This window comes from Brachyhypopomus gauderio, chromosome 1 (genome assembly GCF_052324685.1).
Source record: "Brachyhypopomus gauderio isolate BG-103 chromosome 1, BGAUD_0.2, whole genome shotgun sequence".
NCBI classification, from domain to species: domain Eukaryota; kingdom Metazoa; phylum Chordata; class Actinopteri; order Gymnotiformes; family Hypopomidae; genus Brachyhypopomus; species Brachyhypopomus gauderio.
In genome coordinates, this window is record NC_135211.1 from 25,338,616 (window position 1) to 25,442,777 (window position 104,162).

At 42.3% G+C, this 104,162-nt stretch overlaps 4 protein-coding genes and 1 long non-coding RNA gene across 7 annotated transcripts; 1 reads left to right on the plus strand and 4 right to left on the minus strand.

The window, feature by feature from the left end:
* Positions 1-7,264: 7,264 nt before the first annotated feature.
* Positions 7,265-14,304, minus strand: LOC143514271 (uncharacterized). The gene is made up of 2 exons (XM_077005254.1): positions 14,197-14,304; positions 7,265-13,868 (listed from the first exon to the last, which is right to left on the minus strand). The coding sequence occupies exon 2, from the start codon at positions 13,754-13,756 to the stop codon at positions 8,708-8,710; it is 5,049 nt and encodes a 1,682-aa protein (XP_076861369.1). The 5' UTR covers positions 13,757-13,868; positions 14,197-14,304; the 3' UTR covers positions 7,265-8,707.
* A 15,586-nt stretch (positions 14,305-29,890) lies between these two features.
* Positions 29,891-43,456, minus strand: LOC143514279 (nuclear receptor subfamily 1 group D member 1-like). Of its 2 annotated transcripts, none has more exons than XM_077005268.1 (8): positions 42,667-43,456; positions 36,637-36,981; positions 36,322-36,410; positions 35,728-35,872; positions 32,341-32,879; positions 32,038-32,223; positions 31,487-31,697; positions 29,891-31,185 (listed from the first exon to the last, which is right to left on the minus strand). In XM_077005268.1, exons 1-8 carry the CDS (start codon positions 42,680-42,682, stop codon positions 30,989-30,991), a joined length of 1,728 nt encoding a protein of 575 aa, XP_076861383.1. In that variant the 5' UTR covers positions 42,683-43,456; the 3' UTR covers positions 29,891-30,988. The 2 variants fall into 2 exon arrangements, with proteins under 2 accessions (XP_076861383.1, XP_076861393.1); XM_077005278.1 differs by lacking the exon at positions 42,667-43,456 and adding an exon at positions 37,374-37,830.
* Positions 43,457-48,780: 5,324 nt separating this feature from the next.
* On the minus strand, positions 48,781-102,802 carry LOC143514298 (RNA-binding motif, single-stranded-interacting protein 2-like). 2 transcript variants are annotated; one of them, XM_077005302.1, is made up of 14 exons: positions 102,632-102,802; positions 78,878-79,044; positions 67,907-67,965; positions 67,650-67,741; positions 66,830-66,987; positions 65,979-66,058; positions 65,663-65,772; positions 65,457-65,500; positions 65,083-65,176; positions 62,410-62,457; positions 50,844-51,044; positions 50,647-50,727; positions 50,460-50,547; positions 48,781-49,949 (listed from the first exon to the last, which is right to left on the minus strand). In XM_077005302.1, exons 1-13 carry the CDS (start codon positions 102,701-102,703, stop codon positions 50,467-50,469), a joined length of 1,287 nt encoding a protein of 428 aa, XP_076861417.1. In that variant the 5' UTR covers positions 102,704-102,802; the 3' UTR covers positions 48,781-49,949; positions 50,460-50,466. The 2 variants fall into 2 exon arrangements, with proteins under 2 accessions (XP_076861417.1, XP_076861428.1); XM_077005313.1 differs by having other exon boundaries at positions 50,934-51,044; positions 102,632-102,797.
* Positions 52,181-52,874, plus strand: LOC143514303 (uncharacterized). The gene is made up of 2 exons (XR_013130818.1): positions 52,181-52,311; positions 52,679-52,874. It is a non-coding gene; the product is annotated as an uncharacterized LOC143514303 (long non-coding RNA).
* LOC143514290 (uncharacterized) lies at positions 68,063-74,383 on the minus strand. Its single transcript, XM_077005289.1, has 2 exons — positions 69,055-74,383; positions 68,063-68,903 (listed from the first exon to the last, which is right to left on the minus strand). The coding sequence occupies exon 1, from the start codon at positions 73,185-73,187 to the stop codon at positions 72,036-72,038; it is 1,152 nt and encodes a 383-aa protein (XP_076861404.1). The 5' UTR covers positions 73,188-74,383; the 3' UTR covers positions 68,063-68,903; positions 69,055-72,035.
* Positions 102,803-104,162: the final 1,360 nt, after the last annotated feature.

Sequence of the window (104,162 nt, forward strand, 5' to 3'; positions counted from 1 at the left end):
CTATTGCAGATTCAGTCTTCCCAGCCTGGTGCAGGTCTACAATTCGGTTTCTGGTGTCCTCCGACAGCTCTTTCGTCTTCACCATAGTGGATTTTGGAGTGTGACTGTTTGAGGTTGTGGGCAGGTGTCTTATACTGTTAACGACTTCAAACAGGTGCCATTAATACAGGTAATAAGTGGGGGAAAGAGGAGCCTCTTAAAAAAGAAGTTACAGGTCTGTGACAGCCAGAAATCTTGCTTGTTTGTAGGTGACCAAATACTTATTTTCCACCATTATTTGCAAATAAATTCTTTAAAAGTCAGACAAAATGATTTTCTCAATTTTTTTTCACATTTTGTCTCTCATAGTTGAGGTCTACCTATGATGTCAATTACAGGCCTCTCTCATCTTTTTAAGTGGGAGAACTTGCACAATTGGTGACTGACTAAATACTTATTTTCCCCACTGTATGGGGTAAAACCTGTACTCACATGGACACCAGAGGTGTCAATTCCAGGTTCAGAAAGTAAAAGTCCTCATCAGGATTTTGCTCAGGCTTCCTGGATTGTGTTGATTCCACTAATTTTACTTGGATTGCACTAATTTGAAAATCTAGCAAGCTTTAGCAAAATCCTGGTGAGGACTTTTACTTTCTGAACCTGGAATTGACACCTCTGATGGACACTACTCCTATATGCCATCATTACATAAGGTAACAATGAATCCCAATTATCCTGATTAGCTTCCACAAACAGAGACACCATTGCAACATTGCCCGAAGCGTGGCCACTTTAGGTTCTTGGTGCTTTACACCGAGGTCCTGGGGGAACTGAATTTCCCATTCGTGGGATCAATAAAGGTAAAAGGTAAAGGCAAGGAGTGTGCGGTTAAAACGCTCCACCAGACCATCTGACTGTGGATGTCTTATGAATGTTCAACATCCGACACATCTCCTTAAACAACTGGGACTCAAAGTTGCTGCCTTGATCTGAATGGAGACTATGAGGGGTTCCAAATCGACACACCCATTCCTCCACCAACACTTTGGCCACCCCAAGAGCCTCCTGGTTAGGGAGAGGGCATTCCCTCTACCCACTTGGAGAAATAATCACTGATCACCAAAATATACTTGTTTTTATCACCCGTCTCCGGCAATGGGCCCATAATATCCAAAGCCACCCGCTCATATGGTCAAGACACCAAGACAGACTGGAGGGGAGCACATGGGGAGGCCCCATGACTCTTCCTGGATGCACAATCCACACATTCTCGACACCATTGCTTAATATCCCTAGACCAACCAGGCCAATAAAAGTGATCCTTCACTTTTGCCTATAACTTTTGTACCCCAGATGCCCCCTGTTACTGAATTATGCAGCTGGTCCAGAACTTGAGGTACCAAAGTTCGAGGAAGCACCACTTGAACTTGTGATACCCGATTGCCCGAGGCAGGCAACACCCTCACTAGTCTGGAATCCTGAAACTGCAATTGTGCCCAAACTGCTGAGTACTTCTGCAGCACAGGATCCTGACACAGATCTACCTATGTCATATCCCCTTGTTGCTTAAGCTACATTATTCTCTGAAGGAATAGGAATATGCCACTGCTAAGTGAGATATGCCACTGTTAATAGGTATATGCCACTGCTGGGTGTAATATGCCACTGTTGAGTGTAATATGACACTGCTAATAGGAATATACCACTGCCGAGTGTAATATGCAAGTGAATAAATGTTCAATTTATATAGCGCCTTTGATTGATTGATTGATTGATAAAACTTTATTGTCCATTAAAATTACATAAAATGGAAAATTATCTTTGGCAGTCTGACAGACATATACATACAGTTACACAAGTACACACAAAAATATTTACGTAAATACAATTCCCACTATGTACGAGCTTTATGTGTAATTCCATTGTTCAAAATAGTCACAGCAGAAGGAACAAATGATTTTTTGTACCCATTCTTCTTAGCTAATGGAACCTTAAGTCTCCTACCTGAAGGCAGTAACTGAAATGACGAGTTGAGGGGAACAATTTCAACAAGTGACCTATAAACCATGATCAGAGTGTGTTTACTGGTATTAAAACATCTCAACTTCCTAAGAAGAGAGAGTCTCTGCCTCGCGTTTTTATAGAGGTTATCCGCATTAACCTGAAAGCTGAGTCTATTGTCAATGTATGTCCCAAGGTATTTAAAGTGCTCTACTTGTTCCACTTCTTCCCCTTTCATAATAACTGGTTTGAAGACAGACCCTGTGCCTGCCATCCTTCCTCCAAAGCACAGCTCCTTTGTCTTATTAACATTAAGATCAAGAAAGCTGGTGTCAAACCAGGTGGCTAATTGGCTGATGGACAGAGTGTAGGAGGAGCTTATAGGGTCCTCCAAGCAAGCAACCAGGGCCATATTGTCAGCATATTTTATAAGGGAGATATTTTTGCTATTGTATTTAATCTCGTTTGTATATATTGAGAAAAGAAGGGGCGATAAAACACACCCCTGTGGGACACCAGTGTTCAAGACAAGGCAGTTAGAAAAGCTGCTACCCACACACACACGATGGGGCCTCCTCCTCAGAAACTCTCTGATCCACAATACAATGCTACTGCTAACCTTCAGGTCACATAAACGTTGTAAGAGAAGATGGGGCTGGACTGTTTTAAAAGCAGAGGAGAAATCCATAAAAAGCACCCGAACATATGTGTTAGGCTTGTCTAAATGACCAAGTACCTTATCTAAGAGAACCAGAGTGGCATCTTCCACTCCTCTACCAGCTTGATAGGCAAATTGCATGGGGTCCATGAGCTTAGCTATTTGTGATATTAGCTCCTTGCAAACTAGACGCTCCATGCATTTACCTAATACTGATGTAAGTGCAATGGGTCTATAATCATTTAATGATTTTATACGACTGGTTTTTGGTACTGGAATAATTGTAATAATAATAATAATAATAAGTTTATTTTTTATAGCGCCTTTCACAAACCCAAGGACGCTTTACATAAACGGTCAAACATACGAGAGAAGGGTTGGGAGTATCAGTGAGAGTGGAAGTAGTGGGAGAATAGGAAGGTCTTTAGCTGAGCTTTGAAAATAGGAAGAGAGGCAGAGGAGCGAAGAGAGGAAGGTAGAGAGTTCCAGAGAGTGGGGGCAGCAACACTGAAAGATCTGCCACCCATAGTGGAGAGTCTGTGTCTTGGAATGGTTAATAGAGTTAGAGGACCTGAGCTGACCTGATGGAACGTGAGGGTGCAACAGGTTGGAGAGGTAGACAGGTGCGAGGCCATGGAGGGCTTTAAAAGTCATTAAGAGGATTTTGTAGCGGATGCGTTCTGAAACTGGGAGCCAGTGAAGTTTATGGAGGATTGGAGTGATATGTTCAAACTTTTTAGCTGAGACAAGGACTCTGGCTGCAGAATTTTGGATGTACTGAAGAGGGCGAAGTGTTTTTGCAGGTAGACCAAAGATCAGTGAGTTACAATAATCCAATCTGGTAGTGATGAAAGCATGAACCAAGGTTTCGGCAGCTGTAGGTGAAAGTATGGGCCGAAGCCGAGCTATGTTCCGGAGGTGGAGAAAGGCAGACTTACAGACTGAATTGATGTGAGGTACAAACATGAGGCAGGAGTCAAACAGAACACCTAAATTACGCTGTAACGCTGCATGTGCAGCGGAGCGAGGAGACAGACACAAATGCTGAGGAGAGCGAGATTTAATAAAGGGAATACCAAACTCAGGGTCGAAAAGGAATGCGTATGTCAAATCCGAGAGGGAGTCAGAACATGAAACACTGAGTGACATACTGAATACGAGAAAATGAAACACGGGTAGAACACGGAAACAAACGAACAACCAGGTACATGAAACACAGGGCGACTGGGCTGAAAACGAGAAGTACTCACGACAGGAGAACGGGCTGGACACGAAACAAGGCATATAGCGAAAGCACAAACAAAACCACGGATGACTCGACTGGGGAATGACGGGACTTAAATACAATGACATAAACGAGGGGCAGGTGACGGTAATAACGAGGGGCGTGGTAATAAACAAGGAATCACGAAGACAAACGAGCGGGGCGGGAGAAACAGGCACGGAAACACAGACACAAGGGAACCTGGAGTGACAGCCAAGGGAGGGGGCGAGGCCATACGTGACATACGCACAGTAGGCGACTGGCTAACAGAGGCGTCATCAACATTTAGACTGCACTCAGGGAAGACAGAGATGGCTGACTTGGTGCCAATAACTAGGAGTTCTGTTTTGGATGCATTTAGTTTGAGGAAATTGCAGCTAAGCCAGTGTGTTATTTCCTGAATACAGGACAGCAGTGTGGAAGGAGGGAAGGAATCTGTTAGTTTGAAATCAAGGTAGATCTGAGTGTCATCGGCGTAAAAGTGATAATTAAGATTGAAAGAACGGATGATATTACCAAGAGGTAGTATGTATATGATAAATAACAGGGGACCGAGAACGGAACCTTGTGGCACACCCTTGGTGATTGGAGCAGAAATGGACTTGTGCTTCCCAATACTAACATACTGAGACCTGTCAGTAAGATAAGATGTAAACCAGGATAGCACAGTGCCAGAGAGTCCAATACTGGAAAGCCGTGAGAGGAGTATGTTATGGTTAACAGTGTCGAAAGCCGCAGTGAGATCGAGGAGCAGAAGGACAGATGTACGAACAGAGTCAGAGGAAAGGAGAAGATTATTTAGTACACTGAGGAGAGCTGTCTCAGTGCTGTGAAGGGAGCGGAAACCTGACTGAAATGAATCAAAAAGATTATTTGTGGACAGAAAAGCCTGTAGCTGTATGGAAACAGCCCTCTCGAGCACTTTGGATAGAAAAGGCAGATTGGAGATAGGTGGGAGATAGGTCTGTAGTTATGTAGATCATGTAGGTACCATGCTAAACCAGCAGGTGGCAGTACCACTGGCAACACATTGAACAAGCTTGCTTTGACGGAAGTAAGGGTGTGTCTACAGTTCAGGTGTTTAAATACCCTGAACAGCCATTCATCTCTCTCTCTCTGGTTTGACCGACACATAGGTTACACCTATTAAAGAGAGGCTCCGTAATATCTCTCTCTCTGGTTTGACTGACACCGAGGTTAGACCTATTAAAGAGAGGCTCCGTCATTTCTCTCTCTCCGGTTTTTCTTTGAGAACACGCGAACTTTGCAACGACTAACAGCAAACAGCTGAAAGTCGTACTACTTAATTAACGAGCCCGAGTTACGGTGTAATCTAACCAGCAACCGATCAACGTTACCGCGACAACAGATTCACCGAACGACTTCAATCAAGCTTGCTAACGCAGCCACACGGACTGAAACAAAGGCGATCAATTCCCTGTTGTTAAACCGTGAACGAGACTCTCATTCCTGGATTTCATATCCAGAAGGACGTTTCCCAGCACACCTGGACGACATCGCTTTATCAACGAGGAGCCTGCGGTGGAAATTCCCTCCTAATTCAGGGAGGACGACGACACTACCCCAAATCCTCAACACGTGAGACTCTTAACGCTGGGCATAGTTTATAAAAGGGCAAAGTTATTTGAACTGTAGAGTTAACCAAGCTTTCTGTTAATACATTCTTAATGTGTTTAACTTTATTTTCATAATCTTCATCAAGATTTGTATATACAAAGCTCTCTTTGCTGTGCATGCCACCATCTTTTATTTATCTGATTAATGGACAACTTGTAGTCTTCCCCATTCTCAGACACACCACATTAATTTTTAGTTATTAAGCCAGCTCCATTACTCTTTGTTCTGACCACGTTGGAATAAACCAGCTGAGCTCATTAACACAGTCGCGCTGCTCTACGGTTTAAAGTCGGCGCCATTTTAGTTGCTTTGTTCTCTATAGGAGAACTGAGATTACAGCTCCGCCTCCTCACACGCGCACAAGCGCGTGCACACATTACACTCCTCCCCTTTTTATACACACACACACACACACACACACACACACTATGTACCCAGTCTTCACTGTAAATGTACTGATCCTAGTTGATGCCGTTTGTTTTAGAATAGTTGGTTTTAAATAAATGTATCATTTATTTTCACCAAATTGTCTGTGTTGATGTCATTCAAAAGTGGTTGTTGCCAAAACCTCCAAAGAATTCATAGTTAAATCCTTCAGATACCAAACCATTAATTACCTTTTAGTTGATAACTAAATGTTATGGCTCTCGTATAATTAGAATATGAGACTGATTCTAAATTAATGAGACTGATTAATAATTAAGGTAAAACAAATTATATCTACTTTAAAGGATTAGTAGGTGAAACCCCTACAATCAGAACAGTCAAGGCCAGGTTTCTTAAGGACAGGGGTGATAGCTGCCTGTTTTAGAGAGCAGGGAACATGACCAGAAGTGAGTGAGAGATTAATGAGGTGAGAAATGGGGATAGAGATAGCGGGGAGACAGTGCTTCAGGAGTGGAGTTGGAGCAGGATCAAGTTAACATGAAGACGATTTGGACTTGGCAATAATTACAGCAATGTCAACAGGGGAAACAGGAGAAAATTTTGAGAGGGAGGCACTACCAGGACTGAGAGGAAGGGGAGAGAGATCAGGGGGAGGTGGGTTGAGAAAGCCTTTGTTAATGGAGTTAATTTTGTCTTGGAAGTGGTTGAGAAAAGCAGTAGAGATGTCAGGAGAGGAAGAGACTGTAGGAGTGGGAGGCCGAGAGAGTTTAGTAACAAGAGAGAAGAGTTGCTTGGGATCATGTCGGGAACCTTGAATAAGATTGGAGTAGTAAAGGGAACGAGCAGAATTAAGTGCAGCTTTGTAGATGAGCATATGCTCAGAAAAGGCAAGAGCATGCATGTGAAGCCCAGTTCTTTTATAGAGGCGCTCAAGGCGCCGGCCAGCGGTCTTGAGAGTGCGAAGCTCGGGAGTAAACCAGGGAGATGTGTGAGTGGCAGGAACAACCCTAGTTTTAAGTGGGGCTAGTGAATTTAGGATGGAGGAGATAGAGTCATTATAGAGAGAGACTGCATCATCAGCAGAGGAAAGGTTACAGATCATAGTGAAGGGAGAAGCATTAAGATGTAAAGAAAAGGATGAGGAATCAACAACAGAAAGATTACGGAAGGATATGGAAGTCTTAGAGCGAGTTTTAGGGATGGGAAGACAGAGATCAGCAGTAATAGCTTTGTGATCAGATATACCCAAACTGTACTGTTCTTAAAGCCAACAGCCAGCTAAACTCATCTCTTCAACGAATCCCCCAAGGAAGAGGCAGGTCTCGTAATAAGCGAGATTTATTGAAAAGACGGTAAAACTGAAATAAATACAAATACACCAGGTAAGTATAAATAATGTCTAAACATCAGGTATGTATTAAATAACAAGGTATTACAAATATCTGCACAGATAGATATCAGGTAGGTAGGTAACTAAATGCTACATTTAGCTTAGCTAAAGTACTAATTAGGTCTGTCGTACCTTGCACAAGGAATTGCTAACATTAGCAGAGTCATGCATTACTAGCACTTAATAGCTGCTTTACAGTTTCCACATTAATTAACTTATTTCCTCACAAAATAAATAAACCATTTATTTACTCATTAATTTCTCCCTTTTACATATAAATCAACATAAATATACTTACTGGCAATGCCACACCAAAAGAGTAAGATAATTTTTCAGAGGAGCTGAGCTGATGTATGTCCTTGCCTTTAAACAACTAAAAGAAAATGGCTATTCCCCTGAACAGCAGTGACATCATACCTTCATTGCTATGTCAAAATAAAAGCCCCCTTTCCCAAAATATATTCCCTGTGGCATCACACTCCCCGCCTGGCATCACTAGATGCCAAACCCCGTTAACCTAAACAGTCTCTGCCTCTAGGAGTAGGACCACGTCAGAGACAGGTCTCAGGTAAGTCTTTGGCGGATGATGCAATGTGACTTTGACATCCACTTTTCTGACAAGTCCATCATCACTTGGGAAGGTCTTCACAATCCTTCCAATGGACCACTCATTCCTCCTGGCTTGCTTATCTTTCAACAACACTATGTCTCCTTCCTTAAGATTCCGTTTCTTCACATGCCACCTTTGCCTGGCTTGAAGTACACTCAAGTACTCCCGCCTCCATCTTGCCCAAAACGTCTCTGCCAAGGCCTGTACTCTCTTCCACTGATGCTTCAACAGACTGGCCTCTGAGCCGTCTGCAGGAGGAGCTGGTGGAGTACCACTCTTCTGCGTAAGCAGCATTGCAGGAGTAAGTATCAGTGGCGCTTCAGGATCTGAGGAGACTGGTATTAATGGCCTGGAGTTAATTATAGCGGTAACTTCAGCCATGAACGTGCACAGGACTTCATGAGTGACCTTTGACCTTCCAGCTTGGAGCAACATTGAATCCAGGATACGACGTGCTGTACCTATCATGCGCTCCCAGCTTCCACCCATGTTGGAGGCATGCGGCGGGTTGAAGACCCAGGTGCACTTCTGAGAGCACAGGTAAATATTCACACTTTCTTCCTCGGCTTCCATTGCAGCATTCAAGTTGGTGTTGGCACCCACAAAGTTGGTTCCTCGATCGGAACGTAACTGTCTCGCTGGTCCCCTTATTGCAAAAAACCTGCGGAGGGCATTAATACAGCTTGAGGCACTCATTGTCTCAATCACTTCTATGTGACCTGCTCTCGTAGACATGCATGTGAACAGTACTGCACATCTCTTACTGTTGACACTACCGCCTCAGGTTCGTCGGGTGATGATCTCCCAGGGTCCGAAGACGTCTAACCCTACGTAGGTAAATGGAGGTTCCTGCTTTAAGCGCTCTTGAGGAAGGTCCGCCATTTGCTGTTGTTCCAATTTGCCACGTAACCGCCTGCATATTACACACTTGAACACCAGGCTAGAGATGGCTCGCTTGGCTCCTACTATCCATAGACCACTTGCGCGCACTGCTCCTTCAGTGAAGTGCCTTCCTTGGTGTTGCACTCTGAAGTGATGGTGACGAATGAGCAATGTGGTGACATGATGCTTGCCAGGAATCAGGAGTGGGTGAGTCTCATCAGTTGGCAAGTTCGAGCGAGAGATTCGGCCTCCAACGCGTAGCAGACCTTCTGCATCTAACACAGGGTGAAGCTTCTTCAGAGGACTCTGTGCAGGTAAGTCTCGCCCCTGCTGGATGCATTTGTTCTCATCTGCGTACACCTCATGTTGTACAGTTTTGATGATGATGCGCTCTGTGGCAGTAAGCTCTGAAGATGTTATTCCTTTCTTGCAGAGATGCCATCCATTACATCCTGTGTCAGGTGCTGGGTTTTGGAAACTTTGGGCTATGTGCCTTAGACGCGTTACAGCTCTTGTCAGACGCTCCCAGGATGAAAACTTCTCAAAGCGTTGCGAGTCCAGCTGAGTCCCTGCAACCTTGGTCAGAAAAGTTGCAGGACGAAGTTCAGGGTCTGCACCTGGATCGATCAACTGAAAGTCACTGTCAGGTGATGAAGAACTGTGTGGCTGTAGCAAGAACTTAGGTCCAGTAAGCCAATTGGTTACTTGCAGCTGGCTTACAGACACTGACCTTGTGGCATGGTCTGCTGGGTTGTTCTTGGAGGCAACATACTGCCACTGATTAGGGTGACTGGACTGCCAGATCCGGTGTACGCGATTACTAACAAACACATAAAACCTTCTGGACCTGTTGTGGATGTAACCCAATACCACCTTACTGTCAGTAAAGAATGTGATCTTGTCCAGTGCTTGGCCTAGTTCTTCTTTGACCTGGTCTGCAATCTCTGTAGCTAACACCGCTGCACAAAGCTCAAGTCTGGGAATGGTGAGCTCAGCCAGAGGTGCAAGCTTGGACTTGCCTAACACAAAGCTTACTTCTGTGTGGCCATTCTCATCCTCTACCTTGAGGTAAGCCACCGCTGCTATCGCCTTCACTGAAGCATCTGAGAAGACGCATAACTCTGTGCACTTTGCTGTTGTTACTGGGAAGGAAGCATAAGTGCGAGGGATGTTCAGCTGATTCAGCTCCTGCAGAGATTCCTGCCATCTCTGCCACTTAAGGAACTTCTCACCAGGTAATGGCGTATCCCAGTCTGTCCCCTGGGACACTAGTTCTCTCAGTAGAAACCTGCCTTGAATTGTCACAGGTGCTAAGAATCCGAGTGGATCAAATAGGCTATTAATTGTGGACAGAACGCCTCTGCGTGTAAAAGGCTTCTGAGACACAGGAATGGTGAACATGATAGTGTCCTTAGTCATGTCCCAGGCAACACCTAGACTGCGTTGGACAGGTAAGTCATCAACAGCAAGATCTAGAGCCTTAATACTCTTGGCCCGATCGTCTGCGGGAAAGGCTTCCATAACCTCTGTTTTGTTGGAGGCAATCTTGTGAAGCTTGATGTTGTAACCTTTCAGCAACTGCTGAGCTCGCATCAACACGTCCACTGCTTCGGCCTCTGAGGGAAAAGACCGGAGGACATTGTCGACGTAGAAGTCAGTCTTGATGAACTCACAGACGTCGCTGCCAAAGTCCTTTTCTCCCTCTTGAGCTGATCTTCTCAACCCATAGGTTGCGACTGCCGGTGACGGGCTATTCCCGAACACGTGAACGGTCATGCGGTAGTCCACTACTTCATTCTCAGGGTTGTTGTCCTTGAACCACAGAAAACGTAATACATCCCTGTGTTCGTCCTTCACATAGAAGCAGTAGAACATCTGTTTGATGTCTGCGGTAACTGCTACCAGGTCTTTCCGGAACCTGAGAAGGACTCCGAGAAGGCTATTGTTGAGGTTGGGACCCTGAAGCAAGACGTCATTCAGGGACAGTCCCTCAAAGCTAGCGCTTGAGTCGAACACGACCCGGATCTTCCCGGGCTTCTGGGGATGGTACACCCCGAAGATAGGAAGGTACCAAGCTTCCTTTTCATCTACTAAAGGTGGCGCCCGCTCTGCATGGTGGTTATCCAGAACCCCCTGCATGAACTCGATGAAGTCTTTCTTCATGTTGGGTCGTCTCTGGAAGTTACGTTGCAGTGACATAAAGCGTTCGTAGGCATACCGCTTGTTGTTAGGGAGTTGTTTTCTTGGAGTCCGAAATGGCAGTGGGGCTATCCAGCTTCCGCTGTTATCCCCGACGAACTCCTTGTCCATCAGCTGCAGGAACGTCAGATCATCAATAGATGGTGATAGATGATTGTCCTTGTCAGACCTCAAGAAGACTGTTCTGCCCAGGTGGTCCTCTTGTCGCACTGTAGCACATGACCAAGGAATATCTTGCTTGAAGCTCTGACTCAAGTCTTCCTTGACTTTGACAACATTCAGACAAGGATTCATGCAGCTTGGACGACCGTTTTCCATGAAGCATGTCTTGAACGTGTTTACAGTTTTCGGCGAGTGAGCTCCACTCAAACAGACATCGCCGACAATCACCCACCCAAGGTCGTGCTTCTGGGCGAAGGGTGCGCTTGGTGGGCCATTGTGTTGCTGACGCACCTTGTGGACCTGGAGTATGTCCCGTCCTAACAGCAGCCAAATCTCTGCGGAGTCATCCAGAGCAGGTATCCTGTCAGCAATGCGCTGCATGTGGCTGTGGTGGTATGCTGCCTCTGGAATGGGAATTTCTGCTCTACTGTTAGGGACATTGTTACACTCTATCAGAGTAGGAAGAGGAATGCTCAATTCTCCTGTGAGTGGTTCGACCACATAGCCATGGGCCCTCCTTCCTGTGACATTTCTGGCTCCTGCACATGTTGTGAGGATGTATGGCAATGATGGCCCTTTAATGTGGAAAGCGTCAAAGAACTCCGTCTTGGCTAAGGAAACATTGCTTTGATCATCTAAGATCACGTACATCCTTTTCATCTTGTCACGATGACCTTGCGGATATACGTTAACTAGGCATATCTTTGAACAAGACTTGCCTTTGAAGCCCTGACCACACACCTGGGTGCACATGGTCGTTGCGGTTGAGCTTGGTGCATCGTCAGACTGCTCATATGCATCATTTGACTCCCCGCCATGGTCTTTGGAGGGCCTCTGCACCCTAGGTCCCTTGGGAGTAGGCCCTGGGTGTAGTGCGGCAAGGTGTTTCTCACTGTTGCATTCCGCACACTTTATGGCAACATCACAGTACTTGGCCATGTGTGAGACTGACGCACAGCAGCGGAAACATACACCGTTGTCCTTCAGGAACTTCTTCCTGTCTTCAAGTAGCATAGCTCTGAAGCTCTTGCATTTTCTTAGTGGATGGGGTTTCTTGTGTATCGGGCAATGTACATTTGGGTCCACTGTTTGGTTTGTTCCACTCTCTGTTGTTTCCTTGGAAACATTGGTCTTGTGCACTGTAACTTGGTTTTTGTTATAGAGGTTTCCTGTCTTTTCCTTTTTCAAGGTAGGTGCAGTGGAGCTGCAGGTGTTGAAGCTCGGGTCATTTCTTGCCTTAGCCTCCCTTCTGATAAACTCAGAGAACACTACAAATGGTGGAAATGCAACCCTTTTGTCTTCCTTGTACTTTGACCCAAATGTCATCCATTTCTCTTGCAGATAGAACGGCAACTTTTCCACAATGGGAGCGACTCCTCTTGCAGTGTCCAGGTATGCTAAGCCCTGAAGGTACCTGTCTTGTTTTGCGGCTTCAAGTTCTAGCACCAAGTCTGCGAGCTCACTAAGCCTATGGTTGTCCCGGTTGGAAATCTTGGGAAAGTTATCCAGTTTAGTGAACAGTGCCTTCTCAATGGCTTCTGGAGCTCCATATCGTTCCTCCAGCCTGGTCCAGATCAGTCTAAGAGCAGTAGATGGGTGGCCGATACTAACCGATTTCATCCTGCGTGCTAACTGACTTGACTCAGGGCCTAACCATTTAATGAGCAGGTCAACTTCATCGTTAGCTGATATATCTAAATCCTGTAACACGCTGGTGAATGTTGCCTTCCAACTGAGATAGTTTTCGGGTTGATCATTGAAACGACTCAGTCCACTTGTTACCAGTTGACTCCTTATTAGAAACTTAGCTATGTCTGATATGTTGCCGTTTACGTTCTGGCTGGGCGTGTGGTGTGGGGAATAAGGACTGACCTCTGGTTCTCTTTTGAATTGAAGCTGATCCATTCCTTGTGAGTATTGGTTAACCTGTGACACGCGTTGCTCTCTATCCATCCGCTGTGATACAGGAGACTGCATATGTGGCTGCCGTGGGCCGAAACATTGCTGCATCCCATTGTCTGGAGGGGGGCTCGGTTGTGCTGGAATAGAAGCATTGTGCCCCAGAACGTGTGTCGGTTGGGCAGGTAGTTGTGGTGCTTGAGGGGTTAAATCTAATTCTTCTTCATAATGGCTATGTTCTATGTGAGTGTGGTTAGCAACATATTCACTGACTTTCTCTTGCACATTCTGTTCTTTGGGTAACGACTCAAAACTTGCCAAGCTACCACGATAGCTTCCTTCAGCAGCAGCGGCTTCCATGACAAGAGCTTTGGCAATAGCTGCATCTGCGTCTCTGTCTTGACGGAGTGCATCCAATTCAGCTTCAAGGCGGGCCTTCTCAATTTTTAGTTCTTTTTCTTTCCTACTGTAGGCTGCTCTAGCCTTAGCTGCTTCAGCATCTGCCCGTGCCTGTGCAGCTGCTATGCTTATCTGTGAAGCCCGTGAGCTTTTAGTTCGGTGAGAGCCGGATACATGGGATCTAACTATCAAGGACTGTTCATCAGCGTCCTTTAGTTGTACTTCTTGCACAGAAAGCTGCTGCATAACCTCTTTATCTTCCTCCATCTTCTGATGAGAGGCTGCCATTTTACTGTACTGTTCTTAAAGCCAACAGCCAGCTAAACTCATCTCTTCAACGAATCCCCCAAGGAAGAGGCAGGTCTCGTAATAAGCGAGATTTATTGAAAAGACGGTAAAACTGAAATAAATACAAATACACCAGGTAAGTATAAATAATGTCTAAACATCAGGTATGTATTAAATAACAAGGTATTACAAATATCTGCACAGATAGATAGGCCAGGTAGGTAACTAAATGCTACATTTAGCTTAGCTAAAGTACTAATTAGGTCTGTCGTACCTTGCACAAGGAATTGCTAACATTAGCAGAGTCATGCATTACTAGCACTTAATAGCTGCTTTACAGTTTCCACATTAATTAACTTATTTCCTCACAAAATAAATAAACCATTTATTTACTCATTAATTTCTCCCTTTTACATATAAATCAACATAAATATACTTACTGGCAATGCCACACCAAAAGAGTAAGATAATTTTTCAGAAGAGCTGAGCTGATGTATGTCCTTGCCTTTAAACAACTAAAAGAAAATGGCTATTCCCCTGAACAGCAGTGACATCATACCTTCATTGCTATGTCAAAATAAAAGCCCCCTTTCCCAAAATATATTCCCTGTGGCATCACACAAACACAAACCAGAGATGTTACTAACATTACAGCCATAGGAAGAAGAACAAATAAGATCAAGAATATGACCATGCTTGTGAGTAGGAAAATTGACATGCTGAGTTAGATCAAAACAATTAAGCAGAGACAAAAAGTCAGAGGATACAGAGGAGGCAGTGTCCATATGGATGTTAAAGTCCCCGAGCATCACTAGAGATGAAGACATGGAGCTAGCGATGGTAAGCAGTTCACTGAGTTCAGACAGAAAGTCAGCTATGGAGAGTTTAGGTGGGCGATATACCAGCAGTAGAATTACGGTAGATTGTCCAGACATCTTTACAGCCATATATTCAAAAGCAGATACTTCATGTAGTTTGCACAGAGTTAGTCTTATGTTTTGATTGTGAATGACAGCCAGACCACTGCCTCTGCCTGTTAATCTGGGAGCACAGAGGTAGGTAAAGCCAGGAGGGGTAGCTTCATTGAGGGGGATGTAATCTCCCTGTGTCTGCCAAGTTTCAGTCAGACAGAGAATGTCTAAGTGCTTCTGAGCAATAAAGTCACTGAGAAGTGGAGCTTTGTCTGTGAGAGAGCGACAGTTAAATAAGGCGAAGTTGAAGAGGCCAGGAGAGACAGAGGGCAGAGATGAGAACGAGATTGTTGCTTGCGGGACAGGGCACAGAGCACCGGCGTCAACTCCACGGCTGGATTTGGCTTTGTACTTCCGATAGCCACGGCCATATGTCCAGACAGCTGGGATACTAGTTTTGGACGATTGGAACAGCAATGGACGAGGTTTACGTGCCCGGTGGATATAGCGGGTACGGCGAGTGATACCAATAGCGCAGCAATCGTTGTAAGTGGACGAGTCGAGACGACGGTGAGTGCGGAGAGAACATAGTTCATCCGAAGTGTACACAATCCTGAGACCGCAGGCACTTCCATCGGCAGCAGTAAAAGCAGAGACGACATCCACAGATCCCGACAGGCAGATGATAAAAAACAAGACTCCAGCAGGATACATAGCTAGAGCTACCAAACTCAGCGGCCAGCAACGCAGTGCTACGGCTAGAGCTACGTTAGCCAAACACCACAACCCAGGGCTACGTTAGCCAAACACCACGACCAGTCACCAGAGAGGCGGCTAAACATGCACAAGCAACATAAAGTAGCAGGTGCAGGAGCTAAACCCTCGGCACAGGTAAGCAGAGAAGCTGGGAATAGGAGAGAGGGCTCGTAGCAGCTCAATAGCACGCAGTTAGCAGAGTGTTAGTAGCGGCGTAGCCAGAGAAAGGAGCCAGCAGCGAGTGTAAACAAACCTCAGCAGCAGAGCAGGGGAAAAAGTCCATGTATCAGCAGGTGGTAAAAGTCAGCAAGAGTTGTATAATAGAAACAGGAGATATAAATCCACAGAGATTGGATGAGAGAATTTGCAGGAACAAAATAGAGACCAGCGGGAAGCGGCAGCTCATGTGCGCACAGCGTTCTCCCACCGGAAGTGTTACAATCCTGTAGAACATGTTTTGTAAAAAAATAATTGTTGCCATTTTCCACACCTGAGGGACAAAACTAGTATTAAAAAACATCTGGAACAATTGAGAAAAAACAGGTCCCATTTGGATGGCACATTCCTTCAAGATTCCTTTCTGGATACCCAAGGCATTTTACAATTGTTAACACAGGTACAAGTCTCAGACAGCCAATCACACACAGGCGAGAAGCGGCAGCCAATTGCACACAGCATACTCTCTACAGGGATCCACAGCCCCCTGGGGGACTGAATGGGGTGCAGGAAGGGGAGAGAGGACAGACCCTAGTGATAGAGCACCATCCACCACTGGTCATACAAGCGCGCACATACACACACTACTGCTTTTTATTGAACAGAGAGACACACACACACACACACACTCAGGGAGAATATGTCAGGGACTGCCAATTTACCTAACCTCCATGTTTTTGGACTGTGGGAGGAAACCGGAGATCCCAGAGGAAACCCATGCAAACACGGAGAGAACATGGAAACTCCACTCAGATAGAGACTTGAACCCAAGACCCCAGTGCTGAGAGGCAAACGTGCTAACCACCAAGCACCGTGTTGCATATGATTCTTTAGTTACAAAAACATTTAACGCTTCATACCTGCCAATGTATTTCAAGATTCTTCACTGATTGGTTATGAGTGTTGCGAATAACGCCGTTAAAAATAACGGTGTTAGGTAACGGCGTCATTTTGTCAGTAACGGGATAATATAATTTATTACTTTTCCTGTCGTTACAACGCCGTTAACGTTACCGGTCATTAAAAGCGGTGCGTTACTATATACTGATATACTAACAGTAATGCCAGCGGACCGCTGCCCACGCTAGTGAGGAGTAACAGATCTCGATAGGTCACAGTTCTCGGTGTAACACTTATTTAACTTAACAAGTCAGTAAGCGAATTGGCTAAGGCAGCGTTATGGTAGCCAATCAGAGCCAGTCTTTTTACACGCGTGCCGAAGCATGCCAGTGACACGACAGAATCGGAGAAGAGGCAGAAATGGCGAGTCAGGAGTAAGCCGAAGAAAAATTAGCATTTTCAAGGTGGCGATATAAACATTATTTAACAAAATACTTGAAGATCCTGAATGTCTACCAGACTGGGTATTTGATTTATTTAATTAAGAATAGAGGTTTTATTGTTAAGTCTACTTCTGTTGTGAACAATCCAGTTGTCTCAGGTTGAGAGAATTTAATTTAATTTCATAGATGTAAATGCACTTTATATAGTGTAACTGTTTACTTTTGCTTTTTTTTTTTTTACAAAGATTTGGGATTTTAAAGGATTTTATCCTGCACTGGTCTGTGGATGTGCAATAAATATCAAAAGTTAAACACCTTTCTGATCTACTCATTTCAACTGACTGTGAAAACTGCTTTAAAAAAAGACTTAATTAATTGGCATATAACCTTTTTTTAACTGTAATGCAAATAGTTACTTTCCCTGGTAACGAGTTACTTTTATTATAGAGTAATTCAGTTACTAACTCAGTTACTTTTTTGAACAAGTAGTGAGTAACTATAACTAATTACTTTTTTAAAGTAACGTTCCCAACACTGGTAACTAGTGATGTAACATTCGAAGCGATGCCTCAGAGCCTGTATTGAGCAAAAGGGTGCGTACCAGATGAAGCCCTATGGCAGGCCGTTTTATCATATAATGGGCTTCACCCCACTTACATTCCAGATATCTGTAACTACATTACAGATATCTGTATATTTAATTTAAGATATCTCTAATTATATTTTAACTAGGCAAAATGTCAATTTGAGATATCTCCAATTACATTCTGACTAGTATAAATTACATCATATTCACCATTGATTTGTATTCTGCCCTCACGAATGCGTTTAAGTAAAGCTAGACAGATAGCTAACAGGAATTCCAAGAAAAATCGTGAGCTTTGTGAAAAGAATGATTCGTTCACATCCTTTGTTCCTCGTTTAATTTTTTCTCTTCATTCTTACTTGTAAAACTGCAAATACAAACCAAATGTATTTTACGACATGTACACATAAGAAATAAACTTTGTTAATCAATAATATTGCATGAGTAAATTAATTAATCAACTACATTCACTCAAAAAAACCTAGGCTAGCATAGCATTACGAGCTAACAAACGCACAAGTACAGTACGAATCGCGGCAAAACAAACGGTGCAAACGCTATCAATAAATGTACATTTTCATTTTAAGCATCATCACTTAAGATTTTATTCTAATCTTAATTATCATGAACTTACAGGCATATATCTTCCCACACTCGAATGTAAAAAATAGACAATGAAGGAGTCTACGCACACTGCGGCTTGGCTGAGACATAACTAAAAACGAAAATGGAGGATGAACTGCCACCAGGGGAATTAAATGCCTGCAGTACCCAAAATGTCCATGGGGGCAATGAATAAACAAATTTGAGTGGGAAACAGAACAATTTGTATGGAGGCTCAAGTTCAAGATATCTGCAATTAATTACTGACTATCTGAAACGTATGGCAAGCCGTTTTATATGGCAAGCCGTTTTAGCTTTTATTCGTATTTTTCTTGATATCAAGAATGTAATTCTAACATGTAAAAATTTTATTTTTGATATCAGGAAAGGAATTCTTACATGTAAAAGTTAAGTTCTTACTAGTAAATATTGAATTATTACATGTAAGAATTACATTCTGTGACGGTGTGGTGCTGGAGGAAGCAGGAGGCACGACACGCGTCTTGCAGTGAACATAAACGTTTAATCAAAACACAAACACGTAAAGTCCTGCACAAACGGAGCAAGCACGCTGACGCGATGCTTGCATGGGCATGAACTTTAGACAAAGACGAGCACTAGACACCGCGCTAACGCACATTAAATAGGTGAATTACACAGACCCACGTGACCTCGAGACAAGGCACAGGTGTAACCACGAACACGCTCACAAACAACCCACACCCACGGAAGTACAAACATGGACATAACGACACGCAGACAACATAGCGGCACGCCCACAGGGAAGGGTCCGGAGCTGTTCTGTAACAGAACCCCCCGCCAGGGGCTCGCTACTCCCGGAGCGTCCCGCGCCGCGCGAATGCCCCGAACAAACACCGACGGGCAGGTCCGGAGCCCCCGGGATCACGAGCCTCCGAGAGTCGTCACCCCCAACGGCGGGAACCGCCGCGGACAGCACTAGTACACCTTCCCTGGGAAGACGGGAAAATACATTAAACAAAGGCACGCTGACAAACACACACACAGGTACATGAAACACGAAAGGCACAAGAGGGAAAAGGAGATTAGGGAGACACAGGGGAACAGACAGACATATAGGGACAGGCAGCCACGGCATCGCTCCGGCTGCCTGCCAAAGCGCAAACGGTGGCGCTATCCCTCCAGGGAAAGCAGGCTGGGCGGGCGCAGCAGGCGGAACCGGCGGCGGAGTCCCACCGGTCCTCGGCTTCGCACCTCCGGTGCGCGCTGCTCCTCCTGGTGCACCCCTGGTCCTTGCGCCTGAGACCTTCGCCTGAGGAGCCTTGGCCTCCTTCCTGGGCGCTGCCGGAGCCGAGACGCGGCGCCGCGCGCCGGCAAACCTCCGTGGCTTCTCCTGAGGCGCGCGGAACCCCCACCTTGGACCGCCAACCGCGCTGGATCCTTCCCGCGCAGCCGGGATCACCGGCGTTTTGTCCCCCGATGTGTCCATGGGCTCTCCTTCCTCCTCCGAGACACACCGATCCAGGGACATGGGCTTCTCCTCTCCCTCCGAGAGGCACCGGTCCAGGGACATGGGTTCGTCCGTGGCAGGGCAGCTTGACCAGCACATGTTGCTCCTCTCTGACGACGCCTGAGAGGCTTTCCTGCCTAGCGGACACCCTTTCTCTCCCCGCACGGTGTCCGCAGAACCCACCGAGATCTTGTCCTCCACATTACAGCTGCCCACAGCACCGGGTGGTGGTTCCGCGGACGCGGGGGGGTGTCTCTCCCTCCACACGCGTACCGCGGATGTGCGGAAGTATTCCGCCATCTGTGCATCCTCCGTCTCCTGAGCTGCGCAGAGCATGTACGTACAGAGTGGGTCCTGCTTCATGATCTGCTCGGAGACGGGGGCTTCGCGGCGCTGGACTGGGGAAGAGCCGTGGTGACGCCGGCTCTTCTTCTTCCCCTTGGGTGTACGCTTAGCGTATCTGGGCATCTGATCGGCTCGTCTTTCTGTGACGGTGTGGTGCTGGAGGAAGCAGGAGGCACGACACGCGTCTTGCAGTGAACATAAACGTTTAATCAAAACACAAACACGTAAAGTCCTGCACAAACGGAGCAAGCACGCTGACGCAATGCTTGCATGGGCATGAACTTTAGACAAAGACGAGCACTAGACACCGCGCTAAAGCACATTAAATAGGTGAATTACACAGACCCACGTGACCTCGAGACAAGGCACAGGTGTAACCACGAACACGCTCACAAACAACCCACACCCACGGAAGTACAAACATGGACATAACGACACGCAGACAACATAGCGGCACGCCCACAGGGAAGGGTCCGGAGCTGTTCCGTAACACATTCTTGATATCAAAAATAAAATTTTTACATGTGATAATTCATGAATTTTCCAATTCATTTTGAAGAATGTAAGAATAAAATTTTTACTAGTATAAATTAAATTCTTACATGTTAAAATTGTATTTTTACATGTTCAAAAATGTAAGAATTCAATTTCTACTAGAAAGAATGTAATTCTTACATGTAAGAATTCAATTTTTACTAGTGAAAAATCAGAATTGAGTTTTTACCAGTAAGAATGTAATTCGTGATATCAAGAATTAAATTTTTGATATCAAGAATTTAATTCTTACATGTAAAAATTTAATTCTTACATGTAAAAATTTATTTTTTGATATCAAGAATTACATTGTTGATATCAAAAATAAAATTTTTGATATCAGAAATGTAATTCATGATATCAAAAAATAAATTTTTACAAGAAAAAAAGATTTTTTTTTTCTTGTAAAAAAGAATTTTTACAAGAATTCTTATCTTGATATCAAAAATGTAATTTTTACATGTAAGAATTTATTTCTTGATATCAAGAATTGAATTCTTACATGTAAAAATAACATTGATATCAAGAATTAAATTCATACAAGAATAACATTTTTACTAGTATAAATCTATACAAATGAACTAATGAAGCATGTGTATAACCTTATCCAATAGTGGCCCATTGTCACTGTCTGTGGGAGTGGCTCCAAAGATCTAAGGTTGCCAAGTATGCAGCCATCTTTAATATGAGTGGTTCATGACAAAATGGCAATGGATTCTGTATCTTAATAGAAGCTTTCCATGTTTACAAAATTGTATGCATTTATGGTAGCATACTTTTTTCTTAGCCCTCATGTTGTCTTAAAATAATGTACACACATCCTGTCGTAAGAGCAAAAATCACCGTTGCAAGGAAAAACTCCAGGGATGGATTAGAACCCATGCTCCATTGGGCAGTCCAGCTAGTAGCAGTTCATTTTTATTGTTCAATATCCAGGCCGAGCTTTCCTGTCCAATGCAAATCTTGGACCTACATTTTGCAGTGTGCAGTGTTTTCATGCAAAATGTGCTCACCTGGTCTGAAAAAATAAGTCAGGACATCGGCCACATCGGCATAAAATTTTTAATGACATTTTTTTGGAAGCATTATAGTCGTCTTGTGGAATACACGCGACTTGAGTACAAGAAATTAAGAAGTATGATGCAACAACTGCAAAAGTCCATTCATCCAAATAAAGCTCCCAGCATTTTGTAAAGTATCTGCTGCCTGTTTCCCAAGACGTGGACAGGCTTGTACTGGTTTACATTGTGGGTGATCTGCAATGCTTTAAAAAATGAACTATGAATATGAACTACAGCAGGGGTCGGCAACCGTTGGCACGCCGAGGCATAATCACTGGCACGCAGCACGCTGGACCAGCATCAGCAAAAAAATGATAAATTAATATAAATTATTATATTAATGGATTATACTTTCGCGAGTGACCATAGCGCGCGACTCCGCACAACTCGCGTGAACCTGCGCGAGCGGTGGAGGCGTTTATACTTGGCGATCGATCGCGATATAATACTTAATTTGTGTCCATTTACACCCCCCCCTCCGCTAACAATTTACACTCGCCACACAACATTTTAACTCGCCGCCATAGTAGCACACTCATTGACTAGAGTGTCGATTATAGTTATATGTTATAGTTGGCACGCCATGTATCAAAGGTTGCCGACCCCTGAACTACAGTGAGTCCCCGCTTAACAACATGTCTGGTTAACGACGGACGGGAGTTACGACAACTTTTTTTATTTTGCGCGGTGCGTGGAGGAGCAGTGGTAGCACAGTGGAGTGTTGCGGAGTGTTGTGTACAATACGCTGGGCTGAGGCTGCTAGAAGCGCAGCCTCCACCACAGACCATTTCGGCAACGCAATCGCTCTTTCTCACGCTGTACGCACGCACAAGAACATTGTTAGTTTTTTCTATACTGTATATAATCTAGGGTCATGCTTAACAACGAAAACTGCTTTACGACGGACTTTTCCGTCTCTAACCCCATCGTTATGTGGGGACTCACTGTAGTTCGTTTCCATTAGCATGAACTGAACTTTGAACTCATGTGAACTGGCACAAGACTGTATGTGTGTGTGTGTGTGTGTGTATATACTGTATATGAATCTATACATGGCACGCAGTGTATATGACGGCGTTTATTGTCACATGGACAATATTAATTCCAGCAATAATATGATTGCAAAGCCACATAGTGGCTTTTAAATAGTCCACCATAAGACCACCAAACAAGTTGTTAAATAGTTCACCATAAGACCACCAAACAAGTTGTTTTACGCAAAGTGCATCCTAAAGAACAACCTACAACTCTAACGTGGGTATTTCTTCCTCTTGCCTATTTGTGGTGGTTAGTTTTAATCTAAGAATTTCAATAGCTTTAAAAAAACAGTGCACAGTGCTCTGGAACCTTGAAGACCGCCACTTGCATCCGTGTTAACCGTGTTAAGGGAATTTGCCTTAGACGTTGCAGAGGCGACAGCAGTACATTTAAAATAACATGTTATCTACAATTTAAACTGCTGTATGTTTTCATAGTCCGGCCCGTATTTTCTGGGACAAGTTGGTTTTTTTCTGATCTCCGCTGAATACTGTCAGCCCGCATCAGCTGGCCCAGTCCGCAGCCGCGGTCCAACTCGTTCATGTGTTTACAGGCTCAGACCGCGGCCACGCTGAGCAGGTTTGCCTGACTGGAGCGAGGGAGGTAATAGACACCGTTAAACAGCAGCGTGACTACGGGCCGGGGCCGCAGTGCGCGGCAGTGGCTCCTCCACGGGCTGAGTTAAACCACCGGCGGCCAGCGGCCCACCGGCCCACTAACCCATCGGCCCACCGGGGAAATCCCCGGTAGCAATGTATGCCAGTCTGCCCCTGCTAGCTGTAACCGAAAGGCTTTATAATAATAATAATAATACATTTTATTTGGTATAGCGCTTTTCAGGACACTCAAAGACGCTTTACAGTACAAAATTACAAGCAGCATAATGACTACAATACATTACAATTAGGGTTGCAGCGGTAACCGGTTTCACGGTATACCACGGTATTAAAATGCACGGTTACCATACCGTGTGCGTTTGCTTATTACCGGTAAAAAGCAAGCCAGCGGAGAAACTGACCCAATTATAAGTTATGAAGAAATCTGTCTGCGTTGAACCAATTAATTGAACAAATAATTCTATAAAAGACATTTTTAAACACAAAATCCACATTCTTAAATCACATAAGAGCTCTCCTTTTTAGCTATGCCTTTCCGTGTCTCCCATAAAGCTAGTTATACTTTCGTGAGTGACCGTAGCGCGCGACTCCGCACACATCGCGCACGTCACATTTTTTAGTGTCCTCCTGAAACGATGTGGTAGTATAAAGAACACCCCTCAAAAACAGGGGAAGGAACATTTACCTGACCAATTTTAATGTTGCTTTGTGTTTCAGATTTGAAAAGTGCTGGAATTTAGGCTAAAGTACTTGAAAATGCACTTAAAATGCACTTCTGTGCTTAAAACACTTATAAAACACTAATTAATACACTAAACTAAAACACTAAACAATAATTTAAAAGTAATTTATATATATACGAATTGGCTTGTTATTTTGACATTTGTGCGCCTAAGCGTTGGGCTTTGTGTGCGATCCGGTGACATTGTTGGCCTCAGTGACCCCTTGTCTCATGCCGCTGTTTGCGTTCCGGCATCGTTTGATTTACAAATTAAGCACTGGGTGTAATAGTAATGTTGGTGTTTAGTGTACTCAAGCAGCGCAGCCCACTTTCGCAAATGGCGACACACCTGAGCAACTCTAGTGATATGGCAGTGTTGTAGAGACCAAGAGTGGCACGATGAACACTATTCTGACTAATGGCTAAGCACATTATGATGTTGCCACCACGCACCCCAAGGACACTGACGATGGCTCAGTGTCTTATCATGTGCCTTTCCCTGTGCCTTGTTTTAGTAAAGTTGTAAAGGAACTTTACAACCACTGTTGCTACATTAATATTTATTTTATTGCTGTACCTTTGGGTAAGAGAGTAATGTAATTTCAATCATTTGTATGTCCTGTACATATTCAGAACTGTCAATTAAACTATTCAAGAAACATCTAAAAAGATTGTTCTAAGACTTAAATTATTCATGTGGGATAATAAAGAAAAACATACATTTTGGTCAATAACATGTGAGTGATTTTCTTGGCATCTGTTAAACTAATTAAAACCTGGAAGTTCTGGAAGTTCTGTTTACTGGAAGCAAAAACAGTCCGAGTTTCGAACGTAACATGGGCGTGGCTTCGGACTTGAGAAGAGGGTGGAGTTGGATGTGGGCGGGGTTGGATGTCCAACTCCGCCTTCCTGCAGGCTGCAGCGAGAGGTGTTGGTGGACGTGCACAGCAAATGGCCGGACGTGGCCATCATGAGGTCTACAACTACACTGTAAAAAAATGATTTTTTGACTTTGTAAATATAACTAAGTTTATTTAAGTACTATCTAAAAGAATAATCTAGTGCAGGCTAGTTACTTAAGAATTTCACATAAAATTATATGCAATACTTGGTGTTTCTTTGTAATTGTTTGTCTTCAAATACATTTGTAAATATTAGTCTAAATAGCAAAGTAACATTTACAACGTTTTTGTAATTTTTCCTTTTTGTGAGAAGCTAAACTGAAAACAGCAAGTAAAAGGTCACTTGCAGGATCCACGCATGAGCAGTGACATCAGCAAGTCAAACGTTTTTCAGCAGAGCACAGCAGAGATTTAACCTACACGATTAACATGCATGTTTCATTTTTTAAGTAAATGTTATGTTAAAATGTGAGAGGAAACTGCCATGTTAATGAACCAACCGATTAGCTTAACTGAGTCAATGTTAGTTTATTTGCAGTTCGGGCTATTTACCGCTCCTAAGGCACCGTTACCATGTCTAGTAGCTAGAATTTAGAGGTGAGTGAGGTTGTGCCTTATATAGGTGTTTGTAAGAGTGAAAAGTTTTTCTCTCGTGCGATATTGATGCACTGCCTGTTTGAGCTGGTGTTGCTGCAATAAAAGAAGCAATTTTTCTTGCTTCTTCACAAAATATTGCACAATGCTTTGCTAAAACCGTCATGTAACATTGTTTATGCTGGTTTTATATCAGAAATTAATACTGTAATAAAAATATATTGCAGTTAAGCATTACTAAAGAACTTCAAAAATTAGTCCTATTACGTAAATAATAAAAGCCAATAGAGAATGTGGTGCTACATTGTTGTAGTCATTGTTGAGTGACCCAGTTTGTCGCTGAAGAGATGGAGGCTTTACTCAAAATAAATGGAATTCAACACATTGTCAGCACCTTACCACCTGTCCACAAATGGACTGGCTGAGAGATTTGTACAAACCTTAAAGCCCAGTCTAAAGCAGGGGTACTCAACTGGCGGACCGCGGTCCGGATCCGGAACCGAACGCAGTCCTGTCCGGACCCAATCTAATTCCTGATAAAATGGATACGGACAAAAATAAAAACCGGAGCATTTATTTCAGGGCTATTGAAAAAACACTCCGTCACGAGTGTTACGTTTGCCCCCCCCGCTCAACAACTTAGGAAAAAAATGTATGTATTTAATTGTACTGAAATCCATGATTTAGCTTTCTCTAATTTTGTAGTATTTATATAAACACGTGTACAGCTTATTTTTTTAAAGGAGACATTTTGTATACAATAGTTCCAGGTTTCTACAATAAATAGTTCATTGAACAAAAAAACTTTTGTTGTAATTTCTTTAAGGGTCAGTGTATCTTTTAATAATATATGTAACAAACTGTGATACCGTCATAACCGTGATACCGCGGTATTTTCTGAGATGGTTATCATACCGTGAAAATCTCATACCGTTGCACACACTGGACACACTGGTAAACAAATTTTGTGGAACATTTTGTTTCCTGCACAATTTTTGGTGAACAAATAGATTTTAACAAACTGAACACAAATATCTATGTAGAATGTCTGTATCACGTAGAGTTTGCCAGAAAAATGTGATTATGTGTTAAACCGCATCATATCTCTAGCGTCATACACTATGATGACAATGTCAGCAACAGTAAACAAAATTAAAAATGTTTTGGCGCAGATTTTCGTTTGTAATCAATGTCTGACACTTCACGAATGAGAGTCCAACAATAGTCACCCAGCATAGACAGATTCCACTTGCCCTGGTATCGTTTCTCCATCTTGGCAATATCTTGATGAAACCTTTCACCATGTTCGTCACTGACGTCGCCGAGATTGGCTGGGAAAAAATCCAAGTGGGAATGAAGAAAATATATTTTCAGTGACATGTTGCATTTCATCGATCTGTATGCCTGAAGCAGACTTTCGACCTGTTCGACATAGTTTGGTGCCTTGTAGTTGCCTAGAAAGTTACAAACAACATTCTTGAAGGCCGTCCATGCGACATGTTCTTTACCCTGCAGAAGGCCGTCGAAGTGACTATCTTGCATCACTTCTCGGATTTGTGGGCCAACGAAAATACCTTCTTTTATCTTGGCATCACTTATGCGTGGAAACATCTGGCGCAAGTAAATAAAGGCTTCACTTTGCTTGTTCATTGCCTTAACAAAGTTTTTCATTAGTCCAAGTTTGATGTGTAAAGGTGGAAGAAATATCTTCTTTGGATCTACCAGTGGGTCATGTGCAACATTCTTCTGCCCTGGAACCAATTTCTTGCGGGGTGGCCATTTTTTCCTGACATAATGTGAATCTCTTGCTCGACTGTCCCACTCGCAAAGGAAACAACAATACTTGGTGTAACCAAGCTGCAGACCCAGTAGAATTGCAACAACCTTTAGATCGCCACATATATTCCAGTTGTACCTCGAGTACTGAATGTGCTTGAGCAGAAGCTGCATGTTTTCATACGTTTCCTTCATATGAACGGCATGTCCGACAGGTATGGAAGGGTAGATATTGTCGTTGTGCAGCAAAACAGCCTTCAAACTTAAGATTGATGAGTCAATAAACAGTCGCCATTCTGTTGGGTCATGGTCACATCCAAGAGCAGAAAACAATCCATTGATGTCACAGCAAAAAGTCAGACTGTCAACTTGGCTGAAATATTTTGTCAAGTCTTGATGACGGTTGCGTAATACTGCAGTTTTTGTACCTGGTGACAAAAGATTCCATCCTTGTAGCCTTGATCCAAGCAGTTCTGCCTGACTCTTCGATAAACCCAGATCTCTCACCAAATCGTTCAGCTCTGCCTGAGATATTAAATGAGGCTCGCTGGATGTTGATGGCACGAAGTCTGGATCATGATCATCAGCAGCTTGCATCTGCATTGAGTTGTCCATCATCGCCTCCTCATCCTCGTCCTCTAGTGTCCAATCCTCTGGCGCTTTTGGAACTGGAAGACTATCATCGTGAGGCACTGGTCTCATTGCCGAGGCAAGGTTCGGGTACTCAATAAACTTCCTGTTCTTTGAAGAAAATCCCGACACATTTGTCATGCAGAAGTTGCAATCAGTAACATGATCTTTCTGCTCCCTCCATATCATTGGCACGGCAAATGGCATGGATGGTCGCACACCCTTCAACCAAGCTCGCAGACTGGTAGCGCAAGATGCACAACATATATGAGGAGCCCATGCTTTGTCCTGGTCACCAATTTTGCACCCGAAGTATAACTCATATGCTTTCTTAATGAGTGCAGTCATACTCCTTTTCTGTGTTTTCAGAGTGAACTCACCACATATGTAACAAAACGTGTCACGGCTATTGCGACATTGGCGAGACATTTCAGAAACTATACCAAATATATCCACAGCCTTTAAATTCAACAGTTTCACTGATATGAAATGGTCATTGACACAGAAGTTACATAGAAAGACTTTTTTTGCTGTATTTTAACAAAGCAAGTGTCTGTTATATTTTGCATTGGTTATGGCTGTCAAAAATATGACTTCAACCTAAAAAGAACATAAGCTGCTGTCGAGCAAGAAAACCTGTATGCATATGATTATGCAAAATACTTCATTATACTTGTGTTTCAAAATTTCACAACAGTTGAAACAAAATTGGCCGTTTCTCAAAAACTCTACGTGATGTGACAATTTTGAAGTTAGTTCTGTGCTCAGCATGAGAAATTCTATCTGGCCCACCAAAAATTATTAAGGAAACAAAAACCTTGTAAACCAGTGACATTAACACTGTTCTCCCTGAATGGCAGTGTGATGTATGAGTCTCCCCTCTAGATGGCAGTGTGATTTATTGTGTGCTTCACAGGCAAGTGGGGTAGCGTGCAACACCGTAAATCACTGCTGTCAATTTAAGAAATTACTCAATGCTTTGGCGGTGGTATAAATAGCCAGCCGCTTCTCCCAGTCTTTCAAAGCCTTGTATGTGCACATAAGACTTCACAGTTACCTTAGTTTCCTGCATTTTCTAGTTGTACCTTAAACTGTTGATTACTATTTTTATTACTACATGTTTAGTTATTGCTGTATATTATGTTTAGTAAACCTCCTTTGGCCACTGTTTATAGAAAACCTTTTTATCCAAACTTCTGTGACTAGTGAATCGGTATGTGTGTGAGTGACATATCGTCTACGGCAAACCATAGGGACTCGTCGTCCTGGCAGCTCATGGTGAGCCTTGTGTGCTCTTCCAGCAGCAGTGCAGCAGTGCTGGACTTCTCATGCTCTCTCATGTTTATGTTGCTGGTGCTCCTCACAGCCTGTAGCCAACAGTGTCCATGAGTGCCTGTGACCATGATGCTGTGCTGACCACCCAAAAGCCTCTGACACTCTTCCTTAAGTGTTGTGCTGCACATTCGGCGTAAGTAAAGTCAGTCCTCCGGGGCTTGGAGCTTCAACCGTGTATCTGAGAACAGTACTCATATGGCTCTGTGACTACTCACTCAAGTCAAGCCTTTCAGCCAGGCCAATGACTGTAATGGGTCGCTTCCTACTCGACGGCATCTAGGATCATACATAAAGTAAGAATGTAATCATTTGCTAGTTTGTTTGTAATCTTTAGCTTCCTCTTGCATCACTCCTTGTTCACATAGTACAAGGGAAAAAATCTCACTGCTTCTCTTCTAACAATATTATTAGGTCTAGCAAGTTTAGCAAGTTTAAAGTTTATTTGTCCAACTACTTCAGCGGTGACTGTACAACCCTAGTTGACACACTAGTGTTAACACATTTAGTTAACACACTCCCAAGTTATGCAGGTGTCCTTCAGCTTCTCGGCCTCTGTTCCAAATAATGAAAATGTAGCTTTTTTTCCAATTTTTTTTAATTTCCTGCAACAGGAACAGGATCAGCAACAGCAACAAGATCAGCATCAGGATCAGCAACAGTAACATCAGCAGGAACAGGAACAGCCCGATGTTGAAACATGCAGTTGCTACACAGGCAGTAAGAAAGAAAGTGACCCATGTAGTGATGTTCCTTTATTAGATTTCTTTTCTATGCTAGCCGATTGACATATTTACAATTAACATAATATATTCACAATATATAAATTGTATTTTTTTTTGTGGGAGATTGTCGAATACCAGTTGCCTCACTAATGAGATGCATCATATGGGTACAATTGTGTACACAATATGCTTTTGGTTGTGGGAATATAAATACAATAAATATGGAAACAGTGTAGAAGTGATTTTAATGTAAGGAAGACCTCGATCAATCTCACTCCTTTCACTAAAGAGACTCCTGGAGGAACTGAGGAGAACTGCAGATCACACAAACTACTGTATATCCATACAGAGCAGTGGAAAATAACATAGTTACAACATGTACAATATGAGAACTTCTTCAAACACACTTAACTGTGTCTGGTGCAGAACCACTGTCCTGGTAAAAATATATTAAGGTTCTGTAGTCATATTCAGCGAGACAATCAAGCTAACATTTGAATAATAATACATTTCTTGATACTTGGTCTTACAGATTATTGTCATGACTATATCTGTAATGATATGCACATAGATTATTATCCAAGTACAGTATGCATGGGACCCCATTATTGCTGCAGTGTTGAGAGCCACCTGAAGACGCTGCATATCTGTCATAACAGAAGAACACTTGGCATTCAATGATATGATGATGTGACGATACCAAATCTTAAGTCTTCCCTCATGTTTGAGTCCACTAAGTGTTTATCCCATTACCAGAACACCCTCCTCCACTTACTCACTTGGACCCTTTTTACTGTTTCCACATTTTCATCAGAAATCAAAGTTCTTTTCAGGAGAGACCAAAGCGGACAATATGTTCTGAAGATCTGCTCCCCAGGTCCATCGTCCTCGTTCTAAAAGAGGAATGTTCTCTTGCAGTCTTCGCTGGTTGTGATGGCAGTGCAACATTCAAGTTTCCAATGTAATTCAATTTAACAATCAGCACTCCTTTCTTAGACTTTTAAAAGAAAGCTTCACACATTATTGTTAATGTGTACTTTCGCTTATCAAGGCAAGAGTATTGTGTGTGTAGTTTTTGTTTAATGTAAGAGCCAGTTCTTGCATGTCGCCTATTCAGGGGTCAATGCGGAAGGCCATCAGCTTGTCAGAGTGAAGGCTGTTGAGTGTACGGAGGTCAGGCAGACGCAGGAGAAGTTTGGGAAAGAGTGTGACGTCATCTGGCCGCCTGCGTGTCAGGAGAGACCTCAGCGCACCAATTAGGTCCTCTTGTAGTTGTTCTACAGCTACCACATCAGAGATCCCTGAGCGCTCTATGAGAGGAGGGAGTTGAGTTAAGGAGCTGACTGTGTTAGAACAAATACAATTATGCCTGGTTGTTAATATTTTCCTTTGATTTTCTTTTAAATGCAAGAGGTCTCCACATGGGAGTGTATATAATGCATTCTGGGATCAATTCTTCGCTGCTCAACAGATCAATTATTTGTGAAATCAACAGACGATAACAGTACACAGCTGCAGACACCAGCACTACAGCCATGAAGAGTGCCTTCACATCAGCTTCCAAACCCTAATCCTAACCCTAACCCAAACCTTAACATTAGCAGTGCACACCTGCAGACACCAGCACTACAGCCATGAAGAGTGCCTTCTCATCAGGCTCCAGACCCATGTGGCTCAGCTTCTCACTGAACTCAAACAAGGCATCCAGGAGACAGCCCATGCCCAGACCACGCAACAACTTCAGAGGGTACGTCTGTCCATTCAGGAATGTCAGTGTCTGCTCTTTTGCATTAAACAGTGAAGAGAAACGCACCATCAGGACCTGTGGAGAACACAGACACTTGGTTAGAAAACAAACATTTAATTTAACTGCTAGAGATGTATTAGATCATGGCTAATATTTACGTTAAAAAGAAACTGATATCAAGATATGCACACAACCAAAATGTTTCCTTTCATTGATTTGCAGTAAGATAAAAAGAACAGTAAGGACACTGTTCCAGGGTTACCCCTCATTTGTAACATTTGAACCTGTTAAGGGGTCAAGTCACTTAACATATACAGATAACACACAAAAGGTTTTTTCAGTAAATAAGGAGACAGCTGCTTGTTTCTCCATTACTTGAAAAGATGACCTGGAAGCGATTCACTAGTTTCCCTACCTGGAAAGTTCCTGCCTTCAGCAGCATGACCTGGTCATGTTGGCTGAGAGCACAGAATCCTGGAATGCCTTTGGCGAACTCAACCACTTCCTTAACAGCAGGAGTGAAGCAATGAGAGAAAGCTTCCCACACCTGATGGCTAGAGAGACCAGCCGGAGACACAGGACATGCATTCAGGGGGCACGCCTGGAGGACACAGACAAAGAGAACGAGACAAAAAAATGGGAAGTCACATTAAGAAATGTTACAAAATAAATTTAAAGGGACTTGGCAGATGTGTATGTAATACACAAAAGCACATACCAGAACTTTAGCCCCAGCAACCAGTGTCCATGGGCAGGGCGCACGACTGCCGGAGTAGTTGCTGTTATTGTCGGTGTAACACTGAGAAGTTACACTCTGAGAGTGACGTTCCTGACTCTGACTAGATGCTTGTGGGTACCTGTAGCAGCTGTTGTCAGCGGCTTGAGTTGTTGGGTTACTGACATGATCAGTATCTGGGGGTCTGGTCTGGGCACTGTAGTGCATGTGTGGTGTGACTTGGACGCAAGACTGAGAAGAGCCAGAGTCCTTAGGCTGACTGTTCAGAAAGGGAGAGGGATTGCTGTTGATTGTGTTATTGTTCATCTTCAACAGTTTCTCCTCCCTATTGACAAAGATGTTGCAATAGGCCTGAGACACTGCTTCATCCGATCGGGCCTCTTGAGGACTGGGTGAGACCTCGGTGGGTGTGGCATCATCAGTGTCCACTGATGCTGACTCATTGAGACTGTTTATGTAGCTCCGCATCTCCTCCAAAAGACGCTGCTTCTCCCGCTTGGGAATACGGCCAAAACGCACAGCTAGAAGAACACAAAACAGAACAACACAAATGAACAACACAAACATCTGACATGTAACTTTACATAGACAACATAATACTATCTATTGTCCAAACTTGTCGGGTGCTTCCATACCAGTTTACATTAACATGTATTAAATCCTTAATGTAATGTTAATGTTTACGTATAAATGTTGTACGTTTTTACTATGTAACGTACTGAACAGTACATAGTCATAAATCAAAATAAGGCATGACACAAAGTATACAACAGTAAAAGAAATCCCCAAAAGAGTTTCAAAATTGCATAAATTATGTAAAATAAAAAAATAAGTAACAGAGGAAGAGAAGCAGATAACTAGTTCAGTCTGGAAAGGTAGGGTCAGGGTTAGGTTAGGTTCAGGGTTAATATAGGGTCGGGGTTAGGATAGGATAGGGTGAGGGTTCGGATAGGGTTCACCCTAGTTCCCTCTGGAGGATGTATCTCCATCCTTGCTCATCCCTTATTGCTCATTGCTATTATTAGATCCTGCACATGCATACTACATATCCCTCCTGCACATGCATACTACATGTTCCCCTGCTCTCCTACTCTCTCTCCCTCTTTCTGTTTCCTTCCCCAACCTCTCTCCTTTGGGGAAGTATGTCATTAGGTCAGTAAGAGCAGAGGTGATTTCATGATGTGAGAAACAGATCTCACTGCAGGGGTAAAAGGACAAAGGACTGGTGAGGACAACAAAAGATTTTAAAATAGGGGGGGCAATTGTTGTGATGACCTCCAAGGTGACCATTTCAGTGGGTAAATAAAAAACAGTGACTTAACCAATGAAAATATAATCATAAATATATATTTCTCTTTACATTATAGACAGTACAGTATTTGTGCACCGATATATCTTGTAAATATCATCTTGGTTAAAGCTCTACAATGACTGAACAATTAACTGTGGGCAACAAAAATTGTCATTTCTCAATTTGCCCTCACAAACAAATTTAAACATGGAGAGAGACCAGATTTACCATTAATTTAAAAAAATGTATATATTTCCCACTCACAATAATTTCTGTATTCCTCAGACAGCATTTTATTTTAGCATTAAGGATGGAACAGAATGCAGGGAAAGCGGAACAGGACGCTTCTACATCACAGCCTGGTAGCTATGTTTCCGTTCATACCAGTTTCGCGAAAATCCCCAGTTACATTATTTTCCTCCCTTTGTAGACACTTCACTTGTTTGATGTTTAAATTTGGTCTCGGTGGCCCTAATTCCTTAGTTGCTAGTTTATCTTGATTATTACGACGGCAGAATTGCACTTCTCTTAATGAAACGATTGAGTTGTTCTGAGTTGAAGGAACGCTGGCCATGTTGAGCAGATCGCTAGCTTCCGTAATTTTCCCTAGGTTACATCTGATGCAAGCACATAAGTGCGAGCCCTCCCGGAACCCATAGGTATTGCATTTCAGTGCCTACACTTAAAAAAAAACATTAATATGAGAGTCTACCAGAGCAATCAGGGCAATTTTCAGTCAGACTAAAATCGCCCAAAAAAAGGGTGGTACTACAGGGAATGCACCTCAACGCTGATTGGACAATGGCATTCAGATGCATTGCAGTGATAGAATGTGAGAGAAAAAAAACTTCCTTTTCATCCTTTTGTGGTGCGTCGCCCAATCGCCTTAATTAACAAACCGCCCATGGTATGGAGAACCTGTTCCAAACTGTGACTGGAACAGGGGTATAGACAGGAGGCTGGGTTAGGGTTAGAACAGGGGTATAGGCAGGAGGCTGGGTTAGGGTTAGGGTTAGGGTTAGAACAGGCATATAGACAGGAAGCTGGGTTAGGGTTAGGGTTAGAATAGGGGTATAGACAGGAGGCTGGGTTAGGGTTAGAATAGGGGTATAGACAGGAGGCTGGGTTAGGGTTAGAACAGGGGTATAGACAAGAGGCTGGGTTAGGGTTAGGGTTAGAACAGGGGTATAGACAGGAGACTGATTAGAACTGAGGAGAACAGTGATTCACACAAAGAACACATTTGCAGAAGTCAATAAAATCCACACATTAGATATTGCAAAACGTTATTAAGTAATGTACTGTTCTATGCTGCACTGAGACACTAGAAATATCTGTAAAAGGGTAAACACAGCTGTAGCATGGGCAGAGAAGACTGCAGAAAGCAACCACGTGGGGCAGTGCTGTTTAGGTGATCCAAATGTGCAAACTTCAAAAAATAATTTATGACCAGCACACTTTAGTTACACTCCTTATCATGACATAGTCTTGAGGACATAATGAAGAAAACAAACACTTCTGCATTTACTCATTTGACCTGCAGTAAGTAAACGGCTCACACTGTCTCACATTCATTGGAAAAACACTTCATTAACCTATTTGATGTCATTGACTTCTGAAATTATTGTAAAAGGCTTTCAAAATGGAAAGAGCACTGCATTTCCAATTTCCAAAATAAGGAAGATTCATCTTATTTGGCAATATGATGGCTCATGGGATCTGTAAGTGCTGCTAAAATCAGGATCTACTAGAGGAAGGGTAAAGAAGGCATGAACAAGGGGATGGATTCAGTGATCAGGATAGAATAATTGGATCAGGATGTAATCAACAATGGATCAGAATTGAATCAGTGAGAGATCAGAATTGAATGAGTGGATCAGGATGGAATCAGTGATCAGGGTACAATAACTGGACTGGGAAAGCATCAGTGGGTCTGGTGTAGAATCAATGAGACAGTAGGGGATCAGTGGATCAGCATGAAATCAAGGGATCAGGATGGAATCACTTATAGAAGTATATAATAAAACTCCCATTTGACCTAAAGTGAAATATTTATCATAATAAATTCCATCTCTTACCATCTCTAGACATACCGACAGACAGGCACTTCCTGAAGCGGCAGTGCTGGCATCGGTTCCGGTTCATCCGCATGATCAGACAGTTCTCATTCCTCACACACATCTTATAGTGAATGTTCTGCTGTATGCTGCGCCTAAAGAATCCCTGAGGACAAAAAGCAGAGAAGAGAGTGTGTCTGTGCGTGTGTGTCTGTGAGAGGGTCCATGTGCACGTTCATGAATGTGTGTCCATAAATGTTCCGGTATGGCTGTGACCGTTTCCGATAGTGTATTCTAAAGTGTATTTGTGAGCATGTCAGTGAGTGTGTTTGTGAGTGTCAGTGAGTGTGTTCCCATATTCGCCCAAATAATTAGAAGCCATCTCAATGCCAGAATAATGAGAGGCTCAAAATACTGTAACCCTTGGAAAATCTACTCTTCAAGAGAGACATCTGAAAAAGTAATGTGCAATTTGAGCAGCATGAGAGAGCATGTACCTTGTAATTGTAATTTAAGTAGTGTACATGTGTAATCTCAGCATAGTTATCAGTGTGGGAGAACATGTCCCTTGTATATGTGTAATCTCAGCACAGTACCGTGTGGGTGAGCATGTACCTTGCATCCTTCACAGGCATGAACTCCGTAATGGTATCCAGACGCAATATCACCACAGACTTTGCACAACAGCACCATGCCACCTGTTTCTGCTCATACAAATCCAAGAGATTCAAAATTAATTATTAGAAATATCAACATCTTGTAGTCAGTCATTTTTATGTTGGTACTGAATATATTTGTACATAATATACATCTGTTATCTAAGCATATAGATGAGGTGTGCCACTGTAACTACACCTCTGACTAGAAAAAATGGAAAAAGCTAAAGCCATAAAATGTGCAAAATGAATAGATTTCCTCTTAATGTCTCACTTGTAAAGGCTCCAGTAAACCCACATGGTTTCCTGCCCACTAGTGGGTGGGAGAATTTGCTTTGGTCTGATGGGGTCACAGGTAGGCTGACTGAGTTAACTGCAGAAGTACTGCTCGTTTCAGGGAACTGGAAGACCATCTTGGGTGAGGGTGGTGAGTCCACTGCATTGGCATTGCTGCCCGTCCCTGTGAACTTGAGGTCCCTGACATCAGTGAAAGATCCCTCCTCTGGTGAAGAAGGCTGGGAGTGACAGGAGGGTGACTGGGTCTGGTATCCACTAGAAGGGCTGCCAGGACTGGGGCTTGCACAGCCTGTTGAGCCAGCATATAAGATGACTCCTCCACCTGAGGGAGGGAGAGAGAGAGAGAGAGAGAGAGAGAGAGAGAGAGAGAGAGAGAGAGAGAGAGAGAGAGAGAGAGAGAGAGAGAGAGAGAGAGAGAGAGAGAGAGAGAGAGATATTAGGATTGCTTTTGTTTGTTTCAGGGTGTGTCCTTTGGAAACAGGATGAACATGGAGAATATCAGGCTAAATGCTTGTTTTTAGTCAAAGGATCCTGAACTATTCTGGGATGTTCTTCGAGCCACATGGGTGTGGCACATATCTGGAACAAAGGGGTAACAAAATGTTCGACAGGCACATGACAAATGCTTCACTACTAACATGTTTCGCCCCTCCTACCACCTTATCTCTATTCGTATATGGTGGCGATTCGTTGCGCTGAACATTACTAACTCACGTGTTCGCGAAGACGAACTTGCCGCAGCGTCGGTCTCAAAAGCAAACTCCCTCCTTTCTCTGGCGGCACGCCTAGCGCGCGCTCGACCGCTGCCAGCCACCTGACCGAGGACTCACATGGACTCTTGACACAGATCACACAAGGTTTCTTCCGCAGTCCCGTGTACATAGAACTTAGAAAAAATATTACAGCGCAGAGAGGTGTGAAAAGAGGAGGAAATACCATGCAAATTCGTGGCCTTATAACTGAGACATCGGAAACACGGGAGGGGACGAAAACGGCCACGTTTCCTCGGCATAAGAGGCTGATTTCTAGTTTTTGGACACAACGGGGTTTTAACCATTTGCGCTGTAATGAGAGCTTCTAGATTTGGTCAAATCTGCTGCGTCAAAATAGCACAACACATTAATATTTTTTGCTAAGTGTTACCGCGCGCGTTATCGTGTCCATTTGCATAATGTTGTACAAATAACAAAATAGCGTAACACTATTCCAGTAGAGATAAATGGCGATTGTCACAGCTAACAAATAATTTACATATCCTTTCAAGTTTAGATTAAAAATAAATAAGTTTATGGCAGGATAATCGGTGCGTCGAGGAGGTGATTTAAACTGCCTTATTCTGAGTTAGTAATTTGAGAAAATGTGGTTTCATTGTTAATAGCCTTGACGCAGAACCACTGATTTTTGGTCTTCCTGTTTCCCCGTCCAGTATATTTACAGCTGATGAAAGTGAATTATTGTCGCGTGGAGCACAGGTCACTGCATGATGCACAGCCGCATCCAGTCGTCTTAGTGGCGATTTTGTATGATTTGGGGGTAACTGTCTTTAATTGTGCTTGGCCAATTATCATCAGCTTTATATTTTATTATTCAAATTATATTTGAATAAAGCTGATGTTACGTGTAATGTATAGTTCTGTAAATGATTTAGTGTATACTCAGTTGAAGGTCAGTAACCGTGAAAAACAGCAAGACCCTTACTGTAGTGTGCATGTACAGCCATATGCATCAACTGACAGTATAGTGCAGCATGTATTGGTAGAACCATCGCATCGTGCGCAAATAATGATCGCTGAGATTTTAACTAATGAGCAAAATTCGGCTCGGTTCTGTGACCCACTGACCGCCACTGGCGGAATCAAAACAAGTCTACAGCATTAGCGCGAGCTGCATGAGAAAGGCTGGAGAGGGTGTGTGTGTGTGTGTGTGCTTGGGAAATCACGCGTGGCACGTGGCGTTTGGAGCTTATCCACGTGACGGGGGCTACAGGCAGTGAGAGACAGCAACTCCTACCTCCAGCCTACCACTGATGCTATTTGAAAACATATCGTGGTGCGCTCTGCTGCCAGAAACGCATTAGTTGTAAATAAGCTACCACACTTGTTTACAATGTAGACTACAACAGTAATAACGTATGTCCGTTTTTAATACAACGTTAATGCCAATTATATATTGGAACAGGATTTAATGGGTAGGTTATATATTTATGCCGTAATATTTCCTCGATGTTTTAGAAGAAACAGCAAAATCTAATTAATTTACATTTACATAATGAATACATGTCGTTTACCGTATATTAACGGTCACGGTCAAATCCACAAATAAATACTTGTTTAACTCTGAGATAGATTTATTAGCCTATCTAAACTACTCATTGTCCATGATCGTTCTCACGTGTTCCAGCTCAACACATGTGAAAGAGGGACGGGGAGGAACAGGATCAGCTGTGATTCTCAACCTAGAATAAAAGTCAGCGGCGAAGGCACGTGACTAGGCGCGTAAACAAGTCGCGTGAATGCAAGTAGGCTAGCCTGCACGAGCTCGCCGAAGGGAAACACCTTAATAGTCCAATCAGATTGGGGATTTCACTTCTCCACCTCGCTCCTGCAATTCACGCTGTAGTCTAATTAACAAAGGTCTCCAAACCAGTGGAACCATGGACGTAATTTTGATTTCATAGATGGGGGGACACAAATGGCTTGAGAACTGGGGGGATTCGTCGCTATTTAATTAAGTATTTGTTTTTAACCGTAAAAACTGCAGAGGACCAAAACCGGCTTTTGAAAAAATTATACGTCCCTGAGTAGAACGCTTAATTTACAACCTGTAAGATCAGAAAACAAACTATAGTCCAACTTGACATATTCCTACGCGACCAACCCTAACAACCGTTAACTAAGGTGAACAAAGCTGCACGTGAGGTTGCGCAAGTAAGAAAGCAGGAAGTCAGACCAGAAGACCGCAAATGTCGACATAGCCCATAGAGATTCTCTATTTTTCACATACCTACATGTATTAAAAAGGAATAATGGCAATTGCTTTCAAAGATTATAAAATCAACCAAACTTAACCCCTAACCCTTAAAAGATTAGCTATATATTAAATCACTATCTGATGGCTTTGCTGCTTCAATCATGCCACAATGAAGCTGAAATAACTGATCATTTAACTTTAACTGATCAGTTTTAGCTAATACTTATTTACTAAGTATTACAAACCCTTAGTCTTACATAAGGATTACTAAATATCTAAGTAATTTAGATTCAACGTCAGACATATAGGCCCTTAACTGTAAGGTAGGTTGGTTGTTACACAGGTTGTTGTATTGAATTGATAAAATCCACAGATATTACATACATTAAAATTACTTCGGAATATGTGTTTAACAGTTATGCCCATCAAAGTTAACGTGGAAATTATATTATTTCTAATTTACCATGACTTGAAATTACATTATTTTTTTTTTGCAGTAAGAATGTGTCTTCTTATTAATGACGACCAACAGTGTTGGTACCACTACAGATATTTGTCATTCTTGGCATTCAGTATGGAAGTATATTAAGATGGAAGCAGCAGGGGCTCATTTCCTTATAAAAAAAAAGTGGGTGGCTTATTTAAAAGTCTAAACAGAGTCATTTAGAGATTTGGACCTTAGTAATTGTGGAACATGAATGAGAGGGGTGAATTTAATATTCACAAATCAGAAGAGGCAAGAAGTGTTGATAGACAAATTGCAGAAAGTGGAATATTTGTTACATTGTTTGTTCACTGGTTACATATGTAACTGGTTGTTCACTGGTTACATTTGCTACACTGGTTACCTTTGAACTGTATCATTAATGCTGCAGGACAAACTGCCGCTGTAGAAGTGTATCTTCATCTCACAGCAAAGTGCAGCCTGCCATTAATTGTAGACGCAGGATCACTATCACTACCTAGTGAAAGCAGTCCATGCCAAACAACTAAGCTGAACATTTCGTGAAATTTCTATATGTTGGTACAAGGAAAGCTGCTAAATAATAAAGGAAATGTATAGTGAGCAAACACTATATTCTGATTTATACTGTTATGTATACTGATTTATGCGGTTATCCTATCAAATGGTATATTTAGGGTATATGTTATGTATATGGACATTTTACATAGGCTACATTACACATATTTTACATACATTATGCATGTATCTTACATACACATGTATTTTACATGCATTATGCTTATAGAAAAAATGTGAAAAGTGTTGTCAACATCCACATTTTTTTCTACCTGAAGTAAAACCCAAAGAAGCTTTCAACAGTCGACAATTTAATGTGCATAGAAAAAGCGCTGGGACCCAACAGTAATGGGGACATGTTTAAACTAAACCCAAATTAGCTGCTTTCCATTAAGCCTATAACCTAATGACAGCCTATAACACAAACGTTCACTTTGAAAAAAACACAGGCAGTAGGAGACAACTATAAAGCCTATAACCCAAACGTTCACTTTGAATAACCACATGTACGAGACACAGCCTACAGTAGGCACGAGATTGGTGGGCTAGGAAAATGACACGTGGCACGTGCCGTTTGGAGCCGTTCAGGTGACTATACAGCTCTCTGGCTCTGTTGATGTTTTAAAAGTCATGGGAGTCTGCATCATAAACACATTGTTCTGAGGAATGTAAAAACTGTATTTCTTAACACTCAAACCATGATGATCATAACCCTGTTAGGTTTTCAGGCACCATAGTTCATTACTGCTGAGTGCTGGGAAGTCACACATCGAATAGTGGTTATTTTCATAGGCCATACTGTTCATTGTGTGTATTATTAATTTGGAGTGCCATATCTAATCAGGACATAAAGGAAAATGTGTACAGTATACGAAACGTGTACTACAGTAAGAATAACTAGCTTGAAGTCACCAGTAAAGGAGCGTGACTTCGCCTGAAAGCAAGCACCACGAGACCAAGGCACGGAAGGGAGACACCCTAATACCAGCCAGACGAGGGATTTTACTTCTCAGCCACACCCCTCTTGGTACACCACGTGCCAGAGATCGATAGCAGAACGCGTTATTAAAAGTGAATATACATAATGCGATTACTCAGTTTATGAATATTTTTAAGAAACGATAGTTTAAAGTTAGTTATGAAAGAAACATTTGTATGACTACGTAATACGTAAAATGTATACATCTGCTGGTGGCTAAGAAACACCAGGGGAGTAGAAAGTTACACCCGAGTTTGTTTACAAGTAGTGACGTAGGAAGTGGCGGATTAGAAATTACATAGCAGAGGGCACGATGCCTACATAGCCCAAAAGATCCTAATTTATCACATACTTTCATTTTACAAACAGTAGCACAAGTCTTTCTTGTGACAATCTCGTTCAGTCGATACTGCGTGAGCTACTGCTACGGACCTACTACTGAGAGCAGCCGAGAAAGCTCTCAGGACTTCTCTTACCACGTCTGCAACCTCACTAATGCAACAAATAATTTCGAAAGTAGTTTGCTTTTATTTGATTTGGTTAACAGAAAAACTATATATCAGAAAAACAATAAACTCTACCTATGAAACGAAACAGGTGTTATAAACATTTTTTTGCCTGAATGACAGACCGATCCTCAAGCTTCGCAATGACAGCTGCAACCAAAACAAACTAGAAAATTAATTAGTCCTTAAACATGGACAGTGCAATCCAGTACGACTGACGTATCAACTTCACTGTTCTACTAGACTATATTAAACAGTACTCAGCAAGCATACAATACGTCAACGTTGATTAAGCACAGAAAAGGCAGAAACATCGATATCTGCGCAATATAAGGGAAGAGTTATTCTATCACATAACAGTGACATCAGACAGCAGTTCCACCAAATTCCTTTGCCGTGTATTATCGGTAGTCTATTATTGGTTGCAGTAGAAAAATAGACAACTCAGTATAACCTTATATGTGCGCACAAATTACACTTCGTAGAGTAATGAATCCACTTAAATAAGATACTAATCGAACAATCACTCACCCGGACTATTCTCCATCGTTTTTTCGCAGGATGGTCAAATGAGTTAGGAATTCTGAATCTGTATTCTCTGTGCGTCGCTGTAAAATTTAATCCATTGAGGTGATATCGTCATGATGTCCATTTGGGAAAAAAAGATAATCGAATAAAGTTGATGAAATACGGCTCGTGGATTTGACTGGGAGTCCTCTAAAACGAATGTTCTGTGATAAAGAGCAATATTCTGTGACAAATGTGCACACAGCGCTAATTATAATTTTGATGCTACTGTTCTTCAGGAGCTCAAGACAGAATAACTGCTTGCTCCTGTTAAAAGAGTGTGATGATTAGTAAAATAACGCTACATGTATCCTTAGAACAGTGAGACGTATAGTAGACAACCTCTTTCATTGACGAGAAAATCCCACTAAAACATCAGTAGTTCCAGGCTACTGTCATATACATCTACGAAGTGGTATTGACCGCTCTGGTATAGCCCACTCTATGCACCATCAATAACATGCCCGCACATCAAGACGTTTTCAGGTGTTTGTGTCCTCGATTTTCCTGCTATGTCCTTTCAACCTGTTTCCGTAATATGCCAAGCATTACTTCTCTCTTGTTCACGCCCTCTTCCACTGTCACGCTCCCCCAGGGTATCTCCTCCACCTTCCTCTCTGCTTTCAGTCTCTCGGTGTTCTTCCTCACGTTTTCATTGGCTGATGACTAGTGAGGTAGGAGGCGATACAGCTGAACTCTTCTGACTTTGAAATGCCTCGGTACAGCGCCGCTACATGTGTGCTCTGCATGTGAGCAGTAGCGAGGCTGGCCTACTGACACACATTTTATGCAAATCCATGGGCTTGTGATAAAGCGGGGGAGGGAAGCACGTGTAGTTCGGGCGGAGCTCACCGTGACAGGCGCGCCCCTTCAAGTTCTCTCCCTCCGGTGGCTTCATTGTAAAACAATTGTTTGAAATGGGTAAAGAATTTATGCGTTTTCTTACCACGAGGCGTTAAACAAACTACGTGGAGATTACTGTGTAGAACATTCAAAGGAATCGGTTCTGAGAAAAATCAACATCGGGTTTTTGGCCTAACTCACGCTGAACCGAATCGAATATTTTGCTAATTTTGAATATTTGCTGTATATTCTCCTATTAATTATTACGGTGTAAAAAATAATCTTTGGCGAACATAGAGAAGTGGTTTTCGAACCGTGGTACGTGGCCCCCACGTGGGCACGCATTGGTACTGCAAGGGATCAATATCAAAAAGTATGTTTTGTTTGTCCATCGAATAGTGAGGTTTCAAGCTTTGCAAAAGTGTGGGTGTACTGGATATCCCCTGTGAAATGTTCATAGCAAAATTATATAATTAAAATCACAACCATTCACCTGTTTACCTTCAACTCATTAAAACATATCAAATCAAGTAGGCTACTGGAGATTTAACTCTTAACTCCTTACAAACACTAATGCAAGCAATAACAGACATTGGCTTGAACAGTTTAGACAGGAAAACGCAGCCTTCTCCGTTACTTCTGTAGTAATGTGGGATGCCGCTAACGCTGTGATCAGAGAACAGCAGTTCGATCTCTGCTGCATATTTGCTGAACATCATTACAATCATGACCAATTCCAACTTAAAAAAATTGTAAAACTCAATTGCGAAACTCATTTGCTTTCAAAAAATTATGTTAGTACAATGCAAACACAAAATAATGCAATAAAGTGATCAAACTAGCCTTATAGAATAAGTGAAACTAGTGAAGTCACTATATTGAACTTTACTTCATTACCCACAAATCCTGACCACTGGAGGAGTCAGCATCACCAAACTTCATAAATGTCTCTTGGGCCAGTAAAAAGGTGAAGGTACAGCAGCTGTACTGGTTCCTTCCAATGTAACCAGTTATCATTTCTTTACTTTGTGCAGTTTTGACAGGGATGCCAAAAATATTAGTAGTAATGGTCTATAGGCCTTCAAAGTACAATATAGACAGATGAATTTACAGATCTCTTATTTCCACTAATTTCAAATTATTCTGAAGGCTAATTGCTGTGGATTTTAACATACACATACACAATCATAGTTATGGTTGCGGATACCTGATACCTGTAATTAGGGTTAGAGACACCTGTTATCTATAAACTAGGGTAAGGGCTAGATCTACAGTACATCTATATACTATAGGGTTAAGGTTAGATCTACTTTATATCCGTATAGATTATTATTTTGTGTGTGTAGTTAACTGCTGACTGCAAACCAAACTGCCATTTGGGCACAATAGAGCAAATTAAATCTATCAAACTATGAGAACTATTTCTATGGTGGCAATGGTAATGGGAAGGCATCTCATCATGACCTACTCCTGTGGACTCAACAGCTAATAAAACATATATAAAACATAGATGCTTTTTAAAAGCTTTACAAATTTTAAGCTTTGTTGCTTATATGTTATTGTTTTAAAATTAAATTAAATGCAGTTAAGTAATGGATTATCACTCTATGGTGATTAAAAATATTTTTATTAAAAAAGAGAAAAATTAACAGATGAAATTCAAAAAATAGAAAAACCAAGATTTTTTTTAACAAATAAAAAACTGTAACAGAAAACCAGCAATTGTGGCACAGGAAGACAATCTTGCTGGCTAGCTACACCAGCTAACATCCTAAGAAACCAATATATGAAAACTTCAACAACTCCTCTGCTTCTGCTAACTGTACAAAATGAGTTAATTTATAAATAAGGAGCATGTTAAAAAGCAGTTCAAGAGACAAGCCAAAGATTTGTTCAATAATAAAAATGCTGGATTTACTGACAAATCAAACCTGATGAATTCTGAGTTTATAGATGGCTACCAAGGTTGGGGAAAGATTTGAACATTTAACCAAGTACAATTAAGTTGAAGAGACTTTTTGAGTTATTCTGAAAATAAAAGTTATATTATGAAGTTATATAAAATTATATTTGTATACATAAACAAAACATGTAAGAGCTCTTAATTCCACGAACCTTACTCTATTTGACTTGATCTTAAAATTGAAATGACTCCTAGGATTAAAACAAAAGGAATCTACAAGACATTACATATCACAGAGCGAGTGACGTAAGGCATGTTGGATTTTACTCACATGGGTGATTTCTAAAACTTGATTAATTTCACAAACAACTAAAAAGTCAATAGTGTGCTAGTACAAAACTTGCACATTAAACAAATACATCGTTTTATACTTTTGAGGCATGTACCATCAGTCTTTTTATTATGTGAGGCACATTTTAAAACTCTAAATTCTACAGATTTGAATGGCAGTTTGGCTAGTATTCTCTCAGCTATTCTACATGGCTTTAATCTAATGAACTGCTTGAACATCCCATTATAGCAGCCAAATGTTTTGAAACTATGAAATAATCTGTACAAGGAAATGACAGTAAGAAAACATGTCAGTGATGTTATAGTTAAAACAAAATACCCTTTTCAGTTTTCAACACTGAATCAAACATTACCTAGAATCAAGTTGTATTCAATTGTAATTAAAATATACTGCCCCTGGGCCTGTCCTGATTAATTCAGTTAAATGAAAGGAAAATTCAAATTAAGTCTACATCTTACTATTCACCAGTACAATATTCAGTACTGTAGCACAGAAAAGCTTGCCATTATTATGATGGAGGGACAGAGGGCAAGGATTGGGGGTTAGAGTTGGGGTTAGGGTTAACCTAAGGCATACAAGAAAGAAGTGAAGGATAAGATCACAAAAAGCTAAAACCTAAAATATTAGTATTTTTAAAAAATTCCTTTTAAACATAAAGAATTTGACTTTGGATAAATGTTTTGTTATGCTTTTAGGCCTTCTGTGCAAACACAATATATACTCTACAAAGCACATCTTTATCTTTTTAAATATTAGTTATAATCTCAGATAATTTACATATTTTAATATTTTATTTCAAAGTGGAAAAAATAAATAACAACTGGTATAAAAATGTAAAAACATGATTTAAAAACAACACTGTAATGTAACGATTTGTCATTTCATAGTTTCAAAACCATATTTCATGTTTTGGATTTGTAGTGACAACTGATATGTTTAATCAGCTTATATATGATAAACCCAAATTCATTCCTTCATAAGGTGAAGTCCATGTTTTAACCTGTGAAAAATGTTTAGCATTTCCTACACAGAACATATTCAATTATGTCACATTGACAAGAAATATAAAGGAAAGAAGAAATGTTTAAGTAAAAAAGAACAAAAGAAAAGCAAACAAGACCAGGGTTCTGCCTCGATGTAGGGTTAGTTCGAGTTAGGATTAGGGTTAGGGTTAGGTTTAGGGTTAGGCTGACTTCAACCCAAAGCTCACTGTCTGATACTGGTCACAATCCGGTTTTCCAGAAAGCATTCAAGACAAACTTTATTTACCTTCGCCTGCAGTACTTTTGGAAAAGGAGGCACATTAAAAAAAATCTAATTGGTTGCTTACTTCCAAGTGGGTTAAATGATGAACTACTGACTAAAAATCTATTTCACGCTTTTGTAAAAAATAACCATGGCTTAAATCAGTATACTGCTTTTTAGAGGATGGCTTTACCATCTTTGGTAACATGAAAAAAATTATAGTTTAAAAAACCCTAGGAGTTCAAATATTTACATTCAAACACAATGTTCTGAGTGTAATTTTAATGCCAAGCACTTGGTATTATGATCTTAATTTTCAATTTTTAAATAAGAGTTAAAATTACAATTACTACCATTGGTGACTGGTGACAAAACTCTTCACATTAGTTTTTTGGAAGCAAATGATTGGTATTTTTCACAGTTTTTATGGGAAACCTGCTGGGACTGATCAGCCAAATATAACAGCATGGGAAGACCAGATAGACAAAATAATAATAATAAAAATTAAAAAATTAAATAAAAATTGCAAATGAAAATACATTTCTTAAAAACTCGGGAAAATGCAACGCTGCACTGCCCTAGGTGTTCCTTTTCTAGGGCTAGAAGTTCCCTATTATCTATTAAAAATAGAGAGTATAAAACAAAGTTAAATATCTGCCCAAATATTACATTATAGCCAAACTTTCAACTAGAAAACAAAATCAGACCAGACATTTTAAAAATCACCAGAGGACAGTACAAAAATGCAGAAAACAGCAGCACAGTAGAACAAAGCTCCCATACTTTCATATCCTGTCAATGTTTTGTTTTGAAGGAAAGCTCCTCCTATTTGCCTTTTTTTCCTGAACAGAGTTTCTTTTTCTGCACACAGTTAAGGAAATAACCCAGCACCGAAATCTTAGTAATTTCTAGTTAGCTGTCTATAAAGTACACAAATAAAGTCCAGGTAACATCACCTGCTGGGCCGTTTGTCCTATGCATACTAAAATCACAAAAAGCCTGAGACAACTCAATCAGCTCATGTTAATAAGAAGCAAATGCCTCTCTCTTACAGCATGTTGTGACATACATTTTTATAACACTGTGATGGTACTAGAGAGGTGACATGAAGGCCTCATGTTAACAGAACCTTCAATGAGACATTTGGGCAGCTAGTACATGAGAACCACTTAAAGTCACTTCTGAACAAATGGCCAGTATATAGGTAAAACTCCTTTGTATTACAGTGCAACTGGAAAAAATATAATCTAGAAAAATCAGGGCATAGACCCTTTAAAACAAACATGTCATTTTAGTTCTGTAACTTTTTTAGCATTTTTTCAATGACTCACATATTTCTTTTAAAGAATGTGCTAGTTTTACACACACTCCAAGAGTGAACCAAGAGACTTCTAATGCTACTAACTGCTGTTCATCATACTGTTCATGACAGGTATTAACTGTTCACATTGCTTTTCTGCAACTACTTGTTTATTAGAGGCAAAATGTAATGCCAGAATTAACATACTCTACAGCAGGGGTGCCCATTACGTTGAAGGAAGTGTCGGTCGATCGCGAAGGAATGCGGGTAGATCGCATGACATTAAAAAGTAGTGGATGAATGACAGGATATCGTCCATCTGCTCTGACGGTTGTATATATACACCGCCCCGGTAACAATTTACGTTCGCCACCCCCCCCCGCGTCAACAATTTACGTTCGCCACCCCCCCCCAACGTCAACAATTTACGTTTGCCACCCCGCCCAAAACCCCGTCAACAATTTACGTTCGCCACCCCAACCTGAAAATTTGTGGGCACCCCTGCTCTACAGTATTTTTAAAAATTGATTTAGTGTGACAGTGAGTCCAAGCTACTTTTGATAACTTTAAATATCTGTTTTGATGTTTATAGTTATGATTAAATGTGTAATTACTTTGCGTATATGCATTTGTGAATAATTACTAAGGAGGTTGGTTCAAACATTTGAATGAATAATTTTACTTTATCAAATGAGCTCACTTTAGCTTGCAGATGTTTTTCCATCTTGCTCAACTGGTGTCTGCTTCAGACTGAAAATATGTCTGCTTCCTCTGAATCATCACCATGCTATTACTAGGTGTAGTGCCAATTAAAGACTTCTATGTATTAAACTGTCCAAATATTATAAATAAATAACAATGATTGTCTGTTGCAATTTAAAAAGAATAAATTAACTTGTGATATTACAGTTACATTTTTTCTAGAATCCTGCTTTTAGAAGTGGCTTTAAATGGTTTGCTCTCAACATATCAATGTAAAAAAAAAAACACAAAAATATCAAATTTGAAATGAAATGCATTGTTCAAGTCTGAACCCCAATCTGAGTCCTAACCTTAATCTGTACAAAAATACCTTGCTGCTGATAGAAAGAAAAATTTATCAACAACAAAAAAAATCAAAATAGAAAAACAAAGTTTGCATATTTTACAAAAAAGAGAAGATAATAGACACCTTGTGTTTTAACGTTCTTGGTTCTTCTTGTAGTCAAGAATTATTTCTTAAAAATAAGAATTTTCTATCAGGTGCACAAAGATATCACACTGTGTCTTTACACTTTCATGAATGATCTGTTTTTAGGCTTTTTTCTTTTTTGTTATTAAAATAGATCAAAGCTCCTTCTGCAATATCTCCCATCTAACCCAAAATAACCATAACACTAACCCCTAATGCTATCCTCTAACCTCTTAACCCTAATGCTAACCTCTGACCCCTTAACCCTTTGGTTGAGTAGCTCTTATAGAGCCGAGTTAATGTTAATGTCTATTCTACAAAAAAAAAAATCTCTTTAGTCATCCAAATCTCTGGTGCTGCTCTCCGATGGACACCAGACAATCTCTGGGGCATTTCCATCATCCAAGGCCACATGTATCAATCTCTCCATTGCCTGAAAGACAAGAGCTAACATTCTGTATCACGATTATAAGCAGAGCGAACATTTACATCCAATTTGAAAGAATAAAAAAATAGACAAATGTTGCAGCATCATTAGTACATACACATGTCTGATATTGGGTTTAGAAATGTGTTATTCTGTACATGACATTTGAATTACTCGTTTGACAAACCATCATGCTGCTGTCTATTCAAATGAAAACCAAAAATGTTTCAGTACCAGTAAAGGTAGCGAACATGAGGCAGAAAAAATGTGAGGTGGGTTACATAAAGTATGTGCATGCAAATTTAAAACAAAACGATGGGCTTTGATTGTTAACACGACACTGAAACGTCATGAGCAGATAAATGAGCATTCATTATTATCATTATTATATGATTAGCATTGTATTGTTATTCTATTATTGTATACACACACACTTTTCATTCATTGTTCTGTCACTAATAATTCAAAGACAAATTCTGTCTAATTTTTTGTTCCTTTTCCCTTTTTTTTTTTTACCTTAGCTTCATTTGCTATGCTGGTATGAATAACTTGTGTGATCAGCAGGAGCTTCCATGGGAACCTGTTGCTGTTGTCCACTGTTCTCCTGTAAACAAGCAAAAATAATTTAATAAGGTAGCAAGCAGTGAATGAGCAAGGAGTATGGAATGCACATTTCTCAGCAGGACTGACATGTATGCCTTACCTCTACTGGGACACTAGAGGGAGGCACTGGCGTGTACTGTGGGATGTAAGTCCCTTGCATAGTTGTACTTGCAGGCACATACTGTGAATATCAGACAAAATGTATTTTCTCACTCCATCAACACATCCAGTTATTAGTCATTTGATGTGAATGAGGCTACCAGTAGTGGGTGGTGAATTACCAGTCTATGGCATTACCAGTGTTTGGCATATCCATGTGGAATGAGTTACAGTTTTCCCAATTAGACAGGAGAGTAAGTAGGAGAGTAAGGAGGATGGAGAGGATACCGTGCCAGTGCTCCCCAGTGACAGGTGTCCGAGCTGCTGGCTAAGGGGGCCCATCATAGAGGTGGGCTGGATGGACATGGTGTGGTCCATAGCTGGAGCCAAAACAGTCCCCTGAAGAGAGATGCAATGCATCTTGTTACAGCACTGTGTCAGGGCTCTTCAACTGCACATCAGCAATTTCATATGTGTTATTGGGAGCTTCTAGCACATTTTAACAAGGGCCATGTCACCAACAACTATTCTTTTTACTTAATTGATTCAGGGTGATCAACGAACCACCAGCTCCCAAGCATACGTAGAGTATAATGCTGGTATATGTTCTTGCACATAGCAATACGTTTGCCCAACAATGCTAAAAAATCAGCATGGCCAGTAACACAGTATGGTCACAGAAGCTGGGGTAGCCACCTCAGACTTGATAACAATACACACTACCAGTCAAATGTTTGGACACACCTCACTAAATACATGTTCTTAATAGTAAAAGCAGGAAGACATTTTAATCAATTACATTATGCATAAATGGGGAAAGGTGTTATATATGAATTCGTTCTCGGCACGTGCAAACACACACACACACACACACACACACACACACACACACAGACATTTTAAATGCACCCTCAACAAAAAGTTTTACTTCAGAACATTAGTTTGTCACTCTATACGTGTTAAAACTGCATATGTGAGAATGTCAGGACGTATGGAAAATCATCATAGGTGCTGGTTCATGAAGCTTAACAGAACTCCAAGAGCATGTCCTCAAAATATAGGATAGTTACTTCAAAGAATCTAATATTTGTTAATTAGCGCATAATCATTTGTTTTCTTTCATTGGTTTGGCATTTACCCTGTTTTTTTAGGTTGAAAATAATACAAATAAACAGAGTAGGTGTGTCAAAACGTTTGAATTGTATTATATACTAGTTTCATCTGTCCAATTGTATTTTTGCCCAAAATGGAATGAAAATCTGACACAATCTCTTCAAACCAGATTGAGAGGTTGGGAATGTAACGCAGGGCGTACAGATCGGTACACACTGCATTAGAAATTGAAGGGGAACGCGAATCTAAATGCCGTATGAAACAAAGAGTAAAATAAGCTTATTACTAAAGCCGTGTGAGTGAATAAATGCAACAGAGAAACCAATCTGCATGCACATAAAAACACACACACTAGTGATGTGTCGATCGCGAACAATCCGGCTCTAAGAGCCGGCTCTTTGAAGTGAACGATTGGAACCGGTGTTCTGAAAATCTGTGCTACCCCTCGAGCTGTCCTACCTTGGGCTACTGCGCATGCGCATGCTAAGATTACGTCACTGTCAGCGTAGCCCAGAATTTTGCGCTACCAGCTGTTTTTTGTCTTGGAATAACGGTGAGTTTTGCCCATTTATCGTATTTAATCATATTGCAATGTAAATCTTTTTGCATTTTATTGTGTTTTTTCGACAATTGTTAAATATTTTTGTGATTATCCTAGGAAAGACCTCGTAAATATTACTATTTGCTCGAGTGTTTCCAACAAGTGGAGGTTTCAAATGTCTGTTTTAGCCTCGCCGTACTCGATTTTATCCATCTGTTCATTCTAGTGTCCTACACTAACTGGTTTTAGTTGATTCACCTCAAAACGAGCACTTCTTCGTTCAATTTGGCTATTTTATATTTCTGAAGCAATTTTCTTAAATACAAGTAAATAACCATGTAACGTTCATGACGTTTGCGCTGTCATTTCTCCATGTTAGAAGGTGATGCTGACGACAAGAACATAACAGAAATGGTACAACTACCGATGCAGTACAGAAATTTTAACAGACCAACGCTGAGAGACCAAGACTGCAGTGTTATTTTTGTAGTATTTTTAATGTTCACAGTTTTATTCTAGAATAATTTGCAATAACTGTATCATAATGTATAATTAAAATTTGTTTTGCTCCAGTGCATTGTTTCAATAATGACTTGTGATTTTATTAATGGTAGAAGCACGTTCGGATAAGGTAATATAGCCTATAAAATGATCATACCTACCTACAGTATTAATGCTGTACACACGTTCTGATAAGGTAATGTAGCCTATAAAATGATCGTACCTACAGTATTAATGCTGTACACACGTTCTGATAAGGTAAATATAGCCTATAATATGATCGTACCTACAGTATTAATGCTGTACACACGTTCTGATAAGGTAAATATAGCCTATAATATGATCGTACCTACAGTATAAATGCTGTACACACGTTCTGATAAGGTAAATATAGCCTATAATATGATCGTACCTACAGTATTAATGCTGTACACACGTTCTGATAAGGTAAATATAGCCTATAATATGATCGTACCTACAGTATTAATGCTGTACACACGTTCCGATAAGGTAAATATAGCCTATAAAATGATCGTACCTACAGTATTAATGGTAGAAGCATGTTTGGATAAGGTAATGTAGCCTATAAAATGATCGCACCTACAGTATTAATGGTAGAAGCATGTTTGGATAAGGTAATGTAGCCTATAAAATGATCGTACCTACAGTATTAATGGTAGAAGCATGTTTGGATAAGGTAATGTAGCCTATAAAATGATCGTACCTACAGTATTAATGGTAGAAGCATGTTTGGATAAGGTAATGTAGCCTATAAAATGATCGTACGTACAATATTAATGGCAGAAGCACGTTCTGATAAGGTAATATAGCTTATAATATGATCGTACGTACAGTATTAATGGTAGAAGCATGTTTGGATAAGGTAATGTAGCCTATAAAATGATCGTACCTACAATATTAATGCTAGAAGCACGTTCGGATAAAGTAATATAGCCTATAATATGATCATACCTACAATATTAATGGCAGAAGCACGTTCATATAAGGTAATATAGCCTATAACATGATCGTACGTACAGCTACTGCTGTGGTACTACATTTTGACATGGTAGCAAGAATCGATAGATATGTCTATAATTTTGCGCTACGGGTGTGCGCCATGTGCGCTGAGAGTGACGTAATCTTAGCATGCGCATGCGCAGTAGCCCAAGGTAGGACAGCTCGAGGGGTAGCACAGATTTTCAGAACACCGACTCTGCTATTTGGGAGCCGCTTTTTCCTTCAGTATTGCGCTTGTGCTCTGCAAGTGCCACAGTTTTTTCCAACATTGTTTTTATTTGTCCTTCGGTGCCTCGCTGTCTCTCCCTCTCCTTGCGTGTATTGCTCTGCTTCTGCCAGTGGTAGAGAGCAGTTTATTTCCTCAGTCGGTGCCAGTTTATACCTGGCGCATCGCGACCAGCGCGAGGGTCCGTGCGCCGAAAATGATGCAATCGCGGTGGCTCCGCCCCTGCGTGAGGACCCCCGTGTGAAGCGAGGTCGTGCACCTCTTCAGCGCAATGAACAAAGTTATGTATGCCGGGTTCATACACCTTTACAAGGTGGAATTCAAGCACTTGTACGTCACTTTCAAGGTCCATTTTCAATATTTCCCAGCACCTTAAACTTAAGTTAAATATTTATACATATACTCGAAATGATTCGAAATAATTCGGCTTTTTATCACATCAATTCAGTCAGACAGCTATTTTTTGTGAAACAAAATAGTTACATTTTCAAGCATTTTCAAGTACTTTAGCCTACTTTAGCACTTTTCAAACCTGGAACACAATGCAACATTTAAAATTCGTCAGGTAAATGTTCCTTCCCCTGTGTTTGAGGGGTGTTTCGAATTTTGTAACTTCGCGCGGGCGCCGCGCTTCAGCGCGATGGACAAAGTCATGTTTGCCGGGTTCATACACCTTTACAAGGTGGAATTAAAGCACTTGTACGTCACTTTAAAGGTCCATTTCAATATTTCCCAGCACGTTAAACTTAATTAAGTTAAATATTTATACATATACTCGAAATAATTCGCTTTTTATCACATTATTTAATGGTTGTTTATTTTCAAAACGCCCAATCTTAACGTCTTCACGTTCTCTCATGTTTCGTCCTGGAATTACAAGAGGCTCGTATTTGTTAACGTATCGTTTCGGACAACACTGCAAGGCCATATTTACGTTTGATGCCTGATGTGTTTACAAGGTGGAATTAAAGTATTTGTACGTCACTTTCAAGGTCCATTTCAATATTTCCCAGCACGTTAAACTTAATTAAGTTAAATATTTATACATATACTCTAAATGAATCGAAATAATTCGCTTTTTTATCACATTAGTTTATGGTTGTTTATTTTCAAAACGCCCAATCTTAACGTCTTCACGTTCTCTCATGTTTCGCCCTGGAATTACAAGAGGCTCGTATTTGTTAACGTATCGTTTCGGACAACACTGCAAAGCCATAATTGATGCCTGATGTGTATATATACGGTCTCTGGTCAGGTAAAAATGTTCTTTCACCGGTTTTGCAGGGGTTTTTTATTCTCCACTGCCACCTATCGTTTCGGAGAACACTGCAGCGACGCTCGCGACGTTCGCGAAAGTATAAACGCCTACACCGCTCGCGCACGGTCGCTCGCGAAAGTATAAACCAGGCTTTACGTTTGATGCCTGATGTGAGAGCCTGATATACGGTCTCTGGTCAGGTAAAAATGTTCTTTCACCGGTTTTGCAGGGTTTTTTTATTCTCCACTGCCACCTATCGTTTCGGAGAACACTGCAGTGACGATCGCGACGCTCGCGAAAGTATAAAGCCTGGTTTAAGCCTAGTTTAAGCCTGGTTTATACTCGACGCGGCGCGAGGGTCCGCGCGGCGAAAATGACGTAATCGCTGTGGCTCCGCCCGTGCGCGAGGGCCTCGCGCGCTGTCGCGGCACGAGGTCGTGCACCTCTCGAATTTTGTAAATTCGCGCGCGCGCCGCGCTTCAGCGCGATGGACAAAGTCATGTTTGCCGGGTTCATACACCTATACAAGGTGGAATTAAAGCACTTGTACGTCACTTTAAAGGTCCATTTCAATATTTCCCAGCACGTTAAACTTAATTAAGTTAAATATTTATACATATACTTGAAATGAATCGAAATAATTCGCTTTTTTATCACATTAGTTTATGGTTGTTTATTTTCAAAACGCCCAATCTTAACGTCTTCACGTTCTCTCATGTTTCGCCCTGGAATTACAAGAGGCTCGTATTTGTTAACGTATCGTTTCGGACAACACTGCAAAGCCATATTTACGTTTGATGCCTGATGTGTTTAAATACGGTCTCTGGTCAGGTAAAAATGTTCTTTCCCCGGTTTTGCAGGGGTTTTTTATTCTCCACTGCCACCTATCGTTTCGGAGAACACTGCAGCGACGCTCGCGACGTTCGCGAAAGTATAAACGCCTACACCGCTCGCGCAGGGTCGCGCGAGGTGGGCGGAGCCGCGCGCTACGGCCGCTCGTGAAAGTATAAACCAGGCTTAATAAAGCCTGGTTATACTTTCGCGAGCGACCGTAGCGTGCGACTCCGCCCACCTCGCGCGAGCGGTGTAGGCGTTTATACTTTCGCGACTTTGTTCATCGCGCTGAAGCGCGGCGTGCGCGCGAAGTTACAAAATTCGAGAGGTGCAGGTCCCTCACGCACGGGCGGAGCCACAGCGATTACGTCATTTTCGCCGCTCGGTAAACCAGGCTTAACTGTGCGTTCACACCGAAAGCGATAAAATCGCTCTCCGTCGCCGAGTCGCCAGCATCGCCTCGCGTGGGGTCCAACATCGCCGGCATGCAGCACGTGACAGATATGCAAATCACGTTTTTAAAGCAGGACGCAGTATTTATTTTAATCTATTGATGACAGGACACACGATTATAAAGGAGTGCGTGTATAAAACATAGTGTGTGTATAAAACACATATAGTATATAAACCTAAAATGTTTATGTAATTTTTTTACTTTTTACCCCAGACCCGAAGATCAAACAGGAATTAAAAAAAATCCCAATAATATGGTATATGCTAATTTATTGCAGATGTTTTTTAACAAATGAACAGTATTCCCTCCAAAAATAAACATTTTGTACTGTAAATAAACAGTGACACCTCGTAAAGTGCGGGACATTCAGAGACAGCCACTATCAATCTCTCCTCCATTTTGCAAATATACTTTCTGATTGGTAGTCGCCGCCGCGCGTCACTGCTCATTTGCATAAAGTTGAGCCGAGCTTGTTCGCATCGCTCGATTCGCTCAATTCGCGTCGCGTCGCTCATGGTCGCGTCGCGTCGCTGGGTGTCGCTCACTCTCATTGAAAATGAATGACTTCCGGTCGCCGTGTCGCTTTCGGTGTGAACGCACAGTAAACGCCTACACCGCTCGCGCAGGGTCGCGTGAGGTGGGCGGAGTCGCACGCTACGGTCGCTCGCGAAAGTATAAACCAGGCTTAAAAAAGAAAACACGACCGTAGCGCTCGGGGAAAAAATCCAACAGAAAACAACGTGGAAAACGAAACTCAACCATCCAGGCACGGGAGGAAAATAACAAAGGCAACAGAAAGAATGCGGAAAAAAATACAACGCGTGAAAAACGAAACTAAGGATGTCAGGGAAAGACTGACAGCAGGCAAAAACGCTGCGACAAAACAAAACACTTCCCAAAATAAAAGATAAAGTGATAGGAAGTAAAAAGCTGGAGGAAAACTTGAGGGAGGCCAGAAAGCGGCACAGGAGATAACACTCGAATAAGTAATAGTAAAAAGGCAGAGAGAGAGTGAGAGAACGAGAGATCGAGAGACCAGAGAAAAGGCTGAGAACGCAACGGGACGAGACCAAAACGAATCAGCAATGATCAGTTTCCCAAAGCTTCCTTAAGAAGCCTTCAGACAGCTGAAACGGATCATTGCTGATTACGTCCCGCAAGTCTAGGACTGACTCGGGTGTCTCTTGTGGAGGTAGAAGGTGTGGCATCCGAGCCAGCCCTGACAGGGAAAATCCAGTGGCCAGCGCATGTGAGTGGCTATGGGCAGCCCCGTCAACGGGGGGGGGACATCCGAGTCTGTTGTCCCGGGCCCCAGGGCCAGGGGTGCCCATCAAAGAGCTCAGCAACTTATTTTTTATTTAAAGTCTATAATTTTTAAATAATCTTGAAATCTTTCATTAATATAAAATCCTGTACTCAAAATAAGCTCAATGGCTAAAATATGTTTTTTACCTATCTGCATATTTTCCATTAAGTGCATACACCCCCGCCAGCGACCGTAACCGGCTGGTACCCGCCCAACAGCGGGAAATACAGTGGTGGATAGTTAAAGTAAATACAGAAATCTGGAGCGCTACAGAGAAAATTCAAATGACGTGCGCAGGGAGGGGGGGGGGTTGGCACATGAAACTTTCTTGTCCCGGGCCCCAGCAAGACTGTCAACGGGCCTGGCTATCGGTATTGTAGTCCACTTTTCCTCATGGAAACTCTCTCTGGGAGAGATTTCCTCTGTGATATGTGTCACGTATGGCCACGCCCCCTCTCCTAGCTGTCACTCCGGGTTCCCTTGTGTCTGTGTTCCGTGCCTGTTCATCCCGCCCTGCTCGTTTGTCTCCGTGATTCCTTGTTTGTTACCACGCCCCAGTGTCAATGCCATCACCTGTCCCTAGTTAGTTTCATTGTATATAAGTCCCAGTATTTCCCCAGTCTAGTTATCCGTGGTTTTGTCTATCCGTCGGTTCGTGCGTTGTTCTGTCAGCCTGTTTAATTCCTAGTCCGTGTGTCTTCCCTGTTCTTGTTTCAAGATGTCGGTTCATGTTTCGTGTCTGGATTGCCTGCCTGCTATGACCCCTGCCCGTTTGTACGACTCTGATTTTGGTATTCCCTTTATTAAATCTCGCTCATCTCAGCAATTGTGTCCGTCCTCTCGCTCCGCTGCGCGAGCAGCGTTACATAACCACGGATCTTACCAGGACACAGCGAGGGAGCGAGACTCCGGTGAGTTTAGTCGCTGTAACGAGTTGTTGGCTGCTTCCGTGCAGTTTAACTCTCGTGTGTTACAGCGCGAACGAGCCGGAGACAGGAATACCCCTGGCGCTGTGGGAACAAGGAAGTCTCCTATCGAGCGCTCTGTGTCTGCCCGGCTTGGCGAACACTACAGGCAGGAGCAACTTGTAGTGCAAGTTGCGGGCAGACGGATTGAATGCACAGACGAGTGTTGGCTTAACCCTTAGTTGGCTCTCGATGGCCGCTGCAAGCTCCCAACGCCTCAGAGGAGGCGGAGCCATCGCAGAGAGAGCCACAGAGGTGCTTGTGTGTCTGTGTGTTCTTCCAGGCTTGCCCAGGACCCCAGTGACGCAGACCTTCCTCCGCTGATCCCGGAAGCCGCTCCCCGAAGGCTCCCAAAGAATTTTTTGGGGGGGAGTACTAGCCACTCACCCCAGGAGTGGCCGGCTCGGACCCGGGATGATGTCAGTATGGCGGATCCGCCCCCGAGGATGTCAGTATGGCGGCTCCGGCCCCCGAGGACGTCAGTATGGCGGACATGCCCCCCGAGGACGTCAGTATGGCGGACACGCCCGCCGAGGACGTCAGTATGGTGGTCACGCCCCCCGAGGACGTCAGTAGGGCGGTCACGCCCCCCGAGGACGTCTCGTCACGTCGGCGGCCTGTCCCCGCGACCCGGAGGAGGTCGTCCACGCCGGTTCCTGTCCCCGCGACCCAGGAGGGGTCGTCCACGCCGGTTCCTGTCCCCGCGACCCAGGAGAGGTCGTCCATGCCGGTTCCTGTCCCCGCGACCCAGGAGAGGTCGTCCACGCCGGTTCCTGTCCCCGCGACCCAGGAGAGGTCGTCCACGCCGGCTCCCGTTCCTGCTGCCCGCCAGCGGACGCTGCCTGTTCCCGCTGCCTGTCTGCCGGCTCCTGTTCCCGCTGCCCGCCTGCCAGCCAGGCCTGTCCCCCAAGAGACTGTGCTGCCCACATGTGGGCTTGGACTCAATGTGTTGCCTGTTCCGCCCTGTGTTCCTGCCTCTATGCTCATGTTCCCCTTGCTCCCGTGTCCTGTCCCTGGTTTTGTATTGGTTACTGTCCCCGTGGTTGTATCTGTTCGTGTACATGTACCTGTCCCTGTGTCTGTTTCCGGTGGTGTCCTCTCTGTCCCGGTTCCCGTGTCTGTTCCCCAAGTCATGACCCACTTCGTTCCTGTCCCAGTCTCCGTCGTCCAAGCCGTGTTTGCCTCGGTGTACACCTCTGCCCTGTCCCCTGGCCCCACTCCCATGTCTGTCCCCGGTCCTGTCCTGTCTGGCCCTGCTCCTGTGCCTCGCCCTGGCCCTGTCCAGTCTCCCTGTGTCCCGTGTCGTGCCGTGTCCCAGTCCAGCTCTTGGCCAGTCTCCATGTCTCCTGTCCTTGTCCCTGCCATGCCCCAGGTCCCACGTCCTGTCCCTCTGGTCTGTCCTGTGTCTGCTGTCCCTGTCCCTCGCCATATACCGTGGTTCCCTGTCTTGTCCAAAGCTGGTTCCTTGTCCTGTCTGCCCTTGCGTGCCCCGGAGTGGCACGCTTTGAGGGGGGGGTACTGTCACGTATGGCCACGCCCCCTATCCTAGCTGTCACTCCGGGTTCCCTTGTGTCTGTGTTCCATGCCTGTTCATCCCGCCCTGCTCGTTTGTCTCCGTGATTCCTTGTGTTACCACGCCCCAGTGTCATTGCCATCACCTGTCCCTAGTTAGTTTCATTGTATATAAGTCCCAGTATTTCCCCAGTCTAGTTATCCGTGGTTTTGTCTATCCGTCGGTTCGTGCGTTGTTCTGTCAGCCTGTTTAATTCCTAGTCCGTGAGTCTTCCCTGTTCTTGTTTCAAGATGTCGGTTCATGTTTCGTGTCTGGATTGCCCGCCTGCTATGACCCCTGCCCGTTTGTACGACTCTGATTTTGGTATTCCCTTTATTAAATCTCGCTCATCTCAGCACTTGTGTCCGTCCTCTCACTCCGCTGCGCGAGCAGCGTTACAATATGGTTAGGATTAGGTTAGGATTATGGGTGCTCAGGCGAGTGTCCTGCGTATCTCAGAGAAGGATATGCTGACCCAGTCATATAGGTCTAGCCCCATTCTGGATGCAAACTTCCTGTGTGCCAATAATCTGGTGGTTGATGTTAAATTACTTTTCACTCTCCTCCCCGAGTTTCTGGGTTTCACAAAACCCATTTTCATGTTGGTCAGTGACAAGCAAGGGATCCAACACCACATAACCACCACTATTTTTGGCTTACCACATAGCTCCTACCAGCTCACCACATTACTACTACCAGCTCACCACATTACTCCTATCAGCTCACCACATTATTACTACAGCTCCCCCTACCCAGCTATGAGATGATCATCTTGCCAGCCAAGTGCCAGTCCAGGATGCGTGCTGTTGATTCCTCACATTACCATCACTGCTGGGGCTGTTACACTTCCTGCCATCCAGAACACCCTCATGTTTAAAGTTCTCCAGGAGTTTTGGGGTAATGGCGAACTTTTACAACTCCTTTTACCACTACAGGCAGCTGTTCCTAAGCATACCATCTATGATGTGCTAAAGGGCGAAGGACAATACCAGTGAAAGACTACTGACATTTTATGCCACAAAGCACATCCTGGCTGATCTCTTGGAATGGATCATCTCAAATCATGACGTGAGGGCAGTGCATGAACAGTGGGTCAATAGCACCTGGCAACTTCTTGACTTCTTCAGTCACCAACTCCACTCTAACAAATTATATTACAACACCTTTTGATTGTGAGCTGTACCCCCTTGGCCATCCAACACTTTTGTTTCTTATGCAGGTCCATTTGTCTGCAGGGCCATGATGTTTGTGAACCAAAAATTTTGACCACTGATTTCTGATTTGTGGTCTGCTTGCCATCAATGCCAGCTGGACTTCATCTCTGAGTTCATCACAGTCATCCAACATGCTGCCAGGAAGAACAACCATATGGCTGACCATCCTGCTTGGTGGTGCTGATGCAAACCTGGGTATTGACTACTCAGGGATGGTGGCTGACAAGGTATTTGTTCCAGAGGCCCATGCTTGAAGGTCGGCAAACTCTGGCCTGCAGATTGCAGACATCACACTCATGACACTCCTCTGTGATGTCCACCTGTTGTCCTGATATGAGGACATGTTTTGTCCTAAAATGCCACAGACACTGTACTCAGCTTCTCTCACCCAGCAGGAGGTGGAAGGCAGCAATGTTCATCTAACAAGCCTGTCTAACATCCCAGGGGTTCTCTCTGCTTTAGTTGGCCATTCTACTGTGGTTGAGGACATCTTCAGAAGAAACCCAGGCACGCACTGGCATGTGAGTCTCGTGGTTCAGCATTCCACTGAACATCTCCTCAGACCACGGGCCTCGGTTCACATCTGAATTCTAAAACAGCATGCCTAGACGTTTGGGTTGCACATTCACCGCATGACCACCAATTATCCCAAGGACAGCAGGTTGTGTGAGTGGTTCAGTTATGCTGGCTAGGTCAATAGGCTAGCGTTAGGGTGTAGGGTTAATGTTTAGCAATAGGGTTTAGGGTTGGGATTTAGGGTTTAGATGAGCTGGCATTTACCGTTGGCTGCATGAGGTATGACTGATGCATCCAAGAAGGACTGTGCACCTGCAAACAGAGAGAACATCAGTTATCTTAACCCTAACCCTAACTTAACCATTACCCTAACCACCAAGCATGAGCAACCCTAACTCTAACCCGAAACCCTAATCTAGGCTCCCACCAAGCATGAGCAACCTTGAAATTATAATAGTTGAAAAGTGTGGTAATGAGCATGTGGTGTTCTCTCGTTCTCTTGGATTGTGTGGAGAGCTTGTAAGCTGTTAAGGTAAATAAAGCCCCTAACCCTAACCTAACACTAACCTAACACCCCCAACCCTTGAATAATACTGAGGTTTGTGTGTGTGCATGTGTGCATGCATGTCTGTACATGTGTGTGTTTGTGTGTGTGTGTGTCTTTATTCATGTGTGTATTTATGTGTGTGCGTCTGTACATGAGTGTATTTAGGTGTGTGTGTCTGTACATGTGTGTATTTGTGTATTGGCTGTGGGAGTTAACTGTGGGTTTGGCTCTATGAATGTTTCTATGAATATCATTGTGTTAAAATACTTTAAATGTGTAAAACAGGTTCAAATAAATTCAAATATTTAGGTAAAAAGACAAAAAGGTTATAACAGTAAGAAACCTGGTTACATCACTACCAGGCAGCTGACATATATGCACATGTCTCATTAGTTCTGGGATAGTTTTTGTACCAAAGATTAAGGAGACATGATGTAACTAGGGCAGACCTGGGCAAACAACGGCCCGCGGGCCACATCCGGCCCGTTGTGCGTCCCTGTCCGGCCCGCGAGAGGCCAATCATAAATGAAACAAATATCTATGTCGTGCGTGCAATACAACTGTGACGCTTTTATTTTGAAAGCGCTACATTTGTGTTAATTCCGTGTGGACATACCTGCGTGTGTATGTGTGAGCTGTGCGAGAAACACTGTAGGTGATCAGCGACAAGTTAAGGCTGAATTTATACTTTCGGGAGTGAACGTTGCACCTCGCGCGAACCTCCGCAAACGGCAGAAAATTTACGTGACGAATGTTAATAGTGCATTGTGTTTTAGGTTTGAAAAGTGCTGTAATTTAGGCTAAAGTACTTGAAAATGCTTGAAATTGTAACTGTATTTCGATTTACAACAATTTATTGTAATCGCGGTGGCGGAGGGACTCACGCGCTGTTGATTCGCAAGGTCGTGCACTTCTCGAATTTTGTAACTTCGCGCGTGCGCCGCGCTTCAGCGCAATGAACAAAGTCATGTTTGCAGGGTTCATACACCTTTATAAGGTGGAATTCAAGCACTTGTACGTCACTTTCAAGGTCCATTTCAATATTTCCCAGCACGTTAAGCTTAATTAAGTTAAATATTTATACATATATTCGAAATGATCCGAAATAATTCGCTTTTTTTAATTGTTGTTTATTTTCTTCACGTTCTCTCATGTTTCGTCCTGGAATTACAAGAGGCTCGTATTTGTTAATGTAATACAAGAAAACTGTTCATTCAGATGGTTATTTGTTGTGAAACGAAGTAGTTACAATTTCAAACATTTTTTGGGGGGGGGGGGGGGGGGGGGGGGGGGGGGGTATCGCGAACGTAATTTGTTGAGTGGATTGCAGATTGGCTACCGTGAATGCCAATCAAAATACAACCGTCAGTGCAGATGTGCGATTCATCTACTACTATTTTATGTGACGCGATCTACGCACATTCCTTCGCGATCGACGTAATGAGCACCCCTGCTTTATACCAACACACATCGTTTCGGAGAACACTGCACAGAATGTGATGCGGCAAGTATAAAGTTTGCGTGAGGTGGGCGGAGCCATTGTGATGATGTCATTATTGTTTGTGTGGCCCTCTGACACAATTCAGGTTTCTCATGTGGCCCCTTGTAAAAATTAATTGCCCACCCCTGAACTAGGGTTAGGGTTTAGGGTTAGGGATGCTCATGTTTGGTGGTAGCCTGCAGCACCTTATATCCTTAGAGCTGGTGTTTCTTGTCTAAGCACTCCTGTTGTTTTACATTCACATAGCTTTGATAACTGTTGAGGTGCTGACAGTACACCACTGTTGTGTTCTTATTCCATAAACCATTACATGGATTACATTTGGCCATCTTGGCCTAAGACTCCTCTTAAGCTGTTCTTTGGCCAAGCCTGATCTATGAATCACAGCAATGTGTCTTGGTCTGTAGACTTCTGGTAATGCAAATGCACTTAAAGGACAGTTAAGTCCCTTACCTACTAACTTCAAAAATGTAAAAAAAAATTACTATGAAGTAAACTGTACTATTGTAAGTATATATAATATGTCTACCATTAATAACAACTGGATGCAATTCAATAGGAAAAGGTTATCTTTCCCAATATGATACAAACAGGTGGCTAGCATAATAATCGCTTGAGTCACTAGTTCATTGATATGTTGAATAAGCAGGCTAGAATTGGACTCTAATTAACCTATTATTCTTTAACTATTTTTTATACCCTAACCCTAAGTTTGTATTTAAAAATTCCTGAAACCTTTTGTGCATAACAACATAGTCCCTGAAATTGATGAGATCTGACATTTGACTATCAGCTCTGAAATTTCAGTGCCAAGGAAGAAGTCTTGTTGGAAGACATGAATATGTTAAACCTCCTAGAGTTTTATCATCATCTGACCCCCATCACTGACCTGGTAAGATGGGACTTGAGAAGGCATGTATGGGGACAGAGAGGCCTGAGCAATCATTCTGTTTGGAGCGATGCTGTAAGCAGATGAATAAAACCTGTGAAGGACAACAGTAAAAACACATGAACACACTGGGACATTTACACAATAACAACGAACTGTGGCATATAATACATGGGATAATACACTGAATGTTTATCTAGATGTTTAAATTAAAAGTCACAGTTAATTAAATACAGGCAGATATGTGATAGACTAAGGGACACTGCAAGGGTCAAAAGGATGTACATTCTACTTTGACATTAACTAGACAATCCCGACTGTTAATTTGTTGTCAGAAAACGGCTGTTTCTGAAGACCTATTTAGTATGACTCACCCATTATGTAAGGCTGTTGGGTCGTATGTTAGTGTCATTCCAGCCTGAAGGAACATGAAGACGTAGAGCTCAGGCTCTCATGGATCAGAATCACCATGCACACTGTCAACTCACTAAATTTACATTTACATTTACGGCATTTAAAAAAAACGTACAAAGTAAGAACAGACAATTGACTAAGAGTCTGAAAACAGCAAACGCATTACCGCATCAGCGTCTCTGGCCCACCCACGTCCGTCCTGCAGAAACTTCCCCTGATTCTGCCGCTTTTTTTGTCCCCCGTCTGCAAACTTGCATAACAAAGGTTCCGTCGGTACTGGAATTGAGACGGAAAGGTATTAAAGACCCATGGCCATCTGGGACAGGAAAGGACTAACTAAATTTTCATTCTTAAGGTCAGTCTCTGCAAAACCTCAGTGTAATATGTGCTTAAAGATGAAAACCAAAAGAAACTTACTAGTAATAAGAGAAAGAAGAATGAATCACATGAAGTTCAGATGTACAGACACCAAGGAAACATACCTGCCACTCCTGCTGGCATTTTAATATATTTGCCATTAAAATGTTGAATGATGGCTTCACATTTTTCTGTTGATTCCATCCTGTAAATCAAAGTCTTTACTTACTGAATATAATAAATCAGTAAACACCTTTAGCACAAACCAGTAAACACCTGAGCAACCACCACAAAGGATTAGGCACCAAGACACTGTATACAACCAAATCGTATCGGTCGTATCATATCGGAGATATTTGTGTGTGCTTGTGTTTTAACAGCTAAATATTCATAAGCGGTTTACTACTTATCTAATACATTGAATAAGCACTCATGAATAAGCATTTGCTAGGTAATTTACTGAATAGATATTGCTGTAATGGAAGATTCCTTTTCATGTCTAAAATATTTATTTCTGTTTAATTTCTGTTTGTTGGCCTGCAGTGTTGAGATTTCACAGCACATGGCATCCTCCTCTTTGGGGAGGGCTTTCGAGCATACTGAAGAGGGAGGGGGAGGGGCCAGATAGATTTACTCATTTGAATTTTCATGCTAAATTCACTCTCCTCTCAATTTTTTTGACTGTATATATACAGAATATTAGTTTTTTAGTATTAAATATATTAAACTGTTAGAATGATTATTTTAAGTGATTTGTATTTAGTATTTTGAGGAGTTTGAGGAAATTAACACTAGCTCATTTTCCTCTGCTTCCAGCAATTTCATGAACCGTGACTTTTTCACCAAGGCACTAAGACAGTGAAGATGACACATAAATTCTTTGAAATGTTATATTTATAATCAAAACAGCTTCTTTACAACCTGATCTGCAGGTGCTAATAGTCTTAGTAATAGCAGTGTGAATGGGCGATGATACCTTGCGAAGCCCACACCTCGGCTGGTACCGTTGGCATCACGGAGAATGCGTGTGGAAATAACTTGGCCAAAGGACTTGAGCATTGCTTCAAGCTCCTGCTCATCCATAGACACAGGGAGGTTGGAGATGTACAAGTTAGTCGGGTCCTGCTCCTGTTGCTGTAAAAATGAGAGATGAGGATATTACTGGGAATGTAATACATAAATTTGTTTTTAAATTGTGAAATGTCATTAAGTCCACATTTACAGCAGTGCTCGTAAAGGGACTTGAATTATTTTGACAAGTTTAAACTCTTGTTTAGTCAGCACACAGGTATCATACACTACTCACAAGACTTAGGAATATTTGGCTTTCGGGTGAAATTTCAGGATGAACCTAAAATACTTTTACAGGTGAACTTAATGTGACCTTCTCTAAACTTTTAAATGCACATGTTCAACTGTTCAGTGTTTCAGTACTTGCTGTTCTTTAACAAGGAGCTTAATAGCAAAATTCACAACAGGTGTTTTATCCATGAATCGACCAATATCCATGAATCGAGAATTGGTATTTAAACAGTCCTCCCCATAATGCTGTTGACATTTTGACATCATGAGACCAAGATGACAGCTAACAATCAGGATATTCTCAGATGGAAGTGGCCACTAAGCATAGACTGTCATCAATAGGTTGCAACATAGATACTGAGAGACTGGAAGAGTCACAGAAAGGCATAGAAGTGGACGCCCTTTAGCCAGATCCCACACTGATGACCGCTTCATTGTGAACAGTGCCCTATGGAACTGGATGATGAAAGCCACACAACTCTGAGTTACCTTACCTTAGCCATTTGAGCCTGAACCCCATTAGACTTTAGAGCAGTTACAGCTTTTTGTGCAGCTGCAGGACTGTCGAAGTCCACAAAGCCATAGCCTGCACACACACACACACACAGATACATACACACACACACAGACACACACACATATACACAAAAACACATGCAACATTCAAATTTATTATGTGAATAATGTTGTGGATGATATAACTAATAACAACAACAATATTGTGAAAAGATAGAATTAAAGAATAGTTTACCTTTACATTTATTGGTAGTTTTGTCTAGAATGGCCTTAGTCGAAACAATCTTCCCATACCTTTCAAAACAGAATATCAAGGTAATGTGCAATGTGAACCACCTATAAACAAACACAGACACACAGAGAGCACTTCTGACCCCCCCCCCCCCTTGCATGCCCCTGTGTGTGTGTGTGTGTGTGTGTGTGTGTGTGTGTTTCTGTTCTAGTCTCTCTCAGTGCAACACCGGGGCTCTGTGGTCCTGTCTTCTGTTTTCTGTCAGGTGAGAGATTGTCACTGCCCCCAAAATACTGACATAAACATCATTGGACCTAATTAATATAACTTTTATAATAGAATCTATAATACAATCATTATTGTAATGTTTAAGAGCACTTAATCAGTATGATGAGTATTTGAAAGAGGGGGCAATTTATTTACTATAAATTGCATGTTCAGACATTCACATTTTTAAGAACTGAATATGACGTGTTCCTAATGAAAAACTTTTTTCAAATGTATTGACAAGGAATGAAAGCCAACAGGATACAGTTACCAAAGTCAAATTTAAGTAATGCCAACTGAAATGCCAAACCAACTAGTTTTCATCAATAATTCACAATGCAAAAAAGTATGACTTTAATTAGAAAGCATGTCATTTAGTACATGCTCTTATTTATTTCAGGGCACACTTCAAAAACCGCTCTTTGTCACCGATTCTGTTGATAACTTTCATGGGTAGAATTTTTCGATGTAGCCAAGTGGCGGAGGGGGTTCGGTTCGGTGGCCTCAGGATTCCACGTCTCCTTTTTGAAGATGATGTGGTCCTGTTGGCATCATCCGGCCAGGACCTACAGCTCTCGCTGGATCAGTTTGCAGTTGAGTGCAAGACGGCCGGGATGAGAAACAGCACCTCTAAAACTGAGACCATGGTACTCAGGCAGACAAGGGTGGAGTGTCCTCTCTGGGTCGGAAGTGAGTCCTTGCCTCAAGCAGAGGAGTTCAAGTATCTCAGGTTCTTGTTCACGAGTGAGAGAAGAATGGAACGAGAGATTGACAGGCAGATCGGTGCTGCATGAGTTAATGAGCAAGTACAGTGTAATTTGTATTGCTTACATTTTTTTTAAGTATGTCATTATTCTATAACAGGAGGTGTGTAGATGTTGTACCGTGTGATTCAGACTCTCTCTGTCTAAAGCGCTGTGTATGTCCTTGTTCTTCTCTGGAGTGAACTCTCCCTCTCACACTTGCTTTGACGCACACTACTGCTCCTGTAAGGGCACGTCATGTACCCAGGCCATGTAATCTGATCCCGCTGCTCTGTGGTCCCTTCCTTTCTCCTCTGGGTCCTAGTACACTTTGTCTATCCGAGCAGCAGCAAGAAGGGAATCTTTATTGTTGCAGTACCTAACCTGGGAGCCCTTTATTGCAGTTCGGACCTGATGATGTAATCAGGCCTGATGATGTATTCATCCATCTAGTTTGTGCTAGAAAGAGGTAATGTTCAGCATAGCCAGACAGGGCCACAGAGTGGCACACCCAATAAATCTGTCTGGTCTGAATCTCAAATGTGATGTCACTAAGAATGCAGGTGATAAATGAAATGTAGGGTCTCTCTGCAGGGAAGCAGTTGAAACATTTGCAGTAATATTTGCTGAGCACCTAGTAAGTTAGATCCAAAAAGATGCAAAAAATGTTATGTACGCTGTCAGAAACATATTTTACTCTCCCAAACAAAGGTAAAAAAGTGAATGGATTATACATTTCCAAGAGTGCTTATGTAATGGAATAGACCTGAACAATTATCGAATAATAACTGTCAGTACTGAGGTGGTCATGGTGTAACCCTAAAATACTGACACAGTCAAATGCATTATATCAATGTAACTAGCAAGAGGAATGTTTTATCCAATATGACAGACATTATCCTGTTGTACATCACCACATTAAAAACACAGTTATACAACACCATCTGATTACAGTGAACATTTCCAAAGCATCATTGCAGAATGAGGGAACTCAGACTTAACCTATGTCCAAAGTAAAACATTCTGTAATATACAAAATAAGTTAATTACTCGCCTGGTGCATTCACAGCTTGGAAAAAAATTTATGATGATCACTAATGGCTAAGTACTAAAGTACTAAGTACTAGCTAATTTTAAACAAAAAAATAGAAAAACATTAATGCTGCTGGATTATTCAGAGGCCCCCAGTGCTTTTCCAGCTCCCCTCACTGTGTTCATAAATGAGTCAACTAATGGAGAAAGTGAGGCTGGTCTCGTCTTTCACCACATTCCTTGGCTGAAGCGCAAAATGTTTTTATAGTGAGTAGTTATGCTTTGGTAGAGGATGTGGAGTAAAGAAGACTGCATCGGTCTCTTTAGAATATTCGATTATAATAATAGAATGTATATTGTTTAGATGGTTAGGGTTAGGGTTCATATGGGTTAGGGTTCAGATGGGCTCTCCATCATATGTAGCTGAAACACATTTGGAGAAATCTTGTGAGGCAGCTTGTTAGTAGTATGTTTTTTTGAAGAGCAATAATTTCCACAGCAGACATGCCAGACTTCTGTGTTTGAAGGTGTAACAGTACAGCATCTGACCCCTCCCTTTGGTCATGTCCACGTGTTCACGTCTGTCCGTATATGGTCCTTTCCATGTGTGTCTTGGTGTGTGTGGTTGTCTGTGTTGTTCATGTTAAGTGTTGCACTTGGTTCTTGTTAGCGTCAGTGTATTTAAGTATATGTGTTGTCTGTGTTCTGTCAGTCTTTGACTTTGTGTCCCTGCTGTATTTCACTTTGATTAACTACGTGTCTAATAAACGTATGTTAGAAGATGCCCTACCAGGCATGACTCAACACAGTAAACTGTTGCTATAGTGATGCTGATGAGCTTTGTGGTAATCTACGCCTATGGTAAAATATCTGTTAGCATATGTGTAAATGGGACTGTGTTTTTCCTGCATGGTTTAATTAAAAATGGCTTTTGTTCTTAAGAGTTGTGTCATGATCATCTTTCAAAAAATTTTTATACCATGAATAGTAAATAATTAAGTAACTAATTAAGTAACCAATAAATAGTATCCACCTAAATTATTTTGACGTGTCAACGACATCTATTTTCATTTACATATATTCTCATTTACATATATTCAAGTTTACATATTTTCTCAATTAGAGACTTACTGTGACGCTGGCATGCCAGAGGAAGGAGGAGACACGACGAGCGTCTTGGAGTGATAGACAGAACGTTTATTAACGAAAACACGCAAAGCCCAGCACAGATGGTGCAAGCACGCTGACGCGGATGCTTGCACGGGCATGAACTTTAGACAAAGACGAGCACAAGACACTGCGCGAACGCACATTAAATAGGTGATTAACACAGACCCTCGTGATCTCGAGACATGGCACAGGTGAGACTACGAACACGCTCACAGACAACCCACACCCACGGAAGTACATATATGGACACAACGACACGCAGACAACGTAACGGCACGCCCACAGGGAAGGGTCCGGAGCTGTTCCGTAACAGAACCCCCCGCCAGGGGCTCGCTACTCCCGGAGCGTCCGGATAGCCCCGAACCAACACCGACGGGCAGGTCCGGAGCCGCCGGGATCACGAGCCTCCGAGAGCCGTCACCCCCGACGGCGGGAACCGCCGCGCGCAGCTCTAGAACACCCTCCCTGGGAAGACAGGGGAAAATACATTAAACAATGGCACGCTGACAAACACACACACTGGCACATGAAACACAAGAGGAACGAACGGGAAAAGGAAATTAGGGAGACACAGGGGAACAGACAAACATATAGGGACAGACAGCCATGGGACCGCTCCTCCCGCTAGCAAGCTTGCAGCCAGCGGCGCAAATCCCCCTGGGGCAGCGGGATAGACCGGAGGCGTGATCCCTCCGGTCGAGACAGTTCCCCCAGCGCACACAGCGCTAGGTGTTGCTCCATGCGCACTTGTGCTCTCCTGCGGTGATCGCGGCGTTTCTGCCACTCCTCCAGGCGCCACCGGAGGAGCCCTCTTTCGCCGCACGCTGGCGGTCCTACGAGGCAGCGGTCTTGCAGCTTTTCTGGGCACCACCGGAGGTCTTCCCCGTCGCCCTGTGTTAGCTGCTGTACGAGGCAGCGTTTTAGCCGCTCCTCTGGGCACCACTGGAGGTCGTGTCTTTTGCCGCGAACCGGTGGCGGTTTGAGGAGTCCCTGTCGGAGCCCTCGACCTCCACTCCTGGCCGCTGGCAAAGCCAGTCTCCCCTCGTACCTCTCGGGGGTAGCGGCTTCTCGTCCCCTGCTGTCTCCATCTCCTCTTCCTCGGAGAGCTCCTGGTCCACAGCCATCGGCTCCTCGGAGTCAGGATAGCGCGACCAGCTCATCTTGCTCCCCTCCAAGGGAGCACAAGGGACCTTCTCTCTGTCTGGGCACCCCTTCTCCGACCTAACGGTCTCTTCGGAGCAGACAGAGAGGCTGTCTTCCTCCTCACCGTAGGGGGCGGTGGGCACCGACCACTCTGACGGCGTTGGGCTGACGCCTTCTTTCCCACCGTAGCAGACGGTGGGAACGGAGTACTCAGACGGCGGAGGGCTGACGTCATCCTCTCTCCCGTCGTAGCAGACGGTGGGAACGGAGTACTCAGACGGCGGAGGGCTGACGTCATCCTCTCTCCCGTCGTAGCAGACAGTGGGAGCAGAATACACAGACGATGGAGGGCTGACGTCTTCCTCGCTCCCGCCGTAGCAGACGGTGGGAGCAGAATACACAGACGATGGAGGGCTGACGTCTTCCTCTCTCCCGCCGTAGCAGACAGTAGGAGTGGAGTACACGGACGGCGTGTAGCAGGCTCTGTCGCCTGTCTCCTCTTCTCCCGACTCTTCACTCTCTGTGTCGAGCTCGGGAGGGGTCGCCGCTACCATACCCGCGTACACCACCAGAGGGCCCTCTTCACCCTCGTCACCGCTTGCCGGGGGTGAGGACTCCCTTCTCAATGCGCGGAGACCCTTGCGCCATGCAGCTTCAAAGAAGGGGTCCTCTCTCAAATCCTCCTCAGGGTACGCCGGGGGTGGAGAGCAGTGACTCCCCTCCCACACCCTCTGTGCGGCCAGCAGGAAAACTTCGGCCCCTTCCTCGCTTTCGGCCGCCAGAGCCTGACGCAGCAGGTACGCACAAACAGGCTCCTGCTGCTTCACCCCTACTGGGATGGGGGTGTCGTGGTGGCGTGCAGGGGAAGAAGAGTGGTGGTGTTTCGCCTTCTTCTTCCCTTTCTTACGCGCAGATGTGTAACCCGGCATCCTTACGGCTCGTCTTTCTGTGATGCTGGCGTGCCGGAGGAAGGAGGAGACACGACGAGCGTCTTGGAGTGATACACAGAACGTTTATTAACGAAAACACGCAAAGCCTAGCACAGATGGTGCAAGCACGCTGACGCGGATGCTTGCACGGGCATGAACATTAGACAAAGACGAGCACAAGACACTGCGCGAACGCACATTAAATAGGTGATTAACACAGACCCTCGTGATCTCGAGACAAGGCACAGGTGAGACTACGAACACGCTCACAGACAACCCACACCCACAGAAGTACATATATGGACACAACAACATGCAGACAATGTAACGGCACGCCCACAGGGAAGGGTCCGGAGCTGTTCCGTAACACTTACTATGCTCAAGAACCCAATCCTATTCTATATCTCAACCTAAAAAATATCACAGAAAAATGTCTAATTTGAAATCTGAAAGCTCTTTACTATGGAAAATTGATTATGACCTGAGGGTTGTTCATTTACATATTTTGGACAGGTTTCCTGGCAGAGTTCTTTTTAATATTCATAGGTCAAGCTCCAAGTGGTTTGAACCTGGCCATGAACGTTTTATGCCACAATTTTGAGTAAAAACGCTGGTCAGGGTTACAGTTCTCTCAGCAGGGTTAAACACAACACTGTCTTAAAAAGAAAAAAACTTCTGTCTTTGAATTTGAATTCTGTTCATTTTTCAAGCATGTTATCTAAGGAGCAGTCATCAATCATTTGACCAAAGCCAAACACCAGGTTTGTTATACACTGAAGATGGCTAACATTATATCAACACTAGAACAACAACATTATAACACATAATATATTATGTCAACACATTTAGCTGTTTAGCTAGCAGGAAAGTTAATGCTGTGATCAGACAGCATCATAGTAGTATCAGTTCAAATGTTCACATTATCTAATAGCAAAAACTAATTTTTGCCAAGTTACCTATGTATAAATTAGGGTTATGATGAAAATATGAGGGTTAACCTTAACCCCTAAAGCTTAACCCCTAAGGCTTAATCCCTAATGCTAAACCTTAACCCTTAGCCCCTAGTGCTTAACCCCTAACCCTTAAACCCAAATGCTTAACCTCTAACCCCTAACACCTAACCCCTAATCCTACCCATAAATTAGCTGCTTTGCTCATCCTTTAAAAACCCACATATGTGGGAGTCTCCAGCACACTCTGCGATTTATCTTGCTTTCGTAAGAAGTATGTATGTCCATGTCACCATTTTCTGCCTTCATCCTTAGTAGGGGTGGGGGGGGGGGGGGGGGGGGGGGGGGGTGTAATGGGACCTGGCAGATACAGCACAATAACTCAAAGTATCAGCTGTGCTCAAAATTAAAAAACCTGAGATGGAAAACAGCATTTATTCATTCACCATTTTTATCATTCATTCATCCATTCGTTAATCATTCATTCCTTCCTTCACTCATTCATCAGCAAGGTCTTCTTGTCCAACATCCCGATAAACACACTCCTAAACATTGTGGACAGTTTTCCCAGAAGATTCGAAGCTGTTCTAGCTGCAAAGGGTGGACCAACATCATATTGAACCCTATGGATTAGGAATGGGACCCTAACCTAACCCTAACCCTAAACCTAGCTTAAACTCATATTTGAGTCAAGGAAGGTGAGCAAATACTTTTGGCAATATAGTGTATATTGACACTAGTATTGTACTAAATCTAAGTGCCAATGGTGAGTCACTATAGAGGAGTTGTGAGGTTTTTATTTGTTTGTTTTTGATCTACACTTCAGATTAATCTGGGTCTAGGAAACTGGCTAGTGGAAAAGTAACACAGAAGGCACAGTAGCTCACCAACACGCACTGGGTTTATTTTGGCTCCTGTCACTTTCCTCTCTTTGTTACTTTAGTTTATGTTGGCAAATGTTGAAAGCACACATGAACACTGATTAGACATCATGTGTTGTTAATCTGTAAACCCTTTAAAGAGTTTTATTGGTGATTCATTGAACACAGTGGCAATTTGTCATTCCATAGTCTCATTTTTGCTGGTCATAGCTACCTACATGAGAGCAGAGATGTATAGTAATGAAGTAGAACTACTTCACTACTGTACTTAAGTACTAAAATGCTGTATCTGTACTTTACTGGAGTATTGTTTTTTTCTCCTACTTCCACTTTTACTTCACTACATATTTTCCATTAGTTTAATACTTTTACTCCGATACATTTTTTACGTGCTGTATAGTTACTCGCTACAATTATAAACATGTTAGCTGGCGCTGTCACCGGGTCAAGCGATCAGGCTTGCGCATTCTCCGGTCGCATCCCGTTTACTTTGCTGCCCAGCTTCCTTGAACACTTGAGCTTTGTAAGCTAGGTATACTTGACACGTTGTGACTGGCACAAGGGTCCGCACAGCAAAAATGACGCAATCGTGGTGGCTCCGCCCATGCACGTTGGCCACGCGCGTGGTCGCATTGCGAGGCCGTGCACCCCTCGATTTTTGTGCGTGCGAAGTTACAAGGTGGAATTCATGCACTTGAACGGCACTTTGAAAATCCATTTTCAGTATTTTCCAGCACCTTCAGCTTAATTTACATATTCATACAAATACACATATACTCGAAATTCCAAATAATTAGCTTTTTGTCTCATTAAAAGAGATGGGACCATGTTTGGTAACAGCAGAAGAGCAGCATAAGTGCTGCATAATAAGCTTGTTGACTTTTTAATGTACATATATTGGCACCTTCCACACCTTCAACATTGAGTGATTGTGGTGGTGAGGAAGGAGACCACCTCTGGCCCTACCTAGAGACAGTGTTTGCGTTTGCTGGAGTGAAAGTAAATTCCTATAGGATGAAGTGCCATCTCTGCCTCCCTAAAGAGGTTGAAATATTGGCCTTCAAATATTCACCTTTGAACTTGAAAAAACACATCAATGTAAGCTACAAATATAACGCACAGAAGACACACCAACTTGTGCTGTCAGTAAGCACTAGTTAGGTTAGATATCTTAGCTAACTAAGCTAATTATGTTCATGACGTGCTGCAGTATTCATTTAACATTAGCTGGCAATCATAAAGGCGATGTCACGCTGAGTTGTGTGACAGAAATTATGTCATTCTTGATTAGGTCATGTCATTTAGATTACAAGAGATCAATATGAACTTTATGATTTAGTGCATGTCATTCTGATTAAGCAGAAGGACTACAATAATGAAGTAGTGTGATTCAGTGTAACCATGTTTAGTTCATATTATGCATATGTGTGCTATACTGTGACCCAGGTCAGGGAGAGTGCAAAGGGTAAGAGCACTTTGTTAACCGGTTGTCACTAGTCGCCATACTTGGGTCATTCAGCTTTCTCTGCATTCAACTGATACATCAGTTGCTTCTGCTAAACCTACAGAAGTCCATATTAGGAGATACACATATGTGAGACAAAGTAGCCTGCTGGGCACCTATGTTTTGGAATATGCTGTGCTTAAGATAACCTGCTTGCTAGAACTGCTGAATTGTGTTTAGGATTGTATATAAGCAGGGGGACTGCCCCCTTGCTTTCAGAGTTCTTGTTCTAGACGAGACTCTCATGTTTGTGTCTGTCTTTTTGTCCTTTTTAATAAATTAAACATTTTAACCACGTCTGAGTCTACATCCATTTTCAGAAAATATCCACAACAATTTGGCGTCATGAACAGGATCGGCGAGAGGCACCCCGGAAAGTCGGTGACTGATCTTCAAGGACGCTCCCCGAGGGATGAGATCCCTGGCTGGGCTGGGCAAAGTGGGAACCCCGCAAGAAAAGGGAAAGTACCTATCCAGGGAGTGACGTCACTGCCAGTCTCCAGTGGTGTTCTCTGCCTGATCTAACAAACTGCAATAAGTGGGAATTTTTCAGTAAAATTTTTTTTCCCGTGTGTTTAATGTACACCAATGTCTGCCCGCCGGAGGTTCTATGTAATAAGATGGGGGTATAGAGAGATATCGCCTAAGGGAGTCTATAAGATGGGAGTACAATGGTATCACCCATGCAAAATAGGACTCAGCCTAGCGCCCGTCAGTCTGGCCAGTTGTGTTTTTAGCAACAGTAAGCTGTCTCTCTTTTCGTGCTGACTAATCATGTGCCCATTTTTATAGTGTAGTGTTTTTATAGGATAAGAGCATTTATTGAGGGTAAACGCAGGGCAGTAGGCTCACCCTTAGAATCCGACGGACGGATTTTACGTCCAAAATACACCTTGTTTCTCTTGTACATCTGTGTCAAACCTACGACGTAGCGGAACATAGGTTATCTGTTTTGTTGTGTACGAAGTGTTAAGCCCAGTTTTTAAAGTTGCTACTTGTTTTTACATACAGAACACTTGTATTTGTGGTCTTTGATAGCTTTCAAATCAAATCAAAGTTTATTTGCTTTGATTTGTAAGTGATATATAAAAACAATTGATAATCAAACCTGACGGCTTTCTTTAATTAATTCAAAACACAATACTTGCACTTTTTACGTTCAGTACTTGAGTAATACATTTTAGAATAAACTACTTGCAATACTTAAGTAAAAAAAATGCTGAATACTTCTGTATTATTACTTAAGTAAAGTTTTTAAAGAACACTTCAACTTCTACTCAAGTCACTTTTTTGATAGAGTTGGGGGCAGCAATACGCATGTGCCACCCTACCTAATTTCCGATAAGACTTAGGGCAGATCCTGCATGCTTTTTTAACAATTACACGTCATGTTTAGCACAGATAATCACATTTACCAGCAGAACGTTGAAAGTTTGTGTCAACCCACAATCAGCATTCCAAATATCAAGTTCATTGTGAATCTGAAGTTACAGATAGTTAGCTAATGTAGCTTAAATTCTAATGTCCAAAAATAACAATATTAAAAAAAAAATTGTGTATTTTAGGAATTTAGACGGTTTTCCGGCTGTTACATCCACCTAGGATCGTTAAGTAGCAAGCTGTCTAATTTACCTTAAGTAACTAGCATTTTACCTTAAGTATCTAGCAAATGTTATAGCTAGTGGACTCTCAAAATTAAATGATGCTGATATTTCTGTTACAGTAGTACAGTAGTGCTTGTAGTTTAGTAGTTTAGGATGCAGCTTTGCTGTTGCTATTGCTACATAGGTAACTAGCTGATACTGATTTACGCAGTAGTGAAAAAAGAGACTATGAATGTTGGTACATTGTTCAAGTCTGATACAGAAAATTAAGAAAAAAATGAATAACCAATGGTTAACCATTTTAACCATTAGAAAATGGTAGCTGATAAAAAATTGAAGTGGCTTTTAGAATTTTTCTTCTGTGGCAGGTGGAAGAAAAATAACACTGGTTAGGGTTAGATTATGATCTGTGGGTTTTTCTAACCCTACTGGTGTCAAGGCCAGAGCCAGTTCCAAAGCACAGCCAATTAGGTATTGGCCAGGTTAGCTAGTGGTATGCTATCAAAAATAGGTGATATTGCTATTTTAGGTAAGAGAATTCTAGGTTAGCGTTACAATGCTACAAAAAAAGCCTCTTGTCCAAAATTGTCTAATAACAATAAGAGACAATAACACAGAAACTTATCCAGACTGATTCTGGGTGTTATCAAACTCTTTTGATTGATCTGTCTTTGTAATTTGATCTGTCCAAGGGTCAATCAAAAGGAACAAATCATTAATCCTTAAAAGCATGTGTAGCTCACGGACTTACGGCTGACAGAGCTTGACCAGATCCTGATCAGTGGTTCCTGGGTGGAGTCCACGAATGTAGAGATTTGTTTTGCTCAGCTGTTCTCCTCCCCCTGCACTGCTGGCACTGCTGCTGTTGGTGTTGGGACTCGCAGGAGCCATCTGGTGGCTGGAGGACACATAACCCTGCTGCATGACACAAAGAAACACATAAGATCATGAACTGGAGGAAAACATTTGTAATTTAATAATGATAAATATCTCCCCCAATCAATGCCTTCAAATTTATCTCAAGTATTAGCTTCCTCTGAGGTTAACTGACATAATTTATGTATGTATGTATGTATGTATGTATGTATATTGTTTATGTATGTATGTAAATAGTTTATGAATGAATTTAAATAGTGTATTAGCTTTCGGTTTGTAGTATGTGTTGTTTCATGTTTCAGTGCATTACGTTGCTTGTGTCTGCAGACTGCATGTACCATCCCCAAAACACTCTCCAATATGGCATTTTAGTATTTGCACATACCAAACTACCTATATTATTGTTAAAACATGAATTATGTCATTAAGCCACTTCAAAAAACAATAAAAACAATAAATTCAACCAATCATCTACCATTATGCCAGTGCAAAAGCTGGCAAACGCTGCTTCAAAATGTAAGTTATTTTCTCACCATATTTCAAAGAGCAGTCTAAGAGTTTTGATTACATAGACGAAATGAATCTGTCCACATTAAAAGCATTTAGAAGATGCATGTGTAACACACACAGCATTAGCACATGGAACAGTGTAAAAATTAACAATTTTAACAGAGACGTAAACGTAGACCAGACTGGGGTTAGGTGACGGAACACAATTAAAATACCAAACCAAAGGGCAAAAACAAGAATCAAAGCTGAACAAAGCAGGCTGAGATAAGTCTAGACAACAGACAAAAACATAAAAACACTTCTAGACAGAGCTGGCAATACATCACATATAAAGGTAATCAAGACACTGCCTTAAAAACACGAGGGTCAATCACAGACATATGAGAATGACGTATTTAGGAGAGGCAGATGTCCTCTGAATGACGTAATTGATAGGATGGGATTGTGTGCTTGTTGGAGGAATCCTGGGAGTTGGAAGGGTTGATGCATTTGGGAGGGAGGCAGCACAAAAACATGACTGAACTGTATTCATCGTGCTCTGTAAACAGTGAAACCTGAATTGTAAACAGTGAAACCTGGTGAGTATAAAGTGAAAGCTGGTATGAAATTAGACAACTCTCCACAGCCTGTAACTTACACTAGATAGTAACAGAATGCCTCTGTATGTAGCTTTGCTATCATTAATACCACCCAAAGCTTTTAAATTCAACTCCACTCCACTCCACTTCCTCTATTCAATGATTCAGTCCATTGTATTTCCTTTCTAATAATAAGCTTCAAGCATGCATACGAGAAAAACTTCATTGGAATGTAAAGAAATGTTCTAGGTTCATTTATCGACTGTTTTGTGGCAATGTCAATCAACACCCCCCCCCCCCCCCCCATGCCCAAATTAGTATATTTTAAGATACAAGTCACAGTTGTACTTAAAAAACACTTAAACCTCCAAAGTAGAACCCAAGTGATCCAGTTCTTGATTGGAAATTGCTTTAAAAGCCCCTTCCCGTAATGGGCTTTATGAACAGAGCCTAAATACAATGCTAGACATTTTTTTAGACATTTATAATATCACTCCTTCTTTTGTTTTGTTACAGAAACCTCCTTATTTAGGTTCTTGGAGAGGTTGGGTGAAGGTTACAGTTAGAATAAGTGGAGAGATCAGACCGGACAAATCTGTTTAGGACAGATGTGGTGACAGGAAAGGATGCCTCTGAAAACAGGTCCAATCTCATTAATTAGCTACAAGTGCACCCAGAGCACTCGGTATCATGGGTCTTCTTTTATATGTGATTACGAGAGACAACTAGGCCAGTCTCTCTCATTTGTAAAACATTCTGTGTGATGACAGGTGTACGATCGGTACACGGAGTCGCGCGCTACGGTCACTTGCGAAAGTATAATCCAGGCCTTACAAGAAGTGCTGCAAATTGCATCAGCTGATGCAAGTTATGAACTGCCGTCCAGAAAGAAAATGTCGAAGAAAATCCAGCAGCTGTATGATGAGGAAAAGGAAGTAAAACAGGTTATTGTAAAGGGCCCCCAAATGTGGCTCTGACTTGGGATCACTGGACCTCTGTTAGCAACAAGAATTATCTTGGTGTGACAGCTCATATTATAGATGATGAATGGAAGATCCAGTCATTTGCTTTGAGCATGCAGAAGACCACTTCTAGGCACTATGGAGATGCCTGTGGCAAATAATTCATTTTTGGTCAGAATTTCCAGTGTTCTGAAAACTGCTGTTTTCTGCACTCATCTATTGGTCTGTGTAGTAGACTGGTGGAAGAATAAACAAGATGTTGAGGTTTATGATTATGTTCATTGATTCATTCATCATTCAAACTTAAATTAAAATTTCTCATGTAAAATACTGAAATGCGATTAAAATGCGATTAATTTCGATTAATTAATTACAAAGCTTATAATTAATTCGATAAATTTTTTATCACGTCCCACCCCTACTTAAAACAGAATGCAACAACAAGATTGAGAGACAAGAGAAAGGGCTGAGAACATATCGGGCAAGCCAAAACGAATCAGCAATGATCCGTCTCCACAAGCTTCCTTAAGAAGCCATGGCAACAGGTGAAACGGATCATTGCTGATTGCGCCGATTCAGTCTACCTCTTGTGGAGGTAGAAGGCGTGGCATCCGAGCCAGCCCTGACAGAGCCCCCCCTCTAGGCCCAAGAACCCGCGGGCCCAGATGAACCACCCTGTCGGCGGAAGTCGCGACTCAACGATGCGAGAGGCAGGAACCCAGGAACGTTCCTCGGGTCCATAACCCGTCCAGTCAACAAAGTACTGGTCCCGTCCCCGAACGCGCCGGTGATCTAACAAATGATTGACGGTGTAAACAGAACCGCCGTCAAACATGCGGGGCGCCGACGGTGAACTCGCATGGAAGGAGGGAGCACCAGCCGGTAAGTAACGGGATTGATACGTCTCTCCACTTTGAAGGGCCCCAAGTAGCGAGGGGCTAGCTTCTTGATCTCACCCCGGACCGGGAGGTCCTTGGCAGACAACCAGACACATTGCCCCGGGCGGAAGGACAAGGCACGAAGACGGTGCTTGTCTGCGTGACGACAATAACCAGCAGAGGCTGACAACAGAGCCTTACAGGCCTTGCGCCAGGCCAACCGGCACTGCCGTACCAAGGCGCGGGCCCCCGGAACAGCCACCTCCTTCTCCTGGTCGGTGAACATAGGAGGCGTGTAACCATAGAGACACTCGAAGGGGGACATGCCAATGGCAGAGTGCCATAATGTGTTGTGGGCATATTCCACCCAAAGGAGCTGGTCAGACCAGGAGGCTGAGTTTGAGGATGCCAGACACCTGAGCATTTGCTCCAGGTCCTGGTTAGTCCTCTCTGTCTGGCCGTTGGTCTGAGGGTGAAAACCCGAGGAGAGACTGGCTTTGGCTCCCAGAAGACTCAGGAAAGCCTCCCAGAACTGACTTGTAAATTGTGGCCCCCTATCGGACACCACATCCACAGGAAAGCCATGATACTCAGTTTAGGAAAATCTGAGGCCTGTGTAAGAGATATTAAATGCTGGATGTCTCTAAACTTCCTCCAACTAAATGAGGACAAAACAGAAGTTCTCCTCCTGGGCCCTAAGGCCTCAAGACAGAAAATTCCAGATCGAATGCTTAATCTTGCAGACTACCCCATTACACCTGGCACAGTAGCCAAAAACGTAGGCGTCATACTCGACTCCGACCTTTCATTTGATAAATACATAGATAATACTACTAAGATAGCTTTTCTACATCTCCACAACATTGCCAAGTTAAGAAATGCATTATCACAGGATGATGCAGAAAAATTGGTGCACGCCTTTGTTAGCTCCAGATTAGACTACTGCAATTCACTACTGTCAAGATGTTCAAATAGGAATCTAAATAAACTTCAAATAGTTCAAAATGCCGTAACCAGAGTTCTGACTAGAACTAGAAAATTTCAGCCTATTAGACCAGTCCTATCAGCCCTGCATTGGCTCCCAGTTAAATTCCGTAATGATTTTAAAATTCTATTATTAACTTATAAAGCACTGCACGGGCTTGCTCCTGAATACCTCCAGGAACTTATTTTCTACTATGAACCCCCACGTCCACTAAGATCACAGGGTGCTGGTATTTTATTAGTTCCACAAATTAATAAGGTAACAGAAGGGGAAGAGCCTTTTCTTATAAGGCCCCCCAGCTTTGGAACAACCTTCCAAAATGCGTCCGGGACTCTGACACAGTCACAATCTTTAAGTCTAGGTTGAAAACCCACCTATTTGGTTTAGCATTTGATAATTAACATCCCCCCTTAGATAAAGGTACAGATCCAGGGGTTCATAGACGAAGGGATTTATGGTAGACTGGGGCGCTGGTGCTGTCATCCTGTCACTGCTCGTGGTCACTCAAGTTTGTTGACAGTGCAGTGGATGGATGCCATTGTCTCAGAATGCCCCCAAGCCTATGTTACCTTCTGGTTCTGCCTTATTAGCTAGGCTGTAATAGTTTAACTTAATGCCGGAGTTGCTGCCACACTCCAGAAATGTGTTTAATTTCATCTGTCCTGTATTTGTCCTCATACAGAGCTAATTTTCCCTGTTTTATTTTCTCCACATGGCTGCCCACCTGCTCGAGGAAAAATGAGATGAGGAGAGACAAGCGATCCATCCAGTGCCAGCCACCTACTGCCTGACCGGATAGCCTACACCATGATGGACATTATTACATATTTTCCTTTTCTTTATATCTTTCTGTCTAAATTGTTGTTGTTGTCATGGTGACTGGTGTTGGCCAGAGGAGGATGGGGTCCCCCCCTGAGTCTTGGTTCCTCTCAAGGTTTCTTCCTCATGCAAAAAACTAGGGAAAAAAAACTTGGCTTGCTTACTGGGGGCTAGGACTCGGCACTTGTTAAGCTGCTTTGTGACAACAAATGTTGTAAAAAGCGCTATATAAATAAAATTTGATTTGAATTTTTGATTTGATACCTCATGATGTTATGGAGAAACAAGATGGCTGTGTTGCCCTGCGAGGGGGGCAATCCAGTGACAAAATCGAGAGCCACGTGGGTCCAAGGTCTGGACGGAATAGGAAGAGGACATAGGAGACCAGGTGGCTTGGTATGGGGGACCTTATTGCGGGCACATAGGAGAGGGTGAAATCAAACCGACTAAAGAATAGTGACCACCTAGCCTGTCTAGGATTGAGTCGTTTGGCCTGCTGGAGGTAGGTCAGATTTTTATGGTCAGTCCATATCAGAAATGGATGACTGGCCCCCTCCAGCCAGTGCCTCCACACTTCCAACGTCAGTTTGACAGCGAGCAACTCTGTCACCAACATCGTAGTTACGTTCAGCAGGCGACATATGGTGCGAGAAGTAGGCACAGGGATGAAGCTTCTGAGGGGTACCCGAACACTGAGACAAAACAGCACCAATTCCATAATCGGAAGCATCAACCTCCACAATAAATGGAAGGTCGGGATCAGGCATACGCAGGATGGGTTGCGACATGAATTGTTCCTTAAGTCTATCAAAAGACTGTTGAGCCTCTGATGACCACACAAAAGGACCTGGTGTCTTCTTCATCAGATTGATAAGAGGGGCAGCTAGAGTACTAAACCCCCTTATAAATCTGCGGTAAAAATTAGTGAACCCCAAGAACCTCTGGACCTGACCTGACATAGTGAGGCGGGAGTCGGCCACTGGATGGATCCATGGCCAGGGTGTTCGGGGTTATCCTGTACCCCAGAAAAGCTACCTCATGGACATGGAAGAGCGACTTTTCCAACTTAATGTACAGGTGGTTTTCCTGTAGGAGCTGAAGAACCCGCCTCACATGCCTGACGTGTTCGGACTCAGAGTTACTATAAATGAGTATGTCGTCCAGGTAGACGAAGGTGTATCGATCGAGAGCCTCTCTGAGTACTTCATTTATGAAGCGTGGAAAAACCGCTGGGGCGTTCATTAAACCAAAAGACATAACTAAGTACTTGTAGTGACCTGAGGGGGTGATAAACACGGTTTTCTATTCGCCCCCTTCTCTGATTCTAACCAGATTATAAGCGCTACGTAGGTCTAATTTTGTGAATATGGTGGCCTGTTGTAACGCTTTGAAGGCCGTGGCCATGAGGGGTAAAGGATGACGGTCTTTGACTGTAACCTTATTGAGCCCACAATACAGGGCCGTAACCCCCCGTCTTTCTTCCCAACAAAGAAAAAACCCGCACCAGCAGGTGAGTTAGAGGGACAGATGAAACCTGCGGCCAGGGCCTCCTTTATATATTCTTCCATGGTCTTGCGTTCTGGAGCGGTCAGGGAGAAGAGTCGGCCCCTAGGAGGACTAGCACCGGGCAGCAGGTCAATGGCCATATCGTAGGTTCTGTGAGGGGGAAGGAAGCCTGCCTTTTGTTTACTGAATACTTCAGCTAGGTCGACCCTTTTCCCTGTAATTCGGGACATCTGCCTTCTCGGAGGCGTGATTGTCTCTCGGACTGGGAGAGACGTGTATGGCCTAGCTGCATGGACTGCGGGTCAGGGTCAGTATCTCGGGCGTTTGGGATACGCAAGGTTTCTACCATGGGGATTGTGTCACGGGGTGTAGGACGCTTATTGCTTCTACGTTCACGACATCAGTTTTCAAGACGTACGGTAAGTGTTATAAGTGCGTCAAGATCGACCGGAGGATCGCGAAGAGCTAACTCGTCCTTCAATTCCTCACACACTCCTCTTGGTAGACTGTCATAAGGGCATCCTGACCCCATTCGCTCTCAGCAGCCAGCGTTCTGAAGTCGTAGATCTACCGTAGATTTACCCTGGCGCTACCGTAACAGACGAAGACCAACAACTCCGCCTGACGCCGGGTGATAAAACACACTTTTCATAGCTTTAGAGAAGCTCTCGTATTGTAACAAAAAACCCCTACACCCATCAGGATCCCCTGTGTAACGTGCTGGGGGTGGTAACGCAAGTTCAGAGTGGATGGACTGCAGCAGCGGGAGAAACTACAGGGTTAACAGGAGAAGGTACACCAGGAGTGGGGAGCGTAGTGCTCAATGCCTGCAACATTGTTGTCATGCCATTAAGTTCTTCCATGATCTGGTGGAGTACCTTTTCATGGCTGCCTAGTAGTTGCCCTTGTCTACTACAGCTTTAAGTGCTGCTGCTTCATGTGAAAAGGCCGAGTCCATTTTAGGCTGATTCGTTCTGTGATAACGGGTGTACAATCGGTACACACCACGCCAGAAAATGTAGAGAGAGATAGACCCAAGCGCCGTATGAAGCAGGCAGGAGACAATCGCTGAAAACTGCGTGCATGCAATGAACACACACGCAGGTCAACAGAAAATAAATCCCACAGCGTGCACGTAAACACACACACACATTGTAGAAAAACCAAACTCAAAAGGATGCGGAAAACTCAACGCGCAAGAAGAAAACTCAACCGTATAAGCACGGGGAAAAATGATAAAGGCAACTCAAAGAACGTGGAAGAAACACGATGCGTGAAAACAAAACTGAGGACGCCAGGGGAGGAAGCTGGCAGCAGGCAAACGCAGCAACAAAACAAAACACTTCCCAAAATAAAAGATAAACTAATAGGAAGATAAATAGCTGGAGGAAAACTCCATATATAAAAGCCATACTGTCGAAAGACATTTGTAGTGAGGATACTTTATTTCTTCATAATGGAAAACCACTCTATATTTATACTATTCACATAATTGCATAATTGCCCACACACACACACACACGCACACACACACACAGAGACACACACACACATTAAATCTTGCTTCTGTGACGATGGCGGAGTAGCGAAGGATGAGACACTGAATCCTTCTTTGGAGACAGACGTCACGTTTATTTTAACAGATAAAGCGCAGTATGCGCACGGAAAACACATAGACGTGCAGACTCAGACAACGACGAGCACAGAACACTGCACGAACGCACATTAAATAGACAAACCACATAAGCCCCGCATGATTATGTGACGAGCCACAGGTGAAACGGATTATCACGAGACACAACCACACCCACGGAGATCTACAGACGCAGATGATTAGACGTAGACGACATAAACACACGCCCAAATGGGAGGGGCCGGGGTCCTCAACATGACAGCTTTCATGTGCCAGCAAGAGCTTATGCTTATCTTAAGTGAAGTCTAAGCAAGAGCAGATCTCTAACAAACACAGGCAGAACAAGTAAATGATGACGCTGTAGCACTGTCTGATACAGGACTGATACAGGTCTGATACAGGATTACTGGTGCTCAACTCACTATACAGGAACATGAACACAATAGCAGCTTGACTGTGCTTGAACAATTTGAAAGCTATGCCAATCTGTGTCTATAGCCAGCAAAAAAAAATAATAAAATGCCACAAGCATGATTTGTATTACCAGCTATCAGGACTGAATCTCAGGTTGTCTATCTGCCAGCCATGCATGGAAATCATGGGCAATGTAATTAGCCATATTATAACTTGGAGGAACAGAGGGTATGGAGCCTAACTAACCCTAACCCTAACCCTAACACTAGACCCTAACCCTAACACTAGACCCTAACCTCAGCCAGCTGCAGCAACTCTCAACGCAACCGTCAGCGTAATCAATCTGCTGTCAGAGCATCACTTGACACTTGAGATGGATGTTCCTGAGGCAGAATACAGGCAAAGATCTTACAGGTGGTAATTTCAGGAATATGTTTGCACATATATTGTGTAACAACACTCTTATTTCTATATTAATTATATACTTATTATAAAATGTAATGGCTCTGTCACTCAAAACCATACATGCTAGAAAATCTGAATTCAGCACAAAAAAACCCCTGAGATCTTCTATTTTAGTTTGTGGGACAAAAATATGTAAAGGTAGTTTCCATGTGCTATGGGTCATTCTTGTTAGAATCATGTAAACATGGTTGAAGTTGAACATGTTCTTTGCTTGTTCTTATAATGCAGAAGGTTAATAATTTGGGATTATAGCTTCTTATAATCCCATAATAGTGTACACTACACACGGCACACACTACACAGACAATCTATGTAATAAGTGGTAGTGCATCCTTTTAACATTTTAACTGTAATTATTTTCCAAAATGATTTTTCAAATCATGTAAAGGAGCCCAAAAGCCCCTTCACAATGAGACTAAAGAGGTGAGGAGATAGCTCTCTGCAAGGGTTAGGGTTAACGTTAAGTATTACGGTTAGGGTGCTAAAACCAATCAGTATACACTGTAAACAACAGAACTTCAAATTGCTCACCTTACTATGATTTTTAATTTAGTAGCTGAGCCAAAAATAATTAATTGCACCATAAGCGATAACAAAGTAATTGGATCGGGGGGGGGGGGGGGGGGGGGGGATCCATAATAGTAAAAAATACCTAAATTAAAGCAATACTGAAAAGTGGCCATTGGAATACAGGGTGCGGATTGGTTTACTTCTCACTTTAAACTCGCAGGGACGCTAGCGAACGTTCCAGGAGAAGCGAGTAACTAGTAGCTACTATGTTTGTGAATGTAGCAAAACGGTGACAGAAGCTACAGCAGTGACTAAAAATAATAGCAACATTAATAGCAACAGCTTAGTAGCTTTCACACGGCAAGCCTTTCGTGACACGCTCTTCCCTGTTGTCTTCTCTCAACACAACATAATGTCGCGCTGAAAGAAATTTACCTGTCTTGTCAATGAATAGAACCAGATCCGTAAATGCAAGAAGCCCGCTTTCGCCATTCCAGATGGCTCAGTCAAAACCATGATGTCTTAATGAACCAATAAATAACATCAGCGGCGAAAATGAGTGTAAAAAATACCAGGGTTCACGTGTTTTTATTTTGTCAAAAAACATGGGCTTCTAACATGGGCTAAAGCACAGGGTAGGCTATCAAATGACAAGAGTTTACAACTTCATCTTCATCCTTTTCAGCCCTGGCGCGATTGTTATCCTCACAGGTCCCTATGGATTCACCAGTTAGAACTACAGAGACACTAGAAAAAAATCTTGTTTCTTATTTAATGTCACCGTTAACTACACAGGGTTGACGCGAACTTAATAGGCCTATCTACCTATTTTTCACAAGAGCTTGTGGCTAACTCTGACAGTGTTCAACGCAAGCTGTAGCGAACGGCAGTAACTTTGTTTTACCGCAAAATATGAAAACGATTGAAACCATTAATGACCCAATTAAATCCACTGGTAAATGTACAATCTGGTAAATGTAGTGGTAAATGTACGCTCTTCTGCCTTGTCCCCAGCGTAGATAGCACTAGGTACTGTCACGTTGAGGACCCCGGCCCCTCCCTTTTGGGCGTGTGTAAACGTTGTCCACGTGCTCTGTCTGCGTCAGCGGAACTCCGCGGTGATGGCTATGTTGTGTGAATAATGTGTCTCACCTGCGAATCGTCTCGTAATCACATGGGGCTAATGTGGTCTGTCTATTTAATGTGCGCTCGCGCAGTGTCCTGTGCTCGTCGTTGTCTAAGTCTACACGTTTCTGTGTACATGTTTGATTGTTCCTCGTGCGCTATTGCGCAATCTGTGTTTAAGATTAAAAGTGACGGTCTGGTACGCAAGGATTCAGTGTCTCATCCTTCGCCCTGCCCGCGCGTCACAGGTACTGCTTCTCATCCCGCTTAGCAATAAATTAATAACATGAATGACGCCACAACATGAATGAAGAACATTCGTATGATTGGGACGCAATTTGGCCTCTATGACTAAACACACAAACATTCACAAACTGACCAAAATTATAGTTGTCATTAGTGTATGATTAGTCAAATTAGTCACTTACTGTGTCAAAAACAAACATTTACAAGTCATCAAACAAGATTTTGTCTAATTGTCATACTAACATGTCTGCAAGGAAAGAGACAAAGACTGATCACTTGAACATGAATGAACTCGCAGCAATGACTGCTCAGTGGATAGAAAGTCTTTTTGTGCCAGTCTGTAACTGCTTGGGTAAAAAACTAACAAAAAAGCTTCCTTTCCCCTACCACACATTAATTAAGTGACAGATTTTGATTCATCTGTATTTATTTTTTTACTGCACAGGTTAGGGTTATGGTTGCTTTTCCATTAAATGTTTAAACAATTACATATATAATGTAATGTAATTGGGGTCGGACACATTTGCGGTGAAGAGTGGACTGCTACCTTAGCGGAGCTAGTCTCCTTTAAAGAAACCGCGCCCACACGGAGTGCGCGACTTACGAGGCATACCAAACTAAACTGAAACACTAACGAATGAATACAACGAACCACAGCGACTATGAAAGGAAAAATAAGTTTATGTAAATAAGAATTCTGAAATAATACAAGGTACAGAGAAACACAGCAGAGACTAAAGTAAACAAGATATACAAAACCACAACGACCAAATACGCCAGACCACGTAAGCCTGCTTTATACCTCCGGACACGGACGAATTTCGTCCGTCCGTACCAAACGTACCCTCCGTAGGGGGCCACTATACCTCTTTCCGTTTCCAACGTTGTTATGATTTTTTTTAATACATCCTCTAGAGGGCAGTATAGTCAAATTTCCGGCACCAGCGCACCAGCAATCTCCTCCCAGCTGTTTTTGCATCGCTGTTTATCGCGATGACCTGGCACCGTAGCAGAATGTAGCCTCTAACCAACTCGCAAAGTTTCTCTTCTAACTCGAGCGTCATTTTTTAAAGTCCAGTACTCTTCTTCATTGATTTTCCCGAATTGGTGTACGCCCGATGCTTCTGACTCTCTACTGCCCCCTGATTTGCGGTTTATATTGCTCCGTTACTACGGATTCGTAAGCGCTCTGGCAACGGACCCACTGACGGATGAAACGACCTCCGGAACCGGACGAAAGGGTCCGTATCCGTAATTACCGTAGGGTGTGAATGGGCCTTAAAACTTATACACGGGGGAAAACCATCGGGAACTCAAAAACGCAGAAGCTTAGACTAAAGGCCCATTCACACCCTACGGTAATTACGGATACGGACCATTTCGTCCGGTTCCGGAGGTCGTTTCATCCGTCAGTGGGTCCGTTGCCAGAGCGCTTACGAATCCGTAGTAACGGAGCAATATAAACCGCAAATCAGGGGGCAGTAGAGAGTCAGAAGCATCGGGCGTACACCAATTCGGGAAAATCAATGAAGAAGAGTACTGGACTTTAAAAAATGACGCTCGAGTTAGAAGAGAAACTTTGCGAGTTGGTTAGAGGCTACATTCTGCTACGGTGCCAGGTCATCGCGATAAACAGCGATGCAAAAACAGCTGGCAGGAGATTGCTGGTGCGCTGGTGCCGGGAATTTGACTATACTGCCCTCTAGAGGATGTATTAAAAAAAATCATAACAACGTTGGAAACGGAAAGAGGTATAGTGGCCCCCTACGGAGGCTACGTTTGGTACGGACGGACGAAATTCGTCCGTGTCCGGAGGTATAAAGCAGGCTTAAGAAGACACAAACGCTAAGACAGACAGAGTCAGACAACGTAACAGATCACAAAGCAAACACCAGGAATAAACTAAGAATGAATAGGGAATTCACTACTAGGAGTAACTAAAGCTAAAACATACAACGGACAAGGAGACTAAACTAACCAAATACAAATGCAAATACTTACAAGGCTTTTACACACAAAACTAGGGTTAACAATTAGAGTAACAAGAACTAAACCACCAGGTCAAACAAACACACACAATAACCCACAATGAGAACACAGAGAACCAGGAACTAAATACCAGAACAATAATGAAACAAACAAGAAACAGGTGCGAAGGCAAATAAAGGCAGGATTAATACAAAGAAGGTGTGGCAGACAGGAGGAGGGCGGAGCCAAGCGTGACAATTTTATTTCATTTGATATAAGGTGACAATGACTCAAAATGAATGGGAAAATAAAACTGACTTAATAAAAGTAAAATAAAAGTAACTGACTTTTTAAGGTAAAAATGAGTGTTTTAGAGGAGAAAATTTGTTATACAGGTATTTGCATTTAAGATATCCATCACTATTTAAAGTTGTCAGAATGTAATTAAGATTAACCAAAATAAAGACGTCTTTAAAAATTATGCTCAAACAAACAAAAAAGGGGTTGTTTAATTTTCTCAACTCAGGTATCCATGGTGAAGCTAATTACTCTCAGACATATAATGCATATTTATAAAGTCAACGGAAATGCATAACAACAAACATTAACACCTGGAGACACATGGTTTGTGGGGTACTTTCAGAATACAGCACATCTTTACTCCAGATTAATTTATGGTTTAATAAATAACAAATGATAATATGATAAATGTTAAACTGATTTCTTTAGGAAAGGAAGATTATATTAGCAGCTTCATATAAAGAAGCTTAAATGAATCTGTCACGTAGGGCAACGCCCCCTCTCGTAGCTGTCACTCTGGGTTCCCTCATGTCCGTGTTCCCTGCCTGTTTGTCCCGCCCCGCTCGTTTGTCTTCGTGATTCCTTGTTTGTTACCACGCCCCCGTGTCATTGTTATCACCTGTCCCTTGTTTCAGTTCTATGTATAAAGTCCCAGTAGTTCCCCAGTCCAGGATCCGTGATTTTGTCTACTTAGCGTCTTGTGCTTTGTTCTATCAGTCGGTTTGTGCTTTCACGTTCGTTGTTTTTCTAGCCCTGTATTTCCCGTCATCTGTTTGTTCCTGCCTGGTCCGTGAGTCTTCCCTGTTCTCGTCTCGTCATGCCTGTTTCTTGTTCTTGTTCGGACTGCTTGCACGTTATGACCCCTGCCTGTTCTATCGACTCTGGTTTTGGTATTCCCTGTATTAAATCTCGCTCATCTCTGCATTTGTGTCCGTCTCCTCGCTCCGTGGCGCGAGCCACGTTACAGAATCCCTTATAGGGGTTTAAAGGATTTGCTCCTGGCTTCAAGGTTTCACAGTTAAAATTCAGAGAAAGAGAGTGTTAAGAGAACTTTCGCTTCATGTTTTGCTGAATTGTGTATCATTGGAAGTCACTACTCAATAATGACTTCAACCACTTAGTAAATATTTTGTTTTCTTGCGCTTATCATGTTACCTTTTACACTGAGTAACTACAATAAAGAATCCATAACAGTGAAAAGTAGAGGTGTGCCAAAAAATCGATTCATATATCAAAAATTGATTCTCATTTACTACGATTCAGAATCGATTTTAAATGTCCCAAAATCGATTCTAAGTCGTGGTGAAGTCTCACGTTACGTAATTACAAAATTACGCGAGACTTTACGCAGCAGATTCTGGGACACACTCATGCGTGGAAAAGTTTCAAAACAGATGGAGGAAAGAGATATTCAACCTCTCCGGTCTTCATTTAAGGCAAAAATATGGGTTCGTTTTGGTTTTTACCGAATGCCGGGGAAGACCGAACTGGACACAATGTAGCTCGTGTGCAAGGCTTGTGTAACGCGGTGAGCACGGGAGCGTTAATATAGAGAAGGGTGAGAAATAATATAGAGAAGGGTGGACCCAAGTGCAAGATCAAGACGTTTGACACTCGTCACATGTATTAGCGAGAGGGAAACGCGCACAGCGACCCAGAACGAACAAACAAAACAACACGGAAGACTCGACGCGAGAGAATAGAAACCAAAACCGTGAGGTCACGGAGTAAATAGAAACAAAAAACAATGCGGAAAATACAACGCGTGGAAAATAACACTCAACCGTAGTGAGACGGGAGGAAGAAACAAAACAACAGTAACTTAAAAAACAGCGCGGATAAATGCAATGCGAAAACGAAACCAAGGACACCAGCAGAAGTAACTGGTAAAAAACGCCGCAGCAAAATAAAACCCTTCCCAAAAATAAAGGCAAAACGGATAGGAAGAAATACAGGATAGGGAAAACTTGAGATGGGTCAGGAAGCATTGCAGGAGATAGATACTCGAATAAGTAAAGAGAAAGCATAACAGAGAGAGGTGGCGAGACGATAAGCGATCAGCAATCACAGAAAGCAGAGACTGGCAGAGAACGTACGGTTACACCGGTTTAAGCCTGGTTTATACTCGACGCGCTGTGGCTCCGCCCGTGCACCTCTCGAATTTTGTAACTTCGCGCGCGCCGCACTTCAGCGCGATGGACAAAGTCATGTTTGCCGGGTTCATACACCTATACAAGGTGGAATTAAAGCACTTGTACGTCACTTTAAAGGTCCATTTCAATATTTCCCAGCACGTTAAACTTAATTAAGTTAAATATTTATACATATACTCGAAATGAATCGAAATAATTCGCTTTTTTCTATCACATTATTTAATGGTTGTTTATTTGTTTATTTTCAAAACGCCCAATCTTAACGTCTTCACGTTCTCTCATGTTTCGTCCTGGAATTACAAGAGGCTCGTATTTGTTAACGTAATTTCAACATTTTAATGTACTTTAGCCTAAATTCCAGCACTTTTCAAACCTGAAACACAAAGCAACATCAAAATGGGTCAGGTAAATGTTCATTCCCCTTTTTTTGAGGGGTGTTTCTTTATACTACCACATATCGTTTCGGACAACATTGCAAAGCCATATTTATGTTTGATGCCTGGTGTATATATATATGGAAGAAAAATAGTTCCATCGGATTTTGAATTCGTATTTGAAGCACTGAATTTGTTTGCCCTTGAATTTGAAGCTCTGAATTTTTTTTGCACTGAAATTATGCATCTGAATTTTGTTGCCTTTGAATTTAATGCTTATTAAAATACAATGAAAAAAAATTCGGGCGTTAAAAAATTCAAAAGATTTTTTTTCAAGTTGCTCGAATTCGATTGGTCAAATTTGGCTCACAAAATACGCGTGCAAAATTTCGCGTGCTAAAATACGAGTTCAAAGATATTCAGAGTAAACATCCGGGACACAAAGGATGAGCAATCGATTCAAGACTCCAATCGAACCAAATCCAACCAATCACGCTCCACTGGTCACGGCGCTGTTTGAAGCCACAGGCGGAGAGAGAGTGAGTTATGTCGGCGCACGGGATCGGCTCCTCTTCGGTGAGTGTATTTACTCCTTTATTTGTCTATTGTGGTGTTTTTAAGATTCAGTAAGATACAGTAAACGACGTGTTGCACATCAGAGGTTTGCGCTGGACTGATCTTTTTTTTTAACTCGCTATGTAGTCAACATAGCTGCGTATGTGTGTGTCCGTCAGTCCACACTGTGCTTTATGATATTATATTTATCATAAAATCATTACATTCGTTTATTACTTCCTTACCAGTCGAGTAGTTTACAGCTGTTTTCAACTGTCTCCGTGGGGTAATGGTTAGTGACGAGAGCTTCGGACAAAACGGGCCTGACGAGCGATTTGTTTTTTTAAATTATTATTATATGTATAAAATCTTTCTCTCTGAGTTTACTTTTGGATAAGGAATTTATTTTTTCATTTTCTCTTCTGTTTATTACTCTAAACAGGTAGTTGGACGTGTCACAAGACAGATCAAGCAGTTAATGCCCGGTTCACACTACACGATTTTAGGCTGGTTTTTCAGTCGCCGACTGATCGGCGACAGAAACTGTGGTCGGAGGCAAATCGGCGATCACTGTGTGAACTGCTGAAAGACGCTCGCCGAGCCGTCGCCGACTCGTCGCAGACGACCGGCAGATATCTAGCATGTTTAATATCTAGCAGTCTGCGACTGAGAGTCGGCAGCAGCGTCTAGCTACAGCCAATGGGAACGCGGAGAGAGAACCGCGGCACCGCTGAAGATATCTCTGAAGAATGTAAAAAACTTTCAAGAATGCTTTCAAAACAGTAACCCAGCAAACACACAAACTCCTCACCTTTCTTACAACTTTACTACAACACTGTGTTTAAGTTATTGTGACAGCACTGGAGAAATAGTGCGATTGATTATATCTATGTTCACTGCAACGGAGAGATGAAATAATTCTGGCAACTTGGGACTATGGAGTGTTTAAACGGTAAAAAAAAAAATTATAATAACGAAAATGTGGAGTACATGTACATTGTTTTTTTCTTCTATGTGGTGTTGCTGGTTCTGGCGAGAGTTTCGTTTTCGTGTTCTCGTGTTTTTGGACGGCAGCAAGATGAGTCGGCGATTCCCCAGTTCCCCAGTCGTGTAATTCGTGAGCCCGCGTCGCCGATCAGTCATAGTAGTGCGGACGGCACAAAAACCTGACGACTGAAAAGTCGTGTATTGTGAACCATGCATTAGACGAGGGATTAAAGAATCCCCAATGTGGACAGTGCTCACTCGACGACCTGACAGTGGCCTTGCTTTTTCCAAAAGAGGCAGAAGGGAATTTGACTAACTCTGTTATGTTTGATATCATTTTTGAAAACTTCAACTCTTAATAAAATGAAAGTGAGTCAAGCATGAGTTTTAATTAGTTTTATTTTCTGTGGTGTATAATTTTTACCTTTATGTCAAACATCAGAATAACAAAATTGGGCAATCAAACAACTTTTGATTGTATCCATTTACTACACTGTAAATAATTTAAAAAAGTAATGAAGCTGCATCTCAGTTTTTTATTGTTTTTTTTTATTACTCAAACTAAAACTGATGACAAAATTTGCCATTAATTTTTCATTCATATGGTCTTAACTTTGTAAAGATGTGTTATTTTATTCCAATTCTCAGACCAGTTGTTTCAATAGACAGGAAATTCTCACAAAACTGGACAGCAGAAATGTAAAGATCACAGCCAGAGGACTGGGATGCAGCTCCTAGGTTAACTGCATCTCTCAAAGCTGTCATCTGTTCATCTGTCAGTGGGCATTCTGTGTGAGGGACAATGATTTTTGAGTGGTCATCAATGGGAAGTCCGTTGTTGTCCCACTCAATATTGGGAATCTCCATTCCCTACAAATAAGTTGTATACACTTATGTGGATAAAATAGCCACTTCCAAACTTTATACATAAACCACACTATTTGTTAAAATCATATTACACTTTCATGTACCTCTGTGCTATCTGCTGCAGGAATTGGGTGATGTGAATGACCCAGCACCCACAGTTGATTAGGGGTCATGTGGCTCTCTGTTCTTATTGGATGATTGTCCCAACCACTACAAAAAGTATCTAGGTCTTCCTGCAGGCGTGGTAGGAACACATAGTGGCAACAGAAGATGTGTGTGATGTTGGAAATGTTGAGCCCTCTCCTTCAAGGTAATGGAGAACATCATAGTAGATGCTTGTTACAACGACCCATAGACTTCACCACAGCCTTTTAATCCTGGAATATGATCAAACTGAAATACCTTGTATTAAAAATAACAAAACAACTTGCACTCAAGTTCTGAAACTTCTACTTCAAAAAAGGGCGTCGCCCCCTCAGGCGAGGTGTCCCGCCCCCTCAATTTAAATAATAAGACCCATTTATTTTACTATTGCTACTGCCCCCTCGCTCGCTCAACAATCATCACACGCCGCCACCCCCACTGAATATGTCCTGGCACCGGTCCAGTATATATATAAATGAATAAAAAATATTAATTATAACAAATAGCTCATCAGTCGCGGGTATCGAACCCAGGCCCGTTTTGTCCGAAGCTTTCGTCACTAACCATTACCCCACGGAGACAGTTGAAAACAACTGTAAACTACTCGACTGGTAAGGAAGTAATAAACGAATGTAATGTTTTATGATAAATATAATATCATAAAGCACAGTGTGGACTGACGGACACACACATACGCAGCTATGTTGACTACATAGCGAGTTAAAAAAAAAGATCAGTCTAGCGCAAACCTCTGATGTGCAACACGTCGTTTACTGTATCTTACTGAATCTTAAAAACACCACAATAGACAAATAAAGGAGTAAATACACTCACCGAAGAGGAGCCGATCCCGTGCGCCGACATAACTCACTCTCTCTCCGCCTGTGGCTTCAAACAGCGCCGTGACCAGTGGAGCGTGATTGGTTGGATTTGGTTCGATTGGAGTCTTGAATCGATTGCTCATCCTTTGTGTCCCGGATGTTTACTCTGAATATCTTTGAACTCGTATTTTAGCACGCGAAATTTTGCACGCGTATTTTGTGAGCCAAATTTGACCAATCGAATTCGAGCAACTTGAAAAAAAATCTTTTGAATTTTTTAACGCCCGAATTTTTTTTCATTGTATTTTAATAAGCATTAAATTCAAAGGCAACAAAATTCAGATGCATAATTTCAGTGCAAAAAAAATTCAGAGCTTCAAATTCAAGGGCAAACAAATTCAGTGCTTCAAATACGAATTCAAAATCCGATGGAACTATTTTTCTTCCATATATATACGGTCTCTGGTCAGGTAAAAATGTTCTTTCCCCGGTTTTGCAGAGGTTTTTTATTCTCCACTGCCACCTATCGCCACCTATCGTTTCGGAGAACACTGCAGCGACGCTCGCGACGTTCGCGAAAGTATAAACGCCTACACCGCTCGCGCAGGGTCGCGCGAGGTGGGCGGAGCCGCGCGCTACGGTCGCTCGCGAAAGTATAAACCAGGCTTAAACCAGGCTTTAGTCTGGGACTGAGTCTGGTACCCCTAGCAACGGCTCAGGGAACTGCATCCGCGCCAGCCCTGACAGCTCGCAAAATGAAGCTCAAGAACAACAACAAAAACCATTTTATTTTACCAAAGCACTTTATTTTTGTTAATTAAATGTGAAAGACACTTAATTTTCTGTATTTGTCATTCTGTCTTGCAAAATAGACTGTAGTAGATGCAGATTTTATAGACTGAAGCAGACATTTTTATAAATCAAATCGTTTTTTGAATCGAAAATCGATTTTGAATCGAATCGTGGCCCCCAAAATCGGAATCGAATCGAATCGTGAAATAGTAAACGATTCCCACCCCTAGTGAAAAGTATTCACAATTCACAATTTGAAGTGTTCAACATGTAGCTGCAGGTGTTTACTGCATTAAGCCATGAAAACCCAGAGTTTCAAAGGGCACAAAGGGTTCTTTCTAGCACCAACAGCAAATTAATAAAGAAAACAATAATACTGTAGACAGCAGGAAACACAGAAATACATTAAGACTGAAATTTGGTACAGCACATAAAACAAAAAAATACATTTTTATGATATTGTAATATTATTTTTGTGTATTTTATTATATTATTATTTCTTTTATTACATTGTTGTTTATGAATAATTATATTATACTATTATTGTTTATTATTTATTTTATTATATTATTTCTCTGCATTCCAGTGCCTCACCATCTTTGCATCAGTACATTAAAAAGGGGGAAACACACATCTCTATCTTAGTTTCTCAGGTAGGCCAGAAATAAAGCATTTTCTTGATTTTTCTTGATTATAGAGCCTAAGCTATATTTAACATGGCTCACCAGTTAAGAGAAGTATAGCCAGGATGTCTGGGAAGTGTAGTATTGAGTAACGTCATTTTGAAGGCAATGTGGTAACTCAAAACCCTGTGCCATCTGGTTCTTTAATCGCTACCCACTCACAAAAGCCCTTTTTTATCCCTCACCCCTCATTTATTTTCCATCATTTATTTTGTGTTCTTGCCTTTGTTTACCCTCATGGCCTAGGTACAGGAGCCAGGGGGCAGGCCAGACAGAAGGAGAGATGGCAGCAGAGATATGTCTGGAATTCTCCATGTGCGTACTTGACCTCTAGATGAACTCCAAAGTTCAACTTTATAGCCATGAAGGATGCTGTTTCAGTCCCTTTAATGTAAAAATGTAGCTTTGGATATTTGACCAAAGAAAACTCTTTTGTCTTGCAAAGAGTGATGTTATATATTGAAATCCACTTCTGTGCTCACATCCTGAAAATAGTTTGGTAAACAGCCTGAGCAACACTGCTGTCACAAACTCTTCCATCTCTGTGATATATTTTTAACGCTTGGCAGATCTCTATAATCTATATTTAACGCTTTACAGTTATCGAGTGTTCTTTCAGTGGTATCTGTATTTAATGCTTTACAATTCTCTGTGATATGCATTTAACGCTTTACAGTTATCGAGTCTTCTTTCTGTGCAATCAGTTTTCTCAGGTTTACAGTGTGATACATTCTGTTTAAATCATAACAAAACCCAATCACTTCTTCTGTAGTGTTATGTCCATTTATAGTAAAAAAAAAAAAAAAAAGCTGCAATTAAATCCATTTGACAATGGTAGTGTGATGCAGCATATAACTTATACATTCACAAATTAATGATTCTTCAGATCGGAATCAATAAATTAAAAAAACAGTTTTCTGAAAGCTCTGTATGCACTGTGCGTCACTGCAGGGTTAGGGTTTGTGTTAGGATGTATGTACTTAATCAGCATAATTCTGTGAATAATAACACTGCTATAACCTTATAGGTGTTACATGTATACTCCATTATAGAAACTGCTGTTTACTACAGACTTGTACAGGAATTACAGGATTTCAGCATATGTGCAGCAGACATGGGCTGACTTTCAAATCCTTGCACTCATTGATGAAATATCGTTTACGGTTTTAACTTTTGACAACATCCTCTGTGTGGCTTTAGGTTGCTAGTGATTTAAGCACTAACCCTAACCTTCCTGTTATGGGAGGAAATAAACACAACATCGGGGCATCTGGGTTACACCCTTTTACAGACAGATGCATGATTGTTCTTGGGAAATACAGTTCATTGTACTACAATAACCAAAGTTCATAGAATACAATCTATAAACTATATTTCCTCACTTAGGTTTAGGGTTGTAGTGGTGCAAGAGGCAAACATCAAGAATCAAGCACGTTCTCTGAACTTCTAAATTGCTATGACGGTTCATTATACACAATGGTAGTAAAACATAGTATATCAGTTTAAAAGTAAATAAAAAAGAGTTCTGTAAGTATCTCTGAATTACACAGTCCGTCTATAGCTGTAAATGAAAAAAGTTGGCTTGGGGGTATTTTAACCTACGCGGATGTAGTTCAACTAATAAAAATGTCCACACAGCCGACAACTTAGTATTATAAAGATGTCTACGAGATGGACGTTTCCTTTTCTTACACAAATACATTTGGTTATGCTGAGTAATAAATGGCCATAATCAGTTTACAGAGAAGCTTGATTTACCCATGACGTTCAAAATTCTCATGGACAGTTGCTTGTGACGCATTCGCAGCGCCCCGGGCCACCTCGCGCTACGCGGTGATATCGAGCGCGTTAATGACGGACAATTTTTTTATCCAATGTGAACACTGCCTACATTACACGGTTGCACAATAGGTCCGCCAGAGGCTCTCGACTAGTGAGCAGTTCTGAGTAGGTAAACCAACACGTGAAAACTATGTGGATCGCAGATGTTAAGTCAAACAATTTCATCGTGCGATGATCAAACATTTAAAAGTACATCTACATTTACAAAAAATATTTACTTATTGGTCCTACTTTAAAGATGTTAGGGCAGACAAATCTCGAACTCGACGTTAACTTTGTCAGAAGAGTTGTTCCAGGTCTGTGCAGGTCTGTGGAAGCACGGACATTTCGAAACTAACATTGTTCCTTAGTCTATATCTGAGATGTAAATGTTTAAATCCTCGAACTGTCAGGCACAATTCACATCTCGGATTATGTAAATCACGTAAAATAGTGAAAAGTACAGCAAACAAAGCTAAAATAAGGAAAATACAGAGGCGTCACGACAGTTAAGTTTAGTCGTTAGCTGTAGTCGTTTGCTGTGTCGTATGTAACACTTAAGTCGAACTGTACTCGTCTGTTGTGTCATATATAACACAGTTAAGTCGAACTGTAGGCGTCTGTTGTGTCATATATAACACTTAAATTGAACTGTAGTCGTCTGTTGTGTCATATATAACACTGTTAAGTCGAACTGTAGTCGTCTGTTGTGTCATATATAACACAGTTAAGTCGAACTGTAGGCGTCTGTTGTGTCATATATAACACTTAAATTGAACTGTAGTCGTCTGTTGTGTCATATATAACACTGTTAAGTCGAACTGTAGTCGTCTGTTGTGTCATATATTACACTGTTAAGTCGAACTGTAGTCGTCTCGTGTGCTCTTTCAAGGGGTGGGGCATTCTGAGTTTACAGAAGTTTGCCAAACTTGGCGGATTCCAGTAAAAATTAATCAGGCGCTCCAGTTTATGGTATGTCTTAGCGTCCTGTCCTGCATCTCTTAAACGGTACTAACGTTATCTTTATAATAACTAATAGATAACATCTCGATCTTCTATCTCCTATCTCACTCTTTCCCGAGGTGCAGGAACACAAGCACACACACACACACACACACACACACACACACACACACACACACTCCCTCTCCCCTCCCCTCTCTCTCTCTCTCTCACACACACACACATACACACGTCGTTTTCCAGCGTTCCTACCAAAGTTTGTCCCTTCCAATGACTCTTTGTCGAGTCCAACAACATCAGCGCTCTTAAAACTTGGGAAGGCCTTTCAGAAGGTTGTTTACGATAAATACAACCTAAGAAGAAACCGTGACTTTTTACACACATAACGAAAAATATGAAGTACACAGACAATTTCTTCAGGAAAGCTCAACTTCTCCGTTTCTGAGCGTCGCCCTCAAGGACACTGCAGCTTACTGTCATGCATAAATTGGTTTCTATTGCAAAAGCTATGAAAACTCTCGTCTGGGCAGTCACCTCCGGTGTAAGTTAAAAAGCTCATATTAGCATTACCTTTTTACTGTTTCTGCTGTTGTATCCGTTGTATGGATTGATTCCTGTCCTTGGCGGTACGGAGAGCAGCATTTTCTCAACGCTATGTCCGGAGCGGCGAGTAGTGCCAAGGCTGCCAGCTGACGTCAGCTAGGGAAGTTCAGCTTGGAATGGGGGAGCGCGTTAAGTCCCGCTGCCGCCAGGACTGTGTCGAGCGTCCATTGAGCTCATCTGGGTCCTAGCGCCGAAGTCACGCAACTATCATAAACCTGGAAACGAACAGCATTTTAAATTGTTACAAAGTAAAAAAACAAGTGTACATGTGCCCGTTTTTCTAATATAGAAATCTAAAACGTCGGTCTGATGTAACAAACAAAACAATCATGCGTTACTCAAAGTCGCAATTCTTGTTGAAATGCTTAACCACTTCTATTCGTATTTGTTTAAATAGGGGTGATATGTAGTATTACAAAGGTTATGTATGAAATAGACTACTACCTAAACAGTGCAGTTTGGACACGGAAATTCGAATTCAAACGGATGTGTATTATATGTTAGAGGACACCTTCAATCAATATTTATGCAATCTGCTGATATGTAAACTACTGAAGTAAATTTGATTTTAATTTATGTACTTGTATTTCTTCTTGTATATAATTCTGACATTCTGCTAATGTTTTAATATTCATATTCAGTGAAAGTATTTAAAATTTTAAGAATAAAAATATATGATACACTACAAAAAATATGGAGTGAGGTTTACTTAAAAAAACCTAGTACACATTTTACACACAGAAATACTAAGTAAATTTAACATAGCAATTTTTAAAGTAAAATGTACTTGCATCTCCTTACAGTTTTTATTAGTAATACCAAAGTAATATTTACCACTGAAAGCAAGTAAATTTAACAAAGCATATATTCAAGTAATATTTACTCATAATTGTCAGTGTATTTAACTACAAATGTTTCAGTAAATGTTACCTTGCGTACATGAATTATACAATTAGATTTTACTCAGTGTACTTTAGTAGATTTTACTACAACAATGTAGCACCACATTCTCTATAGGCTTTTTATTATTTACATAATAGGAATCATTTTTGAAGTTCTTTAATAATGCTTAACTGAAATGAAATGAAATGTGCCATATTTGTCAATTGTGAATTTACACCCCAATCGAAATTTGTCCTCCGCATTTACCCATCTGTGCAATTAGAACACACACAAACACACACTAGTGATTACTAGGGGGCTGTGGTGCACAAGTGCCCAGAGCGGTGGGCAGCCCTAGCCCGGCGCCCGGGGAGCAGTTGGGGTTAGGTGCCTTGCTCAAGGGCACCTCAGTCATGGCCTCAGGTCTTGGAATCGAACCTACGACCCTCCGGTCACAAGACCAGTTCCCTAACCACCAGGCCATGACTGCCCCATATATTTTTATAAACTGCCACATATTTTTATTACAGTATTAATTTCTGATATAAAACCAGCAATAAAATGTTACATGACAGTTTTAGCAAAGCATTGCACAACATTTTGTAAAGAAGGAAGA

What these genes read in the sequence shown, in the direction of transcription:
- LOC143514271 (XM_077005254.1), bottom strand. Translation starts at nt 13,756, where the DNA reads ATGGCAGCCTCTCATCAGAAGATGGAGGAAGATAAAGAGGTTATGCAG.
- LOC143514290 (XM_077005289.1), bottom strand. Translation starts at nt 73,187, where the DNA reads ATGCCGGGTTACACATCTGCGCGTAAGAAAGGGAAGAAGAAGGCGAAA.
- LOC143514279 (XM_077005268.1), bottom strand. An exon ending in TGAAGGCAGGAACTTTCCAG is followed by an intron (nt 31,698 to 32,037) that starts GTAGGGAAACTA and finishes TGTTCTCCACAG; the next exon opens with GTCCTGATGGTGCGTTTCTC. An exon ending in TGTAGTGCTGGTGTCTGCAG is followed by an intron (nt 31,186 to 31,486) that starts GTGTGCACTGCT and finishes CTCCTCTCATAG; the next exon opens with AGCGCTCAGGGATCTCTGAT.
- LOC143514298 (XM_077005302.1), bottom strand. Translation starts at nt 102,703, where the DNA reads ATGCTGCTCTCCGTACCGCCAAGGACAGGAATCAATCCATACAACGGA. An exon ending in AATGCCAGCAGGAGTGGCAG is followed by an intron (nt 65,773 to 65,978) that starts GTATGTTTCCTT and finishes TCTCAATTCCAG; the next exon opens with TACCGACGGAACCTTTGTTA. An exon ending in CATACCTCATGCAGCCAACG is followed by an intron (nt 51,045 to 62,409) that starts GTAAATGCCAGC and finishes ATCTCTCTTCAG; the next exon opens with GGGACTGTTTTGGCTCCAGC.